At 39.7% G+C, this 144,179-nt stretch overlaps 3 protein-coding genes and 2 long non-coding RNA genes across 5 annotated transcripts in view; 3 read left to right on the forward strand and 2 right to left on the reverse strand.

The window, feature by feature from the left end:
* The window catches only part of LOC120534353, a 7,982-nt gene extending 2,063 nt beyond the window's left edge, over nucleotides 1-5,919 (reverse strand). Inside the window, exon 1 of the long non-coding RNA XR_005634729.1 lies at nucleotides 5,800-5,919. This is a non-coding gene — a long non-coding RNA (uncharacterized LOC120534353). The remainder of the gene's footprint in view (nucleotides 1-5,799) is intronic.
* A 45,093-nt stretch (nucleotides 5,920-51,012) lies between these two features.
* LOC120534607 lies at nucleotides 51,013-66,641 on the forward strand. Its single transcript, XM_039762196.1, has 5 exons — nucleotides 51,013-51,094; nucleotides 59,271-59,437; nucleotides 64,231-64,405; nucleotides 66,398-66,463; nucleotides 66,520-66,641. Exons 1-5 carry the CDS (start codon nucleotides 51,013-51,015, stop codon nucleotides 66,639-66,641), a joined length of 612 nt encoding a protein of 203 aa, XP_039618130.1.
* A 19-nt stretch (nucleotides 66,642-66,660) lies between these two features.
* On the forward strand, nucleotides 66,661-90,575 carry LOC120534608 (NACHT, LRR and PYD domains-containing protein 12-like). The gene is made up of 6 exons (XM_039762197.1): nucleotides 66,661-68,267; nucleotides 72,370-72,543; nucleotides 73,664-73,837; nucleotides 76,854-77,027; nucleotides 85,170-85,343; nucleotides 90,470-90,575. Exons 1-6 carry the CDS (start codon nucleotides 66,661-66,663, stop codon nucleotides 90,573-90,575), a joined length of 2,409 nt encoding a protein of 802 aa, XP_039618131.1.
* Nucleotides 90,576-92,068: 1,493 nt separating this feature from the next.
* On the forward strand, nucleotides 92,069-112,537 carry LOC120534354. Its single transcript, XR_005634730.1, has 3 exons — nucleotides 92,069-92,828; nucleotides 97,127-97,271; nucleotides 111,839-112,537. It is a non-coding gene; the product is annotated as an uncharacterized LOC120534354 (long non-coding RNA).
* A 22,369-nt stretch (nucleotides 112,538-134,906) lies between these two features.
* Nucleotides 134,907-144,179, reverse strand: part of LOC120534355 (cell cycle regulator of non-homologous end joining-like) — a 19,130-nt gene continuing 9,857 nt past the window's right edge. The window contains exons 3-4 of the mRNA XM_039761883.1: nucleotides 142,769-142,832; nucleotides 134,907-135,556 (exon numbers count right to left, since the gene is read on the reverse strand). Coding sequence (XP_039617817.1) covers nucleotides 135,164-135,556; nucleotides 142,769-142,832 — 457 coding nt within the window. The 3' untranslated portion in view covers nucleotides 134,907-135,163. The remainder of the gene's footprint in view (nucleotides 135,557-142,768; nucleotides 142,833-144,179) is intronic.

Consider the following 144,179-nt stretch of genomic DNA (forward strand, 5'->3'; position numbering starts at 1 on the left):
ATAGCTTGAATGAGGGCCATCTGGACATAGGGCCGGAGATCATAAACCTTCCACCGCCATGCTGAAAAGAACTCTTCGATGGGGTTTAGGAAGGGGGAGTATGGTGGAAGGTAGTGAACTGTAAATTGTGGGTGTTGATGAAACCAGTTTTGGACCTGGAACGATGGAAAGCCACATTGTCCCAGACGACAATGTATTGCATCTGGTCCTTTTGGTTTGCTGCTGTGATAATATTGTGTAATTGGTCTAAAAATGTAAGAATGAGGTCAGTGTTGTAAGGACCCAAGTTGGCATGGCGGTGGAGGACCCCATTCTGTGTAATGGCAGCACAAAGGGTAATGTTACCCCCACGTTGCCCTGGTACATTGACAATAGCCCTGTGGCTAAGGATGTTTCTTCCCCTTCTTCTCACTGTTGTCAGGTTAAATCCAGCTTCATCAATGTATATAAACTCATGCGGGACTTCTTCCGCATCCATTCAAAAACTCTCTGAAATACAGCAAAATATCACATTGCGTTATCAATATACTGTAGGTCTGCTATACAGTAAAATTACATGTACTGTAAAAAGGTTATGTGTGCAGTACACAATACTACAGTCAGTGAACAAAACATACCGCCACATATTCATGCCGCAGGACTTTCACCCTGTCTGAATTTCTTTCAAATGGCACTTTATACAATTGTTTCATCACAACTTGATGTTTTTTAAGGATACGGACCTATTGTTGACAGAGAGACCTGTAGGACATTATTGAAAATTTGGTGATCATTGACAATATGGGCTTGAATTTCTCGAAGTCTGATTGCATTATTGGCCAAAACGAGGTTTATGATCTCTCTTTCTTGCTCCTGTGTGAATATAGGGCGCCTCCCTCCTTGGTGTTCTCGACGTTCAATCCTATGTTGGGCAAACAAAATACATGTAGCTTACTGTAAAATGAAACATGAATACATACCAAAACGGTTGATATAGTACATGCAGCAAGCTATGGATTTTCTGTTGACAGAAGTTTCTCACCTGTGCTCTTGACGAAATGTCCGAACTATTGATGCCACTGTGTTCCTGCTTAGGTTAGGCTGTACTCTCAGTCCAGCCTCCCTCAGTGTTAGTCTGTGGTTTATTACATGGTCCACAATTGTAGCACGAATTTCGTTACACAGATTTGGTTGTCTTCTTCTTTGTGCATGTCCTACCCCTCCTCTAGGTCTTCCTCTCCCTCTTCCTCTACCTTGGCCTCTTCCTCCACCTTGTTCTCTCCGGATTCCCCCTCTCATCCGTACTCTTCCTCTTCTTCCGACACTGTCCATTTTTGTTGAAGACAGGTGAACTTGCCTGTTGCCTTTTTATAGTGCTTAAACACCTGATTGGTGTGTCTACAATTAAGCAAACAAGTGTTTGCACACCTGATGACTGTGTTGAACCAATTGGTTGGTCGGTGCGGTAATTTGACAGTCAGTGCTTTGGTATTGCAAAGAAGTGACTTCATGATAGATTTTTGTGTGTAATGTATGTTAAGTGTGTTTAGTGTTTTGCAAATCACTGTGTGTTATGTTTTGCAAAAAGTGTGAAGCTGAAAATGTGCTTACAGTTGTGCAAATCTAGGCCGGTGTTTTGCTCCTTGAGTATAAGGATTTGTTAATTGTGAGAAAGTTTTAATTTTAGTGTCTAAGCAATTGAAAAAAACTTTAATATATCCCCGAAATGTAGTTTTTGTACAAATGAAAACAAATCACCTCTCAAATTTCTTATTACTGCTCCAATTCCAAAATGTTTCATAAAGATTTATTTCTGTTACTGTCTTGAATGACAAAACAATATGTCACTCTTTAATTCTTGTTATTCTTCTTTATACAATTTTGAAGACTAAATTTTAGAAAATGCAGTAACTGTGGTTTCCTTGCTTCGTAAATTTCCTATTCATAAGTGTAAAGTTCAGAATGTCAGACCCTCTGTTACATCTTTCTGTATGGACATTAATATGCTAGAAATAGCTTTAAAAAACGGAAAACACACTAAAGCAATTAAAACGTGTAAGATTCTGAGCTGCTTCATTAACAATTTGTAATGCTATTATCTTCATCCCTCTTTCTTGTAATAAGTTAGTTGTTGCTATTCTCCTATGTAATTTTAGTGTGCAAATCGGGTAGACATGCAGATCGGGTAATGACGGCAACGATAATCGTAAGACTCCATTTCACCAATCAGGCGTAACCAATAATCGCAAGATTCCGTTTCACTAATCAGACATAGCAACAATAATAACAATAACCAATCAGAAGTAGCCATGTAGTCACATTACCACATACAAAATGTGGCGGCATAGCGGCACAAACTCCTCACAGACAGCAGACAGGGAAAGAAAGAATACATGAAAAATGAGAGCAAACTCCTGCTGAAGCTTAACCATCACTTCACTGAGTGAAGAACAACCACGTTTTAACCAAACAGACACAGACAGTCAAGGTAAAATGAGACTTCTTGTACGTGCAGAAGCTGCCTTGTTCTAATGTTATTTTCTATCAGCGGTGCTATTTAGAGGGCAAGTGAATATGCAGAATTATACTGTCAGTGTACAGTATATCTTGTCACTGTGAGTAGTTTGCACTGTTCAGACATACATGTTACCTACTGTAGGTATTGTCTTCAAAAGCTTTGTTGTGAAAAACTGAGATTTGGAACTTTGTGTTATTTATGCACCTTTATTGTGTAAAGATGTTATTTATTTTTACTGAGGTTATACAGTACATTTATGAAAATGTGCTATAGAATGTTAACGTGCGCTCGACGAAGGGACGCATTCTGAGAATGAGCACTAGTGCCCGTGTCCACATTTCGTGCATCTTGCTGCCTATCAATGCAATTTGCACCAAATCCAAACATCCTCTGTTTAGAGAGCGCTGCGCTCTTCCGCCCTCCGCATTACACACTTAATGAAAAAAAAAACAACGCCGAAATTCGTCAGCGTCATTTAAATAAGAAGCGCTGAGCTCTTTAAAAGTCGTGCCGTAAAGTAAGTTCACAGAGAGAGAAGAGCATCCGTCAGGAGAACACCTCGCATCTGACCGTCTTTTCGAGATGATGTCCTTGATATCGCAACTGACCAGCGCTTTTTCTATATACCACCTGTTTGTGTTCATGAAGATAAAGCAGGAAAGAAGAGACAGAAAGAAACGCACAGCTTGAAACAGGTAAGACTGGCAGCTGTGCTTTGTCCAAGTGTGTGTATGGTGTGTGTGTTCATGGTGTGATGGGCTGGCTCACTGTTCTGCAATTGTTCCTGTCTTGCACTCTTTTGCTTTCTAGGATAGACTCCAGTTTCCCCAAGAGTTAGGAAAGTTGATGGTGGAACCAAGTTAAACAGTTTTTAATGTTCTATTAAGCAACGGCAAACAAAAAAACTGCACACTGGCACAACTAATGAGATGGATGTACGTTTCCCGTGATCAGGGAATAATCGGGAACTCTACCCAGGTCGGGTTCTGGGTCCAAACTGAGCTGTCACGTTCCGGGGATTACTCGATTTTTGTGGCGCCCGAGTGGAAGGGGCGGAGCCTGCTGTAGACACTGTGGGTGGGGCTAGGTGTCCTCTCAGGACTGCTAATGAAAGAGAGGCTACTGTTAGCAACAGCGCCCCCTGTTGTCGCAGAGTGAAATTGCCTTTCTCAGTCAAGCAAGGAAGGTGATGCCCAGGTGCACACAAGGTGATAGATTGATCATTATTTGACCCAAGAAGATTTTTTTTTTTTTTACAGAAGCTCAAGCAAAATAACAACAAACAAACACCAACAACAACCTGCCCTGAAATACACACAAAGAATTATAAAACAAAGTAGAAAATGTCCAGCTGGTGTAACACTCAGATGCGTTTGGGAACTAAGTTAACTGATAAGAAAGTTGGAGCATTTTACATTCTTTTAATTACTTTATCCAACATCTATATTTTTGTACCAATAGTTTATATTCAAAAATAGTGTATATGGCATGCACTTAAATGTGCCAGTAGACCACATGAAATGTCTGTTTTTTAAACAGCACTTTACAATGTTGTGTAGTTAAAAATGTAGCTAAAATAGGCTTGTAGTTGCTCAATAGCTTTTGTACACAGCAGAATTCGAATCAAGTGGTGTGAAAATGGCACTGATTCGTGTGTGTTAGTCTTGCAGGGTCTGATTAACTGTAGTTGTTTTCTTACACGTGACATTTTTAGAAGTATCCCATAGGGAGTTAAAATCTTTGAACACTCAAGGTAAAACTATTGCAAAGCAAGTCTTGAACTTTGCTGATAAACTGTAGCACCAGAGAAATACTGAAAAATTGTTGTTTTTTTTATTTAAAAATATTTTTTTTCTTTTTAATACCAAATTCAATCACAAAAAGAAAAATCCCAATAACCACCCAACAGGCATTTTGTGCAGTAAATTCAATTTTCTCTTTCTCAACTATTGTAACAATACCACACCAATCAGGTAGCGACTAAATGCCAACTCACATCAACAACAAGGTGAAATTGATAACAGAAAGTAGCCAAAAGAAATTTTAAAAAATTAATACTAGCATAAAAATCATTACCAGCATTACCCTATGAATGGGTTAGTTTTAGTATTAGTAAGGGTTAATATTAATAAAAACCCACTCATTCATTTAATTTATTTAATATCTTATTTAAATAACTAAGAGCTTGGAAAATAACTGATTTAATGCATACAGTATAACGGGAATACCAAAGGTGACCAAACTTTGTATGATGCAATCTATTTGAGATATCTCAATGAAAATTGAACTGCCTTGACAAATTTCTTTGAAGAATTTGTGCACTAGATTTCAGAAAAATCAGTCCACAGTCAGGTGTGAGTTGTTTTGTGTGGACAGACAGGCATGGCTGAAGCAGTAGGTGCCCCTTCAGGCAGTCTATTGTCCAGCACACCAAAGTCTCCTCCAACTACAGATCTCTGAGTATACAACTTAACAGAAATGGCTGGATGATACTGAGGATATTGATGGTATTACTAGGCATTAGTAGTGCAAATTTACCAAACGTGTACATAGCAGGTCACATATTTAAGACTTTAGACCACAGGGGTGGAGTGGCATAGACTGAGCATATTTTACACCAATTGTTAGCCATTCATACCTTTGTCTGAGACTTTATGTCCCCTGTCAATTGTCACTACTTCAAAATCCGCCCACTATGGATCCATCAATTTTCTGAACCATCAGAGAGCAAGAGCTATACAGGACATGAATCAACCATAGATGGGACAGGAGTCAATCAAGTACACTCGGGCCATTTAAGGGCCCCTTATTAGCCTAAGAGAATGTCATTGGGTGTTGGACTAAACTCTTGAGAACATGCAAGCTCCACCCAGAAGGCACAGCAGCAACCATTGAAACTGCAGTCAAGTATTTAAATCAATCTTTATTTGGTATTGTGCCCTTAGCACAGTTGGTTAGCATTGCTGCTTCACAGATCATGCAGGCTTCATCACATTGAACTTTGTCCATACCTGTGTAGTGTCATGTTCTACCTATGTGTTCTCCTCATACTCAAGTTTTCTTTCACATCCTAATAACCTGCATGTTAGGTTAACTATTCCTGTGTGGATTTGTGTTTGAACTCAATCAAGGTTGTTTCCTGCCTTGCACCCAATGCTGCAGTCATTTTATGAGCTCAAAAGTACATCACTGAGAGGGTGTGGCCCCCAATCAAATCCGCTTGCAACTTCCTAGTTACTGTATAATTTCAATTGTCTACCTTGTTTTGCTTATGGTTTTAGTGACTTGATGCAATTCCTGACCTGGGAACTCTGTAGTTCAGTATCCACGTTCTCCTTGTACTTATGTTGTTTTCCTCAAGTGTGTAGTCCACTCACAACTTAAATCCCCTTATACCCGGGCCTAAGGGGTATTTGGCAATACAGCACCTAAATTACTTACAAAAAAAAAAAAAAAAAAAAAAAAAAAAAGCTTTTATTCTGCTGTAATAAAGGAGCCAAAACTGTCTGAAGAGCAACTGAGTATAACACTCCATCTTTTAAAAGAGAGCATTTATATGATTAAAAACCTTTATTTACACCCATATCACCTACATAAGACGTTCAAAAATGAGCTCTTTAGGGATTTCTCTCCCAAAAAAAAGGATGTTACAGCACAAAACCAAGACATTTTGATGCACATCCCCAGAATCTTTTTTTTTGCCCCATTTTGTCAGCTGTCATTGTACCATGTTTAGAGGGCACTGTTTGGCGCAAAGTGTTCACCTTTTTGGAGACATTTAGTCTGTTGCACTTAAGCAATCTCTCAAAACAAGTATTGCATTTGCACTTACTTTTTTATTTATTAGAAAAACAATATATGTATATACAAACACACACTATATAAATTGCTCTGAAGCGACACGTAAACAATGTGCAACTATGTAATTATGTACTCATTAAAACCTTTGCTTTCAGTATTTTTCATGTCAGTCCTTGGAACAATTTGTGTTTGTTTACCACTATAGACACAAAGAAACCTTACATTTTGTACACTAGATTGAGATTTCCAAGATACAATTCACCCACCTTCTCTTGCCTTTTATTTTCATTTACTTCTATTTTTTCTTGTTGTTGTTGCTGTTTACTTGCATTTCACGTGGTGAATAAACTAGAAGTACATACGTACATATTCATACCAGCTTCTTTCAGTGTGGAGCCAGTGCCTTTGCTGGCAGCCCTGTGCACAAGACAGGAAACGGCCGTAAACAGGGCCCCCTTAGCCTGTCGCACACACACCACACATACACATAAACCAGGGTTTCTCTGACACTTTTAGGTCGCAGGCAGCTGTTGCTTGGATGCGTCACCCATGAGACTTGCGCATGGCATAAATCCTCCACCAATATCTCTCCTATAGGGATCGAGTGAGCTTTGAGAGAATTTGTATCACGTTACAAATCGCGTTCATCAAGCAGTCGCTTCAATACCCCGATCTACCCAACCCAATCCCCCACCCCCAGTTGCCGCTGTTAAAATGTATTTCCCCCCTTTGTATTTGAGCTAATGGTTTTATTTTTCTCGCGGGTGGAGAGCAGTTAGAGCCGGGATAAAACATATCCACTTGGGTCTATCCATTCGGTGGAGGGGAGATTACACCGCTAACAAGACCCTAGCTGAAATGGCGTTTCCCCCCTCTCCTGTGCTTCCGACACAGCGACACGAGCGTCGTGATACAGCGTCATTCGATCGAAGACGGAATCCTCACGTATAACTTCGGGAGGTACAAGTACGCCGTAACACTACTCACCGGTATCTAAACTGCAATTGCGGAAAACTAACACAGGGAGAACGTGCAGCTTATGGCATCCGGATATGGCCATTGAACCCATGACGCTTGAAATGTAAAACTGCACGTTGCCACGCTTCAAAGACATACGAAGCACTATGTACAAATTAAACATATCGCCGAGTCCTTCTACAAACGCGTCTTGAGTTCAAAATTGTGATCAGAACGCGAGTCAAGCACTGTGTGTAGCAATATATAAAGAGGAGTTGCCACACACTTAGGGAATCCATTCCCGGGAATTCGGGAATCCCGCATGTCATTCCCGGGCTTCACGGGATGACACAGTGCACGGGCATCTCATGTGAACGGTTTTAGAACGACCGACACTTATTTTTAATAAAACTACTGCAGTATGTTGACACCAATAAAAGACTAACCTTATCTACAAGCAGTTCATGCTGTTATATAAGTGCATGTATCTAGTTCAGGAGTGCCCAATGCGTCGATCGCGATCGACCGGTAGATCGCAAAGGTAGTGCAGGTAGATCGCCTTGAATTCAAAACGTTAGTCTATCATATATTCTCCCTATGGCATTTGCCACTTGATTGACATACAGGACGGCCAGTCTGAGATCTCTTTTCTTCTAAGACACTGGTCATCCCGCACACTCGATCAAACGCACGAGCTACTGCAAAGCTCCGGCTGTGATCTAGTTAGCCTTCCAATTTATATCGACTAAAGAAGGGGTTTTTAAAAAATTGCTTGGGGAGGGTATGGGCTTTATGTGTAATTAGAAGAGGATTTTTTTTTCTCACAATGTCACAATCGAAGTGCGTTTGTCAGATCTGTCAATCTATCATTGGTATTCCAAAGAAGGAAAATGTGGAAAGGCACTTTCGAACTGTTCATAAAAACTGCGAAACTGACTTCCTTCCGAAAAGCGATCTGAGAAAGAGAAAGGAGAGGGAACTAAAATCGCAGTTAATCGGACAGCCGTCATTTTTCACTCACTGGTCATTTTAAAAGTAGCTCGCAAGCCTAAAAACTGTGGGCACCCCTGATCTAGTTAGTTGCGGTAATAATAGCGTAGAAAGCACAACTTGTCCAGCGTGCGGTCGTCCAGGCGAGAGAGTACTTCGTGTAGTACGCCAGCTGATGTAAAGCACGCTCTGCCTCCACTGAAGTAGGCAGCACAGTCATCAGATACAGATACACTTGTTCTAAACAACACCCGCGCTTTCCGTTGCTCTGAAACAACGCCATATCAGCTTTTACTGATACATCCAGTTTCTTGTCATCATTCTGTGATGGCAAATTTCTTGGCACAGATAATGCGGATGCAACAGACTGACTCATTGCAATTTCAAGTTGCTGTTCAAAGCTGTTGTCTGACAGACGTCAATGAAGTCTTCAGTTTTCAACTATAACTGTTATTTCTTGATCCATTTTTACACTTTTACACGCTATATATGCGAACTTGGCCGTTCCCGGTTTCCCGGGAATTACAGCAGTTTCATTCCCGGGAATGAGGGAATGAAAAATGTCAGGGAATCACACACTCAATATACTCCATCAGGAGTCTTTTGAGCACAGCTGTGACGTATAGTAAAAATGACCAATCATAGACAACTATAAATCACTGGAATGCGGTTAACGTCAGCTATCCACTGGCGTTGAGCCTTTCCAATGTGGTCCTGTTAAAAAGCAGGGAGGTTAAGAGTGAGTGCTGGTACCCTGTCCAGGGTTTATTCCTGTCCTGCATTCAATGTCATTGTCATTTTATAACATCAGCAGTACATGACTGATGTTTTCTTAAAGAGCAGATCCCCATGTTCAAATCTGCACATTCCTAGTTATTGTTATATGTTGTGGATGGGTCGAAGGAAAACGGGGCAAATCCAGAGATGTATTGGGTTGCCCCTTTTAATTGGAATGGCAGGAGTTACACAAAATAGGAATATGAGTGCACAAAATATAATCAAACGTAAATAAGTTCCCATCCTCCACTATGTCCGGGTCCAAATGAGACGCCAACATTCAGGGGCATCTGTTTTTTTTTTTTTTATAGGTCCCTGACTGGAAGGAGTGGAGACATTCGCCCTCAAGGGGTGTCTTCTCGGTGCTTTGGGGAAGAAAAGAGACAATACTGTTAGCAACTGCACCCCTCTCGCCCTGGTGGGGTATTGCTTACCTCATATGAGCCCTGAAGGTGCTCCTCCTACCTGCATGCATGACAGTGTATAATCGTATTTAATTGTATAGCATATTCAGATTACTTTTATTTACATATGGCATTAGTGTTTGATTTGTGTGTCCCTTTGTCCTGAGAATACATGTTCTCCCTGTGGCCATGTACATTTTTCCTTCACATATTCTGGATTCCACTAACATCCTGAGGACATATCCGTTAGGTCATTTGGCCCTGGGATTGGAACCAACATTTCAAGGCTGGTTACACACTGCTGGTGACATTGTGTTGGACTAAATGGTTGATTGAAACACATGAAATTACAGGCCTGTTTTTATTGTGTTTTTAAAGCTACAGAGAGAAGAAAGAAATCTGCAGTACCGATTTTAACCTTCAATCAAGATGGACGGTGGCAGAGTGATTCAGAAAAGGGACAGACTCCAAGTCGTTGTCATCATTGTCTTGATGCTGGTCGTTATAACCCTGCTGTTCAGTGGCATGGTGTACAAATCAGGAGATCTGGTCCGGAGTGAACATTACAGCATTAGCTTGTTAAGGTTTTGCCTGCTGAATGAAACCACTGCCAGTATGGTGTGTCTTTCACTGAATGAACTGGAGGCTTTCAATGTCAGCATGGAAGCAATGGTGTGGGCAGGACTTTGCATTCAGGGCTCTTTTGTCACAAGCTTATTTACTCTTTTCTCATTTTCAATAGATGCCTGTTTGTGCGAGGTCCATGTTTGGGATTTTGGCATTTTCCTGGCCATGTTGTCATATCTGCTGATAGTGTCTGGAGTGGTATTGTTCATCTTAGCCACTTGGAATTACGCAGCAGTGCTCAATCTGACCGCTTCCATCTCTTTCTATATGATCGCCGGGGCTCTGCTTGGCCTCGTAGTTTACACTGCTTGGCACTTTCGGCCATACCGCCGGCCACTCCCCAAATCAGACTCTGAAGGTGTGGCATTAATCATATAAGTAAAAGTTTTGTTTGGCTTTAGTTAAAAAGGGGTTGAAATTTTTAAATTTCTACCACTCATTATGTGCAATGCAGTGATTCACAGTTTCATACAGAGAATACAATTATTGATTAATTTAAACTGAAAACATATTCATACGATTCTCATGTTTTCCAAGTGTTAAATAAAATAATTACCTTCTTTTACCCTTCTATGTTATTAGACCTCTCTTCTGATTCCCATACCCCAATACTTTTAAGTATAAGGTCATATTGTTCACCTCCTAGTTTAATTGGAATAATCAAAGACATGGCTAGCAAATGTACCACCCCTCGGCCATCTTACTGCTCGTGCCCAACCTGAGACTCAATTAACATCAAACCTGTAACTGTAACCTGTAACTCAGCATTTCCCTCTCAAGGTTATCTACTGCAAATTAATTTAATCTCAGCCAACGGATTCCAAGATTTCTCATTTCCAAAATCCCATTGAAATGAACCAACAGTTACAGTTAATAAGTTATACATCATTGTGATCCCCAATCATAACTTTAATCATTTACTTTTGTATTTAGTAGAAAATATATTTAGCTTCTTAACAGGTTAACTAAAAGCTAAATACTGCTAACAATAAGGCATATGAATGAGCAGGAACATGCACTGAATTTGGACAGTCTGGGCCACGTTGATTAGGAATGTATTAACTACCCAAATTGGTTAATTCTGAGATAAAGGAGTTAAAAAATGAGAAATCCTGAAGAAAGTATGATTGGTAATTGTTGATAGTAGCTATGAAGAGACACCATCTACTGTTAATAGCTACAAAGTTTTTATTTTCCATCTACGTTTTCTAGATACTTCCACAGCCCCATAACATCTACTTTCAACAGATGGGGACAGAAAACATTTTTCTGCCTTATCTACTGTGTAATGTTCAATTATCCATTGTCTAAGATGTTTTATGCTCATGCACCACCACATTAAATCTTCTCCAACAGAGAGAAATTAGACCAAGGTCAGAGAGTATTACAACTAAGTATGTTTAAGTTTCTGACAGTTTCCCCATATGACACAAGTCTATAAAAATCTTGTTACTACGAAGTACATTCACCAGCAGATACTTTTATTACAACGAAGTGACCTTGAAATGCTTGAATGAATCATCCAGAGAGCAGTTAGTTCTGTGGTTGCAGCTCAGTTGTGCACATCTGCACAACAATCCCCAAAAAGAAACATTGTAAAAAAAAAAATAATGTTCTTTCTTCGAACTTTCCTCGTACTGTTCTTTTTTTTTTTGCCGTTTTTGTTTTCTGTGTATTTTGCATTGTAAAAATGTTGTTTTGTTGTATCCACCTAAATAAATTACTTCACAAGGTAACAAGCAATTTAATTGATTTCTTTCCAATTTTAAAAAGTATTTGAGAAAACTTAATTCATTTGAGTTTGTTTTAACTTTTTCAAAAACTTGAATAAAAGCAAAACATGTATTTAGCTCATACCAAATTTCTTTAAAAACTCAAATTAAAATTTCGTCCATCATTGTATTCACTGTAATGCTAACTTAAATTCTTAATTGGACTCAACTATACATGTTCTTCATATGGTGTTGAATTCACTGTTTGTTAGGGTGAAATTGTTTTCAACAAAAGAAACCACAACAATGTTTTGCTTTAAACAATGGAAGCAAATGTATTTTAAAATTAGTGCAACATTTTGTACAGTGATCAAACATGAAATATTTCACCAGAACAAGGTTCCGACAATTATGACCATCAATATAAAGAAAAACTTTTATACAGTATGTGAACTTGTGCTTTCTACAAGCTAATTTAAAAGTAGTATTTTATAACCCTGTTCACACATCAGTGAAATTACATTCCAAAGAAATGTGAAGAGAAAGACACAAAGATTAGAAATCACATTTTCAGTGAGAAATCAAATTTTGATAGGCAGTTGTGACAAAAGGCCATATGTGACACATGCGTTCTTTAATATGTTAAAAGTGTTTTAAATTAAAACTTACTATATTAAAAGGCACTTTGCTTGATCTAGGTTTAAACAGCTTGAGCTACACTGGAAAAAGCACAGTTCCCATAAATCACGTTCAGTTGTTGATTAATGCAATGAAAACATGGACAATTGGCTCTAAGCCTCTAAAACACAAGGCCAGTCTCGGCCATATGCAAAGATGACGAAATCAATGAAATAATTAGGCTGCATCAAAAACTGCAATATGTTCCTTCAAACTCTATTTCTATGTATTTACAGAGAACACTTCCGATTCATGCAAATGCAACTCCATTTTTTTTTAAATCTGGAGAGTAAAGATCTATTAAAAGTTGAATACTTCAAAACTGAAAAACCAAAAACTTGAATGACAGAACATACATTACATTCTACATTTTCTCATTCACTGTTAAGTAGCTTGGTGTATAAAGTCTGTACTCTACACATCTAGTTGCATGAAGATTTTTTGAAACACCTCGAATGTCACTTTTAATTCATTTGGATAACTTAAGTTTAGTGTGTATATTAGTCCAAACAGTATTGCACAAGCGGAGGCAACTGAAGAGAGTTCATTCATCACCTCAACACCATCAATGATGATCCCAACATCTGCAAGTGAACTAAAAAGTTCATCAATCTCCTTCCGGATGACGAGGATGCCCAAGGTCATTCTTTCCATGTCTTGTTCAGCTTTCTCAACTTGACAATCCTGTGGGTCATAATTCCAGAAAGTAAGCTATATGTATACATTGCACAAGTAATACTACACTGGTAATAGCCCACCCTGCTGCTGAACATTTTATCAAGTCAAAGACAAAAATTTAGTCAGAAATATGCCAATAACTTGAAAATGGATCAGAACATTGGTTAGAAAAACAATAGAATTTTTTTATTATGTCCCAAACGTTTGCGCCAAATGTTCAAGCCATATTTATTATTGTGGAGGCACAGTGAATGATAAAATCAGTGTTAAGACTCCTAGATGTTAGAACTAAACTTTCTCTAGAATGAATAATATAGTGATTAAGTAAAAGTCAAATTTTTGCTAGCAATATTAATTACTTTGGAAAAGATCATTTATTTGTACTTACCAAATAGTCTTTTAACAGGAACTTGTCATCCTCACCAAGACAGAGCATAAGGGATTGAAGCACTAATTCTCTCCTTGTGTTGATGTCACTAGTCTGAAAATGAGAACAGTACTATGATTTTAATATATATTTATTTTTTAAACAATGTCTTATTTTGCATGGTTTGTATTATGACAAACTTAGAAGATTTTCAGATAAGGCCACATTTCGCTGTACCTGATACAAAGCAGTCATGTAGTTGCTAGTTTTGACTCGTGTGGCTCCATCTTTGCTGCTAATGAGTTTGATGAGCTGACTGGAATGTCTGTCTAACTCTGAAATAAACCTGGACTCAAGGGAAACAGTTGTGATTCAAAGAAATTCTGTATTAATCTGAAACACATTAAAATAAATAAATTAATAAATAAATAAATTAAAAAAAACAAGATTGAGGCACAGCTAAATTGAAATGAACACATATAATCTACAGAAAACAAACCTCATTGTTTTGAAAGAGAGCAGGCCAGCTCTTCACAAAATCCACAATCCTTGGCTGTTCATTTACCACTTCTTGTCTCCTGTAGCAAAAGTCTTGGCCATCATTTCTCAAATCACTTTCTCATTGTTTCTCTTCTTCATTTCTTGCAGTAGCAATGTCCTTTCTTTTTTAAGGCTTTCTTTGGTCTTACCGCTTGGTAAAGCAGGGTAGTAGTTTGCTTCAGCTCATCTCGGCTTCTTTATATTCTTGGCAAGATAAGCATCATCAGCTTTGGTCTTGAGTAAATTGACAGTAAGCTCAGCACAACTATACAATTTAAGTTGGGTTCTACAGTTACTAATTTTACTTTTGAATCTCCGTTTCCATCCATAACAACCACTGTATGAAACTGGTTCCTTTAAACAGGGATGCAACTGTATTAGGGCTTCTGAAACCTCACAGAAATCAGCATCTGATGGATATGCTTCGTCCATATTGCTTGTGCTCAAGTCGGTAATGCTAAGAAGATGACATCTTTTAAATGACTGTGCACAGTTCTTACAATTCCACAAAATGAGTTTGTTCTACAAAATAAGTAATATACTGTTAAAACAATTTACAACAATACCATCAGATCAAATGCTAACTTGGCCAAAATTAATTTGTTTTATGGGTTGGGGTGAAAATTTCCAGGTTATATTAAATCACAAAAAAAAATTACTTTGACTATAGTAAACATCTTAATCATAATTATTTTGTACAATATTCAGATCACAATTATTTAAAGATTACTACATTAAATATACATAAATATCGATTACAATGAAATACATACACATTTTATATATAATATAGAAATGTGTGTATGATAGATAGATAGATAGATAGATAGATAGATAGATAGATAGATAGATAGATAGATAGATAGATAGATAGATAGATAGATAGATAGATAGAACGAACAGAAGGTCTGTGATACGGTTTGCATATTTGCAGCAGGAGATCCACAAAGAGAGAAAATGAATCACGTATCATAAAGTAGGTTTTATTCCTGAGCTTCCAACCCCTGCCAGGGGTCTTCATCAGAGGATAATGCTTAGACTTACAAGAATCAAAGGCAATATATACACACGTTTCTATATATTTTTTAACCCATTAACACAAGTATTAGTTACAGTGATTTTTCTAAAAACTCAATGGCTTTCCAAACTGACCCCAGAGGCATTACATAAACTGCAAACTTTGACGCCATACCCTCATGGGCATTTACACTTAGCTGAAATTATTGTCCTCTGATTGATCTATTCATTGAAGTTGCATTTCGTAGTGTAAGATGACTAAGGTTTTTGTTCTATCTGTACAAAGAGCATCTAAAAAGAATATGATACATATCTATACTAATAAAAGGCAAAGCCCTCACTCACTCACTCACTCACTCACTGACTCACTGACTCATCACTAATTCTCCAACTTCCCGTGTAGGTAGAAGGCTGAAATTTGGCAGGCTTATTCCTTACACCTTACTTACAAAAGTTGAGCAGGTTTCATTTCGAAATTCTACGCCTAATGGTCATAACTGGAAGGTATTTTTCTCCATTAACTGTAATGGAGTTGAGCTGGAATGATGTGGGGGAGTTTCGTGACATCATCACGCCTCCCACGTAATCACGTGAACTGATTGTCAACGCAGTGCGTAGAAAACCAGGAAGACCTCCAAAAAGCGCTTAAGAAAACATGCATTATATAATTGAGAAGACAGCGAAAAACAATAAGAAGCGAGCGAGTGACATATACTACCATATTCATGAGTGTTGCCAGCTCGGAAAGAAAGCAAGGTGTAAACCTAAACTTTAAATTAAGTTCATAGACAGGCTACCGCTGGCGTTTCACATGCCCACAGGTAATGCGGGAGTTTAATGAGAGGACGCAGGATATAAGCGAGTTTTGATCACTTTGTAACTAAGTTAAAATTGTAGGTGAAGGGGTGTGCTTATGCAAATTCCGAGAGACTGTGTTTGTGGGGGATTGACGGATAAGGCGGGTGGGGGAGTCACGTCATCATATCCCCTCCCATTTACCTCATTTCGCTCTGAGCTGAGCTCCGCGCCGTCTTCCGAAGCAACTTTGTCACACTGCCACCAAATACTCCCAGAAAAATCCACAAGTTAATACACATGCTGTCTCTATAGATTTTCTCCACACTGAATCCTCCAGGCACTACTTACAAAAGGTTACATTGACAATCGTGTTACGTTATTTTTAAAATCTTTCCTTTTCTTAGCACAAGCACAGCTGAGAAGCTTCGATGCATGTGCTCCATAACGCGTTAAAAATAATGCATTTAATCACACTTTGCATTACAAGCAAAGGGGAGCTTTTGTCAATGCATGATTTCCTGGTACACCGATTACATTGATCAGCGCATCCCGATTCATTTTACCCTCGCACCACCTTAGTTTGAGAAGAAGTCTGAAAAATATGAGGTTAACACAGAAAAACAGATCACCAATTCAAGCTTTATGAATAATCGATTCGCCATCAATAATTGTTTTGGTAAAGCCATCCTCCTTCCATTTTATAATTTTTCCGCCATTAGCCATGATTAAATGAACGGTAAATAAAGTAAGAGCAAAGCGAGGGTGACTTATTTAGGCAGGCATATATATGACAGCAACACTCATGACAATGTCAATCATGTTACGTTATTATTAAAATGTTTCCTTTTCTTTTTCATTACTTCTTTAACACACTACTCGCTGCGAGGCGCGGGTATTTTGCTATATATATAATATATGAATGACCTCCAAAGAGCGCTGAGACTTTTGATATCATGAACGTGTCTGCAAAAACTGTAGTCTGCTGCCCTGCAAAAGTCGAGCAGCCAGCGCGCGTGCATAGCTGTGCCGGCCTTTGAGACGCTGACTGCGCTTCTGCCTTAAGTCAAAGTGAGCACTTTTAATTTTTTTCCTCCTCCCCTGAGCTATAGCCCAGACAAGTGCAAACACGGGACCCCTTTTCTACACCGCGCAAACTAATATTAAGGCGATTCACACTTTCTTTTGCACGTTTACGATTATGAGGTTGTCAGCTCGGATTATGAAGACACGCATACGAGTGGAGGACTGACAGTGCCATCACAGCCGATTAATGGCGGGACGTCTCACCAGTCTACACAAGACCCACCCCAAGACTGTCCCCAAAAGGCGATCATAACGTCAGCGAACACATCTCTCTATACTATATAAAAGAAAAAGGCAACTTTCCTTTCTTTACACCTTTTTTTCCTTTTATCCCAAACCAAAGCCTTTCTCTCTTAACACTGCAGAAGACACAAAACTAATTTTCTTTAAATGCCGGTAAGGCACATTACCAGAGGCACAAATTTGAACGTTCACATAGAAAATGTAATTTCTATACCACAGCCGTCGTGTAGCGCCTTTCAAAAGGGATCAACTACCGAGAGATGATCCATATATATTTTAGCTGCTGTTAGTTACTTACCTGTTGTGTTACACAGTCTTTAAAATGTAGTTTACCTGAAATCACTCCAGTAGTGCTCAATGTACCTGTACTTCTTAAAACGTTAATGTTTTACTGTTTAATAACTTATAGACTATATTTTATTATTTTTCCCTTGCACTCAGTGACCAAAGCTATACACACACATATAGACACATACAAACATACACACAAGTATATGTATGTGTATATATATGTATGTATGTGTATAAGAGCAAAATAAGAACCAAAACCACCATCAACCTGAGACATATATATATATATATATATACACACACAAACACACACCCCATCTACATTTTATATATATATATATATACATATACATATACATATACACACACACACACACACACACACATACACATACACATACACACATATATATAATTGTGTGTATGTTTGTATGTGTCTATATGTGTGTGTATAGCTTTGTCACTGAGTGTATGTATGTGTGTGTATATATGATGTAGATAGGTATGTATATATATAAGTGTATATGTAGATATGTATATAGATATGAAGATATGTATGTGTCTATATATATATACAGTATATGTATGTGTGTGTGTGTGTATATGACAGCAGCAATCCAAGCTGTGAGAAAACGGTAAAAAGGAGGCGTGTCAGACGTTGTGGTACATTTTCTGATGCAGCTAGATGAAAACAACTTTGTGACGCTGCCGCCAAATACACAAAACAATTACTTTGACAATCATGTTACGTTATTTTCAAAATGTTTTCTTTTCTTTCTCTTTCCTTCTTTAACACACTACTTCTCCGCTGCCTATATATATATATATATATAGATAGATATAGATATAGATAGATATATATATATATATAGATATAGATATAGATAGATAGATAGATATGAGAACAACACTCATATCAATGACAAAACAATTACATTAACAATCATGTTACGTTATTTTCAAAATGTTTCCTTTTCTTTCTCTTTCCTTCTTTAACACACTACTTCTCCGCTGCCTATATATATATATATATATATATATATATATATATATATATAGATAGATAGATAGATAGATAGATAGATAGATAGATAGATAGATAGATATGAGAACAACACTCATATCAATGACAAAACAATTACATTAACAATCATGTTACGTTATTTTTAAAATTTTTCCTTTTCTTTTTCGTACCTTCTTTAACACACTACTTCTCCGCTGCGAAGCGCGGGTATTCTGCTAGTATACAATAAATTATAGATTTAAAGTAATGAATAATATTTAAATGTCTCAATCACTAAACACATACTTAACCGGGACTACATGATTAAATACATAAACACGGTAGTGTTATTATGTACGAGTGTAAACAAGACAAAGTGACTTTCTTTACACAGTTTAATCAAGCCAACCTTGTCAAAGACACTGTTCTCATACTATTGTTCGTCCACAATATAAGCATTAACAATACAATAAATGGTTAAAAAAGTCCCTTTTTAGGACTCAAGAATTGTGCATCCTCAATTCAATAATAAAACTCAATAACGAAATACCCAACTCATAAATAATCATACAAGCCTCTTTATTACTCAGTCACTGAATTAAATTGAGAAGGATTGTACTCTGTATAAAAGGAGACAAATTAAAACACCGAGTTTCACTAACCTGTCTCATTTTACAACATGCTTTTGTTAAATTTCGAAAGACACAACAATTGTTTAACAAATACAGTATGTATGCCAAACTGTCGTGACAGTGATGTGGCCCTTCTCAAACGCAATTTAATTATCATCTCAGACGACCTTAAAAATCGAACATTGCTACAAGCTTTTTATGCATTCAAGTGTTTCGTTCTGTACTCAAGGTAAGGCCCGTCAGCTACAGTGAGATGCCTGTCTCTGTCTAAAGTAGCAGAAGAGAAAACAATGCCTCTCTCACGACTTGGCTCAGTTAAAGGATAATTTGGTATCACCAGTTTTGTCATTATCACCCACGAAGACTATTCAGTCACGTATATGTTGATGTATCTGAATATCAAGATCTGAATCAAAAGACATTATCCCCTTGCTTATACAACAAAAAATGTTATTCACATAAATGCAACACATGTGCCTATTACGATTTAGCCGCCATTTTCAAAAGATCTAAGTGTTTGTAATTTAAGTGCTTTTAAAAAATTCTCTGTACATACTTTGTATATCTAAACCCAACAAATGATATCCCACACTGATATTTGAAGTTACTGCCCCTATATCATGATTTTTTTCAAAATAATTATTTTTAGAACATTGATGCAAGTTAGTCGTACAATGCAATAACACCACATTGAACGCCGACACATTATAACGGTTAACTAACAAGTCCAGCCCCAAACATTATATTACATATTATTAAATATATGTTTCACCATAACAATGAACTTGTATACTATGGAGGAATATTTCGGACAAAATGAAATAAATAAATAAATGCGTAAATAAATAAAAGTACTGTGAAATGTGAGCATAAATAAATAAATGTGTCATGAAATGACAGCCTTAATAAATAAATATGTCATGAAATGAGAGCATAAATAAATACATGTGTCACGAAATATGTTTTTCGTTGCTTATTTATTTATTTCATTTTGTCCGTAACATTCCTGCAAACCGTCATGAAATACGGCTTGAAATAAAACTGTCACTTTCACTCGTCAAAGTTGAGAGGGTGGGCTCTAACACGCCCTCTAGTTACTGATTGGTGAATCGATAGCACAAGAATTAATTAGAAAATGCTTACTACTGCCGATTAAATGGATTCTGCCGAAGATATTACGTATTTCAGAGAGAGAATTGAAGATTTATCGGAAGAAATTACAATGTTGGCGGCCCTTTTAGAACTGAGTATTTGACCCTTGTTTTACGAGTAGAAAGTCAGTTGCATATTCGCAGCTACTTTTTCAAACAACTGCTCTGATCAGTGGTAAAGTTGTTCAGTTCAAAATATTAGGTGGAGCTGCTTTGGGCATTCCATGTCAAAGTACCTAAACTAATACAGCCGTTGCAGCTTACCGTATATCAAACTGGCTCATTCGCCTTGTGATTGTCTTCTCCGATACACCATATAGATCTGCAATATGTCGTACTTTTAAACCGCATAACAGAAGGTGTTCTATTGACTCAGCTGGAATGTCAAAGGATGGACGTCCAGAGCAGGGTACTGCATCACCTGAACTGGAGTGTAGTAGAGTTTGTTCCACCTGTTCTTCGATAATTTCAAAAACAGTTTCATCTATATCGGAGTCTAAAAGGGCCGCCAACATTGTAATCTCTTCCGATAAATCTTCAATTCTCTCTCTGAAATACGTAATATCTTCGGCAGAATCCATTTCATCGGCAGTAGTAAGCATTTTCTAATTAATTCTTGTGCTATCGATTCACCAATCAGTAACTAGAGGGCGTGTTAGAGCCCACCCTCTCAACTTTGACGAGTGAAAGTGACAGTTTTATTTCAAGCCGTATTTCATGACGGTTTGCAGGAATGTTACGGACAAAATGAAATAAATAAATAAGCAACGAAAAACATATTTCGTGACACATGTATTTATTTATGCTCTCATTTCATGACATATTTATTTATTAAGGCTGTCATTTCATGACACATTTATTTATTTATGCTCACATTTCACAGTACTTTTATTTATTTACGCATTTATTTATTTATTTCATTTTGTCCGAAATATTCCTCCATAGTATACAACAAAAATACTGAAAACTTACCGTAAAATAACTCTTCAAAGTTTGATGTCGCTACTGAAAAAAAAAACGGCGTCTCTTCCTGGATCTTCCAAGTACTAGTGATGGGTCGTTCTTGAACGATTCGTTCAACGAATCATTAATGTGACTCGGGAAGAACGAGTCGTCTCGTGGGAGTGATTCGTTCAGTCGCGCATGCGCATTTGCGCAACTTCCTATAGTTTCTGTATTGGAATTGATTCACTTGTTTCGAGTCTTCGGGTTTTTCGAGTCATTCGTTCATCACGTGACAGCACCATAAGCTTAACCTATGCATGCAGTCTGAGCCGGAAACAGAATTGAACGAAATGACTCGAAAAATTATTCTTTCATTTTGCTGAACGAGACTCAAAGGTCCGAGTCGGTAAAATGATTCGAACTTCCCATCACTAAGATATTGCTGCGGGCCGAACCAGTCACTTGGTGCGGTGTTCCCTCTGCATGATGGGAAATGGAGTCCCATTGGGTAGCGTGGCTTATGCTTGTGGGCGTTCCCAGTGACCATTACATGCGAAGTACTGTACATCGATTCTTACAAGGAGGCAAAGCCGCAAGCGCATTCCAGTTAATCGATTCGTCAGAGGTGTCCGTCTGTCTGTGTTTCAAAGATCGTAAGAATACTTTCAATTAAAGAAAGTGGCGCCCCCTGCGATAGTTAAAACACAGACTGATGGTTTCTGCTTTTAGGCTTTTTCTATGGAATTGCACATACAGTGGCGCTATAACAGTCACTGTACGATTTTCTTTTTAACTTATATGGTTTTATGTTGCATCTCTCCATTTGTGGGCGATGTTTCGCCTCGTGTTCTATTTATAAATTGCTATAAATTGCACAGTGCAGTGACCCTTTATTATCTGTCCATTTTCCTCCGCGCATATGTCTGTTGCGATTCCACCACTAGAAAATAGCGTTCATCTACTTGGTCTGAGAGCAGGTCAGCAGGATATCCGCATGCCTGCGTTATTTGGATCATGGCCTCCATAATTATAATTATAAAAAGTAAGCATAGTAGGCATGACATCCTAAATAATATGTGGTGAAAGATATTGTCTCTCCATACTAGGGGTAATGCCAGCAAGACACGAGAAGTATCAAAACAGGTGAAGTTTATTTAAACAATAAAGTGCAAGAGAGGGATCAATACAATAAAATGAGGGAAAAATGACAGAAGAAACCTCAATTTCCCTCTCGTCATTCCTGCATAAACTTTAAGGCTGTGGTGGTCTTGTAGCATAACTCTTTTACCACACGAAAGAACTTCGGTCCTCCGCTCTACATTGGCTACAGCTCCCTCTAGTGGCCTTTGCTGCTCTTGCAACTTTGAACCGTGAGAGACGGTACTTACTACTGGCTAACAGAGCGAACAGAGCAAGAGCCTTTAGACACCCTCAAGCATCCTGTTGATTCGAATCTTAAAACAGGTAATTTTCAGTCTGTTACATTTTTGTCTTTAGTGTGTTATTAAACCAAATAGTGCATGATGAATCCATATAGCCGTAAATGGAAACAAGTTAGATGGAGAACTGCTGGCTCCTTTGTCCTATGCATCTTATTGTTAATGAGCCATTAAACACTGAATGCAGCTGTTTAAGACTGAAATAAGCAGTTAAGGGCGGGGAACGCTAATGAACAAGAACACTAAAATGAACCAAAAAAATGTCACTTGAGTAATAATTAACTTCTCATTAAGAAACTGGGTTGGAACAAACACCTGCAGCCACTGCGGCCCTCCAGGACCGAGTTTGCTTACCTCTGATTAAGATCCATAACTGGCTCCATACAGTAAATAACCATGACTAGATGGTAACAGATTTTTGAAATACCAATTGGTCTTTATATTAAAAGGACTCTTGCCACATACAATAACACAGGCTAACTCCACAGGTTTGGTTAATCTGTTAGTGTCCTGCTATTTAAACATTTCAGGGTTTTTTCCAACATATTAGGAAGATTTCCAAAGCTCAAATAACCAACTTCATGTGTAAAGAACCCTTCCCAGAATGAAATGGTGCTTTGTCAAGCAAGAGGTTTACAGGGAACCAAACAACCCAGTAAAACAATATAGAAAATGTCACTAAAGAACCAGGATTTTTAAGAGCGCAGACACACTCTAGTAGCCACCTGTCATTTCAGTCATTCACCCCAGTCAGACACTCCCTTCTAACAGCAAAGTGGGAGAACATTGACTTTCTGTCAGTCCACCATGGATTTAACTTGCAGAGGCCCAGCTTTCCTAAGCAGTGATAACATGTCATAGCCTAGAACTGAGGCCTTGTGGCCTCTTACCAAACATTCATTGCATTTCAGTCTTAGCTAAGTGTCAGACACTGAGGTCACCTGCCCTTTCACCATCATGGTCGATTCAGGCTAGCTTTATCCAGGGCATCACTCTCTTTTTTAGATGGACTAAGTCGATTATGAAAATGGATGGCTGGATTCTGCTTAATGTGGAAGCAACTAAGAATTACAGACTTTAACATCTTGTTCAGTGCTTTTATATGGTCTAGAGATGCACCATCCTTCTGCTTTGTTGAAGTTCTTCATGATGCATACTTTGCAGCAGAAGCTTTTTTATTCTTTTTATTTGTTAACAGCATCTAGCTGTGGTCTGGTGGTGTGTTCCAGGGTGAGGCATACTATGGGTCGATGGTTTCAAGGCACATTTTGCTCAGACATTGGATGTTCTTCCTTCACACTTCCTTCAAAATAAAGGTGCCAGAGTGGTCCTTCAGAGCAATGCCATTGGGAAACCATTTTTGCTTCTGAAAAGTCCCATCCATGTAAAGGTTCCAGAAAGAACCTTTTATTTATTTAGATCTGTAATAGGTTACATATAGTAACTAACCATGAATATAGTATAGATTTATGAAATCCCACTGGCTTATGATTTTAAAGGAATGTCGCTTCATATAATAACACAGGTTTTCTTAATCTGCTAATGTCTTGCAAGGTATAGCCTACCATGCATTAAAGACTTCAAGTTTTTCTTCATATTAGGAAGTTTTTCAAAGCAGAAAGAACCAACGTCATACACAGAGAACCCTTCCCAGAATGAAATGGTGCTTTGTCTTGCAAGCAATGGTCCAACAACAAACCACACAACCCAATAAAGTACCCTAAAATGCCATTAAAGATCCATATTTTTAAGTTTTTATGGTCCACATTAACAAGTCTGCCAAAAGGTGCAGGGTTAGAATATTAGTTGCTTAACTCACAAGTCAAACAAGGAGTCAAGTGGCTTTATTGTCATACCATCCATACAGCAGTATCCCCAGGGCCACGGTTCAACATATACATAAAAAGGCAAGAAAAGAACTATACTATACTAAAAATAGATAAATAAATAATAGGTAATGAATAGATAGTAATAAATACTAACAACAACTAATAATAAAAACAGGAACAAGTGCATTGCATATAAATAAGCTACTAGGAGCAGATCTGAGGGCAGCGGGCTGACACAGAGTTCAGAGTTTGCAACCAATCACCTTTGAATCATCATAATAACATTACCAGTTACCACTATGGGAACCAAAGCGCAGCAGTCTGTTAGACAACAAAAATAACTCCTGTGCTCCAAGTTAAAACGCCATTACTGTATACCAATCCCCCTCTGTCCAGTATTGATGTTTTCTGTGGCACACGGGTAGAGGAGCTAATTGTTTATAGTCCACAAGCATCTCTCCATGTCTTCCAGCATGTGACCCTTCTCTCCGACCATGATGGCACGGAGCATTGTCAATATTTAGAAATGACGATGTGAACTTTTAAGACATGACACAGCCCTAGTCTGGAGCGAGCACTGACTGGACTGATGCTTCCTGCCTTGTGCCCACTGGTACACTCTGGCCTCCTAAAACCCTGAAATGGATTATGAGGGTTTGAAATGGTTATGTTACGTTAGGCCACATCATACTAAGTGAATTTTGCTACGATTTTCAGTGTAGCTTTCCTTTATATAATCAAAAGAAAATCACTTCAAGTTGTAGACCTTCATAGTGTCCACTCCTTACTGTCATTTGGATAGTTTACAGCTTATTCTGGTTGACTGGCCATCAAAATGATGAGAGATCATTGTACTTTCATGGCATAATAAAAGATTTGGAACTGTAATGAAAAGTCATAAGGGAATCGTGTCATCTGTCACCCTCTGCGACTCCATATCACATCACTTAAACACTCTCAGAGGCAATGAGATTCAGTAACGACGGCCATTAAATTTGACATGCTCTCCAACAAGAGTTGTGTGATGTCAGCCTACCAAAATTAAATGAAAGACTTCCTTGCTAACAGCACAACTTCCATGACAATCAATCCCCATTATGTGATTTTTAGCATGATTCGAATCAATAGTTTATTTTTGTAACACGTGTTTTACTGAGTGCAGGCTTAGAGCACTGTAACAAGTTCACAGGTAAAATGCAATCACAAACTTCACTAAGTGTATAATGTAATGATATAATTGCACATCATTATTGGTACAGTCACCGCTTATGGAGCTTTGCACTTCCATACTACTACATATGAAAGAAGAGCAGAGAGGGACATGCTGTTTATGGTCACCATGCCAGTGCATCCCATTTGGCGAGTACTCATTTATCATTCCCCTCAATCTCAGTTCCGGGGTTAAAAGTCAAAATTCTGACTACAGTAATGATTTTCTATTTCTTTTTTGGAATAAATTTAAAATCAGTTCTGTTGAACAATTCCATATAATTGCTGGTTAGCTATGAATTTGCTGTTGTATGCACTGTAGTGGACTTCCAAGGGCCCTCTGGTTACTTCACACTACTCCATTCAATTCTTTCCAAAATGGGCAGGCTTAAAGACAATACGTTGCTTTATGAGATTTTATTTGCCAATTTAATAATAATAATGACTCTTTACATTCATATGGCACTTTTCTCACTACTCAGAGCTCTTTACATAGACAGTGGGGAGCCACTTCAAGCACCACTAAAGTTCAGCGTCCGCCTGGATGATGACAGCAGCCATTTTTGTGCCAGCATGCTCACTACACATTATCTGTTAGGTGGTGAAAGGTTGAGGTATAGTTAGCTAGTCAGAAACAGGGGAGATTAGGGGGCTAGAATGACTAGGCCATGTAGGACAATTTAATCTGGACATCGGGATACACCTTACTCTTTATGAAGGATGCCCAGGGATCTTTTGTGACCACAGAGTGTCAGGACCTCGATTTTACATCTCATCTGAAGGAATGCTCCATTTCTACAGTACAGTGTCCACCAGGGGCATTGGGATTCACATTCAGACCAGAGGTTAAGTGGCCACTGCTGACCTCACCAAAACCTGTTCCACTAGCAACCCCACTTTTCCTAGAGGGCAGCCATGAAAATTACTCATATTCTGGGCATCACTGTGCTGTGTGTATTCAATAAGCTTTGCTCTCATGTTAATAAAATGTTTATGAAATATTATTCTTTCATATGCAGTATGTTTTTATTTCTGATTTTTATTATCACTATGTTACAATGCAAACTTTTCCATTTTATTATGTATTGTTGTCTTCATTTCTATTCTTGTGCTATATGTTTTGTAGAGATTTCTAGCAAGGAGGGATCAAGCTTCTAGTTAGCCAGTTATGAGTTTATTGAATCAAAACAGTGTTATCCTGAAGTTTTAAAAGTGTAACTACATTTGGGCATTTTGAGACCACAGTCATGCTGGTGCACCACAGCTGTTGATCTACTTAGCCCTGGGACTTTTGAGTTGCTGCCTTCCATAACCTAACTGTTCAAACAACTACACACACCTACAGTATCAGGAGAAGATAACAGCCGGGGCATTGAGATTATCTCAACTAGCTGCCAAGTTCACTTTAACCAAAATGTGACTATTTAATAAAAAATGCAATGACTGTTATTCTTAAAAGACTAGGGGGCTCCGACCCCTGTTTGTGTCGCTCGCCCACCCCCGGGTTTGTTTAACTGGATGTACAATTTAATTAAATTGTTATTTTCATAGGAATTGTTACATATGCATTATTTTCACTTTTACTTTAAAACTTCAGTAAAAACAATACAGTATTTGGAATTAACTTTTCTTCAAGATCGCATTGAATTTTGATTCCGTGTTTGGACTTACATTGTGACAATGCCACGTATAACTGCCCGTGAGTGAATTTAGTTTCTTTATCTCTAATAAATGACCCAACTTTTTCAAATGCTTGTCCCTGCTCTTTCTTCTTCACTTAGTCATTGACTTGTCATCTAGAATGTATACAATTATTGTCCTGATAAAATTTATAAGAGCTGAGAGCGCAGGAAGTGTGTCTGCCAAAAGCATTCACACAACTGGGATGTTAGATGACCATGGTCTTGTTTGAAAAAGGTTGTAAGTATGGCGTGACTTGAAAGAATCTCATGTTAAAAGTCTCCGTCTCACGGGACTTCATTCCAAAATATCTTTCAAAAAGTCACGTCTCGTCCCAGGACTTTTTTTATTATAATAGAGAGAAGACTTTTGTCTTGTGTCTCCCATTAGAGCCTGCCACAGATTGAATGCTGACTGGTTCTTTAATACATGATAAGTATAAAAGTACGTATTATATTCTTATGGTTATTTTGTCACGTCTGTGGCTTTGTAAGTGGAACAACCTTTCCAGTGTCATTCCAAGAAGCTATTGCCCCCTGCTGGGCACAGTCCCCATAACAGACTGCTACATTCACCATTTTTGTGATGTAATGTGCTCAAATGTTAGTATGTCAAGTATGACGTGGGGCTCCAGCCAGTAGCTCTCTCCTCAATCCTGTACCATTTGTTCTGATTGCTTTTCTATTGTTCCAATCTCTTTGTTAATTTTAAAACAGATTAGTTTTTCTCTCCTAGTTTTCTTATAGTTTCTATATATTCAGAACATACCTGTCCACTATTCTTTTCCTAAAACTTACCACAGTTGTAAAATATATAAACGTAAACTAAAACGTACTTTTACTGTGTTTTTTTATTATTATTTTTTCGGACGTTTATTTTTAACCCACTTTTTCATGTTTGTTTCCATTTACATTCCATGGCCATCTTGAAAACACTTTGGCAAGACGCTAACTTTCCCTTTTTTGTGTATCTTAAAGCGTGTTGATTCTTTAACATTGTTTATTATAAGCCAAGTTCTCTCTCCTCCCAGTCCTTCCAGCATATCGGTATCCCGTAAGGTAAGGATTCTGATCATCCGCCACAAACATTAAGTGGACAATTTACAAAATTGAAAGATCACTTTAGGGGATAATGAAAATGTTTGGTAATAATAAGTTAAATATACAATGCATATGTATTTACATGGATAAATACCTTCACATGGCTTATCGTAAATCTGTAATGAACCTATTAAACAAAAGGGAGTACAGGCAGAACTACTGGCACAAACTGTGTGAAGGGAATGCCTTACTGGCAAGTGGGTGCACCTCATATATGCAAAGTAGTTTCTTTATAGCTCCCTCTCAAACTGTCTGCTTTATAATATGTTTACTTGCTCTAATTTTTAATTAAAGCAACATGCTCTCAGTGTTGAATACCATCTACACTCTGCACATTAGTGTCTGGGGTGTGTAAAATCTGAGGAGCTATAATTAAGCTGACCAATTAAACATTTATATTGAGTTTGTAAATGATTCTCTGCATGAGGCTATAAGCATTGACTGACATTTCTATTGTTGTTTCACTTCAGGAACTCGCTGTGTGTCATCCTCTCATTTGCCATTTACCAGCCATAAATAGGCAGCTTGCTCATCACACACAAAAGCTCTAAAATGACAAATCTCATTAGAAGGACTTCCCGCACCCTCCTAATTGGAGAGCCTCTGTGCTACAAGTGGTGCACTTCCACAACAGCGGTCTCGGGCTGTGCTCTTTCGCCATCCCTCTCTTCTAAGCACCACTGGCACATTACAATGGCATTAATGTTATAAGTTTACAGCAGACGTGCAACTGAACTATTAACTGAAACACTGTCATACAAAAGTTAAATATTGAGAGTAGGTTTGTTCATCACACAGCTCATCTCATTTAGAATTTGGAGATGATAGCTGATATTTATTTTTTATTCTTAATTCCACTCTTTGTGTCCTCTGACCTTTAGGCTCCAGTGAGTTAGACTTCATCATTTATGACTTCATCTGTGCAGAATGCTCCTAAAGAGAGGTGTCCGAATCTGGACGCCTTTCTCCATCCTGACAAAAACATTGAGTAGACAATTTGACATCTTCTTCCTTATCTTATTGAAATGATCGTATTCCATAATGTTAATGATGATAGACTTCTTTTCAGCATCTTCTTTCAGGGCAGTAGCTGTCCATTCGCAATCCTCTTCCTTTAATGTGGAGACTCTCCTGCTTGTAGTGGACAGATTCCCACCAACAGTCTGCCTCCTTAAGGTTGTGGTCCATTTCTCCATGGTACACACAGAAGGTAAGTCTCTGCCTGGCACAAGGTTCTCCCTGTCCTTCTCATCGATTCTCTGTTCCAAGGACCCACCTCACATTGTAACGTTTCTTCTGGCAGCTCCTAGACCAGAAGGCATGTTATCTCTTTTGAATACTTGTACAAATCACTACAAACTTCAGCCTTCTCTTCTTTTCCACTGCAAGGACAAAGCATTACTCATTCAGAACTGTTTCAAAATGAAAACAAACAATTTCATATGATCCTCTGAATTTATTCAAAGGTACCAAAATCAAACAACTGCACATGAACATCCATGTGACAGTTCATCATGCTTATGAAATAACCATTGGCCTCTTTCACAAAGTATACAGAAACCAACTGCCATCTTAATGAATTCAGCTTTCCACATTATTGTGTAGATGGTAATAAATCTAACCAAAAAACATTTATTTTAAGTTAAGATTTTTCTCTCTCGTGAATTGGACTTTTTATTTCTGACAGAGATTGTACTGAGCCCCACCAAATTGTAGTTTTTTTTTATAGCTCCCAAGTCTACAGACCGTGGTGGAGGTCTGGCTGTAGCTTTTAAGACTCACTTTAAATGTCGGTTAACACCTACTGAGACCTTTTCTAGCTTTGGTGGATCTGCCTCATCCAGCTCTCTGTGTCTTGGTGTATTGATCTCCCCACTTGTGTATCCAAAGTTCATCCAAGAATTCTCAGATTTTTTAGCATCGATGACATTACATGATCGTAGTTTAGTTCTTGGAGACTTTAATATATTCATATTTGTTGTCCTTCCAAACCTCTGAAATAGGATTTTTACACCCGTCTTTTGATTTTGTTCAGTTTGTTACAGGTCCCATTCATAAACATGGTCATACCTTGCACCCTGTGTTTTCATCAGGATATTCTGTTTATAACATTGAAATTGGTGATGGATATCTTTCAGATCACAGATTTATTGTGTCTGATGCCAATTTACAGTATCTGTCTTCGGTGACTGATCCTCCAGTTATTGACCTCACCAGCCTTTTTTGTAATTCTTACAAAACTATTTCCTTATCATCTAGTGGTGAAGCATTCTCTCTGGATCTCAGTATCCATAAGCTTGTGAATCAATTAATATCTACCAGCCTGCATATTTTAAATGTTGTAGCTCAACTTAAAGAAAGGAAACGTTAAGGCCAAAAGACAGCCATGGTTTAATGACGGGTTCTCTGAGAAGGACGTGTATGAAGACTGAAAGAAAGTGGAAGAAGGATCACCTCCAGGTCTCCTATGGGATCTTCAAAGACTCCCTTTTTAATTATCAAGAGGCTGTAAAGGCTGCAAGAACAATGTTTTTTTGTTTTTTTCAAATGTTATTGCAAGCAACATTCACAATCCTCGATTATTATTTTGTGTTGTTGATGCTGTGCTTAATCCATCTTGGAGTTCTGCAAATGCTGGGTCGCCACTCTCTTGATGACTTTTTACAATACTTTATCAGTAAAATTACGGAGATCAGAGCTAACATTGTGCTTGTTGCTCAGAATCCATCGGTGGGCGCCATTAACTTCGCTGTACTTCATCCGTTTTGCCAGCCTCTTTATCGGACCACACGAACATTGTGAGATGGATCTTTTTGTCCTCTTGATTGTATGCCTGCTCGATCCTTTAAAGGGGAGTTTGATGCAATCGGTCCTAATGTGCTGTCAAATGTTAACAGCTCATTGCAGACGGGGACTGCGGTTGAATCTGCCGTTTACTACCGATTCAGTGTTTTATGCATGTGTTTTTGCGGAAGACGTGTGCTGCTGTCGTGTTTAATTAGAAATGTCGGTACTCGTGTGTTATAACAACGCCACAGGCACATCAGGCATGAGAAAAACTTCGTTTTTTGCATTCGTTTATTTACAAAACAAACACAACAGTACGTAAAATTTGATTTTTAATTCATTTTGAAACATTACTTCTGTCCCGTTTCTAATGTCATTATTACTGGTAAGTAAAAAATTGAAAGAGAAACGCTATATTGGTTAGGTTAGGTGGCGGGGTTATAACACACGAGTACCGATATTTCTATGTACTGTCTATTTTATTAAACATGTTTGTTTTTCTATGTTTTTTCCGGTTACATGGACTAGGTTATTCCTAAAAGTTAGCGTGGCAAAATTGAACAAGAGGGTCCCGCTCGACTTGTAGGTACACAGTTTGGCCGCAGGTGAACATAAAACTAAAACTGATCAGCTGATATTTTTTTATTATTTGTTTATTTGATCGAGATATGTAGGTGAAGAAACCATTAAAGTTGGTTGTGTCTTTGTATTTTAGATAGATAGATAGATGTGAAAGGCAATATATGATAGATAGATAGATAGATATGAAAGGCACTATATGATGGATAGATAGATAGATGTGAAAGGCACTATAAGATAGATAGATAGTGTGACAGATTAGGGCTTTCTCGCACCCTTGTACCCTCAGACCACAAGTCAGACACCAGATAAAAGTCCAAATAATTAATTTATTATTATAATAATGTGCACAAAGCACGCTTCTCTCCACAATTCTCCAATAATAAAATAAACAATAGCCAATAACAATCCTCCAGACTCCCAGACTCTTAGCCACCCTGCCTCCCAACTCAGCACGTCTGTCTGGGATCTCCCACAGTCCTTTATACTCCTTGACCTGGAAGTGTTTCACCCTCTCTGTCCATGTGACCTGGAACACTTCCGGGTCAGATAAAAATCCTTCTTTTTCTTCACCCAGGAGGCACATCGTTCCCTTTGTCCACGTGACTATGACGTTCTTCCTGGGCGTAAGGCAAATAGACTCTGGGCCTCCCTGCAGCGCCTCCTGGCGGCCCCCATGGTATCCAGCAGGGAGAGACTTCCAGAGAAGTGCTTAATGTTTAACGTAGAAAGACTTGAGATTGAATGAAGGTTGAACAGGACATGGCCTCCAGATCTGGTTTCTTCATGAGCCGTTACAACTCTCATAAGAGGTAGATTGATATTGCAGGTGACAAAAGGAACCCCATTGGCCTGACATAAATGAAAGAAGGAGCAATTAGTGGACTTGGAATGAGAAAGAAAGCAAGTGACATTAAAAGTGAGGTTGGAGCGGTATAAGATATGGGATACACTGAAAGAAATCAAAGTAGTGGAAAGGGAGTGCAGATATGGAAAGAATTTGGCACAAATGTGGAAGGGTAGATGAGGTCCTTTTTGCCATTCTGAAGAATCATTTTGATGGTCTTTACTAGCAGTCAGCCTTATTTCTAAACCTATTTTAAGGCTAGCACCCATCAGGCCACAGTGTCAGAAGTAGATTCTTAGCTTGCTTAGGCCAGGACACAGACTTGCATGGGAGACTGACCTCCAAACAAGCAATATAAGAAATGGCTTCAACTAGCTGAGAAATCACCCTCAAATAAAAGTGTCAGACAGTGATAGAGCAAAGGAGCTGGAGTTTAAATTCAAGCTCCAGAGCTGTGAGGCAGCAACATTAACCACTGCGCTGCTGCGATCAGTAAATACACTTTATTCATTTGCTAGTGTCTGGAAAACCAGTGTATTCCAAGAAATAGACTTCATGTTTGTTTAGTTGCAGCTACTTCTTCATTGACATGAAAGCAACAAAAACCTTCCAGTACCTGTACTACCTTGAAATAGGCACTTTATTTACTTAGACTTCTGCCAAAGTTAATCATTAGCACTCACTTCTCCTTCTCAAAGTCCCACATTCAGGAAGAAGCAGGTAAGGTACCCTCCATGCCCAGTGCCAGTTAATCATTGGCTTCTGGCAAATGCCTACTTTTAAAGGCATTTTGAGTGAAGGAAAGGCACCATGCAGTGCACAGAGGCACTGTGCTGAACGCATTACAAAGGTACAGTAGACTCCATTCTTTTCTCCTCATTATTTATGTTTTCGCGGTCAGCATTTATGGCTATTCATTTACACCTTTCTTCACCTTTTCAACTCTGCTATGTCCTTTAACTGAAGCAGGGCACTGAAAGTCAAATGCTCTCTTTTTGTTTAACTGATACATTTGATAGTTTTAAATTAGATTGTTTCCAAAGAATCCTGGGTTCAAATCCTAAATCTAGTTGCTGCTCATGGGGATTTTTCTGTGGTTACTCTAGTTTTCCCTTGCAGATTGTAAGTATTGCCATTCTTTAAGCTTAATATTGACTCCAAATTAGCCCTGAATGACAGACTGCTATCTCATCACTGGGTTTGTTTCTGCTTTGCATCCACTGCTTCTGATATAAACTTTGGCAGTCTGTGGCCCTTAATTGAAATAAGTGCATTTGTTATTTAAATAACACACAAATGATCTTTCAAAGGTGTTTGTTGCTTTTTTAGATAGTAGAAGCTGTGTTTATCAACTTTATTGTCAGGCAGGCTTCTGTCTGAATGTTGTATCATTGAATAATTTACTTGCCATATTATCACTTCAGAAAATGTGCGATCAAAGCGTGTTGCCCTGAAATTTGGGGTTATTTTGTCAAGACTATCAGATATCTTTGAAGTGAGTTAAGGATTACTAAACATCTGCTACTCCTTGGTACATCTCTGTGCCTGCTTTTTGAGATATTGTACTATGTGTTCCGACTGATATGTACAGTATCTGCATTTGCTATGAGATGAAGTTTATCCTTCCACATCATGAAATTTGGTAGACTGTATTAAAATTGACTCTAAGGTTGAGAATTAGTTGCCATGGGTTAATTTTAAAACCATCAAACTTATAAAGGGGTGCCTGACTGGTGGCAGGTGACAGATGACACAAGGCAGAGGGTCATCCCACCGAAAGCCTCCTTGGCAGAGTGAGAGCCGCACTGGCAGCTGGAAATGCAGGAGCCACTAGGGGTGGTATGTCCTGTAGGAGTGCACCAACATAAAACACAGAGAGACAGAGAGATGTGACCCAGGGTCCCCCTATAGAACAGACTGCCCTTCTGTGGCTGAATCAGGAGAAGTGAGAACATAAGAGGCCTGATAAGTGAGAGGAGACTTGTTGCCTGAAAAATGAGACAGACGTGTTTTAAAAGTCGTCAAGGCTTCCCTTCAGCTACATGACTTGGTGGATTATTCGAAATTCCCATGCAGCGGCCTAAGATTTATTGCTGTATTTTCCCCAAAGGTGCTGGTATAGATTCCAGACCCCATGACCTTGAACTCAATTTGGTAGATAATGAATAGATAACCATTGGTCCAGATGACATACCTATGGAAGCATGGAGGTGTTTAGGAGAGATGGCAGTGGGGTTTTTAACCAGATTCTTTAATGGAATCTTGGAAAGGGATTGGGTGCCTGAGGAGCGGAGAAGAAGTGTACTGGTGCCGATATTTAAGAATATGTGCAGGACTGCAGTAACTACAGGGGAATAACATTGATGAACCACAGCATGAAGTTATGGGAAAGAGTAGTGGAAGCTACAATAGATTAAGAAGTGAGGTCATGCCAAGAAAGAGAACCATAGATGCAATGTTTGCTCTGAGGGTGTTGATGGAGAAGTAAAGAGAAGGCCAGAAGGAGTTGCATTGCATCTTTGTGGACCTGGAGAAAGCATATGACAGGGTGCCTCAAGACGAGCTGTGGTATTGTATGAGGAAGTCGGGAGTGGCAGAGAAGTATGTAAGAGTTGTACAGGATATGTACGAGGGAAGTGTGACTGTGGTGAGGTCTGCGGTAGGAGCGACAGATGCATTCAAGGCGGAGGTGGGATTACATCAGGGATCGACTCTGAGTCCTTTCTTATTTGCAATGGTGATGGACAGGTTGACAGACAAGATTAGACAGGAGTCCCCTTGGACTATGATGTTTGCTGATGACATTGTGATATGTAGCAAGAGTAGGAAGCAGGTTGTGGAGACCTGGAGAGGTGGAGATATGCTCTAGAGAGGAGAGGAATGAAGGTCAGTAGGAACAAGACAGAATACATGTGTGTAAATGAGAGGAAGTTTCAGTGGAATGGTGAGGATACAGGGAGTAGAGTAGGCGAAGGTGAATGAGTTTAAATACTTGGGAACAACAGTACAGAGTAACAGGGATTGTTGAAGAGAGGTGAAAAAGAGAGTGCAGGCAGGGTGGAGAAGAGTGTCAGCAGTGATTTGTGACAGACGGGAATCAGCAAGAGCTAAAGGGAAGGCCCACAGGACGGTAGTGAGACCAGCTTTGTTATATGGGTTAGTGACGGTGGCACTGACCAGAAAGCAGGAGACAGATCTGGAGGTTGCAGAGTTAAAGATGCTAAGATTTGCATTGGGTGTGACGAGGATAGATAGGATTAGAAATGAATATATTAGAAGGTCAGCTCAGGTTGGACGGTTGGGAGACAAAGTCAGAGAGGTGAAATTGCGTTGGTTTGGTCATGTGCAGAGGAAAGATGCTGGGTATATTGGGAAAAGGATGCTAAGTATAGAGCTGCCAGGGAAGAGGAAAAGAGGAAGACCTAAGAGAAGGTTTATGGACGTGGTGAGAGAAGACATGCAGGTGAGGGCATGACAGAGCAAGATGTAGAGGACAGGAAGGTATGGGACAAGATGATCCACTGTGGCAACCCCTAACAGGAGCAGCTGAAAGAATAATAATAAGAAGTTAATAAAATAAATTTGGCTGTTTTGATGTTTACACTTTAAAGCAAGCTTGACTGTTTTGTGTGATGAGCACTTACCTTGCAAATAATCAAATGAAAATTTTTTGATGTTCCCTGGTATTGTCTGTATTCTTGTCTTCTTACTGGGGTTCAAGACTCTTGTGCTATACTTAAGGAAACAACACTTTGATGATGGTCTTGATTTTGACACTTTGTGTTATTTAATTCACCCCCTCCATGTCAATGGACAAAATGCTGTAGAACCTGAAACTTGAGCATCTCAATTGTGTCCATTCTCATTACTGTTTCTTCCCTGACCTTAAAATTGATTTGTCATCACGACTGATTGGCCTAGTATCATACCTTTGTCAGAATCCTTAATATTTATTTGGCAGTATTGTAGTACACTGTAAGCCCCTGAGTCCTTTTTGAATGTTTGTAGAGTGCAACTAAAGGAGGTTAGTGTCAGGAAGGGCATCCAGCTATAACGTCTGCTCCAATACCCCAACCCCCACACCCCCCCAAAGAAGCAATTGAAAAACCAGGCTGATAAACTATCAAAGAAAGAGAGAGACCATAGTACATTGTAGATGAACTTGGGAATTTGCAGGAAGGTGAGGTGGCTCATATCACATTGACTTTGAACTTTGGCCCCACACTTTATTACCTCTAGAATCCTGCAAAACTGGAGCTGTGTGCTCTCCTGTATTACCAGCTGGCCTTAGCCTAATACATTTATCATTTTAATTGGCGATTCTATACCTATAAAAAGTTTTCATCCCTTTGAAGTTTTCATACTTTAGTCTTATACAACATTAACCATCCATTCAACCATTATCCAACCCGCTATATCCCAACCACAGGTTCACGGGGGTCTGCTGGAGCCAATCCCAGCCAACATAGGGCGCAAGGCAGGAAACAAACCCCAGGCAGGGCGCCAGCCCACCGCAGGGCACACAACAAGCACACACACTAGGGACAATTTAGGATTGCCAATGCACCTAACCTGCATATCTTTGGACTGTGGGAGGAAACTGCAAACATGCAAACTCCATGCAGGGAGGACCTGGGAAGTGAGCCCGGGTCTCCTAACTGGGAGGCAGCAGCGCCACCCACTGCGCCACCGTGCCACCCCCAACATTAATTACAGTGAAGTTATTTTTTTTTCTCTTTTAATGTCAATGTCAAAACAGATCTCTGTAAAGTGGTCTATGGTAAATTAATTATTATTTATGTAAAACACAAAATAATTGATCACATAAGTATTCACCCCCTTTAACACAACACCCCTAAATCATCACTGGTGTAGCCACCTGGTTTTTGAAGCCCCATGACTGGTTCAAAGGAGATCACCTGTCTGGGTTTTGAGTTCATTGTAGTATAAATGCACCTGTATATGGAAGGGCCATCTTGTGGTGAGTTTGTATGGTGAGCTACACAAAGAAGACAAAAAACAATCCAGGCAGCTGCATGGAAAGGGGACTGATAAGCGTAAGTCAGGGGATAGAGACAAGAAAATATCCATGTCACACACACACACACGTTTCTTGGTTAGGATTTGTCAGAAGGCAAATGGGAGACCCTGAAGTTAGAGGGGAAAATGAATACAGGAAACCCTGGAAGAAAATATGATACAATCTTTAAGAAACCTTTGTGTTGCGAGAAAAATTGTTTTCCAGCAAGACAATGACCCTGAACATAAAGCCAAAGCAACAGGGGGTTAGCTTCAAATCAACAATGCTGAAGTCCTGGAGGGGCCAAATCAGAGTCCCGAACTCAATCCAAAGGAATTTGTGTCTGGGCAGCAGGGCCATTCTTAGGACGTTGGGGGCCCTAATGCGTGTAGTATTAGCTACAGTTCAGCCAGATTTGACCTGTTTCCACTGGGCACCACGTGGAGGTATGTAGCTAAGTCCAGCGTGTGCGAAATGTGCAGTGCAGTGGTGCATATTTTTATAAATTTTAGAGCATTTTATTTATTTTTTTGTCACAATTAAAAAGTGTGTTTTTCATACCCTTTTCCATTTTTTTCTGCCAAATTAAAACTTGGGCTAAAGAACATTCCACAATAAAGCCCAAGAAACGGAATCAACTTTTCGTGCTTTAACACTTGCGAAATCTATACTAATAAAAGGCAAAGCCCTCACTCACTCACTCACTCACTGACTCATCACTAATTCTCCAACTTCCCGTGTGGGTGGAAGGCTGAAATTTGGCAGGTTCATTCCTTACAGCTTCCTTACAAAAGTTGGGCAGGTTTTATATCAAAATTCTACGCGTAATGGTCATAACTGGAAGCAGTTTTTCTCCATTTACTGTAATGGAGATGAGCTTCAACGCCGTGGGGGAGTTTCGTGTGACATCATCACGCCTCCCGTAATCACGCAGTACATAGAAAACCAGGAAGACCTCAAAAAAGCGCTTAAGAAAACATGCATTATATAATTGAGAAGGCAGCGAAACAATAAGAAGCGAGCGAGTGACATATACAACCATATTCATGAGTTCTGCTACTTCGGAAACAAAGCACGATGTAAACCTACACTTTAAATTAAGTTCATAGACAGGCTGCGCTGGCGTTTGTAATTTAGTGCCTGCCCATATAAGGCCGTCCGTCAGCGGCAATCCAATAGCAAACTGCCACGGGTAAATATTCACGGGTGAAGGACTGTGCTTATGGAGAGGAAGATGAGATGGTCAGGGTGGTGTTTGACACAAACTCAGCGAAACTGCCAGAGAAAGTTTTAAGTGCCAGGACTAAGGTAACATTAAATACAGCCATGGACATAGCACGAGATGGCACCAGCACAGCTGGGAACCTTCGATGCATGTACACGAGCGGCTCCGTGAACTGGCGCAGTGCACAGATAAAAGCAACAGTTCCAAAGAGCTGAACAAAACCGAATTACACAATTGAAAAGGCAGCAAAAATATGAAGCGTCTGATACATACAAGCATATTCATAAATCCAGCTACTGCGGAAACAAAGCACACGTTGGAAAAAGTCAATGTCCGCTAAAGGAAGACAGTGTAAAAAACCCGTGCATGCAGTGTGTCAGGTCTCAGATAAAGAAGAAGACGAGCTGTTTATTGATGCAGTAAGAAACGAATCGATGAATGAAACCTGTCATCTTTACAGCGATTGACAAACACGGAATGTAACTTGAACACAACACATCCTACAAATACGAACCTGATTGAAAGAAATAATGATAATCAAATCCTTGATGACAGCAACACTCAGTAACACTCACAAAACAAATACTGTATATTGACAGTCATGTTACGTTATTTTTAAAATGTTCCCTTTTCTTTTCTAGCTTTTTAACACACTACTTCTCGCTGCGATACGGGGTATATATATATGTATATATATATATAACCCGATCTACATACTCGAATAATGGATACTTTATTACCATCAATGATTGTTTTGGTAAAGCCATACTCAGTGTATTCATTAGATGAGCGGTAAAAAGTAAGGCGAGGGAGGATGACTTATTGAGGCATGCAGGCTGTAGTGCGTCAACTCTATCTGAATTGCGATCACATTTGAAAAAATATATCTTTTCAAGTTCTATTTAGTCCATATGTGTCAAACTCAAGGGCGCGGGCCACATCCGCCAGTGTAATTATATCCGCCCCGAGATCATTTTATATACTGTATTATTGTTATTAAAGCCGGGTATATGAAGCGCTGGTAACACAATAAACTACAGATCCCATAATGCAGCGCTTCAGCTGCCTTGCCAACACTTACGCGTTAATCAAGTCTACCTTATGATGCTGCAAGTTATTGCGAAGCTAGCTCACACGATGCTGAAGAGAAAAGTTGATTCTGAAAATAGAGCCTTTAAAACCGATGGGAGGCTGAGTATATGTTTACTGAACCCGTGTGTCTCATTTGTGGAGCTAATGTGGCTGTAATTACAGAATTTAATCTAAGGCGGCACTATGAGACAAAACATCAGGGTAACCTGAAAGACCTGAATGCAATGCAGAAGATACAGAAAGCAGATAATTAAATAAGAATCTGACACTTCAGCGGACGTTTTACCCGTGCACAATCACAAAGTGATTTCAAGTGAAGCTGCTTTTATGGGAGACACAAATGCACCAGTGCACCTTGCCCCACTTTCCCTGTTGCCAAGTAATGTTAAACCAAGTCGTCACTACGGTGTTCCCAAATCGCACTTTGCTGATAAACTGGCGCACTGAGTTTGCACGGCGCTTTGGTGACTTTGAAGAACAAAAAGTCCGTCTACATGCGGCTCGAACCTTGTGCATGTTTGGTAGCACATATCTGTGTGAGAAGCTCTTCTCAGTGATAAAGACTAACAAAACAGCACACAGGAGTCGCCTCACTGATGAGCACCTGCAATCCATCCTGAGAATCTCCACAACACAGAACCTCACACCAAATAGAAAGAACCTGTTGCCAAAAAGATGCCAGGCGTCCAGCTCTAAAATGACATATGAGCAAAGACAACTGAATGATTTGATTTGTTATTGCTGAAAGGAACACATTTTATTTATATTTCTAGGTTTTGTTATGCAGCATGTTCATATTTGAATTTGTATAATTTTGACAGGATATATTTTTATGGAGAGCAAAATCTTTTGGGATATTTAAAATCTAAGTTTATTTTTTATATAAAATTACATAAGAGTAAAGAAATTTGAATGTTTGTTCTTTTAACGTTTACTTTATTTCTAACTTGTATAATTTAGACAGGATATATTTTTATGGAGAGCAAAATATTATAAGTTGTTTAAGGTTTGAGTTGATTTATTCAGAATAATATTCCTGTCTGTTTTACCATTCCTACCAAAGATATTTCTGTCGACTAAATAAAAATTCCTTCTATTTAAAATTTAAATAGAACTTGAACAAATCGATAGTTCATAATATCCGCAGACTTGCGTAAGAGCGGGAGTTATCCGTTTTAACAAGCAGCGTATTGCACTGATCTGAAATAGCTGTGTGTGTATATATGTAGATATGTATGTATATGTATATATATGTTTATATATGTGTGTGTGTATGTATGTATATATATATGTATTTGTGTGTGTATGTATTTATGTGTGTGTGTATATGTATGTGTATATATGTAGATATATATATATGTATATATATATATGTGTATATGTATAGATATGTATATATATATATGTTTATGTATGTGTGTGTAAATATATATATATATATATATATATGACAACAACACTCATCACTCACAACAGTGACAAAACAATTACATTGACAATCATGTTACGTTATTTTCAAAATGTTTCCTTTTCTTTTCATTGCTTCTTTAACACACTACTTCTCCGCTCTGAAGCCTGGTATTTTACTAGTATATATATATATATATATATATATATATATATATATATGACAGCAACACTCATCACTCAGAACAGTGACAAAACAATTACATTGACAATCATGTTACGTTATTTTCAAAATGTTTCCTTTTCTTTTCATTGCTTCTTTAACACACTACTTCTCCTGCTGCTGGTATTTTACTATACTATATAAAGAAAAAGGCAACTTTCCTTTCTTTACACCTTTTTCCTTTTATCCCAAACCAAAGCCTTTCTCTCTAACACTGCAGAGGACACAAAACTAATTTTCTTTAAATGCCGGTAAGGCACATTACCAGAGGCACAAATTTGAATGTTCACATAGAAAATGTAATTTCAATGTACCTGTACTTCTTAAAACGTTAATGTTTTACTGTTTAATAACTTATAGACTATAATTTATTATTTTTCCCTTGCACTCAGTGACCAAACCTATACACACACATATAGACACATACAAACATACACACAAGTATATGTATGTGTATATATATATACACACACACACACACACACACACACACACACATACATACACACATATATATAATTTGTGTGTGTGTATGTATGTATGTGTGTATATATGATGTAGATAGGTATGTATGTATATATATATATATATATATGTATGTGTATATGTAGATATGTATATAGATATGTAGATATGAAGATATGTATGTGTATATATGTATATATATATATATATATATATATATGTGTGTATGTATGTGTATATGTGTGTGTGTGTGTGTGTGTGTGTGTGTGTGTATATATGACAGCAGCAATCCAAGCTGTGAGAAAACAGTAAAAGGAGGCGTGTCAGGCGTCGTGGTACATTTTCTGATGCAGCTGCGAAAACAACTTTGTGACGCTGCCGCCAAATACACAAAACAATTACTTTGACAATCATGTTACATTATTTTTAAAATGTTTCCTTTTCTTTTTCATAACTTCTTTAACACATGACATCGCTGTGAAGCGCGGGTATTTTGCTATATATATATATATATATATCACAGCGACACTCATAACAGTGACAAAACAATTACATTGACAATCATGTTACGTTATTTTCAAAATGTTTCCTTTTCTTTCTCTTTTCTTCTTTAACACACTACTTCTCCGCTGCCAAGCGCGGGTATATATATATATAGATAGATAGAGATATATATATATATAGATAGATATGAGAACAACATATATATATATATATATATATATAGATACATAGATATATATATATATATAGATAGATATGAGAACAACACTCATATCAATGACAAAACAATTACATTAACAACCATGTTACGTTATTTTTAAAATTTTTCCTTTTCTTTCTCGTACCTTCTTTAACACACTACTTCTCCGCTGCGAAGCGCGGGTATTCTGCTAGTCTTTAATAAATGCCGAGTAATCAAGCGATTGGACAACGTCTTGCTCAATGGACATTAATGCTAAAGCATTTAATCGTTCTTGTAACATGGTTGTCCTGAAGTAATTCTTGATTATCTTTAGCTTAGAAAAGCTGCGTTCCCCAGCAGCGACAGTAACTGGTATGTTGCTTGTTTCTTACTGCTGGTCGGTTTTGAAAGGAATCAGTAGGAGAATGCACCTTTTTGGCCACGACAAATTTCAGCAAAGCTCCTTTTTGTGTCTCAATAAAGGCTACATCGTCTGCCTTTTTCTTTCGTTTAGCAGCACTGGATGGATAACTGCATTTCATATTAATATGAGACGTGTGAAACTGCCAAAGTGAATAAGACGCAGTTACGAGCGGAGTACGATAAGTCCAATGCCAAGGCGAAAAAGAGAAGAAAGCATTATACGAGACAGAAAAACACGGGAAGAAGTCCGCGCCCACGCTCACGATGCAACCGTGGTCTGGAACGGAATGTTCTCCTCCGACGAGAGCACTCTATTTATTGACTTTTGTGGGGGCGTGTCGTAACAGGGCTCCGCCTGCGCCTACGCAGGGCCCTGGCCATAGCTAACGCCCCAAGCCTTAGTTCCCTGTTGCAGTGTCCCTGCCCTGGGAAAGGGCAGTAAGCTTAGCATTAAACTTCGTAGTACAGATACGTAGCTTGCGTTGATCATAAAAAAAAACTTGAATGATGGGGCCCCTTTTGTTTTGGTGGCCCGGGCGACTGCCCTGCTCTCCCATGCCTAAGAATGGCCCTGCGGGCAGATGCACCTTTGGTAGCCATGACAGCCTTGAGTCTGTGTGCACTGGTTTCTCTCTGTCAGCTTTGCACTTCTGGACACTACCATTTTACAACAACATTTATTTATATAGCACATTTTCATACAAATAATGTAGTTCAAAGTGCTTTACATGATGAAGAAAAGAGAAAAAGAAGACAAAGTAAGAATTAGAATAAGACAACACTAATTCCCATAGAATAAGAGTAAGGTCAGATGGCCAGGGAGAACAGAAAAAACTCCAGATGGCTGGAGAGAAAGAAATGAAATCTGCAGGGGTTCCAGGCCACGGGACCGCCCAGTCCCCTCTGGGCATTTTACCTAACATAAATGAAACAGTCTTCTTTGTATTTAGGGTTCTCTTGGAAGGATTTGATGATGATGGTCATGTGGACTTCTGGCCTTTAATCCATCAATGTAGGAACATCACAGTGCTTTGATTAGGTGGTGATAGCGCAGATCGCCACCACAGAAAACCAGGAAAAGAACAGAGGAGAGAGTAGGGGTTAGTACGGATTTTAGAGCCACCGTGAATTATAATGATAATAAATTGAAAAAAACAGTGTATCAGGATTAAATTAAAATGAAGTTATGAGAAGGCCATGTTAAAGTAATGAGTTTTCAGCAGTGTTTTAAAGTGCTCCACCATGTCAGCCTGGTGAATTCCTATTGGCAGGCTATTCCAGATTTTAGGTGCATAACAGCAGAAGGCCGCCTCACCACTTCTTTTAAGTTTTGTTTTTGGAATTCTAAGGAGACACTCATTTGAGGATCTGAGGTTACGAATCGGAATATAAGGTGTCAGACATTCTGATATATAAGATGGAGCGAGATTATTTAAGGCTTTATAAACCATAAGCAGAATTTTAAAGTCAATCCTGAATGACACAGGTAACCAGTGTAGTGACATCAAAACTGGAGAAATGTGTTTGGATTTTTTTTTCCTAGTTAGGATTCTAGCAGCTGCATTCTGCACTCGTTGCAAACGATTTATATCTTTTTTGGGTAGTCCTGAGAGGAGTGCGTTACAGTAATCTAGTCGACTGAAAACAAACGCGTGAACTAATTACTCCATTCTTCTTCTGAAAGGTTGCATGTGACTTGTCAATGAACAGCCTTTTTTCAGCCCAGCCACAAATTAATTTGTAAGTTTGTAAAAAAAATCCGAAAATAAACATGGAAATCAAAAACCATATCTGGAGTCAAAAAATGTTGCCAAACCATTGTAAGCCTGAGAGTATTAAAAACACTGAATATCAGCAAGAGTTTTAAGGAACTATCCACAAAATGGCTGCCAGTGCTGATCTTTAAACCTGTTGTAGTAACAGCATTGAATAACTCGAAATCTGTTACCACAACCCCAGCAACTTTTTGTCCCCATAACAAAAGCAAAATGGCATCAGAAATGGTGCAAAATATTTTTTAACAAAGCAATATAAGCTTTTATAGTAAAATAAGCGAAATATTTAAAATCTTCACAGTCAAAAATCCCAATAGACATAAAGAACAGCAAAATGCTGTAAACTAAGGTTACAAACACATTTTAAAAAATGGAATCATAACACCTGCGTAGGCAATGTTGACATTTTTGAATCCATTTTGAAGTCGTGGATTAGGAACCCCTCACAGCCTTCTCTGCTCAAGACTAAAGAGATTTATTTTCCATAGCTAGGCTGAGTAGAAAACTCATGCACAAATTTTCTTAAAGAATGAATACTTTTCAGTACATGCAATTATCAGATAATAGCTTGGAGTAAGAACAAATAATAACATCTCGGATAAAACATCAAGACTTATCAAAGGACAAGTGTCTGTTTTATATCTGTGTGTCCATCCGGGGCTGTGTCTCTGTTATATGCCATTTCATATTAGATTTGTAAAAGAAGTGATAATGTTTATGATGTGGAATGCATTTTATTACTACATGCATTATAAAATACATCCCAGCAGATAATGCACTGCAAATATCACCACAGAGTACAATGAGGTCTACTTTGATTACTTAGATTTCAGCCCATCAGATGGTTAGCACAGTTAGTTTATAATAAAGTCCTAGAAGAAATGTTAACTACTGGATCCTCTCATGCATTCTGTGACTCGGGTTGCATTTCTGTGGAGGTGCAGCTGAAAGAAATATTCGCTTAGATTGTGAAAAACATGGATGAAGGAAATACCTGTAGAAGAGTGCAATAAAGAAGAAATGGAAAAGCTGAATTAAGAATGGGCTCTGGCTTGTCTTCTCAAGTATTTTGTAATCTGTGGCCATAAGTTTTAAGCACCTAAGAGTAGAAAAATGATTCTAATTGACTCAAAAATCTCAGAGTGATGAAAATTTAGTCCTACTCTTAGGAGCAGAAGTCAAAGCATTTTATCATTTTTCCAAATTTAGAAAGCTGCTCCTAACCACCAGATTTTAAGAGAGCTCGTGAGCTGTCCGAATTCACTCGGTGCTTCCAGAAGATCGTTTTTAGGCAAAGATCAGCACACACATTCTGGGAAAGGTGTAATGTTTTGGAAACACTAGACAATAGTGAATTCGTAAAAATAGATGAAATAATTAATATCATAACATTATAATATTCTTGATGGATTGCATGATCAATCCATCTATGTAAAGAAGCCATGTGCTTTCAGCAGAAATGAGAGTGCTGGTAATGTTATGTTTTTTGGCCATGGGGACAATGCAGCTTCGCAGTAGCAGTGATTTGTTTATGTCACAACACAACCATTTCCTAAATTTTGCAGCACACTTTGAATGCCCTTAAAAGGTGTTTGGTAATACTCTGATTTCTACATTTCTTCACCACTCCATTGTGAGGTAAGGTTAAAGAAGCTGCAGTTGTTTAAATCGCTGGTTTTCCTAGAGTTGTTAGTTTGATTAATGGCATGCATGTAAAGATCATTGCTCCTAGTGTGGATGAGCACATGTATGTGAACTACAAGCTGTATTGTAGTAGCCAGCTTATTACCCTGACGTTAGAGTGGATGGGTGATGGACCATGTAATGTTACACAGTGGTGCTGAGCTCAACATTCCACAAACCCATGGAACATTCATGTTACACTTTACAAACCTGAGAAGGTTTAAGAAAGCAGGTGGATCCTCCAAGGGCATTAGATACGTAATATAGAATCCCAATCATAAGGAAGAGGATCACGTAGAGCAGTGGTGCCCACACTTTTTTGGCTTGCGAGCCACTTTTAAAATGACCAGATCAAAACGATCTACCTACATTAAAAATGCTATATATATATATATATATATATATATATATATATATATATATATATATATATATATATACTGAGTATCAGAGGTGGGTAGTAACGACTTACATTTACTCTGCTACATTTAATTGAGTAACTTTCAAAAAAAATTGTACTCCTAAGAGTAGTTTTACTGCACCATACTTTTTACTTTTACTTGAGTACATTTGTGAAGAAGAAACACTACTCTTACTCCGCTACATTGGGCAACAATCGAATCGTTACTTTTTTCCATTAGATAAAGCCTGACATACAATTTTCAATCTGCTCTGTGTAGCGTATGCTGTCAAGTTGCACACACGCCTTCCATTGCGTCTCCAGCTCTGACGCGAGGTTTTGGATGTTCTCCAAATCAGCTTTGAGGACAGATGTTGCATTTTTCGTTTGAAAGCATTAACTGAGTGTGAGACTTGCCCAGACACCACCAGACGGAGACCACATCTTTATAAAAAGGCACACGTTTATTAATCACCAAAACACTCAGGTTCAGTCCCAAACAACACACACAGCTAATTAAATCACCACAATAATCCTCTTCCTCAGTCATTGGCCGCCTATCTCCTCCTGGGAGCTTCGTCCTGCTCCCACTCCCGACTCAAGCTCTCCGATTGTATGAAGGCGGCCCTTTTTATTCCCGTCCGGATGTGCTCCAGGTGGCTGATGACGTCCCTCCGGCAGCACTTCCTGGTGTGGCGGAAGTGCTGCCCTTTGCCCCGGAACCACTCCAGGCGTCCCTGGTAGGTTCCACCGCCATCTTGCCGGGTGTGGCGGAAGTATCTGTTTCCGGGTTCCACGAGTCTGAAAGCGCCTCCTGGCGGTGGCCACAGGTCCCAACGAGGTAAATCCTTTTCCCTCTTTTTCCGTAGTCCTTTTATAGTCCAGGGCGTTTGCCCTCTCGTGTCCCGGAAGCTTTTAATGTCCACTTCCGGACCTTCCAGGCATCCTGGCCCAGTAAGGACCCCAGCAATCTGCCACATGAGCTAATCATATTGACCATGGTTTTTTCTTTTCCTTGCACCTGTACATTAATCTCATTCAACATGTTGGTCAGATCAGAAAAAAATGCCAAGTCTAGCAGCCATCGATCGTTATTAAGTTGCTTGTACTCTGCATGTTTAATGACAAGGAGAAACTCCTTTTTCTCCGGCCAGGGGTCTTGAAATCTCAGCAGGAATTTCTCCCTTCTGCCTCAACGAAGGCCTCTTTTATCATCTCTCCATCTTGTAAGGACTTCTTATGCTTAAAGATCTAGTGACTCACCCAGAACGATGCTTCGGTGTGTCTGCCTTTACTTTTGACTTCAGCCAAGTGAAAAATGATGGCTGTCCGATTAACTGCAATTTTTTTCTCTTTCTCAGATCGCTTATCGGAAGGAAGTCAGTTTCATAGTTTTTATGAACAGTTCGAAAGTGCCTTTCCACATTTTCCTTCTTTGGAATAGCAATGATAGATTGACAGACCAGACAAACGCACTTCAATTATGACATTGTGAGAGAAAAAAATCCTCTTCCAATAACCACATCCAGCCCGTACCCTACCCAAACAATTTTTTTTAAATCCCTTCTTTAGTCAATATAAATTGGAAAGCTAACTAGATCACAGCCAGTTTTGCAGTAGCTCACGCGTTTGATCGTGCGTGCGAGGTGACCAGTGTGATAGAAGAAAAGAGATCTCAGACTGGCCATCCTGTATGTCAATCAAGTGGCAAATGCCATAGGGAGGATATATGATAAGAGTAACATTTAAAAAAATTTTTTTTTGAATGCAACGCAATCTACCTGCACTCCCTTTTCCGATCTACCGGTCGATCATGGTCGACGTATTAGGCACCCCTGATGTAGAGCAATACAGCACTCAACTCTGGAAGACGAATGGGAGTTTTGGAAGAGTGGATGAGTGATTCAAAAATGGCGCAAGAATAGCTGTGGCTGGTTTCAGTATAACTGTTACTTTATAAGGCATTTCCTGTGGCCATGACCATGAGAAGTTGATTCTTCTAAAAGTATGACTGTGAATCATTCATTGTTAAATTAGCATGCCCTCCCATGTGAGTCTCTTAGAGCTCATAACTGTGTTATTCTTGGTGTTGTTCTAAAGTAACCCAGTTCAACGCATGACTCTAGAGTACTCCATGAGAGTGGCATAAACCTTTTATTTGAACATAATCATTCCCTTTTGGTTATCATTAATATTATTATTATCTTTAGCGTGAAGTCTTAGTGTTAGTATCAGAAGACTTCAAAACAGCATTGTGATTTCCCAGGAAGCTACAAAACATTTTTATTCATGCCATATTGTGGCTCAAGGTGCTGTCAAATCAGTCCTTCTCACACAACTCCTACTCCTTGCTGAAAGTGGGAGTAGGACATTTCATAATTACTTTTAATGTCCTCCTCTGGGATATGACAAATTCTTACCCTAATCAGACTTTTAATGCAATTCCTGGGAGTAATTCTGAGATATTTGATAAATACAGACACTGTTGTATGGAAAATGCTGAAGACTTTTAAGCAAAATGTTTGTTATAGTCCTTATAGCTTCTAAGGATTTTTTGTCTTTGAGGATAACTAAGTCTTATTCTGACTGAGGAATACTTCATTAATCTTTGGCCAGACTTCGTTTGCTGCTGTCATGGGTATCACAATATCCATCCATCCATTATCCAACCCACTATATCCTAACTACAGGGTCACGGGGGGTTGGCTGGAGCCAATCCCAGCTAACACAGGGCGCAAGGAAGGAAACAATCCCTAGGCAGGGCGCCAGCCCACCACAGGGCACACACACACAGACCAAGCACACACTAGGGACAGTTTAGAATCGTCAATGCACCTAACCTGCATGTCTTTGGACTGTGGGAGGAAACCAGAGTACCCGGAGGAAACCCACGCAGACACAGGGAGAACATGCAAACTCCACACAAGGAGGACCTGGGAAGCAAACCCGGGTCGCCTTACTGCGAGGCAGCAGCACTACCCACTGCGCCACCGTGCCGTGGTATCACAGTACTGTATTGATAAATGATCAATTTCACTTTCTATAATGTCAAGTATTATTCTCTTATTCTAATACCAACATTCATTTTTTTTTAAGAATAGCACACAATATATACTACTGTGATAGAATGGTGCTTTTTTGGAAGGCAATAACAACCTGAATAACGCAAAAGAGGAAAAATATAAGTAAACATTAGGCCTTCTTTACTGTAGAGAGGCTGAGACAGAAAAAGGAGAATCTTGTGTTATGTAGATGGCTCCCTCTTAGTTATTATCAAGACAGATCAGTGTAACAAAATTAATTTTCCTTGATCTCCACTGGCTAAGCAGGATGCTCTGTAATCCAAAGGACCAAAGTTTGCATTCGTTCATAAAGTGAACAGACCTTTTCATAGTTCTGGCATTCCGGATGGTAGGTGAGGCAGAGATTTCATACAACACAACATACAGAATTACCGTCATGCACCCTACTCTTTAGACCAACATTTTAGTAAACATAATTGAGCTTGGATAGAGTGACTGCAGTAGGGAGGACCTGTTGAAATACTGAGTGATGCTTGCTTAAAGTGACAAGTAATGATGAAATGTTGGTAAACACAGAAAGGGATTGTAAGCTATGTGAGTGTCATGTTTGATCAAATTGCCTACTTTTTTTTTAATCCTAGATGCTTAGAGGCCCTGAATAGAGTGCAGTTTTAGGCCTACAATCCTTCATGATGTTCAAACAACACATTTCAGTTGTAATCATGTTTTCTTAGTTGTAGACATTCCTGGGCTTTTAGAAGTAGGCTATGCATACAACCTTTAGCCATAGCTGTTCTTCCTTAGTTTGCTTGTGTAATTCTCCAGTCCTATGTCTTCTTCTGTCTATAGGCCCTGGCTGCTGAGTGGTCAGATGAGCTTTAGTGAAAAGGACTTTGGGAAGAACACAGACTGACCGTCTCTCCAATCAAAATGGGTCACAACAGCTCTACGCACTCTGGCCTGATTTTCTCTAGGAGAAGAAGATCTGATAAAGATGTTGCTGATAATTCTGGTGAGAATACTTCAGAAGAGTTTATGCTGTAATTGGAGGGGTGAGCACTGTGAGTCTAACAGAGGAAGAGCTCATTACTGTGTAAGAGGCTCCTTTGCATCAGGCACCCTCATTGATCACTAGCTGACGGAGTTCTCCTTTAATACAGTGGCAGAACAGGTGGCTATTGAATGCACTAATCCATTTTCTGTTCCCATCACTAGTGCCATCTCATGGCAGACAAGTGGCTAAGAGAGGGTGGTGTCACCCTGAACAAATCCCTTAGCAGAGACAAATGCCATTTTCTACACTCTTTTCCTGTTTAGTCTGTTGATACCCAGATTCTCCTCTTTTAAGTTTTGTCTTCACCACTCTTTACATCTCAAAAAAGGGGGCTTCTCTGTCTTTGCTCTCTTGCAGCTAAACTACTGCTTGCTTCACACTATAAAAGTGAAGAGCTTGTCACAATAGAGAATTGTGAAGGGAGCCCATAATTTTTAAGGGGTTAGGAAGTAAGCAACAGATTTGTGAAATGATTTTACCGATATGCTTTAATAAAGACAGATGGATGAAGTTGGGCAACACCAAACTTGTACTGCAAAGTTCACATAACAGCCTGCTTATGAAGACAATCACACGGAAATATGATTAAATAGTAACAATATATTACTTAGAGAAAAGCACCAAAAGTTATTTAGCCGTTTGCAAACACTACAAATTAATAATATGTATTTACTAGGGGGCTATGGCCCCCTGCTCACTTCACTAGCCAACCCCTTACCCCCAACCAGCACCAAGCACTATTATGAAGAGGGGGGCTGAACGCACCCCAAGCAGATGCAGCCACTCCTCCGAAACTCCTTTAAAACGGTGATACAATGGGAAACAAATAATAGTTGGTTGTTTTTACCTCCTCTTTGCTCGATCAGCTGCTGGATTGATGTTGCTGCCGTGCCACGTGATCTGCATTTCGTGCGGTGCTTCAAATGTTTAAAAGCCTGTACAGCACCTATCCTTTTGTCCCACTGCCTTGTCTCTCTTGTCCCCCAGACATCCTCAAACACTATGCGATCTCTTTTCGCTGTTCCGTTATTTCACCGAGTAATATTTTCCATTTGTTTGCGCTAATGCGATCTTTACTCTCCTTTTTTTGAGACTTTCAAATTTTCCTACTTCCATTATCTCTAACCTGCTCTGCATGTGTATCATGGAACTTACTTCCAAAGATTGTAAGTATGACGTGATTTGTCCGTCTCGCGGGACATGAAAGTGTCTCTCTGTCTCTCTTCAAAAGATCTCTCTTCCAAATATCACAACAACAACAACAACATTTATTTATATAGCACATTTTCATACAAACAGTAGCTCAAAGTGCTTTACATATTAAAGAATAGAAAAATGAAAGACATAATTATAAAACAAAATAAATCAACATTAACATCGAATAAGAGTAAGGTTCAATGGCCAGGGGGGACAGAAAAACAAAAACTCCAGACGGCTGGAGAAAAAATAAAATCTGTAGGGATTCCAGACCATGAGACCGCCCAGTCCCTTCTGGGCATTCTACCTAACATAAATGAAACAGTCCTCTTTGGATTTAGGATTCTCACGGAAGGGCTTGATGATGATGATGGTCACGTAGACTTCTGCCTTTAAATCACGTCTCGTCACAAGATTTTTGTTTATAATAGAGAGACGTACAAACACCCAACCCCCCAGACACCAAAATTTACATTTCAGAAATTCTTTCACTGTAAAGAAAGTGATGTGAATCCAGATGTGAATTAACCTGATTTTTTGCAGATAAAGATCATAAAATTCTCGCCTAGCAAATAGCTACCTGAAAAAAGATTAACAACGGTCCTACCGAGAGTTACGACTCAAAGGCTGCAAACAGAAAATGAGGCCTGGTCTCCCAAATCTAGCAACCGGGTTAGAATGGGGCCTAGAAAAAAAAAAACAGGCCTCTGTCTGAAAGCTGTAAGTAGACTTTGGCTTACAAAAAACACACAAGGAAAAGGTTCAACAATTTTCAAACATGCCTAAAATATTAAGAAAGGGGATGAGGCACCAAGAAAACGTAAGGACTTAGGAACCAAAAAACAAAGGTACCGTACTTGAAAATTACATCATGCATATAGTTTTATGTATGCTATGAATTCTGAAAACTAAGATATTCTTAGGTGTGCTTTTTCAAATACTGAATTTGTTGCAGAATTTTTATGGACTTGCTATACAGTAATCCCTCGCTATATCGCTCTTCGACTTTCACGGCTTCACTCTATCGAGGATTTTATATGTAAGCATATCTAAATATTTAATGCGAATTTTTTGCTGCTTCGCGGGTTTCTGCGGACAATGGGTCTTTTTACTTCTGGTACATGCTTCCTCAGTTGGCTTGCCCAGTTGATTTCATACAAAGGACGCCATTGGAGAATGGCTGAGAAGCTACCCAATCAGAGCACACAGTTAAGTTCCTGTGTGCTGATTGGCTTAGCGCTGGAGCGCCGAATTTGATTCCGCTGTGTTAACCAGGAAGTCTTGTCTTGCTCATTCACCATCAACATGTTTCGCTGTGTAAAGAGTTAACTTTTGTGTTTATCTTTGTGCATAGTCAAGCTCTTCGTTATGCCTCCAAAACGATCTGCCCCTGCTACTGCTTTAGGGGCTGTGCCCAAACACCAACGGAAGATGCTAACGATTGTCGAAAAGGTAAAGGTTTTGGATATGTTGAAGGAAGGGAACAGCTATACCACTGTAGGACGCCATTACGGCATCAATGAGTCCAGGATTCTTTTTGTTTAAAAAGGAGGAGAAGAATATAAGATCTATGGCCACAGTGTCCTTTAACCAGGGCACAAAACGAGTTGTAAGTGGACATAATAAGGCGGTAGTCCGGATGGAATCTGCTTTAGGAATTTGGATTGAAGACAGCCAAAAGAAGAACAACGGCGATGCTACACAGTCGCCTGGAGAGGCTCCTTTAGAAGAGCTGTAATGCTCTCCTTTGTTGTGCAGTAAAATTAAACTCAACGTTATCGGACAAGTCGTCGTGTCGTTGTTGGTGAGTAACCATAATTCATTTTCTATGTACAGTATTTAGTACATGTATGTACGTTTAGTGTCACTGTACACACATTTTACTGTATACAATTTTTATTGCATTGTACGTATTTATTGCTGGTGGCCTGTCTATCATAATGGCTGTAACATATGTGATATCGGAGATGCTTGATATCTTTAAAATAATATTTAGGTTTTACTGTATATAAACAGTGTGTTTACATACATAATTTCAACGAATCTTACCTAATATCTAAGAGAATACAAAGGGTTTATGCTGTATAACTGTGCGGGAAATGTTTATAAGAGTGTGGGAGAGTTTATAAGGGCTTTAAATATATAAAAATAACCATATGAACATATGGTTTTTACTTCGTGGATTTTCACCTTTCGCAGGGGGTTCTGGAACGCAACCCCGCAATCTAGGAGGGATCACTGTATCAGGTTCGAAGGTCAGGAGATGGAATTGCAATTCTTTTAGTTAAAGTCTAAACATCCATTTCTGACCTTTTCAGGAGAAGAGCACATCGGTGGTAGTTTCATTGATTTTTAAATTTGCAGGTGACAGACATAACTGCACAAAATGAATTAGGAATCATATACACAAGGCAAACAGCTTCTGATTGACTGATTGGGCATTCATGCTAACATTAAAAAAACAAAAACTATGGTCCATTTCATGCCCAAAGTCATCAACAGGTTTCCAGAAAGGCTACTTCTTAATGTTTTGAAAAATAATTGATAAATTTCAGGAGTAGCAAGTTATTAGCACACTGACTCTCTAAGACTTTTATTGGGGACTAGCAAAATACCCGCGCTTCGCAGCGGAGAAGTAGTGTGTTAAAGAAGTAATGAAAAATTAAAGGAAACATTTTCAAAATAACGTAAAATGATTGTCAATGTAATTGTTTTGTCACTGTTATGAGTGTTGCTGTCATATATATATATATATATATATATATATATATATATACATACATACACACACATTATATATACAGTATATATATATCTAATATCTATATCTATATCTATATCTATATCTCTCTCTATATATACACATACATACTGTACATACATACACACACACATTATATATATATATATATATATATATATATATATATATATATATATATATATATATATATTGTAAAAGGGCTATATAGCGCCCGACCCGGCACAGACCATGCAGAGGCATGTGTACAAAAACACACAGGCTTTTATTTTTCTTCAGCTGTGTGACACGTCTTCCCCGTGCCACACAGCCCAAACACAGTCCCAAAGCACAAGCAATACTCTTCCCTCTCTGGTACCACCACTCCTCCCAGGAGAATGGAAGGAGGTTGCCTGCTTTATAGCCCACCCGGAAGTGCTCCAGGTGCCTGACCAGCTGGCCTTAATTGCACCTCCGGGTGGGGCTGGTAAGTCGTCCGATGTGGCGGCTGGCTTTCCGCAGTACCCCTAGCGGCCACCCCATCTCCCAACCGGGCTGTGGTGGACTCCATGTCCCATGAAGCCACGGGGGAGACTGAGGAAGGACCCACGGCCAGGGAGACTGCCCCCAGGCGCCCTGGGGAAGGTATTGCACGGTCCATGGTGGCTCCCCCGGGACGTATGCAGCAGAGGCATCCCGGCCGGGCATGGGACCCGGCTGTCCATCACAATATATAGATATATATATATACACACATACACACACACACATTATATCTATATCTATATCTATATCTATATATATATATATATATATATATATATATATATAGCAAAATACCCACGCTTCGCAGCGGCGAAGTACTGCCTTAAAAGTTTTATTAAGAAGAAAATTAAACCTTTTTAAACTGAGGGAAAATATACCAATAATTATTTGTTAAGGATCTCTTTGTATACCACATTGTGAGTTCGGCCCTCCGGTTGTAATATGACCAAGCTGTGTGCTGAGCTTACTCTTAAGCATGCAATGTACAGTTGGCCATGTGAACAGTAATCTTGTCTCAAATCTCACAGCTTGGATTGCTGCTGTCATAATCGGTTTGAGTTTCATGGTTTGTTTCAATTACGACAGTATTTGTAGGACTTGTGTTGAAGAGACATTCGGCATCTGTCAAGCGTTGTAAGTATACAACCGGTTTCATCGATAACTTCACATCCAGCTTTTGAGAGTTTAAACATTCATAAACATCAAAGTGTCCACTACTGAAATCGTCACCTGTGAATCTAAGATGTTTAAGAGGCATTGGCGGTTGTCCAAAGGTGTAAAATATTTGGCCATTTCGGTACACTTGAAAGCGACAACCGAACAATTCAGCAGCAGCCATCAACTCACATGCAGTACCATAGGTGAAGGGCTTAAGCATTTCACTCTTCTAGTGCTCCTGTGTAGTATAATTATCTCCTGTACCGTCATCAGTCCACACCTTGAACCTGTCCCAGTCATTCAATACATAAAACACAATGTTTCTCCAGATATCAAGAGTGAGTCTGATATGGCCGTGCAATATGTAACACAGAGAATGGAAAAGATAGGTGCCATCTCCGGGCATGGAAACCAGTCGGCAAGTGACAGTTCTTTGATCGATAGTGATCATCTCGATAGACATGGTAATGGGGGTACGGTTGGAATGATAAAGGAAATGGGTACCTGAACAATGTAAAGTAAGTCTAAAATACCTACACAATAACTATAATAGTAATAAATGAACAAGAAAACAGCGGAGAAGCGGTGGATTAAATAAAAAAGCTGTAGTTATCAGCAGGAAGACGTGAATCCTGTGGCGAAGCAAGGAAGGGAATGTAGAGACTGGAGCGACAGACGGCCTTATATAGGCAGGCAGCCAACAATGTGGGAGGCGTTGGGATGGGGGACCCAACGCCGCCTCCACGCTGACTGAGCTGCAGGCTATGGACATATATATGTACGTAAGTAGGATTCAGTTAGCGTTGGGAACCCGCGTACCAAATTTCTTGAAGATGGGCCCATAAGTAACAAAGACTGTTGAAAAGTTCAATATGGCGGCCGACAGTGGCATCATACCACCGAAATAAGTACCAAATTTCAGCCTTCTACCTACACGGGAATTTGGAGAATTAGTGACGTTGGAAAGTTCAATATGGCGGCTGACAGTGGCGTCATACCACTGAAATAAGTACGTACATTGGTTTTGGTTAGCGCAGGGAAGCCGCCTACCAAATTTCGTGAAGATGGGGCCATAAATAAGAAAGTTCAACATGGCGGATGTTGTTGACCGTTATGACCGTTATGCGTAGAATTTCGAAAAATTAAACCTGCTTAACTTTTGTAAGTAAGCTGTAAGGAATGAGCCTTCCAAATTTCAGCCTTCTACCTACATGGGAAGTTGGAGAATTAGTGACGTTGTAAAGTTCAATATGGAGGCTGACAGTGGCGTCATACCACCGAAATAAGTATGTACATTGGTTTCGGTTAGCGCAGGGAAGCCGCCTACCAAATTTCATGAAGACAGGGCCATGAATAAGAAAGTTCAACATGGCAGACGTTGTTGACCGTTATGACCGTTATGCGTAGAATTTCGAAATGAAACCTGCTTAACTTTTGTAAGTCAGCTGTAAGGAATGAGCCTGCAAAATTTCAGCCTTCTGCCTACACGGGAAGTTGGAGAATTAGTGACGTTTTGAAAATTCAATATGGCGGCCGACAGTGGGGTCATACCACCGAAATAAGTACGTACATCGGTTTTGGTTAGCGCAGGGAAGCCACCTAACAGATTTCGTGAAGATGGGGTCAGCCTTCTACCTATACGGGAAGTTGGAAAATTAGTGACGTTGGAAAGTTCAATATGGCGGCTGACAGTGGCATCATACCATCGAAATAAGTATGTACATCGGTTTTGGTTAGCGCAGGGAAAAGCCGCCTACCAAATTTGTCAAGATGGGGCCATAAATAAGAAAGTTCAACATGGCGGACATTGTCGACCATTATGACCGTTACGCGTAGAATTTCGAAATAAAACGTGCTTTACTTTTGTAAGTAAGCTGTAAGGAATAAGCCTGCCAAATTTCAGCCTTCTACCTACACGGGAAGTTGGAGAATTAGTGATGAGTGAGTGAGTCAGTCAGTGAGGGCTTTGCCTTTTATTAGTATAGATGCCATCGTGTGGCCTGAACACCTACCATTTCTCACGTAGCTACTGTGTGAGTGTTTCAGAAGCATTTCCTCTTCTGCTTTTCCTGTATATTATATTATAGTTGCCAGAGCCCCGCTTGTAACAATAGAGTGCACCACAGAAAGATGGGGTTGACATTTGGACAGCAGAGACTCTAACTCACTCTCTAAATGAGCTTTCATAAGGGAAAAAACTAGATACTGTAGTTGAGAGACTGATATTATAATCCATCCATTATCCAACCCGCTATATCCTAACTCCAGGGTCACGGGGGTCTGCTGGAGCCAATCCCAGTCAACACAGGGCGCAAGGCAGGAAACAAACCTCGGGCAGGGCGCCAGCCCACCACAGGGCATGCACACACACACCAAGCAAACACTATGGACAATTTAGAATCGCCAATGCAACTAACCTGCATGTCTTTGGACTGTGGGAGGAAACCGGAGCACCCAGAGGAAACCCACACAGACACTTATAATCTCTGGTTTTATTCTTAAATAAAAATGTTGCTTTAATTATATTTTATAAACAGTAAGTTGTTTAACTTTGTATTTATTAAAGGTTTGGACAAATAGTTAAACAAAATCCCTCAGTTTTAAATAAAATGAGGTCTGACATGTCAAGGATTGACTTATCACAGTGACAGGGAATCATTCCTAGATGCAGTGTGAATGACACCATAAACATGGTAACCAAGGCTGTAAAAATAAATAAAAATAACTTAAGAAAGGTTAGAAAGTGTGAAAAATTTCAAAAGTGGTCTATACTGACTAGTGACCATGACACCAGTAAAACCAGAGCTGTAGAAAAAGCAGAGACCAGTTAGATGAGCACTCAGCAGGATTAGAACCATATTATTTAAATAACCTGAGCACAATGGCCCTCCTCCTCCCCCTGCTTGCTAAATTATATGCTGATAGACCAGTGATCTCTGAGTTTCATCAGCTCGGTCACCACTGAGTTTCTGTTTTTTTCCATTGTCACTACAGCTTTGACACAGGTGTTTTTGAGTACTGTAAGAGGATACCCTCAGGAAGATCTCCTCAAGATCACCGACTACTACAAGCCTGACCTGGTGTATGTGATTGAATATGATATCACCAGTATCCTGCAGAACCTGGTCACCAAACAAATCCTTACTAATGATGAAGCAAAGGTAGGTTGGAGCCACCGGGAACAGCATTCTAAAAAAATGAGAAAAAATATATTAGATAAATGGAGTAATATGAGCTTACAGTATATAAAAACATATCTTCTCTCAGAATTCAGACTTGTTGTATCTAGTGGGACAATGTTTTGGCTAATACAGCTCATTTGGTTTCATAGTTGCTTAAATATTCCAAAATATTGAGGAGTTAAGAATTAAAAATCTAATTGAAACTCAGCTACTTAAAAACTGGTTTATTTATTCAGTCTTATTAAAGTCTTGTGTGGGGTAGAGAGTCTAGGGCAGAGGAAAGAGGCCATGATCATATGTCAGAATAAAAGAAAGAGAAGAGAAAGAAAGTATACACTTTGACCTGACAGTAAAGAGGTGGGCAGGCTGGAGAGCTAAACCACTAGACAGCCAGACACAAAGGGACTGCATGTGTCATGAATTTTATTTTTGTAATATTTTGTTTGTAATTATCATTTTAACTATAATTATTCATTTTCTGCAGTGGGCTGGCACCCTGCCCGGGGTTTGTTTCCTGCCTTGTGTCCTGTGTTGGCTGGGATTGGCACCAGTGGACTCCCATGACCCTGTAGTTAGGATATAACGGGTTGGATAATGGATGGATGGATGGATGGATGGATTATTTATTTTACCATGATGTTATTTTGCTTGTTGTTTAACAATTGTCAGTTTTGTTTACAGTGTTTTATGGCCGAATCCATGTTGATATTGATTACTGGGTCGGTTGGGCGAGTCCAGCAAGTATAAAAGATGTTTCATATATGTTCAATATCTTATTGTTGGATCAAAGAAACCTCAAAAAGTATCTTTACATTAATATCTTGCTGATGACCTCAGTTTAGTATTGTGTACTACATTTTTTTCATACATTTTTACCTTCCTTTCCCAGTCTATTTATTCACACTACCTGCAGACACACTATCAAGATCACAACAGCAGGGTTGGATCCTTTTTATTTTATTATTTTTAGAAATTTAGACCCCTCCCTTGTCTGATTCATTCTCTATCAAAAGCCAAAAACATGACATTTATTAAAAAACAATCATATATTTGTATTTCCTTTGTGAATCTCAAGAAATTGGATAAACATAAAGAGCAATAAGGTGGCCAAATGAAACAAGCTACTGCCTGCTCCACTACATCTTGCTACTACACTAGCTACTACACACATACCGTATATATGCATTTAATACATACATACTTGTAGCAATTAAGGTTTCATTTGGCATGTCATTTGTTTTTTCTCATACAATGAATAACACAATTATCATGACAGTATATATAGAGAATGTTATAGAATACTAACAATATAATTATAAATCAGAGTGATCATTTTAATATCCCAGTTAAATAACTATATAAGAACAAGTTGGATGTGTGAATGAATAAAGAACAATGATGGACCAGAATATAAAAAAAGATACAGTCAGGATTTGAATTTCTAGGGCACTGGATTGCAGTCAGGCATGCAACTTCAAATACCTAAAGATTTCTTATCAGTTAGTCATTGAGTCAAAATGGAAGATGTAGTTTTATTTAACATCATAATTACAGTATATATGCAATATGTATAATCTTCTGTATTCTTATTGTGGGATACAGAGCCTTTTTATTGAGTAGTGCTTAGCAAGTTATGTAATATATAGACCCTGTGATGGGATGGGCTCCCTATGCAGGTGTTGGTCCTTCTTTGTACCCAGTGTTTCCTAGGATAGAACCGAGTTTCTATGTGACCCTTCTATGGATAAGTAGGTTTAGATAATGGATGGATATAACATTAACACTTTAAAAAATATAACTTTCTGTCCTCTTGTGCAGACATTGAGGTTGGATGATCCATGTGGCATGGTTGAGCTGCTCCAAAAAGAAGCTTTGTAGAGCAGTCGTGGTAGCTCACCATCTACAAGTGAGGACCAGGGGCTTCATGCATAACGCCATGCGTAGAATTCACACTAAAACATGGCATACGGACAAAAGCGGAACTGTGCGTATGCACAAAAATATCCAGATGCATAAATCTGTGCATACACCAACTTCCATGTTCTTCTGCTCCATAAATCCCTGTCAGCGTGAAAAATAACGCATGTGCATGCGCCTGTCGCCCCTCCCAGACTCCTTCCAGAATTATGCCTCTTTGAATATGCAAATCAATATAAATAGCACTTAAGCTCAGTGTTCTGTGAAAAAACAATGGCAAAAGCATGGGGGAAAATAGAAGAACTTCAGTGAATTCCAAGTGGAGGCAAGGAAAAAGTACTATTTGTTGGTTTAAATAGTGGCATAAACAACAAAAGGAAGTTGATCAAGTAACAGAGTGGCCAAAAAACTCGAAAGTTCAAGTTCAGAAAGTCACAGAGTTGTCAGATATCAAAGTCACCGTGATAAGGTGAGTCATAGCCCACCGTCTGAGTGTCATATGGAAGCTTAATAGGGTACAAAGACAAGAAAAAAAATAGTCACTTTAATCTCGAAATTTCCACTTTAATCACATAGTTTATTTTGTCATTAAAGTAGAACATCATAAACTTTATCTTAAAATCCTTTAATTTACTAGTTTCTTAAATACCATGTAACTAAAGTAGTACGTTAAATGCTTTGTATTGTATGTGTTCTTCTGTGTTCTCTATGTGTGTGAATCACTACGTGCTTCTTAAAGAGGCTTTCTCTTCCTCCAACAGGACACAGAATCCATTTCATTCGTGATATTACAGCTCTCTGAATAATTTAAATACTGAGATGTGTACTAGATATAATTTTCATGATGATAGGAATTAAAGTATGTTATTAAACATGGGAACACGGTGGTGCAGTGATAGTGACAAGCTGGCGCCCCGTCCAGCGATTGTTCCTGCCTCCCGCAAGATGCTTGCTGCGCCGTGCGTGACCTTCGATGAAATAATTTATTGCAGCAGTACTGTCTCTTTTAAATGTACTAACACCCAATTTCTGTTCTTCCTTTTCTTTTCTTTCTCCAAGTACCCAATAACCCTACAATCATCTCTGTAATAGATGTCAATCCATCTGTAAGCTTAGAACGCTGATTCTTCAAAACTTTTAAGGAACATTGAAATATCTTCGTAGTACATGTTTAATTATTCTATCCATCTATCCATCCAGTGTCGTGCCAGTCCCAGCAAGAATACAGCGCGAGGCAGGAACAATCCCTGAACGGGGCACCAACTCGTCGCTAGCGCTGCAACACCATGTCCTCACATGTTTAATCATTAACAATATAGATTATTTAAATAATGTTAACATTTTACCTGTATAATGTAATAAACATGTTTTGCCACATTTCATCTTAAAAAATGATATCATCATCATATGTAAATACGCGCTTTATAAAGTGGCTCAGGTTGTGCAATATTATAACTATATCACAAGTTTACAGTGAGGTAATTGTACTTAAAAGTACAAACAGTCCTACAAGGAGCGCTTGATGGACTGATTGAGTGTGTTTATAGTTCTTGGGATGCAACTGTTTTTCAACCGTGATGTCCCTGCAGGAAAGGCTCTGAAGCATTTGTCGTATGAGAGCAGTTCAAATAGACTGTGGGCATGGCTGATGCAGCATGTGCTCGATGCTGTATCCTGATAATTCCACACTCAGATACAGTGGGATAAATACTCTGAGTGTTTCATTGAGAGTAACAACGCTAAAGCAGCTATGGTATTTGGAATAGTTTGGCCATTCCAAGGACCATTATATTCTTACAGGTTAATTACAATCAGATGCCTTAAACTAATAAACAATATGCGGTTAATTTCATTGTATTTGATAAAGCCGCTACAGGGATGTGGATCTAAAAATGAAAGGGAAACCACACAGGAACAAAAGTATTGCTTTGACGCTGGCTCCTGACAGTTTGCAAAACCGAGCGGAGAACTTACGTACACCAGGGATTGAGCTTGTGTGAGAATGTGCGTGGCTTTACGCCAAGTATGCAGGAACCTCATCTCAGATAAAGGAGCACTGGAATCATTGGTTAGAAGGGTGTTTTCATCAAAATGGTCAGCTGAAGAATGGCCAATAGGCAGGAGGTGGCATGTTGGTGGAGGTCTCCAGGACTCTGACTCTGTCTGACTTGTCTGCCTCCTTTTCTACAATCTGGCAGTGGCTCTACAATTAACTGATGATCAGATGTTGTTGTTTTTCATTTATGTTAAATCATTTCTGCTTTGTTGTTATTGTATTTTAACAAATATGTGCCCTTATATGTGACAGTTCTGTATTTAGTGAGTAGTAAAATCTATTCTTGCATTTTGCCTTGAGAGTTGTCACAGCGCTCAGCCCCTGCACTTGGGGAGGAGTTCTGTGCAAGAACAATGAGTTTTGTTCTATTGTATTGTATTTCTGAGGTGGCAATGATCGATTGACCATCTAGCTCTGTCTTGTATTTGTACTTGTATTCTATTTTGTGTGTTGTATTTACCCCATTTTTAACACCCATTGATGGCCAACCTACCTGAAAGGGTCTCTCTCTCTCTCTGAATTGCCCTTCTCAAGATTTCCTCTATATTTTTATCTTCCTGCAAGGTTTATTTAGACATTTTCTCTTGTCTTCTTAGGGAGGCCTTTGATAATATCAAAATACAGGGTCTGTTAAAACTCATTGAAACATTCCTTGGTTGATTTTGGGGTATACAAGAAATTAAGTGTTGTTGTTGTTCTATGCATGGTACTCATCTCCCTCTCCATTATGGGAGATTTTCAGACTAGACCCACTGCCCTCTAATAAAAAAGCATCAGTATGTGGCCATCTATCTTTCAGAGATCCAAAGACAAAGAAGAGTCTGAAGGCACAGAAGGCGTGGAGTCCTTTGTCAATGAGGTGATAACAAAGGGTGGAGTGTTGTTGTTGGGTCTGTGGGAGGCAATGGCTGAAGAAATGGTGAGATATCCATCACCTAACCTCACTAGAATACTGAAGGAGGTGACAGAGGGGGGTAAGTACTGTAATATAGTTAATTATTGTGGCACTGTGATCTGTATACATAATTTGTATTTATTGCATTTATTTTGATATAAAATTAATAAAACATTTTTTAAGAAAAATGAAGCACAGACAGAAAAGTGCATTAGAAAACATCTCAGATAAGGATTAGGAGATACTGTAGAAGTTTAAGAAAAGTTCAGGAACCTAAGATCACAAGATTAATGTGGAAATACAGCCGGGGCCAAAAGAAAATGTATATCATTATCAACAGCCACAACGTATGTACTGTGAAATGATCGGACTTGACACACTCATAAAGGTTTGGGGCAGCCACCCATGTATTGTCCCTGGGTTTTGAAAGTTAGATAGAAGTGTCTTCTATGGAGATCAGAAATGAACTGAATATAGGTTGTAAAAATGGCGGCTTTATATGCCAAGACTGGAAGTGACCTATGGGAACCAGAAGTGACCTTCTTCTGACATCATAAGCAGAAGTGATGTCGTCATATGTGCCGGAACCGGAAGTGGTGTCGTTCTGGCCACCAGAACCGGAAGTGATGTCTTCAGGGATGAGTCAGACAGGTTTTCCCGTGTTTGGTCTGCAGAAGCAACATAGATTCACTAAAATAATAATGAAATTTTTGCGTTACTATTACCCAGTTGTTTTACTGGTTCATTTCTTCATTTTAACATTTGTTTTCAAATGTTTTTTTTGTATTCTTTGCGTGTTATCTTTTTCCTAATCTGTGTAGGCCAAAGCCTGCTTTGAAGTTTGGGCTAATAATGGTTTTTAAGCCTCAGAGGAGCTCAGGGCTAAATTTTGGAGGTTTAGCCTCATTTCAAAGATGAGAGCCTGCAGAAAACGTACTAGCCCCAGACCAGCGGTGCAGTTCTATTTCGTTAAAAGTACAGAAGACAGATGCACACTGTTTTGGCAGTAACACACAGGTATCACCAGTGTAGATAGTGAGCTGCAGTATGGAGATTTTCTTCTTAGGAAAACCTGTACTGTAGATGAGACATGGTCAGAAAAAGGTCAAAACTGTTAGATCTACCACAATGTATCAGAGCCTAAATGAGAAGCAAAAATCAAAGTAAAATAATTTCTGGCAAAAGTCAAAACCAAAGATAACTAACACAAAATCAAGCAACTACCAAAAATAACGAATCACAAAATCAAGCAATACAAAAAGAGATTTTGGAATCCTTAAAGTCAGATACGGAAATAGTATCACCGGTTCAAACCCATCATGTCTTTAACATGGGTCATGACCATTGAGGGCAAACCCCTAACAATGCTGCAATTGCCCTAGCAACAAGGCACAAAATAATGGTAATCATAAATAAACAAGATGGTAGCAAAAATGCTACAAAATAATTTATAACAACAGAAGTACATCTTAAATTTAATAAAACAAACTAATGGAAGATTCCGTTTCTACGGTTCAAGAAACCCTCCTAAAATGAGTACTCAGTGTCGTAAACTGATGTAGAAAAATGCATTAAAAATTGATAATGAGCAGCAGTCACATCAGCATAAGCAGTCAATATCTCACTCTCCATCGTCACTCAGACCAAGACAAGCACTAATGCTGGTGTTAGGCACCTATTTTTACTTTGTCCCTAAACTCTCCACTCTCCTTCTTGAATCCTCTTGAGGCTTGTTCGAGGACATGTTTCTCATTCTTTGAAGAGGCAGTGCTACAACTGATGTATCTAACCCCACCTAGCCTAGCAGATACTTAGAGACTCACTGACTTTCTGCTCAGCCTGTGAAGAGCTGTCAGCCAGCTGCTACAATATTTTCTCACAAAAAACAGAAATGGGCACTGAGTGATTTACAACACTATCAAATTGTTTTTAGTATTCATTTTTAGGGACCTGCACAATTTTTTTTCATGCTTTTAGGTGATTCGGAGGGTTCATTGAGAATACCTTTCCTCCTCCCCAAGACATGCTATATTTTGTAAGTTGTTCCTCAGTTTCTTTTCTGTCTTTTCAGGAGCAAACCTCTTGAAGGAAATTGAAGTCAGTCTGCAGTCCCCTCCTATTCGGATAGACCTTAAAGGTATCTCCCTTTGTGTGAGGCCGCTCTTCCGGTCTTATGCTCTTCTTTTTGTTCAGTTGTTCTAATTGTGACTTTCAGGCTTACAGAAGACCCACAGAGATCATATATTTGGGTCAACAAGCAATCTGGAATACCAAACCCACCCTGGAGTGCCCCATGCCAATGCTGTGGGCCTTGAGACTCAATACACAGAGTTGATGGTCATTAAGCAGTACACAAGGACCTATAATGAGACTCACCATGAACTTGAGAAGACTGGAAGAACTCATGCAGAAATGGTGGAGGAGCGGGCAAAGGAGAAATGTGAAAAAATCTGGATTGAACAGTTGTTCAGAAAAAGTCCAGGCAGTAAATCTGCACCTAACATTGTGGTGGTCAGCGGAGTGGCTGGAATTGGAAAAACTACCATGGTACAGAAGATCATGTTTGACTGGGCCAGGGGCACTCAGAACAAGAGGTTTACATTTGTGTTCCTGTTTAAGTTCCGGGATCTCAATCTCCTAGACGACAAGACAGAGCCTCAGATGCATCTGACTAGACTGATTGTGAGATACTATAAATACCTTAATGACGTGAAACTAAGAGAAATCCTGCAGAAACCCGAACATCTGCTCTTTATACTAGATGGGCTGGATGAGTACAAGCACAAACTGGACTTCACACACAAGAAACTCTGTTCAGACCCTGAACAATTCTTCCCTGTCCACGTCCTTATCACCAGCCTGATCAGGCGGACATTACTGAAGGGCTGTTCAGTCCTGATTACTAGCAGACCAACAGCCCTGGAGTCCCTGGATATGGGGACAGTTGACCGATTTGCAGAGATCTTAGGGTTCTTCCCCAAACAAAGGCTGATGTACTTTAAGAAATTCTTTGGTGATGAAGATCTGGGCTCAGAGGCTTTTCAGTACGTGGAGGAGAATGCCATCCTCTACACCATGTGCTTCAACCCCTCATACTGCTGGATCATTTGCTCTGTGCTAAGGAATTACTTCACTATGAATGAGGAAGATAGAAAAAAGGCCCCCAAAACTGTTACTGAACTCTTTGTCATGTTTCTTTACAACATCCTGACCAATCATAAACGACATGCAGAGGACCAGAGGGGTATTCTGGTGAAACTAGGAAAGATGGCTTTTCATGGAGTAGCCAACAGAATTCTTGTGTTTTATGACAAGTTTGAGATGTTCTCCTTTGGCCTCAAGTCAGTTGACTCTTCTCCATTCCTCTCTGGGTTCCTGAAAGAAATCCTGCAGAAAGAAAATACTGAGGAATGCACAACATACACATTCTTTCATCTTACATTGCAGGAGTTTATGGCCGCTTGCTCCTTCTTCCTAGATTCATCAGATGACATAGAGAAGCTGCTTGAGAGGCTAGACTCCTGTGCAGATGGTCGTTTTGAGATTTTCACTCGATTCCTTGCAGGACTGGCACGATATTCTTTGACGAAACAACTAGAAGAAATTCTTGGCTGGTTTCATAGGAAGTCATTAATGAAGATCCTGCAATGGGTGAAGGAGAAAGCTGAACGAGCTCTGGGGAGCAAGGATCCAAGTGAATTACTACGAGTGTGCCACTGGCTCTACGAGACTCAAAATAAAAAGTTAATCCGTGATGCCATTGGAAAGGACCTAAAGCTGAGCCTTAGTAGCATAATATTATCACCTCTGGACTGTGCTGTGCTGGGCTCAGTTATCAAATGCTGTGGAGAACTTGAGGAGCTTCGGCTGTATAAAATAAATCTGACCCTCGAGAGTATGAAAAGACTGGCACCAGGGCTCAGCTGCTGCCGCAATGTCTTGTGAGTAACAAAACCTTGAAGACTTTACTTTTCCTGTCTCTACAAACAGATGTTTTGCATGAGAGTTACTAATACCAGTGTTTTCTGCCATATTAATCCTGCCTCTATGAAATATTGAGGCATTGTGTCCTCTTTAAATTCTAGTTCACTTTATGAAGAGTGAGGGATGTACTAAAAGTAATGATTAAACATATGTATCTGTCATGAATCCGGCCTTTGGCATCCTGAGTTGTGCTCCGTTTAATTTTTGTGCAGTTTACTTTTTTTTGTTTGTTGTTCAGGTGACTCCATCTTCTGCAATGTTTGTTGCTGCCATTTTGAGACAAATTGTGTCATCATTCTGTGCTTATATAAGATGGCATCATGCAACTTCCAGCATCAAAGTTTTATCATCCTCTCTAAAAGAAAACAACTAAATTAGTTGGCTCAATTAAAACAAACTAGTGTCAGAACCCTGGCAACAATTTTCTGGCTTTCAATTTTAGTTGTTTCTGGTTTTGATGATTGTTTCAATCTGACCCCAGCCAGATCTTTGATTTTTATTTTAGCCAGTTGCCTTTGCTACTTTCATTCCCTAATCATTTTCAAGATGTTCAATACCCCATCCCAACTGACACTACCTTTCTGGAAGTCTGAAGATTTCTTATGGTAGAACTTTATCCTAACCATGCATAAATTATTTAATAGGGGTTTGCAGGACTTCGGTGTGCTGCGGCAGTATTTTGCTTTCCCTTTCTGCGTCTTTTTGGCATTTTGATATAGATTTCTCACTTTAGTGGTTTACTAGAACTTTTTTTGTCTTTCTTCTAGAATATTTCTAACGTTTCCTCTTTTTTGTCTCTTTGTTGTTTTTAGTGTTCTACTAAACTTTTGTTTCCCTTTCTCGTCCTTTTCGCTTCAGGATTCTTCTAGAATTGTTTTACTCCCTAGGCATGATTGCCTCGTTCTCCCCTCTCGCTTTTTTTCATGTCTCTCTTCTCTTACCCTCTTTTTTAATTTCCATTCCCATCCCTTTAACCACTCAGAAAATGGATAGACCAGTTGGGCACTAGTGACTATTAAGCTAGAATTTACGTACTTTATGCTGTTTAGGTACACTACTCTTCTCTTATTCTGTTTTATTGAATTAGCTTTATTAAAACAACTTGCATTGTTTGTGTTTTTTTTTCTAAAACCTACCCAGGTTGAGTGCTAAGAGCTCAATGGCAAATAGCGAGTTTAAATAAATAATCAGTTAGGGAGTGTGTAGGCTCCAAAATGGTGCAAGTGCGCACGTGCCGGTGCTGCTCCAGGGTTGATTGGGGTGTGTGGCTGATCAAGCATTCATGTGCATATGCGAACAGATCAGTCAGGGGCCTCATTCACACCTCGAAGTAGGTGGAGGACAACACCTGCACCTAATCAGGCAGTATATATGGAGCCTGCACAGCAGAGAGGAGAGGAGATCAAGCAAAGGATGAGAGAAACAAACAAATGGAGGTTAAATAAGGAGAAAGTGGCATACCTGTGAGGAGCCTGTGTTGTAAAGAGTGGAGGAAGGTTGTCGGGAGTATGACCTGAGGAAGCGAGTGGCAGGCCTGAGCTCATTTGTGGTGGTGGAGAAGCGGCGCTCCTTACAACAACGCATAGTAGTAGGAGCAGTCGCGTTGTGCAGCATCTCCCTTCTAATGCCAACAGACAGTCGAGGGGGACCTGCATGGGGATCAGAGGAGAGTCATATGGACGCCGACAGACTGGCAGTAGGAACCCGAATCCAGTATTTAGTAGATGACTGCACATGTCGTCAGGCATATCCTCATGCTGCAAGATCCTGAGGGAATAAGCTGAGGTGATGCCAGATTTTAGAGAGAGGCATTGGAGCTCATAAGTGTTTTAATTGCAGGACCTGCCTGGGATTTTAAACTCATTTTTATGGAATTATATATTGCTTGTTTTCAACCTCCACTTGGCACCTTTGTTTTAATGGATTATTTATTGAAGATCTTACACTTGCACTATTGGACATGGTTTACTTTGGACTGGTTTGAATAAAAGCATTTGGCATTTCTGCACCAACCCCTTATTGACTGTATGTGCCCTCATTTCATTTTACAACTATATGGCTTCAAGAGTCTCAACTAGGGAGCATGGCGCCAACCAGGACTGTCACAGTTACACAAAGATAAAGTTAATAGACTACTTCTAAATGTAGGCACTTTCAGCTATCAGTAAAAGCCTCTGCTCACTATAAAATTAATGTGGGTCGGTAAATGAATGAGTGTATGATTGTGGCTTAAGTAATTTCCTTCAAGATTAATAAAGTTTTTTGATTCTGATTCTGACTTTTCTAATGCTTCTGTCCAACAACACACATTTAATATTTAACTGTAGAGCAAGAGGGAGACATTGCATTTTCTAAATATGTGTTTTCCATAGCTAAAATTAAAACAAGGGAATTTGAAACAGTACTGAATTACCTGAAGGAGCCCTTCATTCAGTCTGTCTGGCCGTCTCATTATCTTCCTCTCCTCACCTCGGCAGGATGCAGGCATGTGACGTGAGACTTGTATGTTGCGAGGCCCTCTCCTCTGTACTCTCTGAAGAAACTTCACGGGTAATTCTGCTGCGTCTGGACAGCAACAATATTTGCAATTCAGGAACGCATCTGCTGTGTGATGGCATGAGAAAACCAACCTGTAAATTAAAACAACTGAGGTGAGTAAACATGCAGTAGGTCCACTACTACTGCTTTCAGAGGAGGGCCACTTCACAATTAATGGATATCAGAGGTCTGGGGATCAATCACCTTGTCTCAAGCAATTCATCCTGACTGAGACTAACCATGACTCTTTGGACTATGTAAGTGAATTAGGTGATTGCCTAGAGCAGAAATTAAACGGTCAAAATTAGTTGTGAACCACAATATTAAGGAACATTGATCAAGACCTATTGTACTAACAGGAAAAAAGAGGATATTTGGTTGATATTAAACAGTAGAAGTAACATCTAATTTCTTCATTCTCATATGTAAATATTATTTACTATAATTCATATTACATACCAATAAACTAATAATGAGGTTGAATAGAGAAGACAAAAAATGAGAGTTAGATCACTGTTGTCTGAAAAGCAATTGTAGATAGCACTCATCTTCTTAATAATAATAATAATGTCCACACATAACTATGAGTGAAGAAGCTGCTGTCAGACTTGGTATTTAAGTCCTTTCTACATATAAAAGTTGATGCATTGCCAGGTTAACTTTTCAAGCAGTGCTCCCTGATCCCTCCTTTCACACTTATAGCCCCCTGCATCAGTGGATTAACTTTATCAACATTTTGACTCACATTTACTCAAAATGCTTCCTGGTAAATTATTTTTTTAAGCAAACTGCATGTGTGAAATGGGTTTATACATAGAAATGTTGACCTCCTCACCAATTTTACTAAATCACCAGGCTCTTACAGTACATAAAACATAACACAAGCTTGCTAGCATTGCATTCATGCATGCTCATTGTAAGAGGCAAGTGACAACGTTTCCTATCTATCTATCTATCTATCTATCTATCTATCTATCTATCTATCTATCTATCTATCTATCTATCTATCTATCACAGCATGTATAATATCAACCAAACATGAAACCCTAAGTGATACAAGTAGACACACTTAATTAAAATTCTCGATTTTTCTTTTGTGTAAATTAAGATTTTTTACACAAATTTCCTCAAGGATGTGAATGTTCAGCAGATAACCTTTTAGATTCTGGATATTAACCACAGTGCTGCTGGGAATTTTCTTTTGGTGACATATAGGTGACTACTATTGACGTTGAATAGACATGGAATTGAAATTTTCCTTTAATTTGCTCCTTAATGCCACTCCTAGGCCTATGTGAGGATATGTGAGGTTACTGGCATACTGGTGCACCATTGAGGCAGATGTTTAATATCTCTCTTGTGGAGGAGAAGGAGGAGGAACAGATTTCTCCTCCATGGACCAGGTCTAGGAATTATGTGTAGTGATGGTTTAGTTAAAGGAGCCCTCCACCCTTCATATTTGCCCATCTGCCTGGTTCAGTAACTCCATGAGTGTCTACTTCTTCTTTCCCATCTCTGTAGGTTGCTGTCATGTGAACTCACCTCTGAATCTTGTGAGGCCCTCTCCTCGGCTGTCTCTTCTGAACACTCACACCTAACTGAGTTGGACCTGACAGGCAATAAACTGGGGGACTCAGGGGTGTGCCTACTGTGTAAGGGCCTGAGGAGCCCAAAGTGTAAGCTTGAGATCCTGGGGTGAGTAAACAGTGATGGAGTGTTTGCGTAGTGTATGTGTTTGTGTCTTTTTGTGAGTGCCCATGAATTTATCAATGATTGCTGTAGGATGCCAATATTAAAGATACCCTGGAAAAAACATTGAGTTTAAATCTGTGCACAGACCAAATGGTAAAAAAATCAGATTGGCTCAAGCAATGGATAGATGAGTCTTTTTGTTTGCGGTTTTCATTCATCGCTTTCATTTACACCCTTTAAATTCTCTGCAAATAACTCTATGCCTAGGAGCGTTCCCCAGTTTATAGACTCTCATAGTATTATAATCAGTGTCCAGGTTGTTGTTTTGTCTAACTCTTCTGTAGCCACACAATACAAATTTTTACAGTATATAAATTAATCAAATCCAAAGGCCTACTGGCTTGCAGTCTTGGGCTCTTTACCTCCATATTAAAACTCTCACTCCATTATCTGATGATAGCTCAACAACATGTCTGTAAACTTTTTCTTTTTTCTCTGTTCAGGTATCTTTTACTCAAGTTTCCTACACAGGGATTCCTCATAATGCAGACAAGCATCAGGCTCACAAAGAGCCACACCAGCAGCTCCGTGACCTTTGCAGTCCCGAGTCACTCACATAGATAGCTTCCTGCCTCCTAGTGGTTCCCTATAACTGAAGGCAAGGAGCCAGCCTCAGCCTGTGAGAAATTGACACCCCTGAACTTAGAAAGCCACTAATAAATGATCACTAAAACAGAAAATTGCTTATTTGAGTTTTTCATTATTATTAAGAAATTATTGCAAATATGCTGTACATACTGTGGATGTTTAAAATACACACTTTTAGGATTTACTTGATAGAAGCCTTTCTTTTATTTACAAAGAGGAAAAGTAGAGGGAAGAATTATGGGTCTTGGTAGAATTGTCAAATGTTTTGTAAGCAAGCATAGAAATTTGATTTCATCCTAGAATGACTCCTCCAATTAGGCTCTAGCACTTACATTGGGGTGAATTTGTAAGGTGCACAGTCCACAGCGTAGACAACTTCAGTTATTCCAGACCAAGAAATAATCCCAAATGATCTGATGGAGTCTGTCCTTGTGTCTCAGTATTTCACCATGTCTTCATTTCCTCACCTATGCAGGTTGGTGTCATGCAGCCTCACCTCTGGATCTTGTGAGGCTCTTTCATTAGCTCTCTCTTCTAAACACTCCAACCTGATTGAGCTGCGACTAACTGGCAATAATCTGGAGGATTTAGGAGTGCGTCTTCTTTGTGAGGGGCTGAGGAGCCCACTCTGCAAATTACAGACCATGTGGTGAGTGGGCTGAGTGAGGGGGCTTTAGGGGGTATTAATGAATGTTTTAAGTACAGTGGCAGTCACACATAGTGAATCGAATCTAGAGGTAATTGTGAATTCTTAATAAATCTGTCAGTGCCAATCCCTTAAAATGCTAAACATAAAACCCTAACATCAACTGAATGTAGTGCCTTGGAGCTGTGAAACAATATATAATAAAAAGGAAAAGCAAGCAAAATAACATCTTTCTATTATATAAAAAAATCCAGGGACGAGACAAGACTTTTTAGCCTGGGACGAGACGTGACCTTTTCAGAGAGATACTGCAAGCCCTGCAAGATGAATAAAAGACAAAGAGTAGAAGACAAAGTAGAACTTTGTAAAGACGTTCAAAAATGTTGGCACGATACACATGCAGAGCAGGTTAAAGATTATGAAAGTACTAAAATTCGAAAGTCTCAAAAAAAATTATAGTAAAGATCGCATTACCACAAACAAACGGAAATTATTACTCGGTGAAATAACGGAACAGCAAAAAGAGATCAAAAATATATTGTTCGGATTTAAACTTCATGTCGGTGACTTGTAGATCATCTAATTCGTGTTGCTGTCAGGGAAAAGTAGTGTTTCTTCCCAATGACGAGGTGTATCCACGAGAATTAAAAGATTTGTCGTTTGGTGAAAGTGAAATCCACATAGCAAGCGGCAGAGACGTGAAGTGGTTGGCACGTAGCACAGGCCTATGGGGGTGAGGGAGGAATTGGTGAGCAAAGCGAGCAGGGGGCAAAGTAATAAATAGAAATAAAATATATACATTGCATATGATAGAATATTTCCTAGGAAGGCTTTGCATATGAAAGAAAAGTATATTAAATATGCAGAGCACACTGTGCTTTGAATAATGGATGAATTTCTTGGCTGCCAAAAGTAAAAGAGCAAATACAGAGGCAAGGAATAGAAAAATTACCAGATACAGTGGTACCTTGGTATATGTCTGCTTTGGGATAAGTCCAACTTGGTATACATCCTGTTTGGACGCAAAAAATTTTGCTTGGTATACAACCTTTGGAATACAACTTGCGTGCTAGTACACTGTCCGCTACCCTTGTTTACCTCTCTCGAGACAAAGCCACGACTGCCCACGAGCGTCAGTATGCCATTTGCTAGCATTCAGTGAACAACCCGCACTATAACTCTATGTGAATTTTCACGTGATTTTGTGTTTTTTTTGCGGAAATTTGAATTGGTTGTTGAAAAGTATGAAGGTGACATGCGTATCTGGGACATGGCTGCTGCATACCGTATGCCGAGAACGACGGTATCTACGATTGTGAAAAACAAAGACAAAAGGATGTGGGCCTTTGTAGGCTAAAGCCTGCCTTAGGAGTTTGGGGAGTCTGGATGCCTTGGGTGAGGTCTATTCTAGGCAGGCTAGGGAAGGCCCTGACCTGGTATTGTGGGACTTTTGGATGTCTCAAACCCTTTTTCTATTTATAAAAATGAATGTAATGGAAGATTCTACATGAACTAAGCAAACTTAATAAAAATTTGTTTAGATTTGTAAAATGTTAAATGTCAGAACACTCAAATTTATAAATCTGCATGGGAACGTAGTCAGAAAAAGGGGAAATGTGTGGCAGTAGTCATCCCGATAGGGATACCTTTATCTAGACAGGATGCCATGATGACTAGTTCAAAAGAAGCTACTGTATATTACTCCAGTCCACAGGTCGGCAGCTGCAGCTGCTATACTTAGGCTTCCCACAGAGGCTGCTGGTAAATTTATTTTTGCATGAGTCTCCATGGAAAATACAAGTGAACTGGAAGCACCTACCAGATTTAATTGGCGCCAGAAGTAGTCCCAAGATTAGCCTTTTTAGGGCCTCCACTGGGTCAGTCAGATGAGCTTGGAATTGGGAGAAGAGCTGATCAATGCCTTGTCTGGTAAGGGGAAGACAAAGATTAGGAGGCAGGAAGGAGAGAAATAATAATCATATATTTTTGTTAGAGAGTTTTGGAAAGTGTAAGTAGGCCTAGAAAAGCATTATTGTTTCTTTTCTCGTTTCTATATTCTATGCATTCCTTACATTAAATCTTTCCTTATACACTTATTTTTCTTAATAAAATTTTCTTCTCATTATTTATCTGGACTGTGTTAGTGTTTTTGGGGTAAGGAGTCTCCACTAGAGCACTCCATTCTGGTTTAAAATGTTTAAGATAAATTATTAACTGGGAATCTAAAGACTACAACAGCATTTGAAAACCAGAAGAACTTCACAGGAAGATACAGTATGTTTATTGTCTTAAAATGTAGCTTACAGACAAGGTGAACTAACACAAAAATGCTTTAGGCAAAGACACAATCAGCAGCACATCTGAGTAACTGATGGTGGTGGGAGGTCTTTTGCTCTCTTCATAAGGGAAATGGGTCACAGTTAACAAATAACGGGAAAGAAGCGGAAATATTGAGCTAGGGCCAAAGACCCAGAAGGAATATGAAGCAAGGAAGATTTCTGGAAATTCACAGAATGGTAAAAAATTTAACATTCTCAAACCTCTACATGGTCTAGGAGGCCAGAGCCCATCCTGGTATCATCAGGTTCAAAGCCTTTGCTGATTCCATCACACCCACATGGGTCCAGTTTGAATAAGGCAGTTAAACTCTTATGCATTGAGTGCAGAAGAAAATCCCAAGTACCCTATACAGACAAGGAGAGAAAATATAAACAATGCTGATGTGCTGAACCAATGAAGCAGCAGTACTAACTATTGTGCCACCCTGCAACTTGCTCAGATATTCTCTAAACAAATGTGGAAGTGAAATCATCCTCTTTAATTTGGAAACCTTAATTCCTTACCAGGCCTATTCACACCAGTATGTGAGCTTTATGGGATGTACACCTTCCACTGGGTCTGATGTGTAATTCATTGTGCTTTTCTCCTCCTCACACTGGACTGTTTCATTGACCATGATATACCCGATGGAGTTCTTCATGCTTCTCAGTTTTTACCTCCTCCCCAATCTTCTCTGCAGGTTGGTGTCATGTGGCCTCACCCGTGAATCGTGTGAGGCTCTCTCCTCGATTCTCTCTTCTGAAAACTCACACCTAACTGAGCTCGACCTGACAGGCAACAAACTGGAGGACTCAGGAACATGTCTTCTATGTGAGGGCCTGAGAAGTCCAAACTGTAAATTGAAGAAGCTGGGGTGAGTAAACACCAAGGATGTCTCTGAATTTGAGTTTATTAATGGTGGCTCTATGGACCTCTTTAAATCATGCCTAAGGACTTCCGACCAAATATTACTTTCAAATGAGACATAAGAGGTCAGACATCCATCATTATGGAAAGGAAGGACATTTTAAAGGATTTACATGAGTCTCTGCTGTTTTACTCTTTAGTTTTGGGTAAGTTGTGTAAACTCTTTATAGATAATAGTATTGTAAAGGGATCACTACACTATCATCATCCCTTATGTTTGTGCCCAGTATCAATGTACTGTATGTGTATGCAAGTGTTCTGAGATTTTTCAAGCAAGAAACAGAGCAGTTTTGAGATAAAATAAGTTATTCAGTTTACTGATCATGAGGCTGGAGAGTGGCGATGTATAGCATGTTGATTAGTGTATACAAGTAAGAATTTTTTGTATACATGTAACAATAAGAACCTTCTAAACCCCAGCTGTAGGTAGTAGTAATGTGGCAGTTCTACCGGTAACCACTTTAGGGCATGTGTGAGCTCAGTCCCTTATTTTAACCTATTCACACTGTCTGAGAACAACTGGGTCACAGCATATCTGTAAAAGAATGAGCTCTGGAAAAGTTTGTTCTGGAAGGTAAAAATAAAATGCCTGGTAGCCACAACATTTGTCAGGTAACGAAAGACAAAAGCAGGTAAGATATGTAGATGGATAGTGAAGTGAGGAGAAAGAATACAGATGTGATGGGACATTATGAGATGCTCTGTTCATGGTCTTTTGCGGTTGTTGGTCCAATAGTCCATTGGAGTTGAAAGGGAGATCATGGTACTGATACAGATATAATGGTTAATTTGATTAATTTCAATTCTTGCGATTCTGACAGAGAAGGATAAACCAAAGCTTTAGCCTTGTTCAAGATAATCTAGTAATTGAACCCATGTGACAACTGTGAGCAAAGATCATGAAGTCTCCAGTGAAAAATGTTAGTCTAGATGTTTGCCACTTCTGTCCATTGCACTGAAATAAAATAATACCTTCTGTGTTCTGTATTAAACTATCAATGGAGTCCTGTTTGGAAATTGGTGTCATTTTGGAATTGATTGTGGTGTCTAGCGGCTCATGTGAGACTGTGAATAGTCATCTTGAAGATTGAGATATCACTATTGTTCAGATTTTTTTTATTTTATAAGTTACATATAATTTTTCTCTAATGCAATGGCTGTGATCACCTTTCCTTGCTTACTATTATGTTGGGTAATGCAGGCTTTGATTTAACAGGGAGGCTTCACACCCCTTTAGGTCTACGCCTAAAAATTATCATGTAAAGGGTGCATTGTAGATCAAGGAAGAAAGAAAGAAAAAAATATACCACAATGTGAAATCATTGATGATGAATGATTCCTTGGTTCCAAGGCCTCAACGGAAGTGTCTTTCTGGATCAGATTAGATTTGCAAAGAGTACTTGGTCTTGTGATGCCAAGGGAGGACATCAAGGTACACTTAATTCTGAATATGCACCATTGTTCCTGTGAACTGCCCACCTGCAGCACATTTCTGGCTCTGCCCTCCTATTGCCCTACCATTTGTGTTTCTTTGTTAACTGGCATACAACGTGGTACATTATTTCTCCTAGATCCTTATGAATAATTTTGTCAGGATTAGCGAACCTAACCACATGTAATTTTGTCTTGTCCCTTTTCACCTCAATACCATTTGATTCTAAACTTGAGGTGTTGCTGTTACACACAGCTTATAGCCAATTGATTTTCCTGAGCATTGTGAGGTTTCAGGGCTCTTACTTTACTTAGCTTTCATTATTAAATAACAGCTTGTCAGAAGACGACAATATCAGAGGAATCACGATGAATTGATGCCAGTGGTGACATACCAGGCACCATCATTCTATTGAACTTGCATGTTTCTCTAGTCATTAGCAAAAGAAGGACACATATTGTTGGGAGAATTAATGATTACATCAGAGAAGTTTGCACACATTTAAGAAAATACTAGGTTGGCCCCATTAGAATTTTCATGCCAAAAACATCACTTCTGTTGATGGATGGCTGCATAGCACACCTTTTCTTAACTATTTTGCTAAGTATATTTTTGTTACATGTTTGCTGTAGAAGATATTATACAGTGTTTTGTATGCAGTATTTTAATGTATTTGCTTGCAAGTGTGTAGCAGTAAAGCAAACTATGACTAAACTGGAAGGATAGTGGGCAACCTTGGCATGACCCTCTCTGAACCAGGAGGAAACTATGGAAATTTTCATTTATGAGTATTTCCAGAACAAATGTGGATAGAGCATCACAAAATTCTCATGGAGCCCCATACGGGTACTGGAGTAGATACTGCGTCCCCTCTGAGGAAAACTGATAACACATTGCTTCTAAATTTCCCCTTGGAACAAATAAAGTATTACAGTAGTATGCAAGAGTATTCAATCCCCATGAAAGTCATCATAATTTTCTGCATGACAAATATTTTTACACATATACAGGTATAGCCATTTAGTATTTTTAATGTGAATTCTTATACTCTTAATTTTTGAATTCTTCTTCATCAGTTAAATATCTACATAAAATGGTTTATGTTACATCATAAGAGTTCACATTAAAAATATTGAATGGATAAATATGTGCACAAATCTTTTGTCATGCAGAAAATTATGATCGATTTCACTGCACGAATGAACTGGCAATGCGGACCAAGCTCCTGCTCCTCCTGTACAGGGACTGAATGGCTTGTAACAGCGAGCCTTGTACCCCGTACTCTTGGAGAACACCCCACAGGATGCTTTGAGGGACACGGTCGAATGCCTTCTCCAAATTCAAAAAACACATGTGGAATACATTCTGCTATATCTGTGACGAATATACACTTGCGCCTCAGAGACGTTGGATGACTGCTCTTGTGAAGAAAGCTTATCATCTGTATTTCGGCTGCAAAACTGGTGATCAAAACAAGGAATGGGCGCCTCACATTTGCTGTCAGTCTGAGAGCCTGGCTCAGAGGCATTCGAAAGACAATGCCGTTTGCTGTTCCGAAGATATGGCGAGAACAGAAAGACCATGTGACGGATTGTTACTTCTGTTTGACTAATGTGTCTGGTTTCTTTGCCAAAAACAAGAAGTCAATTGAATATCCTAACCTGCCTTCAGCAATGAGACCCGTGCCACATGACGACAGTCTTCCAATTCCAAAACCACCAGAGGATTGGATCTTAGACAAACCAGATGAAGAAACTGCAATGCAGGGTACTGACAGTGACATTGACCCAGATTTTGAACCGTGCTCATCAGGCGATCCACATCTGATAACATAGTCTGAATTGAATGATTTGGTCAGAGATTTGGGTCTGTCAAAAGCAAAAGCCGAGCTGCTGGGTTCGAGACTGCGGGAATGGTGTTCCCTGGCTGTCACCAGGTACGAAAATTTATGTGTTTCGAGGCTGATATCATGATACAACCATATTTTTTCCACAAGTCAACAGTCTCTGTTTCTGTTGTGACATTGTAGGATTGTTCTCAGCCTTGGGTTGTGATCACAACCTGGAAGAGTGGCGTCTCTTCATTGATTCGTCGATGTTAAGCCTGAAAGCTGTTCTGCTACACAATGTCAACGTGTATCCTTCAGTACCTGTTGGTTATGCAGCACACATGAAAGAAACGTATGAGAATATGGAACTGTTGCTGAAGCACGTCCAGTATAGCAGGTACAACTGGAATATCTGTGGGGATCTTAAAGTCGTTGCTCTTTTACTAGGACTGCAGCTCAGCTATACAGAGTACTGTTGTTTCATCTGTGAATGGGACAGCCGTGCCAAAGAGTCGCACTATTATCAACAGAACTGACCACTCCGTAAAAAGTTAGTTCCAGGACAGAAAAATGTGGCATATGAATCGCTTGTCGACCCGACAAAGATATTTTTGCCTCCTCTTCACATAAAACTGGGACTCATGAAGAATTTCGTGAAAGCACTGAACAAGGAAGGCGAAGGTTTTCGTTATTTAAGACAGATGTTTCCAAGAATAACTGACGCCAAGATCAAAGAGGGCATTTTTGTTGGCCCCCAGATCCTACATGTTATGAGTGACAAGCAGTTTGAAGATCTGTTAGTTGGACCGGACAAAAATTGCCTGGAAAGCCTTCAAAGACGTTGTTGACAATTTCCTGGCCAATTACATAGCCACAAACTACATTCAACTAGTAGACAAACTTCTCAAAGCATACAAGACAATGAAGTGCAACATGTCACTCAAGATTCATTTCCTCCACTCACACTTGGACTTCTTTCCCACCAATCTCGGTGCTGTCAGTGACGAACACAGTGCAAGGTTTCACCAGGACATTGCTACGATGGAGAAACGATACCAGGGCAACTGGAATCCGTCAATGCTTGTTGAGTACTGTTGGACACTGCAATGTGATGCACCAGACATTGAATACAAAAGAAAATCAGGAGCAAAACACTTTTAATTCTTTTGAATTTAATAGCTTATGCGAAACATAAACGTGACTAAATACGTTATTGTCAGTAAACATATAAATGTCTATTTCTCAGAGTTCCTGCGTGACGCAGTAAAATCAAAACTATATTTTTGCATACCCAGTAGGTACCTGTTACAACAAGCAAAAACCTTTCAGGAAGCAAGACTGTTTTCAAGGTGATTGAATACTTTTGCACACCACTGTATCTTTCTAGTATAGTGGACCCTCTAACATAAAATGGACTGTTTCAGGGGCCTGGCCATGTGTCTCAGTAGCTCACCGTGTCTACTTTCTCTCTCCCGGTCTCTGCAGGCTGGAGTCATGTGGCCTTACCTCGGGATCATGCAAAGCCCTCTCCTCAGCTCTCTCTTCTGGACACTCACACCTAAATGAGCTGGAGCTGACAGGCAATAAGCTTGAGGACCCCGGGGTACGCCTACTATGTGAGGGCCTAAGGAGCCCAAATTGTAAATTAGCAAGACTGGGGTGAGTAAGCATTGCACCTGTGTGTCTCTGTGAACTTAGTAATGGTTGCTCTTTGGATGTTCATATTAATAAAATATATACTAACAATGAATAAAGCTTCAGCCTTATGAGAGGGCCCCCTGCCTAATGGAGCACACATAGAATCTAGAAGACTCCTGAAGCATTCTGCCTTCTCGTTGGTGGGGGTCAGATATTTGGTACCAAATAAAAAAGAATGTATTTCCAGAAACAACAGATAGGCCAACATCCCAAGTTATAAAAACTTGTCCTAAACAAGGAAATGAAAAGTAATAGGCACAGCCAGAGAGAAACTAACAGGCAAAAGCAACTACAGGGTAGATAGTGCAATCACTTATTAGAGTGTGAGTAGAGACAAAGGGGCATATCAACAGACTGGGTTCAAAGGGATAACTGTTGTTCAAAGCTAAATAAACCTAACCGTAATCTATAGGGCCCTCTCATTCATAACAGGCCAATTTATAGACACCGGTCACCCTAACCTGTATGTCTGTGAGATTTGAAAGTTAAATCGCAGCACTTGGAGGAGAACCCACACAGACACTGGTGAAATAGGCAAACTCCATATGTAAAGAGACCTATTGCACCACCATGCCTTCCAATTGGACAAGAGTCATTTGGTTTAACTGATTATGACTCTTTAATTTGTCACTTAAAAATAGCTAAAGCGTTTTTCACAACTCTCCTGTAAATTGTGAACGTTTCCCATATACTTGCATGCATTAACTTGATATTTAAATGACACTCTGGCCCTTACTGAGGATTTAATTCTGAGTCTCTATCCTGATGATCCGTACTAAATGTTATGATTTTCAGAATTAGAATCAGAATCAGAAAAACTTTATTAATACCGAAGGAAATTACTTATGTTACAGACAAGGGACATGTTACACTAAGAGCGAGTATAAAGTAATCATGTAAATATAAATAAGGTATAATAAATGTAAGTATCAAACTAAAGTACAGAGTGTTACACCTTAAGTTTAATATTGCATATTTTGAGAACAAATAAGGTTATTCTCATGTGAAGAGCAGACAATTTATTGCAAAAGAACAGATAGAATGTTGCACATTTCAAGTACTTGGAAAAAATGTACCTGGATATCCAATAAAGAAAAAGGGTAATAACAAAGTGTGGGTGAGTGACTGGAAAAGGAGTTATAGAGTCTGATGGCTGTGGGGAGGAAGGATGTCCTGTGATGTTCAGTGAAGCACTTGATGCTAGTCAGTCTACTGCTGAAAACGCTCCTCTGTCCAACCACAACACTGTGAAGTGGGTGATTAGCATTTTCAATAATAGACCAAAGCCTAGACAACATTCTTTGATATGCCACAGTTTCCAAGCTGTCCAGTTTCTCTCTTACCACAGAGGATGCCTTCTGAAAGAGTTTGTTTAGTCTTCTGATGTCTGCCACTTTCATGCTGCTCCCCCAGCATGCCACAGCGAAGAAAATGGCACTGGCCACCACGCTGTTATAGAACATCTGCAGCATAGTGTTGCTGACACTAAAAGATCTGAGCTTGAGTAGGAAATACAGCCTACTTTGACCCTCGTTGTATATGGCCAGCGAGTTCCTGGACCAGTATAGCTTATTGCTCATACTGTATGCACCCCTAGATACTTGTATTCCTCAATGATCTCCACCTTCACACCCCTAATAGACAGGGGAGTGGCTGGAGATTGCGATCTTCTTAAATCAACTACCAGTTCTTTAGTTTTACTGATGTTGATCTGCAGTTGATTCAGCTCACACCAGTCAACAAACCTATCCACTACCTTCCTGTATTCCATCTCGTCTCCATGTCTGATACTGTCAACTGTTGCAGAGTCATCAGAGAATTTCTGCAGATGGCATCCCTCTGTGTTGTAACTAAAATCTGTAGTGTACAGGTTGAAGAGGAATGGTGACAGAATTGTCCCTTGTGGAGCACCAGTGCCACACAGCACGGTGTCAGACACAGAGCCCTGTGATTTTGTTTACTGTAATATTAATGTTTGTACACTTTCTTGTTTTATGGATTACTCTTTTTAACATTATTAGATTTTTTTTTTTTTTTGTTTATATTTTCATTGTCATTTTTATTTATTACTGTTTCCATTTGCAGGAGCTGCCATGTTGCGCCATTTGCTGTTGGTAATGGTGTCCATGTTGCTACCATGTGGTTCCCAGAAGTGTTGCGTGTGATGTCATTATGCTACACATATAAATCATGGCAGCAGAGCCTTATTGCTCATTTAAGAGTCTGGATTTACATTAAATTCTTTGCATATGTGAGTTAGTCTATTATAGGGAGTTAGGACACTCTTGGTCTTATCATTTGAGCTTTAGACTTGGACAATCTTGCCTCTTGAATTACTGATTTTGAACCATACCTGTTTAGAGATTGTTTTGCTTTGCTCTTTCTTTTCATCTCCTGGCCCATTTTACTATCTTTTTTGTGTGATTAATATCAATATCAAGACAAACAAAATGGAAACAAAAATGGCAAAAAATCCATCTTTTAACTGGAAACGTGGGTGCTTATCCTTCACATTTAAGAGTTTTGCATTAGTTGACAGGTGCCTGTTGTGGGAGAGACTATTTGATTTAGACTTTCTGTCAGCATGTGACATGCACTGGAGGTGTCTGCACTCTAATATTTCCCATATTAAATGCCCCACTTCTCTTTGTGTCATCCTACCCATCCTTCCCCACATGAAAAAGGACTTAAGTGGGGTGGGCGTTAGTGACAAGGCCAACGATCCCAATTGTCAATGGCTATTAAGGGACAGCAGGTCTGGCCCTCAGGATTTTGAACATGACACCATTACCCACTCAGAGAAATGGAGTATCTTATCCCAGACATGATCGGTCACAGGTGCACCCTACCTTGCCAGGGAGTTATGCTTCCACTTGCCACATTTTATACGAAATCTCACTCTGCTTCGCTTATGCAAAGGTTACCTGCTGTCTCTCAGATGAGATCTCAGTGTTCACTGATGCTATTATTTGACTGTTGCTGCTGTTTTTCCTGTTCATTCTATATTAATGTTGTTTAATTAAATGTTCACCAAATCACGAGTGTCCACAATTCAAAATGACAATCACCAAACAGAGCAGCACACTAGCAGGTCTGAGGCATTTTCATTTGTGCTCTCCTCTGCTTTGCAGGCTAAAGCTGTGTGGACTCACTTCAGGATGTTGTGAGGCTCTCTGGATGGCTATCTGTACAGAACACTGCCAGCTGACTGAGCTGAACCTGGAACACAATAAACTGAAGGACTTGTTACTGCATCCGCTGAGGGAGATGCTCACAAAAGCCAACTGTAAACTGAAGACCCTGCGGTAAATAAACGTTGTGTGTGACTGAGGGATTTATGAATGTCAGAATAAAAAGTACACACCCAGGTCAGACCACAGCATCCAACAATAAATGGATGTAGGGCACACTGACATGAGCAGGAAGCTGGAAGAAATTTCAAGGGCTCTGCTCATGGAAAGACGTTGTGTCTACTTGCTATGGTTTTACTGGCTCCCCAATGCTCCTTGTATGAGCTGCTTCTTGGTGGGCTTTGGGAAGCACTCTTATGCCACTAACATGGAGCCAGAGCGTCTTGAATCAGGGGGTTAGGGATGCCTTAGCTATGTGAGGAGTGGACTATAAAGGAGGCATAGAATAGTGGTGAGTACACACAGTGTGTCTAAGTGAATTCATTAATGACATCTTAATGAGTTAAAATTGTTTATTATAAAATGTTTAGGGCGGCACGGTGGCGCAGTGGTAGTTACGACATCGGCGCCGCTGCTGCTGCTTCATGTTATCATTGCGTACTCTGGTCTACTGACCAAGTTGGGGATATTTTAATGATTGTGGCTTTGTGATTGACTGGTTCGCTTCCCGGGTCCTCCCTGCGTGGAGTTTGCATGTTCTCCCCGTGTCTGCGTGGGTTTCCTCCCACAGTCCAAAGACATGCAGGTTAGGTGGCTTGGGGATTCTGAATTGGCCCTAGTGTGTGCTTGGTGTGTGGGAGTGTTTGTGTTTGTCCTGCGGTGGGTTGGCACCCTGCCCAGGATTGGTTCCTGCCTTGTGCCCTATGTTGGCTGGGATTGGCTCTGGCAGACCCCCGTGACCCTGTGTTCGGATTCAGCGGGTTGGAGAATGGATGGATGGATAAAATGTTTATTATTGATCTTTTTATCAGTGTGAGTCATACTTCAGCATAAGACAGGATGAGATTTCATTATAGAAATATTCAGCTCTTCTGTGTACATTTGTAGAGTGCAATCCAATATGAACTTTTTTTATTTTTTTATACCTGCACATTATTTGAATTTCATAAAGGTACTGAATGTTGGCAGCCCATTCTGGGTTGGCTGATTTACCTGAGCTGCCAGCATCTTAAAGACTTAATTATCAGGTTAATTAGCAGTAATAAATTGACCCACTGTGAGATAGTGTGCCTTGCAATTGCCTCATGTCCCATCATAGGATGCTGTTTGCTGTGCCCCTGATGTGCTGCTCATTTCCCAAAGATGTGGATATTACAATTATTGGTGATGCTAAATTGATCCAGTGAGATATATTATACTATGATGGACTTGACTCATCCAGGGTTGGTTCCTTCTTTATCCCTGAAGCTGCCCATATCCCGAAGACTATGTTACGTTGACTGGTAAATCTAAATTGGCCCAGTGAAAGTTAACGTGCCTTGCAATGATCTTACATGGTCCTTCCATGACCCCAGAGCTTCCCACATCTCATAGACTTGGGAATTATGTTGATCGATAACTCTAAATTGGTCCAGTGTGACTGAATATTCATTGTGATGGATTGGCATCCCATCTTTGTTGGGTTCCAAAATTAACCACCACCCACATTTTGCCCTGAGACTCTGTATTGAATAAGAGAGGAAATGTGTGGATGAATAAATTAAGTAAAAGTCATAACATTTACAGTGGAAGAGACTCTGCTTGTTATGTCAGCATTTTATTTTTTTCTGAACAGGTGTCACACAATACATTTTTTATATCAGTAGAATCTGTGCACCTGACCTCCCTGTCTTGCCCTGTCCCAGCTCCTTGAGTCTGCTTTAACACTCCTCCAGTAAGAAGGAGAACCACTATTAGAGGAAATGAACACCAGAACTGTAGAGTGAAGAGGGCAACTAAACAAGCAAGAGACAGCAGACGGAATAGAAAGGCTGACCATTCGAAGGTGGGAGAAGCAGGGAGGCACAAGACTCCCCATGAAATTGGGGTGGCAAAATGACAAGGCAGGAGAAGGACACAATGGATTGAACCATGGAGTCACCAGGCTGAGAAACAGCAGCACAGCTCACACACTCGGCAGTGTACTGCTCCAAGAAATCCGAGAAATGTCTTGCCCACTTGCATCGACAGCTGGCTGAGTTCATGAGCTCATAGAGACACAAATCTCCTATTACAGCAGACTTAGGGGAGGATCGTGAAAATGAGCAATGGAAAAGTAGAAGGCAGCTGAGGGGACAGCAGGATGTCATTTCACAATATCTTGACATGCATTTGAGATACCTCTAAATGTTATATTTTGGGTTTCATGGAGCTAAGCAGCAGAGAGACTAATGGCAAAGCAAATTAATGAAACACAGAATGAGTAAAAAGTGTGTTTGTGATCAGAAAGGTGGAAGAAAACAACAGTGTGCAACAGGAAAACAAGCCACCTTGGTCCATTAGCAAAACTGGGGCAGAAATGGACTGGTAATAATCAAGAAGTAAAAAAACAATGGTTAATATATGAATTATTTGGAAATCCACCAATAATGCTGAGGTGACAAGATTGGAAAACATCTAAGGAACAGACCGGACAAAATCTGCACAATGACGGTGTATGTTCTTCTTTAGTGGGCTGTAGCATAAACGAAATGAGGCCTGTCATATTCGAATGTCTCTGCTTTGAAATATTTAATTAAACAAAAAAGAAGTACATTTTTCAAAGTAATTTCTTAGTAAGCAGAACATATTTCATTATTTGCAACTAAAATTAAGATGATAGATAGATAGATAGATAGATAATGAAGACATAAAGGACAAGGGAAGTAAGAATCTGCCCACAACAGAATGCTGTTTTCTTATTTTACACAAGAGAAGGACAGACCTTCTGCGCTAGTGTTACTGGACTGAACAACCTTTTGTTTATTACTTATACAATGTAACCGTGTTAGAGAGATTATACAGTATGTTAAGATAGGAAATGTTAGCTTATTGTATTTAATATTACTTTTATTTAATCCTTTATCGTATTTTATTATGTGTTTAAATAAATGGGGAGGGGGAGTGTTGTCCGCAATGTATTTCATTGAATGGTTAAAGCAGGGACAGCATGGCCGTCACAACAACAGGGGCTTCAGGCCAACAGCATTTAACCAAGCCTGTTAAAGTCCAATGACCGGGTGCAAGACCCAGTGGTGTGGAACTGAGGGTGTAGGTTAAGGTTCCTAAGGTCACCATTGTCTCCAGATCTCTCACCTTTTTGCTTGGAAAAAGCAGATGGATATTACAGTCAGCCTAGATTCTGCTCTAGACAGATGAAAATTGTCTGAATCAATAGAGTGGGTACTCAAGGAATTGAGGAAATGTACACTGAAATGAAGATGGCTCAGCAAAACTGCCATCGTTACAAAAATATAAGGAACTGCTCTTGGTCAGAGGGGGTCCCAGGGCTGCTTATAGCACATCTATTAATTAGTTTTAATTAATTAGGCTTTGTTAAGGGCTTGTTAGATAACAGTGTGTGATTATTGTTCTGTTCTCAATGAGAGACGTAAGATTTTAAGTAAAAGGATTGGGAGAATGAGACATGGTCAAAAAATATGTGCCAGGGTAAGTGCCAGTGCTAGGTTATTTTTATGCCCTAGGCCAAGCTTATTAGTGCACCAACTGGTAGCTAATCCTTGTGGCTGGGTTTTTCTTCCCCTTATGATCTGCACCCTAGGTGAATGTCTAATTCACCTTAATGGTGATGCCAACCCTAACCAGGATCAAAACCAGGCCCAGAAAGTCAAACCGATGTTTCACCAATCCTAACCACTAACCAAAAAAATCAAAGTGTGAAAAAAACAAGAAGACATTCAGTAATCAGGAAAACTTTAAATAAAAAATATCACACATAATGCTCTTAGAATCCAGATCTTAGACAGAGAGGAATTTCATGTGGCGATTTAAATATCGTCACGCTGATGACATCAACAATCACGACCTCCGACAATGGGAGAGTCATCATAGTAATGGGAATCTTATTTCCTAATGATGGTGAAGAACACATCAAAACAAACATGGCATTGTGGAACAATGAAACAAAATGCATAAAACTTTCAAATGGTAAATAAAAAAATTTTATTAATGGCAATTTTGAATTCTTTGGAGTAAAAAAAAGCAGAAACAATGGGCTATAGAAACCTGGAGAAAAGTGAAAGAAAGACTCCTGTCATAACAACGCATGCTCCCTGGGAGTGTTATCTTTTAGAATTGAAGTCATGCTATCACCAGTATATCCCTTCCCGGTTACCACAGTGGAGATTTTAAAGCAAGAAAATTAAGGTAAATAAAGCATTTGTTTAACTTGCTTTTAAATGCAGCCTCTACATCCAGCTGAAAAAGAGCTTAGGGCAACAGAATTGTTTCTGATGTGTCAGTGGGGTCTTGCCCAATTGCATGGTCATCATCAGGGAAGTCATATTCATTCCAGTAACAGTGATTCACTGATTACCAGGTATCTGTCATCTCAGGCTACAGTACTGACTAACTGATGCTTTATGGGTATCTGCTATTGTAAATTTGGGTCATTGGTACTCAGTATGTCTTATTAGGACCAATCAAGCCTTTTTCAACCTCTCATTGCAGTAACAGATGTAGATATATCTTTTCTAAACTCAAGCTCAAAATCCTCTGAGGTAATAAACCAATATGTGAATCTCGTATATAAACTGGGTGGATCAAAGCTGTCTCTACCACAAGTGAACCTCATCTCAACTGTCTTACTAGGATGTCTACAGTGAGGACCAGTTGAGATGGATCCTGTTAGACCCTCAATTAAGGTTTCAAAGTGACATCAGGGTGGAGTGGCCCAGTAGCTCACTGGTCTGTGGAGTAGTTTCTCAGCTCCAGTAACCTACATTTATGTGTGTGAAGCTAGCATGATCTCTCCATGTATGTGTTGGTATTCCTTCATGTACTCCTGTGCTCCTCATGCATGTTAAGGTAATTGGTACATATGAATGAGTGGTATGTGCATGAGTGTACCCGGAGATGAACTTGCATACCATACAACGTGGGTTCCTCCCCATGCTTCCAGGACTTTGGCATTGCATTAGGCAAGTTTGAAAAGGTGAACATAAATATGATACCAGCATGCTGCTCAGAGATTTCTGTTGGCAAACATGAACTGAAGGGGCACCCCAAAATATTCATATCTCACACTTGTGTCTCTTTCACAGGTTGAGCGCTAGTGGAATCAGCGACAGTGGGAAGAGGAACCTGGAGTCACTCGAAGAGGAACTCAGCCAGTTTGGATTGCAGATTGTAGTCAATGCATGGGAATAGCTGCTTCTGTTTTCAAACTGGCTACCCCATGAGTGGGCCTCCTACTAGCTCACTTCCCCACAGAATCTACTGAATGCTTTTGTTTCAGTTTTCCTCTGCTTTTTATATTTTTAAAACTTAAATATCATTTAGCTTTCATTAGTCTCCTACCCATACTGCCCTCTCAATTTTGGACGTTTTCATTCTAAGATGCTGTCTTTCTTGAGCTCTCCACTTCCCAAATCCACAACTCTTCAAAGCTGTGTATTTAGTCAAGGGCTGGTTAGGAGTTGCCCATCATCTGATTTCTTCTATTTCACTTTTTTAAACTACTTTTGCTTTCTTTGCTGTGGGGTCCCCTCTGTTCTCCCATTGGCTTCATAGTTTTTTTCTTTTTCTTTCAGCAACTTAAGGTTAGGTGTGTATTGGTGCCAGTGGAGAGGGTTTTAGTTTTAAATATTTTAAATCATTACAGTAATTCTTACACCCATTTTTGATCATTTTTTTCATATAAAGTAGATTAGAAAATGAAGCCTTTGCTGAAATGATCTCACCTTTCTGAGTGTCCATGGCAGAGACTCGCAGTTCAGGAAAATTTCACAGAGAACAGTGGTGGCAGTGCCACCTAGTGGCCGAAAAGAAAAATATGACCTTCATCGTTACTAAAAACAAAAAGGTTTCAGCAATTATCGTCCCTCTTCAGAGTGTATAAAGGCAAGATGAGATTTTGTAGTAACTCTCTCACGATGGAGGAGGTGCTGCCCAGACGTCCTCAGCAGTCACTAGATGTGTTGTCCTGTTTCATGTTAGATTGCATTGGGCTAGCGACCTGTAGGGATTGTTTCAGCCCTGCACTTGATGTTTGTTGGGACTTGTGACCCTACACTGGATAAATAGGTTTAGAAAATGGATGGATGATAAAATCATTGCTAACCTCAAAGAATGACAAATGCCATACATTGCTATGTTTGGCACTATAGCTTTATCCATCCATCCATTTGCCAACCCGCTGAATCCGAACACAGGGGCACGGGAGCCAACCCCAGCCAACACAGGAACCAATCCCGGGCAGGGTGCCAACCCACCGCAGGACACACACTTGGGCCAATTTAGAATCGCCAAGCCACCTAACCTGCATGTTTTTGTAGTGTGGGAGGAAACCGGAGTACACCCACGCAGACACAGGGAGAACATGCAAACTCCACGCAGGGTGGGCCCGGGAAGCGAACCCGGGTCTCCTAACTGCGAGGCAGCAGCGCTACCACTGCGCCACCGTGCCTCCACTACAGCTTCACAACTCTGAAAATTCTGTCTGTGAGCAGTTTTCATGTTCTTCCTATGTACAAGTACATGTGGGGTTTTCTTCATATTGTAAAGGCATGTAGGTTATATTCAGATGGCTCTAAACTACATTATAGTGATCCATGGCTAACTTCCAAGTTACATAAACAGAGCACTTTCCACTAACAACACAGCCAAACATTAATCAAATTTCCTAAGAAAAATTCAAAATGAGTCGACACCAAAAAAAAAAAACAAACTTTAGCTATTATCATTAGAACTGTCACTAGTCATATCCTAGCTAATCCAAAGGTGGACATGAGTATTTTTCTCAGCCCGTCTTTAATAGTGGTCGGCACTGGTCGCACACTGACCTCACCTCATATAGCGGCAGGGGCTCTGTAGAAATATCCTAATTATCAGCACCGCTAATGATTACTGGGCATGCACACATTGCAATTATGTCAAGTTTTCTTGTGTTTAGGAACACGCCCCTAAAGTCGTACTGCTGGAGTTTTTTTAAATAGAAGGATACAGATATCCTTCATCCTGCACTTCTGCCCCTCTTACGTCCTACCCCTGTCACTCACACCCAAGGAGGAATGTCCGCCCTTACGAAGTGACTGCCTGCACGTCACAATACGATAACAGTCAATCACAAAGCCACAATCATTAAAATATCCCCAGCCTGGTCAGCAGACCAGAGTACGCAATGATAACATGAAGCAGCAGCAGCGGCGCCGATGTCGTAACTATATTAAATTACCTCTCCGATGACGTCACGAATCGGCTTCGTCACTGTCACGTGACCGCAGCTCCGCACACCTACTCACGTTGTTTCAATGTATATTCTCGTCGTTTAGCTTGGGGGGAGCGGGATGGAATGGCTTTTTGGAGGTTTGCTATGCAGAGTGAACAAGTGAAATGCCATTAGTGTCAAGTCTTCGGATCCGCCTGGAACACGGGTGGCTTTAAAGCAGAACCGACAGGGAGGTACGTGCTCATTTGGACCGCTTCATTTTTTTCGAAAGCATTTTTGTGCACAAACTCTTAGATGTCCGCAGTCGATAGATCGTGTTAAAACTAACGTCCGGTATGCCAAGTTCTAGTGTTCTTTTTCATGTCCGCCGTGGACGTGTTGCATGCAACTGCCTGTCACCTAAAAACCTATAAAAAATCTGGACAGCATTTCGTGACTTGTTTGCTGGTTTGAGTTGCGTTCACTATGGCTTTAAATGTGTGGCAAATCACGCTGATTTTTTCAGGCAAGTCTTACAAGATCATCATCCCAAATTATCTTGCAATGTGGTGTCTGTGGTGATTAATCTGAACCTTCCCAAGTTAATGACAAGCCATCCATTACCATCCCAATTTGACATCATACATGTTAAACTTGTTTGAAGAATTTTTACAGGATCCCAGATTTGAAGAGTTTGTTCTCTCAGAAACCATAAATCTGTCAATGTGCGATGTTCTTTTTGGACATAATCTTCTACTGTGTGTGCTCTAATAAATGCAGAAAGACAAAAAAAAGTTTGTGGAATCTGTCATTCTGTATGGCATCTCAAACTTTTTAATTCGTGTAGCTTAACTGAATTCATGTGGCATGCAGTTTATGTTGTATTGACTGCTGTTGGCAAAGACTTGTGGGAAACCGTATTCTTTTAACCATTTCTTTTGAGAATGTTTAATTTATTGTTAATTGCAAGGTAGTACTTTCCAATATCGGGAAGCTTAAAAATATAGAAATAACAGCAGCTGCCCCCATATGCCACTCCCCAAAACACAAAAATTACAGAAACAAAGAAAAAAAAACTCCTGACTTGACTAAAGATAATAGAGCAGTCTAAGTAGGGCATATTGTCATAGGTACGACGGAGTCCCAGTAGCATTTCTTAACACACTTTTGTTGAATGATTAATTGGCTGAAAGTCCTCAGTGTCAGAGGATGTGCAGTTTTTTTTATAATGGCACTCAGTTTTGCCTTCATTCTCTCCTTCTCTACCAACAGGTCAGTAACTGGCCTGCCTTTTTAATTAGCTTGCTAATTTGGTGGGCCTTTCTTGAAGTGATGTTACCAGCCCAGCACACCACAGCTTAGAAAATCACACTGGCCATCACAGGGTTGTCAAAGATGTGAAGGATGTCACTTCACACATTAAATGACTGCAGTCTCCTAAGAAAAAAAGTGTCACCTTTTCCCTTTCACCTGTTGTTTCTCTGTGTTACAAGACCAGTCTAGTTTGTCACAGATATGGAACCCGAAGTACTTGCAGCAGTACACCACATCCACTTCCTGAATATTGACTTGGCATAGTGACTTATTTGTGCAGTGATTATCGATAACCAGTTCTTGGTTTTGCTGATGTTGCATATAATTCTCAGAGTTCTCCACCTGACTCCTATACACTGCCCCCACCCTTGTCAATACACCCAATTAGTGCAGAATTACCAGAGAATTTCTGCAAGTGACATGACCTGGTGTTATATTTCTAGTCTGAGGTATACGAAGCAAAGAGAAAACGAGACAGGATTGTTCTTTGTGCTGCCCTATTGTTGCTCACATCTACATAAGAGATACAGTTCTGCGGCCTGCCCAACAGATACTCCATTATCTAGAACACCATAGGCTAACCTCACCTGCATATTTCCAAGTTTAGCCCTTATCAGATATGGCCAGATAGTATTGAAAGCACTGGGTATATCAAAAATCACAGTCGTCACAGATCTGACAGCTTTTTCCTGATGGAAATAAGCCTTTTGGAGCAGATGAATAGCTACATCTTCTATTCCAACCTATGTCTGTTAGGCAAACTGTAGAGGGTCCAGGTGGTCTACCACAAGAGGACTTGTATAGTCCAGGACAAGCCTCTCCAAGGTCTTCATGATGTTATATGAAACACAACTCATGCACATTTGCTTATGTAGACAGTTTGACTCATTTCTTTATTGAAAAGAGATTACAAGGATTAAAAAATATTTTGTTGGAGGTCTGAAGGAATTGTTCTTTATGTGTTTGTTCAGAGACAAAGGGGAACCAACCATTTCCAGGAACTATTAGATGGGAATGACAAAGGAGAAGTGCCAGGTTATCCCAGTGCCTCTGGATGTGGAAAATGCATTTAAAGAGAAGACCAATGACAAAGAAGGGAGAAATTCAACATTAGATAAAGACTTGTTTTTCACATATAACATGGAGAAAAGGAGTCTGCCCATAAAAGAAAAGGACTGTGAAAGGGAATTTATCCACCATAAGCAAGAACATCTTTTTATTAAAGAGGATAGTGAACAGGGGACTATATGTATCACAGAAGGCTGTGAGCAGACATCTGTAAGTACTGACATGCAGAAATAGGAGGTTAGTAGAAGAGTCAAAGTAGAAGACTGTGACCTTAAAAAGGAGTTTGTCTCTAAATGTTCGCGTTCAGAAAAAGACTTGGCTCTGCACAGGTGCATTTTGTCCCTAAGAAGTTTAGAAACAAAAATATGCAGATAAGAGGAAAAAGCTTAACCATTATCTCCAAGTCATTTTGGAAGAAGTGAGTATTAAAAAAAAAAATTATACAGCCCGGGCTGATATGACTGACCCAAGTGTCTTTATTTTTATAGTGAACATGTAAATGCTGACATTATCAGTGTCAACTGCAGAATTCTACAAGTACAGTATGCTTTGAATTTAAAAGCCATTTATAAGACACTAACTTAGGTTGCACTACAGTAGTTAGCAATGACTGTGTCACAAGTAGAGTCAAGAGCAAAAGCAGAATTCCATTGCCAGTTGTGTCATTATGAGACCCTTGTGTTGGAAAATCAAATATGCATTAGGCAAATTTGAAAAAGAAGACAGTCAAGGAGCCCAAAACATTTCTCTTTACCAGCAGTTTATTGGACTCTTGACTCATTCAAGGCATTTATTCTGATGAATAATGCCTGCTCCTGTTTATCTCTTAGGCATTTACTTACTGTATATATTAAAAACAAACCATTTGACAACACTTTGTATATTGTGAATGTTGTAGCAAGAATTAGCTGTATGGGACTTAAGGTAGGGTGGCATGGTGGTGCAGTGGTAGTGTTGCTGTCTCACTCTGTGACATGCTGGCACTACTCTTTGCTGTTTCATGCCACCTCTGCATTTTCTTGGTGTTGGTGAAAGACTGCTGTCTGCCTTAGTGTACAGCAGGGGTGAGCAGATTCAGTCCTGGAGGGCCACAGTGCCTGCAGGTTTTTGTTCCAACCCAATTGCTTAATAAGAAGCACTTACTGCTCAAGTAACACTTCTGCTTCACTTTAGTTGTCTCACTCATTAAGAATTTGAACCCTTATTGCTTATTTTAGTCTTTAAAAGCTGTAGTCTCGGTTTTTAATTACTCCTTAATAGCAATAAGATGCAAATGACAAAAGAAACCGGCATTTCTCCATTTAGCTTGTTTCCATTTAGACCGGTGTGTATTTATCATGCACTATTGGGTTTAATTAAGTACTTGGAAGGAAAATCTGTTTTAGATTTCTGATCATTTGAATGATATCCTTAGAAAGGAAAAAAAATCTAGGATATGAGAATGACTTGACATGGCAGAGTTAAAGCACTAGCAAGCCATGAAATTAAATAATTGACAAGGACTGGTTTTTAATTAAGCAACTGGGTTGGAACAAAAACCTGCAACCACTGTGGCCCTCCAGGACTGAATCTGTCCACCTGTGGTGTACCGCAATAATGTGTTGTCGATTCCATTAGACAGAATGATGAGCTCTTCTTTAGAAAGACGTGTGTCTCTTTTACAGTGCCTATCTGACGTTTCTTTTTGCTTTCATCTAGGTATTTAATTTTGTGCCTGTTTTTACACACTTTAGTTTACAGTAAGTAGTTATTAAATTGTGATGTCACATTTACTTCATATTGTATTTAACAAATTTATTTCACCCTACCAAAGGACCAAACTTCACACCTTATAATGAAAGTGTTGTCAGTGTAATGCTTTTCAGTCAGGTTTTGCTGCATTTCACCAATCCTTTACTTTGATTTCACTACCTTCTGAGGTAGGGTTAGCAAAGGAGTACTTTCTACTCATTCGTAAATGTCTGATTAAGAAGGATCTTGGAAAATACTAGAAAAATAAGCACATACTGTATGTTAATGGAGTACACTTCATTGTTTTCTGAAGTGGAGTTAAGTGTCCTCTTCGGGGTTTCCTGGGCTTGGGGAATGAATTATCAACATTGTGATTTAAAGTGCCTTATCACTAACTCAAGCAGTCTTCCTAGAATTTGTTTTTTATCTTTTAAAATAGACTTTCTAAAGCAGAGACCTGTACAACAATACCTACAACATCCAAAATCTGCGAAGAGATGAAACATTCCTGCTGGCAGCCTTGAGAAGACAGAAGTAAGCAGCACCAGCTGACAGGGGCTCTTCGATGAAATCTCACCATTCAGGTCATTGATTTGACAGTTTAAGACACCATTACAAATATCAGGCTAAGTTTGCCCTTTCTTTTAGTGCTTCACTCAGTGGCCATTTTCTCTGGTGCACATTTATAATGCAAAATTCCCATTCCACTACATCCTAAAGAAGGTGCTTTACTGGACTGAGATGTGGGAACACTGTAGGCCATTAGAGTAAACTGAAGTCCTTGTCATGTTTTTGGGGCCAGCTTAGGGTGATGAGTGTGTTGTGTTATGGCACACTATCCTACAGGAAATAGCCATTTGAAAAGGATAGAGATAGACATGAAGTTATGGGAAAGAGTAGTGGAAGCTAGGTTAAGAAGGGAGGTGATGATTAGTGAGCAGCAGTATGGTTTCATGCCAGGAAAGAGCACCACAGATGCAATATTTGCTCTGAGGGTTTTGATGGAGAAGTATAGAGAAGGCCAAAAGGAGTTGCATTGCGTCTTTGTGGACCTGGAGAAAGCATATGACAGGGTGCCTCGAGAGGAGCTGTAGTATTGTATGAGGAAGTCGAGAGTGGCAGAGAATTATGTAAGAGTTGTACAGAATATGTACGAGGGAATTGTGACAGTGGTGAGGTCTGCAGTAAAAGTGACAGATGCGTTCAAGGCGGAGGTGGGATTACATCAGGGATCGGCTCTGAACCCTTTCTTATTTGCAATGGTAATGGACAGGTTGACAGATGAGATTAGACAGGAGTCCCCATGGACTATGATGTTTGCTGATGACATTATGATCTGTAGCGAGAGTAGGGAGCAGGTCAAGGAGACCCTGGAGAGGTGGAGATATGCTCTAGAGAGGAGAGGAATGAAGGTCAGTAGGAACAAAACAGAATACATGTGTGCAAATGAGTGGTAGGTCAGTGGAATGGTGAGGATACAGGGAGTAGAGCTGGCGAAGGTGGATGAGTTTTAATACTTGGGTTCAACAATTCAGAGTAATGGGGATTGTGGAAGAGGGGTGAAAAAGAAAGTGCAGGCAGGATGGAATGGGTGGAGAAGAGTGTCAGGAGTGATTTGTGACAGACAGGTATCAGCAAGAGTGAAAGGGAAGGTCTACAGGACGGTAGTGAGACCAGCTATGTTATATGGGTTGGAGACGGTGGCACTGACCAGAAAGCCGGAGACAGAGCTGGAGGTAGCAGAGTTAAAGATGTTAAGATCTGCACTGGGTGTGATGAGGATGGACAGGATTAGAAATGAGTACATTAGAGGGTCAGCTCAAGTTGGACAGCTGAGAGACACAGTCAGAGAGGCATGATTGTGTTGGTTTAGACATGTGCAGAGGAGAGATGCTGGGTATATTGGGAAAGGGATGTTAACGACAGAACTGCCAGGCAAGAGGAAAAGAGGAAGACCAAAGAGAAGGTTTATGGATGTGGTGAGAGAGGACATGCAGGTGGTGGGTGTAACAAGCTGCAAGATGCAAAAGACAGGACGATATGGAAGTTGATGATCCGCTGTGGCAACCCCTAACAGGAGCAGCTGAAACAAGAAAAAGAAGACATAGACATGGTCAGTAACAAAATTTAGGGGCACAATGGCATTTCAGTTGGTGTTAAGAGGTCTAATGTGTGCCATGAAAACATTGCCACGCCATTACATTGCCTCTGTTAGCCTGGTTTGTCAAAACAAGGCAAGATGGATCCATAGATTCATAGTCTTTATGCTGAATTCTTATCCCTCAATTCTGCATGTCTCTTTATGACATTTTCCAGTCCCCTGTCACCCAGTTTTGATGATCACATGTCCACTGTAGGCTGATTTTTCTGTTCCTGGGTGACAGGAATGGACCTCGGCATGTTCTGCTGCTGTAGCTTTTCCATATTGAGATCCAGCGTGTCCTGCACGGCACTGTGGTAAAGAGATGTTATTTGAGCATTAGCAGCCTTTCTGTTTTTCTTCTACTTTTAAACAATTTTCTAATTTGAGTGTAGATGAAATCTTCAGCCAGTTTGAATATATATGCACGTCTAGTTTGGACTCTGTTGCTCCATTTAAGAGTAAGCGCTGTAAGCCTAAGTTAGAGCCTTGGCTTAATGAAACCATTCGTTCTCTTAGATATGCATGTAGACGTGCTGAACAAAGATGGAAGAAAGATAATTTGCATGTTTCTCGCAGCATTTTATTTGATTGTTTCAGAGAATATCAGAAAGCAGTTAAGGATGCAAAGTCACATTATCTCTCCATGTTGGTCTCAAATAATTCTCATAGGCCCCAGGTTTTATTCAACACCATAAACTCTATAGTTAACTCAGATGATTCAGACAATTTCACAGCATCTCCTAATGTTTGTGAAGATTTTTTAAACTTTTTTGTAATCAAGATCACTGCCACTTGATCATCTATTATTTTACCTGTATATGATCCTTTTGGCTGTTCCGTGTGTTTGGCTGTTTTTGATCACTTTCAGCCCATGTCACTGTTACAGTTAAAGGAACTGGTTAGGTGCTTGAGGTCCTCTAATTGTCCTACTGATACTACCCACCCTTTACTGTTGGTCCAAGTATCCATGCCTTAATAAATGCTAGCTTGTCTTCAGATAATGTCCCAGCAGCTTTTAAATAATTCTGATAAAAAAGCAGAATTTAGATTGATTTACTCTGTTCAATTACAGACCTATTTCTGAATTGCATTTTCTTGCCAAGATTCTTGAAAAAGTTGTTCTAATCCAATTTGAAGATTTTTTTAAATGTAAATGGTATTTTGGACGATTTTTCAGTCTGGTGTTTGAGCTCATCATATCACAGAAACTGCACTTTTAAAGGTTTAGAAAGATCTCCTTTTAATAACTAACTTGGTGATGTTTCGATCTTGACTCAGTTGGATCTTACAGCAGCATTTCATACTGTGGACTCCACAATTCTCTTATCATGTTTGAGGTAGTAAATGGGAGTTGCCTTTGAATGGTTTAAGTCCAGTTTAACAAATCGTAGTTTTTCTGTACGCCTTGCTGATTCTTCATCCTCCTCAGCCCTCTTAGCTCTGGTGTTCCACAAGGTTACATTCTTGGTCCTCTACTTTTTACTCTTTATATGCTGCCTTTAGGTTCCATTATTAGGAAATATGGCTTTTCTTTTCATTTTTATGCTGACGATACACAGCTTTACTTGCCATTTAAAACATTACAGGGAGGTTCATCACACCTATTACATGTGTGTTTAAATGAAATAAAATCCTGGATGGCAATACATTTTCTTCAGCTCAATTAAAAGAAAACAGAAATACTGGTTTTTGGAAATGCTGAAATTTCAACTTCTCTAAATAATGCTGTTGGTTCTCTGGTATCGTATGAGAAGCTTATGCCAAAACCTTGGGGGTTATTTTTGGGAGAACGTTTAACTTCAATGAACAGATCAATGCTGTGGTTAGATCCTGTTTTTTATCAGAGGTCAGGGCCTTGTTATCATAAATATCATAAGCACCCTTACATCGCCTACAAATGGTGTAGAATGTTGCAGCCCATTTTTTAACTCGCACTCTCAAATGTGACCGTATTTCTCCAGTACTTGCCTCTCTTCACTGGCTTCCAGTTTATTTTCGAATTTAAAAATTTTGTTATTGGTTTTTAAATGCTTAAATGGACTAGCACCTTTTTACATCCCCGATCTTTTAAAAATTTACACCCCAATTAGAGGTCTTAGGTCACCTAGCCAGTTGCTCCCAGTGGTCCCTAGATCAAGGTATAAATAGAGAGGTGACCTGGCTTTTTCGGTAGCTGCTCCCTCTCAATGGAATAGTTTACTGGAGTCTATCAGAACAGCCCCCTATTTAGTCACATTTAAGTCATTATTGAAGAAATACTTCTTCACACTGACTTTTGAATCAATGGTGTGAGTGAGTAATTTTTTCTGTTATTTTTATCTTGCTGCCGCTATTTTAATTTATTCTATTTTCCTTTATTTTCATTTATTTTTAATTCTATGTGAGCAATATTTATGTTATTTTTGATTGTACAGCACTTTGGTCAGTGATGACTGTTTTTTAATGTGCTTTATAAATACCTTTTTGTTGCTGCTGTTGTTATGGTGAAGGAGTCTGTTCATTCTCCTTTCATTAACAAAGTGATATTGTCCATTAAACTGCCAATTGTTTTATTTATTACAGAATTCTCTGAGACTAATCAGAAACATTTGAGCCTGAACCTGAAAGTGCATCATTTTTGTGTTTTAGAGCAGTGTTACTCACTCGCTAAAGTGGGTTGTGGGCTGCTGCTTGTTTGTCATGAGCTGCTATTGTAAATTATAATGATAATGGGTCATAGCTCTGATGACCATGGTCAGTTCACTAAAGGGGGACACCCCACTTCCCCGGATCATGAAGACAACTTCTTCTTCTGTAGAAAAGACACTAACATTAGAATAATAGGGGTCACAGCACCAAAAAGGTTGATAAACACTGGTTTAATGTGTGTTTTTAAGATTTACAATCAAGTCAACATGGATAATGAGGACATCCAAGTCAAGTATTATTGCTTATGCAGGAGAATAACATACACTTGGTGAATTCATTCTCACCTGATCAGTATCTACCAGTCCCCTTCATATGCCACAGTCAACAGATGGACTGCAGAGTCCATCACATCAGGAAGTCTCTTGAAGATAAGACAGCTTCTTGACTTGACTTGTGGTCTTGACAACAGACATGATGGGAATTAGTTAGGAGTCAGTTGAAGCTCTTCTTCATGAACAATTAAACGTAAGCATGGTTTATGCACATTGGGACTCCAGAATGTTAACTCCTGAAATGAAGTATCACTGCACCAACTTTTCCAAAGTCAATTTCAAACTAGTGAACTTGGCCTGAGAGAAATTTAAGAAGCTTCTTATAACAGGGATAAAACATAAATATCACTGTAGTGAAAACAGCAATCAAAATATGGAGAATAGGGGTACAAAGGGTTTTTTTTTCAGGGATTTCAACATCCCCAACATATTTCATGAATGTTCCCAATTCTTGACAGACAGAATTATAATTCATGTACTTTCCCATCCCCATGGAATTACTTCCTAGCTGCAAACCTCACATGGGAGTACAGTGATTTTCCAACAAAAATTCTAAGCCAGTGCTGGTATCATAATGTATGTACAACTTTTTATGATGTTGAGGGTGGACTTCATATGGTTTACAATGAGGAGTCAATTAGAATGCAGGAAAGGGTTCATAGAAAGGGATGTCTGAATCAAAGCCACAGCAGAGCTCAAACACAGGACACCAGGTCCTTTTTCTTTCCAATCTTTATTAAGGTGTTCAAAAGGGTTCCATATGTTTAAAACTTCTAATGGAGGTTAGGAGGAGCTCTAAAGTACCAAGGTAGATGGCTTATAAGGATTGAGTGGATGTGTATCTGTGTGCCTGTGTGTGGTTAGTGGAAAGGGAAACATTACACTGCTGCTCACAACACAAAAGAAATAGTGGGACCAGTTGAAACTTCTACTACAAACTCCTACACCATGGAGGAGCCAAATATGAAATCATGTGCCATCACTTCCCTGGGACAGTCCCTTGGGGCACTGAACCATACCAGTGCCATGGAAAAGGCTGCAGGTCTCAGCATCAGAAAAGCTGCAGATGAAAATAAAAGATGCTACATTAACCAAGTACAGCAGCAAAACAAGAGGATGTGCTTCCAGAACCTGAAGCAGACTACTCCTTGACACCATGTCTGGTCACAATAAAAGACTCCAAAGAAAAGAAACATACTGAGCCAGTACAGACTGAGTTGTCACGGTCTGGCAGTAGAAACTGGACATTGCCATCCAACATAGAAACCCAGGCATGAGAGACTCGGTAAGCAGTGAGATTTAGGAGAAGTGGAAGACGAAGAGCACTTCCAACTGCAAAGGGCTGCGAGGTACTCCAGATTCATCACATTGTTAGAAGAGATCACAAAATTCCCAGCACTGGACACCATAAGAAAAGTTGCCATCCTTTAGGGGAGGATGCCTAGATAGCAGAGAAAGCAGCCAGATACATTACTGCCAGCCAGAGACCCAGAGAAGAACGCAAAATGAGCTCATGAATAGTCCATGTATACATTTGTCACTCATTTTCAAAACCACTTTTCCCCGAACAGGGTCACGGGGGGTCTGCTGGAACCTATCCCAGCAAGCATGGGGTGCAAGGCAGGAACAAACCCTGGACAGGGTGCCAGTTCATTGCAGGGCACACACACGCACCAAACACAAAATGGGGCCAACTTAGGAGAGCCAATTCACCTAACCTGCATGACTTTGGACGCCCAGAGGAAACCCACACAGACATGGGGAGAGCATGCAACACTACACAGGGAGGACCACTGCTCCAGTTTCATGCTTTTTAATATTCATATGTTTAATTGACTGTGCAGTTATGCTAATATATACAGTACAGGCCAAGAGTTTGGACACACCTTCTCATTCAATGTGTTTTCTTTATTTTCATGACCATTTACATTGGTAGATTCTCACTGAAGGCATCAAAACTATGAATGAACACGTGTGGAGTTATGTACTTAACAAAAAAAGGTGAAATAACTGAAAACATGTTTTATATTCTAGTTTCTTCAAAATAGCCACCCTTTGCTCCGATTACTGCATTGCACACTCTTGACATTCTCTCGATGAGCTTCAACAGGTAGTCACCTGAAATGGTTTTCACTTCACAGGCAGTCACCTGAAATGGTTTTCACTTCACAGGTTTTCACTTCACAGGTAGTCACCTGAAATGGTTTTCACTTCACAGGTATTCGAGAGAATGCCAAGAGTGTGCAAAGCAGTAATCGGAGCAAAGGGTGGCTATTTTGAAGAAACTAGAATATAAAACATGTTTTCAGTTATTTCACCTTTTTTTGTTAAGTACATAACTCCACATGTGTTCATTCATAGTTTTGATGCCTTCAGTGAAAATCTACCAATGTAAATGGTCATGAAAATAAAGAAAACACATTGAATGAGGAGCTGTGTCCAAACTTTTGGCCTGTACTGTATGTAAATATATATGCATATAATTTATCTGAACTTTAATTATTTTATCGTCATCTTCTGCACCTCTCATTGCATATCTTTTATTCACTTGCTCTTATATTCTCATTCTTGTCAGCACTGTAACTACTTCTGATCTTTCAAAATATGTTGATTCACGCCAATAAAGCTACTTTGAATTGAACTGAAACAATAGAAATAAGAGCATCTCCGACAATAACGGGAAATGAAGGTGCAGCATTCAGCAACTAGGAAGTCCAGCAGAGGGCGTGCATCACGCAGTTCATAATCACTGTACCGCTACACATTTTGGAAAGTAACGGGTCCTTGTGAGCATTCGTAATCAGTAGAATGACCTCAGTACAGCAGTACACTTCATATGTAAGTATGCACATAATAATATCAATCCAAAAGTCATTATAACCGATTGATATCCATGGGTTTTTGTAATTTGACTGGTTGGCAAACCAGCGAATTGTAACAAAAAGAATGCGAACATACACCAGTTACTACTAAACAAACTTGCTAGCACCGTTTAACCCACACAGCTTTAACTGTTTACCAGCCGCCTTGCATTAAAGAAACTTCGGTCAGCTGTTTGCACTGCTGTCCACGGCGCCGCCCACACCACCGCACTCCGCGACAGTCACCACCCACAAAAATGATGCAAGTGGCTGAAACAGCCCATGGCTCAGCTGTTGCTAAGGTGCTGCGCAGCCGGCACCTTCTACACGCCATACAGCTTTTTCCGGTAAAAGTTGTTGAAGGACGACTATGCCTGTATTATGGGCAAAAACTTGATTTTAAAAATCGGCTTTTGACCTTTCTGCTCACGTGATATTTAAACGCCGTGATATTCATCTTGTAAAAGAAACGGAGAGAAGTTTCCCGACGTGACTTATCCTTTCAATAAATATTTGGTGCTGCTGATTATTGATTTATTTATCCTGGCGTAGAAATATTTTTCTAGCCTCTTATTATTATCCCAGATGGGATCAATCGATTTTAGTTAAGTCATTCAATCAATGCACCAATTCTGGCCCCGTTTTGACAGTAGTGTGCTAGTTCGGCTAATAGTTTTGCCCTGTAATGGCAGGTAGGGGGCTCCACCATAGAAGAGGTAGCATAATAAACATTCAGACTACGAGCGTCACGACGATAAGCTCAGGTTTGACGGCTCACGGATATGGTGTTCGTATGCATGGTCTCCCCGTAATTGGTTTTCTCCTTCATCCCAAGGGACATGCAGGGCTGGAGGATTAACGATTGTAAATTGATGAAAACGGCCTTGCACTTAATGAATGCTGCCTCCACGGAAGTATATCAAACGTCTCAAATGCGATGTGACCTCCAGCATTCACCGACAGGGAAATCTTTTCAAGTTAACACAGAAAAGTCAGCAGCTTCCAGCGATCTCCCTTATTGGGAACACCACAATCCCTCTTTAACTCGCATATTCACAGGGGACAAACAAAGAACGCTCTGTGCATGTTTAGTTGGCGTGAGCTGGTGGTCAACGCACTGAACTGTAAACCGCCAGGCTGTCAGTTTACCCCTACCCGTCTGACCCTGGGTAATTCATTTGATTAGCCAGCAGTCACACTCCACCAATATGCACTGTAGTGTACAATATATCTGAAGAGTTCAATATGAAATAAAGTTCGGAAGATAGTGTATTGCAAAAGATGAAGTGCTTGGCTGAAACCCATAAGGATGTTGTTTTAGTTCCCACCTTGTCAACTGTGTTTTCTGAAAAAAGCCACTGAGCCTGCTACCACAAAAACAGAAATGATGTTATAAATATGATTTTACTTTGAAGACAAACAGGGGAGGCGTGCTGCTTCTGTGCTCGATAACAGTGTTAAACAACAACAATATTAGTGCACAGTATAAGCCTATCAGGCTTCATAGTGTAAAAGTGCTGGAAGAAAAGTAACCAAGCAAGTGTGACTTTGAGCACGTCGCTTAACCTGCACAAAAATATGGAAGCAATTGTATAAAGATTCTGTATTAATAAAAGGAGTTGGCTGTTCCCTTCTAAAAGGCCCAACGTCAAATGAAGGCTGCTTGTCTCATCTCATGCCGCCACAAGACAGCACTCAAATCAAAACTCGCTCACTGAGTCAGTAGAATTTGTGTCTTTTCTCTGCGTACCCTCAGGGTTTACTCCCAAAGACATGCATGTTAGGTAAAGTGTGAAGTGCGCCCTGTAATGGAGTGGCACCTGCTTTGTGCCTGTGTGTTTGTGCCTGCCCAGGGCTTGATGCCAACTTTATATTTAAAAATGGGAACAGCTGTTTATGCTTCATTTGTTTACTGACATTGTGCACTTTAATAAAACTCAGCACCTACTTGTACTCCTAAATAATCACATTATATTAGTCAATGAAAATTTAGAGCAACTAGGTTCTATTGCACCTCCCATTGTAGTAATCAGCGGGGCATTTGGACGGTAAAGCAGTGCTCAGTCAGCATGAGGGGATCAGCAATCTGCCATCACACTCTTCAGCATCTCTAAGACCACAACAAGCTCTGACAGCCGTGTGCCTGGGGCTTCAATTCATGTTTTGTCGTACAAAGCATCTGCCCTCCTTCTAGAATTCTTTCAAAGCTTGTCCAAAGATGGGGTTCCCTTCCTCACTGGATGGACCACTCATGTGTCCACCCACCCAGGTCCATCAGGTGTTCCCAGTCTGCCTGTGAAGAGCTGTCAGGCAACTGCTATTATACTGTGATGTCCTCGGTCCGGACCGGAGACCCTCTGGTTACTCATGTGGCCAAGGACTGTCAGAAGGGGCTAGACTACCCCATAGAAGCCAGCCATAAAAGCAGCTCCTGAGAACATGGAAAAGGGTGATCATCTTCTTGTCCTTTTGGCTAAGATCTAGTGTAGCAGCATGCAAAGGGGTTTAATTGGGACAGCAGACACAGCTGTTTTGGTGAATTACCCCACTGCTAAAGTGCAGAAGACAGGTTCCTGAAGTGCTACAAATGCAGCGTGAATGTGCAGACACAGGGACAACAGTGTGAGAGGCTTTAGAAGACCAGAGGGGTGTGCAGCAGCGGACGCACGTGGTAGTAGTTCCTGCCACATAACAGTCCTTCAAAGGGCCATCTACCACTAGATTTGTGCAGAGTGCTAAATTCCTTCCTCCGACCCTTTGCACCCCCCTGGGTCATTTTAATAAACTTTCTTGCAAACCGTTATTTGGGTAATGAGTGATTTATAACACCATATCAGAATTCATCTTCAGACACATGCTTCAATTTTGACTTTCAAGGGGTCCATAAAGCTGTTTTGGGGGCCCAATGAACCCCACACCTTGAACTCAAAAGAGTTCAGAAACCTCACAATATGAAGAAGAAAAGGATGATTCGGCTCCTGATTGATAACTGTGCTGCACACAACATGCTTCCACATTTAGCTAATGTTCGCGTTGAATTCCTCCCACCCAATTGCGCAGCAGCGCTTTGGCCATTGGATTTGGGCATCCTTCGCACCCTGAAAGTGTATTATCGTAAGGAAATGCTCAGAAAAATTCTCATCAGCATAACTTATAGGCAGGAGGAGATTAAAATTAACACAAAAGAAACTATTGAAATGATTGCAAACGCCTGGATACAAGTTAAAGAAAGTACTATAGTAACAAATACAGAATCTCATTACAACAAAATTTTCATTTTATATATATATTATTGAAAATTCATCTGTTTTTCATGTGTATTTATATTTATCATTGTCAATATATCCGTTTTTGGTTTTACATACCTGTCTACTATTTGCTGGTTATTTCGTTGTGAAAATTAAGGCAATCTGTAAGGAATGTGGCTTGTTATCGTCTCAAGATTCTTCAGGCTAATTCAAGGAAATAGTCTTGGTAGTGTAGTGGCCAGTGTGGGTAAGGGGTCGGCCGTTACAAACCTTTTAAAGTAGGGATTTTGCAATGTCACTCTTGGAGGGACGTAGTGGCTGTGGGGATTTTGTTCCTATCTAGTTGCTTATTTAGAAACCAATCCTTCGCTCTAATAGAACTTATTTAATTTAATGGTTTTGTTAGCGTTTTTATTCTGCAATGACTGGTTATGACATATCGCAGATGATATCACTACAAGTCACCACTCTGTTTGTGATTTATTTCTTTTGGACAATAGGTCAACCCTAAACTGCCCTTGGTCCCCTTCATGCAATGATAACAGATGGAATAAAATGATTAAATGAATATAAAGAAAATGACCTTGTGTAACAGACAAAATGGAGAATAAATGTAATACATTAATTATATTCAAATCATAAAAAATAAATGGCAACAATCAGATCTGTAACCACAAACTCTTACCACCCTAACACATACGGTATACAAATAATACGTAAGTAAAAACTCTTTGATAACGCATAATGTCCACAACGTTTTGTCTCTTCTCTTTTTTTCTTTTATTTTTGCAGTCTCCAGACGCACTATCCAAAGACAAAAAAAGCACTGTTTGCAGCTCACCCAACCTCGATCCCCTTAACTGTCCCATCCGTCCGTCCGTCCATTTCTTTCCGTAGCACATCAGCTCAAGATCAATGGTGCCAAGAAACTCTTCGAGATGGCCAACTCCAAACTGGAAAGAAAAGACTTTGACCTCTAAGTGAGGCAATCTTCTGGACAGTCCATGACTATATCCTCCACCATAAAGCTTCTGTTCTTTACCGTTCTTCTTTTCCTGCCCTCTCACGGTCCCTTTTAACTGTAGGTTAGCATCCATTACCATGGCAACCTCACAGAAATTGTACCACCACCTGACCACACTACCACACAAAGGTCCTCGCTATTGCCGTCTGCCTAAAATGCCTGTTTGATTCTTTCCACTTTTTATACTGTATATGTGATTGAGCAGAGAAAGGGTTTACACTGAGGATGACACAGAGGGACAGAAGACAAGCCAGAAAATTCATTATGTGGCAGGACTACAACGTCATTCTTAGATTACTTCCAAGGATATCGTCCAAATGTTTTGTAGCCTGACGTGGATAACTAATTGTCAATCCTTTGCTTAATTCTCTTCAGTTTCCTTCCAAATATTTTATTAAAGCAGACTGTTCATGGAAATGGAAACACATTAGTTGTAGAACTGCTGTTTCCTTTGTCACTTGCATCTTATTGTTAATAAGGAGCCAATAAAATAAACAGTGAATGCAGCTGAATTAAGACCAGAATAAGCAATAACTGATGGAATATCTTTGAAATGACAAATGAAGTGCTTTCTATTACTCCATAGATTGAGATGTGCCATTGGTTGGAATGACAGAGTCATAGCAACCAGACAGACACACAGGTACATGCTGTATCTTTGTATTAATGTGGACAGATATGAAGAGAAATTGTACATATTTTGTTGCAGTAGAATGATGAGGTGTAGTGCAAAATAATAAGAGCCAAAATCCAAACTATTACATAAATGCAGGATCCAGAACTGCATATATAATCTTCTTATATAATAAGTTACCGTGGCTGTTCGTTTGTCTGTCCAGGATTTTAAAATCACCTGTAGCTCGCAAACCATTTGACCTATTGACCTGAAATTTGGTATACACGTGACATTAGACACTACGTGATATCAACTGTCCGCTTTCAGGGTGATGATTGACCTCCAAGGTTATTCCTCTTGTTATTTTCATTTTATTTTATTGTAGAATCAACTCTCGGCAGTGGCCAGCATGTGTACGGACGCCATTCTCATCCCTACCACCTTCACCATCACTTCCCCTACTTCTTCATATCTTGAATCATTCTTGAGGCAGACTGAAGACTAAAGTGCCAGCTTAAGTGAAAATTAAAGAAAACGTACCAAGTAATTTTCTACACAAACACTGACTTAATCAGTTTTAATGTGAAAAGATGCCGATGAAAGAAGAGAAGAGGCAGGCCACTAGGGTGGAGAAAAGAAGAGCTGCTCAGGAAGCAGCAAGCACATCAACCTCTGAGCAAACAAATGCTAAACAGAGACAGAGAAAGTGTATGAAAACTAGGAATTTCAAGTCAAGTGTATTCAGTGCGCCGTTGCTGGTAAAATTATAATTCTATAATAATATAAATATTGTCCCTATACCAAAGTATCTATTGTAACTCGCCAAAGTGAAGACAAACATTACATAGTCTGATGGTTTTACACAAAAAATAGAATCTCTGTGGCACCTCCAAAGTGGCTACAGCTGCTCCAGAACAAAGCATGATGGAGCTTAAACTGTCATAATGGCCCCTAAGTTTGCTACGATTCTCTCTTCTGTCACTATCTCCAGCAAATCCACAGTAAGTCACGTAAAGTAACTGGCCTTCCTGAACAGTTGTTTAGCCAGTTGGTGTCCTTTAAAGTGGTGTTACCACCCAGTACGCCACAGAGTGAAACAGTCTCGACTGCACCATGGAGCGCCACAACATCCCCTGCAGCTCTGTGTCACATCTCTCTGTTATAAAGAAAAAAAAAAAACTTTGGAAGCAAGTCCCATGATACACATGCAGAGCAGGTTAGACATAATGGAAGTAGGAAAATTCGAAAGTCTCAAAAAAAAAAATGAGAGTAAAGATCGCATTAGCGCAAACAAATGGAAAATATTACTCAGTGAAATTATGGCACAGCAAAAAGAGACCAAATAGTGTTTGAGGATGTCTGGGGGAGAAGAGAGACAAGGCAGCGACTTTAAAACGTTCAAAGCGCTGCACGAAATGCAAATTACGCGTCATGGGAGCAGCAGCCATCCAGCAGCTGATCGAGCAAAGAGGAGGTAAAAAAACAACTGTTATTTGTTTCCTAATGTATCACCGCTTAAGAGGGGATTTGGAGGAGCGGCCGCATCTCCTTGGGGTGCATTCAGCCCCCCTCTTCACAACGGCACATAGCACTTGCCGCTTGGCAGGCAAAGCAAGCAGGGGGCAAAGCCCCATAGTACATTAAAAAAATTAAATAAATAAAAAAGAAATGTTCAGGCCCTCTTTGTCTGACAGGGCGCTGTTGCCCATCCAGTTCAGTCTACTGTTCTGATGGATCCCTATGTATAAGTCTGCACCACATCACCTCCTCCATAATTCTGTTGACCAATCTTTGGGAAGTCCAGTGACAACATGGTTTAATAATATTCAATTCCAGCTGGTCCTCACTCCACCACCTTTCTCTGCTCCCCCTCATTTCTATTATGAATGCACCACAGGAGGTGCCATCTGAGCACTCTTCTTGGTTTACACCACAGTTGCACTTAATAGATGGTATACAGGGTGAAGACTGGTGTGCCACTGTGTTGCTGACTATCATCTCCACCACACAGTCCTGGAGACTGTTAAAGGCACTGGAGAAATCAAAGAACTTGAACTAGTTTAGTTGCACGTGCAAGTAGACATTCTGAAGCATGAGAGCTTCATTTGCTCCTACTTGTGCCTGGCAGGTGAACTGCACTGAATGTGAGTGGCGTTACAGGATGTTTAGGACCAGGCTCTCACCAAACTTTATAATATGTGACATGATCTGGTCTGTAGTTCTTAAGAGCACTAGGACACCCATTGATGTGCCTTGGGATGAGGCAGAATGTTTTACAACATTTTCATACCTTCTGCAGGTTCAACAGAAAATGAAGAGGTGCAAATGGACCCAACATACCTTGAAGCAACACTCAGACTGCCTTGTTGGTGTAAATCTTCCCCAGCTCTTGTGTCGCCTGATCAGGAAAGTGTGGCAAACCAGAAGGGAGAGTCGGGGTTCAGGAGTCAGGGATGGTATTCACACAGGAGGGTGAGGAAGTCAGCTGGATAGATCTCCCCTGCCCAGCATATGAATGGCAGCGGTGTTTGAGGACCACCTCACTACTGTTGATTTGGTACTTCATCTGCAAAAAAGCCATTAAATAAATTATAATTTTTGTAAAAATAAATATAAAACTAAACCATATTAAAGGTGTGTCATGTTGCCCCAAATGCAACTTGAATTATAAAGCCATTTCTGACTGACCAGGTTATTTTTATAGAATTGACTAGGGTGAACGGTCAACGTTATGTCACAACTCGGGGAATTCGGAGTGCTTTGTTTTTCAGCCCTCACCCGCACAAGCCCTGGCGTTAAATTTCTAGCAGGGGAAACTCCTATTTCCTGTCCACCAGAATTAAGCGACAATACAAGCTAAGTCAAAAGAGCAATGAAAATAATGGTATTAAAAAAAAAAAAAAACTATAAGGGAAAGGTCTGAACTGCCATTCAGAACCCCAAAGAGCTGGACATTGTGAACTCGGAGCGAGCGGCACAGTTCCACCCATAATGCCAGTTCTAGTGAGCCAGCCAGCAGTCCCAAGGAGGGGCAGGAAACGAAACGTTCACGTAATATCAAAAAAAAAAACAATGAAAAAAAACAATTGCAACTCTTTCTGCTTGCACAACCAAGACTATTTTCAAGAGGCAAGGGGGTGAGGGTGACGCGGTGGCAAAGTGCTTAGCGCAGCCGTCACACTGCTAAGGAATCCGGTCATTGCCTAATAAGTTTTGTTGCTGTTGTTTTCCTCACGTTCTTTTACTGTTCGTTACGTTTCTGCCTTGATTTTAATCCAAGTTATGGCAACTAGCGGCACTAAGTTTGCCCCAGCGTGTGTGGGCGCTGTGCCGGACCGGCAACAGGTTTTCAAAAAGGTGATCGGGGGGTGTGGGGAATAAAAGAAGGCTAAGGATAAAGACTGCTAAAGAAGTTAAACATACAGTATTTATGTTTTAACAAAATGATACAACTTTTGAATTAAATGTTGCCTGTGCTATTGCCTGTTTTTTGAAGGAAACTTTGGCATTTCTATCCACCCTTGGAGTTTTGGTTCTGCTCGTGGCATTGGACTGACTGGCACACTGTGCAAGGTTTGTGCCCGTTTAATACCCAGTGGCGACGGGTACTGGAGTGGAGTCAGGACTGGAGTGTTTATATGCAGTGCAATCCACAATATTTGGGAAGACAAAGATGTATTTTTCCTTAACTGCTCCACAGGTTAAGATCAAAAATCAAACAATTCAGATATGATTGAAGTGCACTTTGCACACTTTCATTTAAAGCAGGCGTCTCCAAGTCCAGTCCTGGAGAGCTACTGTGGCTGCAAGTTTTCATTCTAACTCTTTTCTTAATTAGTGACGAGATTTTGCTGCTAATTCATTATTTCCCTTTATTTTAATGGACTCTGACCTCTGAATTGATTATTTTTTCCTTAAACGGCACCTAAACATAAATTTGATGTGAAGTGAGCCAACAGATGAGCAACTAAGTTGGGGTCTCAAACTCCAACCAACTTCACTTCATTCAGTTTCTTAATTTGTCAAGTCAATTCTCGTTGCTAATTAAATCCGTTATTTAATTCCATGGCGCTCATTCTGCCATGGCAGACATTTCCAAAACTGTTGATTTTCTTTTTGTAAGAGTGCTGTCAAAATGTTTTGTGGACCTGAGCAGATCAGCATTACTGAGGCCTTCACCTTTCTTAATTTTCAGTTACTGTGTGATGGACGCAGGTTGTTGTTTATGTGTTGGTTCACTTTGTGTCTTAATATTGTTTGCTTGCTAATTTAGGAAAAAAGAAATAATTAAGGGACTTGAATCTTAAGTTGTGGATCAATTAAAATGAAGACAAAGATTTAATTAGCAGCAAAATCTGGTCACTAATTAAGAATTAGGTTAGAATGAAAACCTGCAGCCACAGTAGCTCTCCAGGACTGGATTTAAATGGTATTTATATACGTTTCATTCACACCATGCAGAAATGACATCGTTTTTTTCTACATGATTCCCCCCTCATTTCAGGGCACCATAATGTTGTTAGGGACATAGCAATGGCAGGTCTATATTTAGAACTTATATCCCTTGCATGCAATGACGGCTTGAAGACGGTGATTCTTAGACATCAGCAGGTGCTGAGGATCTTCTGATGCTCTGCCAAACCTCTAATGCTGCCATCTTCAGCTCCTGCTGGTCTCAGGTGCTTCTCCCCTTTAGTTTTCTCTTCAGCATAAGGAAGGCCTGCTCAATTGGATTTAAATCGAGTGACTGACTTGGCATTCCATTTTTTTTTAGCTTTGAAAATCTCCTGTGTTGCTTCAGCAATATGTTTGGATCAGGATCTTGCCGTAGGATGAAGCGCCATCCACTGAGTTTGGAGATAATTTACTGAAAATTGAGCAGATGTTTCTATACACCTCAGAGATCATTGTGCAACTGCCATCAGCAGCTCCATCATCAGTGAAGAGAAGTGTGCCAGTACCTGTGGTAGTCATAAATGGCCAAAACATAACACCCCCACCACCTTGTTTAACAGATGAGGTGCTATACTTTGGATCTTGGGCAGCTCCTTTTAGTCATCACACTTTGCTCTTGCCATCACTCGGATACAGGTTCATCTCTGGTGCGTCTGCTTTTTCTAGAATTCTGCAGGCTCTTATCAGTCCTTTTTCACAAACTGTAATCTGCCCATCATGTTTTTGTGACAAACTAATAATCTGCATCTTGATGGCCTCTGTATTTCTGTTCATGATGTCTTCTGCAGATAGTCGTCTCTGACACACACACACACACACCTGCCTCCTGAAGACTGTTTCTGATCTGTCGGACAGGCATTTGGGGCTTTTTTTTTTTAACCACATTACCATTATGGGGATTCTTCTGTCATCAGTAGTGGGGGGTCTTCCTTGGTCTACCAGTCCCTTTGTGTTCTTTCTTCTTAATGATATTCCAGACATTTGATTTAGGTCATCCTATAGTTTTACTAATGTATCTAATGATTTTATTCTTGTTTTTTTCAGCCTCATAATAGCTTATTTGACTTTCATTGGCACAGCTCTTGTCCTCATGTTGAACAGTGGCAACTACACCCCCCTGAAGGGTAGAAGGCAGAAGTATCTTATGAAGCAATGAAACACACCTGAGGAATCACAAACTCCTGTGACGCCAGTTGTCCCAATCATTGTGGTGCCCTGAAATGGGTTGTGGGGGGTTTATGTAGAAAAAGTGTTTTCATTTCTATATGGTGTGACCAAATGTAAGCAAATTCCCTTAAATGAAAGTATGCAATTTGCACTTCAGTCACATCTGAATTTTTTTATTTGAAATTTTAAGCTGGACCAGAGAAAAAAAAAATCTAGGGAAAATATGTCTTTATCCCAAACATTATGGAGGGCACTGTATATTTGAAAGGCTGATTTCTCTGTCACCTAGATGTCTGAATTTTAATTGGCTAAACTGACTAAACAAATTACAGTATGTACAAAATTCGGCAGCAAGTGTGGTTACCCCCTTAAAACCCAAGGAGCATATTAGTCCTACACTTTGAAAATTGCATTGGCTACCTGTTCCCTTCCATATTCAATATAAACTTCTCCTTTTAGTTTTTAAGGCTCTTCATGGTCTAGCCCCACCTTACTTGTCTTTAATTTGTTCTCCATCACTTCACTCTTCTGACTCTTTACTATTAATCATTCCATTATGCAGACTGTACACTATGGGTGACAGGGCTTTTAGAGTATCAGGGCCACAGCCATGGAAGGCCCTGCTTTGGAGCTCCCTACATGTACCTCATTTTCTGTTTTTAAATCTAGACTTAAAACCTATGTTTTAATATTGACTTTTGTTGTTCTCATCAAGTTTGTTTGTATATTGGATTATTTGATATTATATGTATTACTGTACATTGGCCTTGGGTACCTTGAAAGGTGCTTTTAAATAATAATAATTCTTTACAAATCGGACACTGATTTTTACCGTTTACAGTTAGATATGGAAAAGGATGATCCGCAGTGGCGAGACGACCCCTTAACGGGAGCAGCAGAAACAAGAACACGACGAAGAAGATCCATTAGAAGTGCAGGCATTAGAGTCTTCCTTTATTTTTATAACTTTCAAAACTTTTCTTTTGCTATTCACCAAGCATTCCATGTTATACAGTACATTTATGAAAATGTGCTATAGAATATTAACGTGCACTGGACGAAGGGACGCATTCTGAGAATGAGCACCAGTGCCCCGTCCACATTTCGTGCATCTTGCAGCCTATCGATGCAATTTGCACCAAATCCAAACATTCTCTGTTTAGAGAGCGCATGCGCTCTTCCGCATTCTGCGTCGCACAATTAAAGAAAAAAAAAAAAAATGCCGAAGTTCGTCATGGTCATTCAGACCGGAAGCACCAAGCTCTTTAAAAGTCGTGCTGTGAACCAAAACAGAAACTAAGTTCACAAAGAGAGAACAGCATTCGTCAGGAGAGCGCCTCGTATCTGACCGTCTGTTCGAGAAGATGTCTTTGATATCGCAATTGACCAGTGCTTTTTCAGTATACCACCTGTTTGTGTTCATGAAGATAAAGCAGGAAAGAAGAGACAGAAAGAAACGCACAGCTTGAAGCAGGTAAGACGGACAGCAACTGATCGGTGACGTAACTTGACATGTCGAGGACGCTGCCAGATTTTTAAACTTCGCAACTCGAAGACAATCTACCGTTAGTCCACTCGGATTCATATGGGAGGTTCGGTATAACACGAGCTGAAACGGGGCAACTAGCGAGCGGGAGCTGCCGGCTTATAAAACTTCAAAAACAATGAAACAGCGAGTTTGGAAAGTGTTTTCGATTTAACCGTTATATAGATTTATGCTATAAGACACTTTTTTGAATTCGAAACTAACATCTATTGTTTAGTTCGTTTCACTGCGACCGCAATTATATATAATATAATATATTACGTCAAAGCCTGATTATATAAAGTCAGCGTCGGAATATATAAAGTCATTCCGGAATTTGTAAAGTGAAAACTTGAATATATAAAGTCATTCCTGAATATATAAAGTTAAAACTTTAATATATAAAGTCATTCCCAAATATATAACGTCAGAACTTGAATATATAAAGTCATTCCTGAATATATAAAGTCAGCGTCTGAATATATAAAGTTAGGACAATTCACAAATAAAATGGCCTAGTTCCATTAAATATTCTCTCATTTCCGTGCTTGTCATTTCACGCGTGCTAGTGAAAGGTAAACTTCGACAGAAGCCACTCAGAGTCGATCGGGCTTGTAAGGTTCGTCCAAAAATGCGCCCATACAAAAAGAATAAATATAAAGAATATATAAAAATGCCAGGCACATACATTATTTTGAATACATTAACTGAAGTGTTTCCTGCCTTGCGCCCTGTGTTGGCTGGGATTAGCTCCAGCAGACCCCCGTGACCCTGTAGTTAGGATATAGCGGGTTGGATAATGGATGAATGTTATATACAGTGGGTACGGAAAGTATTCAGACCCCCTTCAATTTTTCACTCTGTTATATTGCAGCCATTTGCTAAAATCATTTAAGTTAATTTTTTCCCTCATTAATGTAAACACATCACCCCATATTAACAGACAAAAAAAAGGATTTTTGAAATTGTTGCAGATTTATTAAAAAAGACAAACTGAAATATCACATGGTCCTAAGTATTCAGACCCTTTGCTCAGTATTTAGTAGAAGCACCCTTTTGAGCTAATACAGCCATTAGTCTTCTTGGGAAAGATGAAACAAGTTTTTCACACCTGGATTTGGGGATCCTCTGCCATTCCTCCTTGCAGATCCTCTCCAGTTCTGTCAGGTTGGATGGTAAACGTTGGTGGACAGCCATTTTTAGCTCTCTCCAGAGATGCTCAATTGGTTTTAAGTCAGGGCTCTGGCTGGGCCATTCAAGAACAGTCACAGAGTTGTTGTGAAGCCACTCCTTTGTTATTTTAGCTGTGTGCTTAGGGTCATTGTCTTGTTGGAAGGTAAACCTTCAGCCCAGTCTGAGGTCCTTAGCACTCTGGAGAAGGTTTTTGTCCAGGATATCCCTGTACTTGGCCGCATTCATCTTTCCCTCGATTGCAACCAGTCGTTCTGTCCCTGCAGCTGAAAAACACCCCCACAGCATGATGCTGCCACTGCCATGTTTCACTGTGGCGACTGTATTGGACAAGTGATGAACAGTGCCTGGTTGTCTCCACACATACCGCTTAGAATTAAGGCCAAAAGGTTCTATCTTGGTCTCATCAGACCAGAGAATCTTATTTCTCACCATCTCAGAGTCCTTCAGGTGTCTTTTAGCAAACTCCATTCGGGCTGTCATGTGTCTTGCCTCTCCTCAGTGTGTGGAGACACCGACTGGCTTTTTATTTGATATGCCACGATATAAACGGTGCCCAACCGCTGCCCGTTGTCTGGGTCATGGGGACACCTCCAAAATAATAAAAACAATTTGCCTTCGTCCTGTCTACCTCTTGCCTGCCCTTTAAGTGTTCGTTCCCTTCTCAACCTGATTCTGTCTTCCTCTCGCTCCAACAACAACTATTTCCGACTGCCCACACTCTCGTTTTCTCTACGCACTCTTCCTAATTAATCCTGATTGATCCCTGTCACTCAGCCCTGTCTCTAAGGAGGCGCCCCGAGCCCTTACAAAGTGTATTCCCCCAAGACTCCACCCCAACACTGCTTCCCCTCATTACAGTCCATGCAGTGGCGAGACACGTCACACTGTTATGACATTTGACAGCCTCTATAATAAACATAAACAAAAGGTATCATATTACATAGCTTTATAAAGCACTGTACTGATCCTTCTTTTTTAGGATTACATTATTTTATAAACCACGGTCTTATGGTATTTTCTGTAAAGTTAATACCATTGCCTTTGGAGACACAGCAGACAGATAGAAAGGAAGCCAGTAACAGAAGCCTGCACACTCCACAGGGCTGGAGTCTGACAGACTTAAAGTAATAACATTACAAGATTTGGGGATAACTGTTGTCTAAATAGACTGCAGCCACACTTTTAAGCTGTATTTTTGCAAAGATATGAATGAGCAAGTTAAATGCCATTCCTTCATTGCTGTGATCTTCCTTGAAGACAGACAGCAAACTTAAAGTGTGTTGCATCAGCTATATTTGTTCCAAGAAAAGTTTAAATCTGTACTCTTATCAGTAAAACAAAACATGTATACACTTGCACTGTACTGTGACCTTGTAAGTCACCTTATACAGTACAGTATATGTATAAATCATAATAACACATATTACCAACCCTATTGTTTACCTTTTGGATTCTGAAGACTGAGATGAGGTCATGCAGTGAAAAACAAAACTGAAAACAAAACTGAAACCTGCACAGCTTGTCACTCATATTCACGTGAGTTTTATGAAATGCTATGAAGTCGCCCTGGAGACAGGGACTTGGCTCTTATCCAAGACAGCGGTGTCCTGCGGGGCTGCTACTGTCTCGCCATAAGGAGCCCAGGATTCTCCATCCGGGTTCTCCTCGTGTCTGCATGAATTTCCTCTCACAGTCCAAAGACATGCAGGTTAGTTTAAGTGGCATTGCTAAATTTGCCCAAGTGTGCGTGTGTGTGTGTGTGTGTTCACTGTGTAACACTGACTCCCTGTTCTGCGATTGTTCCTGTCTTGCACTCTTTTGCTTTCTAGGAAAAACTCCAGTTTCCCCAAGAGTCAGGAAAATTGATGGTGGGACCAAGTTAAACAGTTTTGAATGTTCTAATAAACAAAGGCAAACAAAAAAAGTGCACACTGGTACAACTAATGAGATGGCTGTATCGGCTCAAAAGCAATGTTTCCCAGGATCAGGGAATAATAGGGAACTCTACCTAGGTCGGGTTCTTGGTCCAAACTGAGCTGTCACATTCCGGAGACTGTTCGATTTTGTGGTGCCCGAGTGGAAGGGGCGGGGCCTGCTCTGGACACTGTGGGTGGGGCTAGTTGTCCTCTCAGGACTGCTAATGAAAGAGAGGCTACTGTTAGCAACAGCTCCCCCTGTTGTCTTAGAGTGGAATCACCTTCCTCAGTCAAGCCAGGAAGGTGATGCCCAGGTGCACACATGTGATAGATTGATCTTTATTTGACCCAAGAAGATATTTTTTTTTTTTTAACAGAAGCTTAAGGAAAATAACAACAAACAAACGGCAACAACAACCCGCCCTGAAATACACACAAAGAATTATAAAACAAATTAGAAAATGTCCACCTCGTGTAACACCCAGATGCGTTTGGGAACTAAGTTAACGGATATGAAAGTTGGAGCATTTTACATTTTGTTAGTTACTTTATCCAAGAGTTATATTTTTATAGCAATAGTTTATATTCAAAAAATAATGGTGTATATGGCATGCACTTAAATGTGCCAGTAGACCACATGAAATGTCTGTTTTTTAAACAGCACTTTACAATGTTGTGTAGTTAAAAATGTAGCTAAAATAGGCTTGTAGTTGCTCAGTAGCTTTTGTACACAGCAGAATTTGATTCAAGTGGTGTGAAAATGGCACTGATTCATGTGTGTTAGTCGTGCAGGGTCTGATTAACTGTAGTTGTTTTCTTACACGTGACATTTTTAGAAGTATCCCATAGGGAGTTAAAATCTTTGTTGAACACTCAAGGTAAAACTGTTGCAAAGCAAGTCTTGAACTTTGCTGACAAACTGTAGCACCAGAGAAATACTGAAAAATAGTTTTTTTTAATTTAAAAATGTTTTTTTTCTTTTTAATAACAAACGGAATCACAAAAAGAAAAATCCCAATAACCACCCAACAGGCATTTTGTGCAGTAAATTCAATTTTCTCTTTCTCAACTATTGTTACAATACCACACCAAAAGTGTACATAGCAGGTCACATATTTAATATTTAAGACTTTAGACCACAGGGGTGGAGTGGCATAGATTGAGCATATTTTACACCGATTGTTACTCCATTCATACCTTTGTCTGAGACTTTATGTCCCCTGTCAATTGTCACTACTTCATACTCTGCCCACTATGGATCCATCAGTTTTCGGAACCATCAGAGAGCAAGAGCTATACAGGACATGAATCAACCATAGATGGGACAGGAGTCAATCAAGTACACTCGGGCCATTTAAGGGCCCCTTATTAGCCTAAGAGAATGTCATTGGGTGTTGGACTAAACTCTTGAGAACATGAGAACATGCAAGCTCCACCCAGAAGGCACAGCAGCAACCATTGAAACTGCAGTCAAGTATTTAAATCAATCTTTATTTGGTATTGTGCCCTTAGCACAGTTGGTTAGCATTGCTGCTTCACAGATCATGCAGGCTTCATCACATCGAACTTAGTCCATACCTGTGTAGTGTCATGTTCTACCTATGTGTTCCACTTGGTTTCTCTCCTCGTACTCAAGTTTTCTTTCACATCCTAATAACCTGCATGTTAGGTTAACTATTCCTGTGTGGATTTGTGTTTGAACTCAGTCAAGGTTGTTTCCTGCCTTGCACCCAATGCTGCAGTCATTTTATGAGCTCAAAAGTACATTACTGAGAGGGTGTGGCCCCCAATCAAATCCGCTTGCAACTTCCTAGTTACTGTATAATTTCAATTGTCTACCTTGTTTTGCTTATGGTTTTAGTGACTTGATGCAATTCCTGGCCTGGGAACTCTGTAGTTCAGTATCCACGTTCTCCTTGTACTTATGTTGTTTTCCTCAAGTGTGTAGTCCTCTCACAACTTAAAACCCCTTATACCCTAAGGGGTTTTTGGCATTACAGCACCTAAATACTTACCAAAAAAAAGGCTTTTATTTTGCTCATGTAATAAAGGTTCCTGGGTCTTCCCTGCGTGGAGTTTGCATGTTCTCCCCGTGTCTGCGTGGGTTTCCTCCCACAGTCCAAATACATGCAGATTAGGGGCATTGGCAATTCTAAATTGTCCCTAGTGTCTGCTTGGTGTGTGGGTGTGTGTGCACGCCCTGCAGTGGGCTGGTGCCCTGCCCAGGGTTTGTTTCCTGCCTTGCGCCATGTGTTGGCTGGTATTGGCTCCGGCAGACCCCCGTGACCCTGTAGTTAGGATATAGCGGGTTGGATAATGGATGGATGTAACAAACGAGCCAAAAATGGCTGAACAGCAGCTGAGTACAACACTCCATATTTTAAAAGAAAGCATCTGTATGATAAAAAAAAACCTTTATTTACACCCATATCAACTACATAAGACATTTAAAAATTAGCTCTTTAGGGATTTCTCTCCGGGGGGAAAAAAAAGAATGTTGCAGCACAAAACCAAGACATTTTGATGCACATCCCCAGAATCATTTTTTTTTTTATGAGCCATTTTGTCAGCTGTCATTGTACCACGTTTAGAGGACACTGTTTGGCACAAAGTGTTCACCTTTTTGGAGACATTTAGTCTGTTGGCACCTAAGCAATCTCTCAAAACAAGTATTGCATTTGCACTTATATTTTTTTTATTTATTAGAAAACAAAATATATATACTGTATGTACAGGTATATTGCTCTGAAGCGACACGTAAACAATGTGCAACTATGTATGTATAATTATGTACTCATTAAAACCTTTGCTTTCGGTATTTTTCATGTCAGTCCTTGGAACAATTTGTGTTTACCACCAAAGACACAAACAAACTTTACATTTTGTACACTAGATTGTGGTTTCCAAGATGCAATTCACCCACCTTCTCTTGCCTTTTATTTTCATTTACTTCTATTTTTTCTTGTTGTTGTTGCTGTTTACTTGCATTTCACGTCGTGAATAAACTAGAAGTACATACGTACATATTCATACCAGCTTCTTTCAGTGTGGAGCCAGTGCCTTTGCTGGCAGCCCTGTGCACAAGACAGGAAACGGCCGTAAACAGGGCCCCCTTAGCCTGTCGCACACACACCACACATACACATAAACCAGGGTTTCTCTGACACTTTTGGGTCGCAGGCGGCTGTCGCTTGGAGGCGAGCTCATGGCATAAATCCCCCACCAATCTCTCCCCTACGAGGGATCGAGTGAGCTTTGTGAGAATTTGTATCACGTTATTAATTGTGTTCATCAAGCAGTCGCTTCAATACCCCGATCTACCAAACCCAATGCCCCACCCCCCAATTTCCGCTGTTAAAATGTACTTCCCCTTTGTATTCGAGCTAAAGTTTTTTTTTTTCCCGCGGGTGGAGTACATATCCACTGCCGTCTGTCCCTTTGATGGAGACGAGATTACCGCTAACAAGACCCTAGCTGAAATGGCTTTTATCAACTCCAGATAACCCCCCCCCTAAGGCCCATTCCCCACAGCGAGTGCTTCATGATACAGCGTCATTCGATCGAAGACGGAATCCTCACGTATAACAAGTACGCCGTAACACTGCTCACCGGTATCTAAACTGAAACTGCAAGAGCTCTGATCGGAAAACCAACACAGGGAGAAAGTGCAGCTTATGGCATCCGGATATGGCCATTGAACCCATGACGCTTGAAATGTAAAACTGCACGTTGCCACACTTCAAAGACATTCAAAGCACAATGTACAAATTAAACCTATCGCCGAGTCCTTCTACAAACGCGTCTTGAGTTCAAAATTGTGATCAGAACGTGACTCGGGCGCTGTGCGTAGCGACGTATAAAGAGGAGCTGCCACACACTCAATATACTCCATCAGGAGTCTTTTGCGCACAGCTGTGAATTATAGTAAAAATGACCAATCAGACAACTATAACTCACTGGAATATGGTGAACCTCAGCTATCCACAGGCGATGAGCCTTTCCTATGTGGTCCTGTATACGTGCGACCTTTTGATAAAGGCAGATTCACTTACCCGTGTCACGCAGCTTACCTCGGGGTCTATACGTCCCCGTGCAAATCACATACTTTACTAATGAAAATGAGAAGACAACATGGAAACTTGTAATTTATTTAAGATACCTTTGGGTATGTAAAAATATCATTACTGCTTTTGACTGACTTTTGGGATTATTGCAAGGTACAAAAACAACTTTGATATATGGCAGTTGTGCATAAGGTTTGACATAAATGAGAATTACATCAGCGTGCGGCTTTAAAATGATTCATTGTAGAAAACAGGGAGGTTAAGAGTGAGCGCTGGTACCCTGTCTGGGGTTTATTACTGCATTCAAAGCCATTGTTATTTTATAGTATATGACTGATGTTTTCTTAAAGAGCAGATCCCCATGTTCAAATCTGCACATTCCTAGTTATTGTTATATGTTGTGGATGGGTTGAAGGAAAACAGGGCAAATCCAGAGATGTATTGGGTTGCCCCTTTTAAGTGGAATGGCAGGAGTTACACAAAATAGGAGTATGAGTGCACAGAATATAACCAAACATAAATAAGTTCCCATCCTCCACGAAGTCTGGGTCCAAATAGGACACCAACATTCAGGGTCATCTGTTTTTTTTTTTTTTTTTTTTTATAGGTCCCTGACTGGAAGGAGTGGAGACATTCGCCCTCAAGGGGTGTCTTCTCGGTGCTTTGGGGAAGAAAAGAGTCAATACTGTTAGCAACTGCACCCCTCTGGCCCTGGTGGGGTATTGCTTACCTCATATGAGCCCTGAAGGTGCTCCTCCTACCTGCATGCATGACAGTGTATAATCGTATTTAATTGTATAGCATATTCAGATGCTTTTATTTACATATGGCATTAGCGTTTGATTTGTGTGTCCCTTTGTCCTGAGAATACATGTTCTCCCTGTGGCCATGTACATTTTTCGTTCACATATTCTGGATTCCACTAACATCCTGCGGACATATCCGTTAGGTCATTTGGCCCTGGGATTGGAACCAACATTTCAAGGCTGGTTACACACTGCTGGTGACATTGTGTTGGATTAAATGGGTGATTGGAACACATGAAATTACAGGCCTGTTTTTATTGTGTTTTTAAAGCTACAGAGAGAAGAAAGAAATCTGCAGTACCGATTTTAACCTTCAATCAAGATGGACGGAGGCAGAGTGATTCAGAAAAGGGACAGACTCCAAGTCGTTGTCATCATTGTCTTGATGCTGGTCGTTATAACCCTGCTGTTCAGTGGCATGGTGTACAAATCAGGAGATCTGGTCCGGAGTGAACATTACAGCATTAGCTTGTTAAGGTTTTGCCTGCTGAATGAAACCACTGCCAGTATGGTGTGTCTTTCACTGAATGAACTGGAGGCTTTCAATGGCAGCATGGAAGCAATAATGGGGGCAAGACTTTTCATTTACATCTCTTTTGTCACAAGCTTATTTACTCTTTTCTCATTTTCAATAGATGCCTGTTTGTGCGAGGTCCATGTTTGGGATTTTGGCATTTTCCTGGCCATGTTGTCATATCTGCTGATAGTGTCTGGAGTGGTATTGTTCATCTTAGCCACTTGGAATTACGCAGCAGTGCTCAATCTGACCGCTTCCATCTCTTTCTATATGATCGCCGGGGCTCTGCTTGGCCTCGTAGTTTACACTGCTTGGCACTTTCGGCCATACCGCCGGCCACTCCCCAAATCAGACTCTGAAGGTGTGGCATTAATCATATAAGTAAAAGTTTTGTTTGGCTTTAGTTAAAAAGGGGTTGAAATTTTTTAATTTCTACCACTCATTATGTGCAATGCAGTGATTCACAGTTTCATACAGAGAATACAATTATTGATTAATTTGAAACTGAAAGCATATTCATACGATTCTCATGTTTTCCAAGTGTTAAATAAAATAATTACCTTCTTTTACCCTTCTATGTTATTAGAACTCTCTTCTGATTCCCATACCCCAATACTTTTAAGTATAAGGTCATATTGTTCACCTCCTAGTTTAATTGGAATAATCAAAGACATGGCTAGCAAATGTACCACCCCTCTGCCATCTTACTGCTCGTGCCCAACCTGAGACTCAATTAACATCAAACCAATCCCTCACTGTAACTCAGCATTTCCCTCTCAAGGTTATCTACTGCAAATTAATTTAATCTCGGCCAACGGATTCCAAGATTTCTCATTTCCAAAATCCCATTGAAATGAACCAACAGTTACAGTTAATAAGTTATACATCATTGTGATCCCCAATCATAACTTTAATCATTTACTTTTGTATTTAGTAGAAAATATATTTAGCTTCTTAACAGGTTAACTAAAAGCTAAATACTGCTAACAATAAGGCATATGAATGAGCAGGAACATGCACTGAATTTGGACAGTCTGGGCCATGTTGATTAGGAATGTATTAACTACCCAAATTGGTTAATTCTGAGATAAAGGAGTTAAAAAATGAGAAACCCTGAAGAAAGTATGATTGGTAATTGTTGATAGTAGCTATGAAGAGACACCATCTAATGTTAATAGCTACAAAGTTTTTATTTTCCATCTACGTTTTCTAGATACTTCCACAACCCCATAACGTCTGCTTTCAACAGATGGGGACAGAAAACTTTTCTGCCTTATCTACAGTGTAATATTCGATTATCCGTTGTTTAAGATGTTTTATTCTCATGCACCACCACATTAAATCTTCTCTAACACTGATTTAAAGTACAACTTTGTTAGGACTGCACACAAGGTTTGCTTGTTCTGCTGCCCATTCCTTTTTTTTTTTTTTAATGTTTTATTTTGATTCTAATTGTTCACCGCTTGCTTTCATTTTATTCAGTCAGCCAGTCATTTTCAAACTCACTGAGTCCTGAACAGGGTCTGCTGGGGCCTATCCCAGCTACATTAGAGCATGAGGCAGGAACAAAACCTGGACATGAAGCCAGCCCATCATAGGGTTCATTTTATTTAGTATTTCTGAAATTCTGTTTTTTCATTATTCTGAATCGATTTTTGTATTCTTTAATTTAAATTAATTGGTACATAAAAATTGCTTGGCATTAGGCAAGATAATTTTACAGTTCGTATATACGCATATGCCATACATGTATTATTTTCATTTTTTATTTGCTTTTTGCTTTCATTATTATGCTGTATTAGTTTGTGGAATAAGTAGTTCCTGGGCTCTGCCAGGTGAAATTCTGGAAATACTGTTTGTTCCAGAGATTTCTAATGGAGGGAGTGTTGATTATGTCAATGGAAAATCTCAAAAGTTATAAAAAGTGCTATCACGGCCTAGCATCAAGAACCCCACAACCACTGGACTGTGTATACACTGGAGCGCCACATCTGCCAGTTCTCTCAGCTCTAGGAGTTTTCATTTTCAACTTGCAGAACTTTCCACCATCCAAATTTCTACATGTGCCACCAGCATTTGGAGAAAACAACAAGTAGAACACTTCCAATAACTGCTGCATTCCTCTTTGTTGGACTTTTAGTTGAGGTTTTCCTGGCAGAGCCCGATTTATAGATTTTGTATGCTGTGAGATTCTTTAATACAATCATAAAATTACTATTGGTGTCACATTTGGTTTTTGTTGTGGTGGTTATTTTGCCACCTTTGATTCCTTGAGGCAGCACTATACGCGGGATAACCTTTCTATATTGTGATCGCCACAAATGAACCTGCTCCATTTGTAGGGCCAATGCCTCCCGCTAGACACACACATTCATTCAGAGTAATTCATAGCACAGCTGCATCTACCAACGATTGCAGAGGATGCCTCCATTACGGGCTGCATTGACAGATTAGATGAGACAGAGTATGGAAAGGTTGAGGACTTCATTATGTGCTGCATGAAGCACCACCTGGGTTTAAACATTATCAAGACAAAGGAGTTGATTGTGAACCTCCAGCATACCAGAAAGCCCCAGAGATGAGGGGTCTTATAAATAACTAGAGGTTCATCAGAAGATTAGACTAGATTGGGTGGACAACACTGACCTGCTACAGTAAAAGGCCCAGAGCAGCTTCTTTATCATCATTATTATTTTTTATTTATTTAACAGATGCCTTTATCAAAGGCAACTTGCTAAACCAAATCAGAATATATACAGTTTGAGTGATTACAAAGTAATGTGCTTATCAAGCCCTTTTAATCTAGACCAAGGTTGAGAGAGTGGCTGGAGCCTATCCCAGCTAGCACAGGGCACATTGCAAGGAGAACACATACGGTGTCTCACACACACACACATCCACCAGACATATGCTAGGGCCAATTTAGAATTTCCACGTTGGAAACGGGGAGGAAACCAACACAGACACAGGAAGAATATGCAAATTCCACACAGGAAGGACACAGAACATGAACCAAAGTCTCCATACTGCAAGGCAGCATAATACAACTGCATCACCGTACCACCTCATGACTGTAAAGTTAAAAAAAAGTGAACAAAGCTTAAAAGTTAAACACAGGAAGGACACTGCAGATGTTTGTGCTAATCCTTGATGAAAAACTACAATTCATACAGTACCCTGGTGGCTTTAAGATTAAATCAGTAGGAGGAAAGTGAAAAGGGAAGAAAATTTGAACAGTACCATGTTGAACTGCAAAGAGGTGCCCGAGTTTCAAAAGATCTGTTCAGATTTTAGTGGGAAGCTCAGTCTGTTTGTTAATAAGAACTGAGGAGCATAGTCCTGTATGAGGCAAGAAGACAGGCAAAAGTGGAATGGAGACTTCATGGGGACACATATTAAGGAGCATAACTTCCAGGGTCCGGTAGGTAAACACAAAAATGTTGAATCGGACACAAGTACCCGGTGGCCAGGGAAGAAATAAAAGCAGTTGAGTTGTGAGAGTGAAATGAGTAGCAGAGAAAACAACAGACAAGCTACATTCCAGAAATGGGTGTCCAACTCAGTTTTAATAACCCTTTATAAACCCAGTGTGGCACAGAATTGAAGAAACGGACAACTACTGCCTCATTTTCTTTACAAGGAAGACAAAGAGGTATCTTCATGCTCACCACAACTGTATACCCTGCCTTGTGTCTCTATTGAAACCATCTTCCCACTTTATCAGCTTTTTCTTTCTTGGATATTGCAGTGAGTTAGGAAAGCTACCACAAGCCATGGAACCTAAATCAGTGAAAAAAATTTACAGCTCATGAAGTCAAAATGATGTGTCAAACACATCTGAGAATTTGTAGGTAAAGCAAAGTACATCTGTTTACACCTGCATCACGATCAGATGGCACTTGACCATATTAAAAAAAGAACTGGGTGAAAAAATGCTGATGATGGATAACAAAGACAACATATAACATTCAAGTCAGCAGAAAAGACAAAAGAATCATGTGGACCAGAGGTAGAAGTCAGGAAAGCTGTAGATGGTTGGCCAGCACCGACACCTGTGCAGCTTTAGAAAGCCAGCGATGCAGCGTGTGTGAAGCTGAGCTACCATCTCCTCCATGAGACTGTCACCCATCATGCTAGAAAATTTCTTTATGGCAGTGTGGCATGCGACTTTTTTTCATTTTTGCTTGTTGCATCATTACAATCAGCCACTTTACATTCTAACTACAGGTTAGTAGCTGCGGTGAGCTGTGCTGCACAGATAGATGCAACTGAACAGTTACAGTCTACATAAGAAATTCACAAAAGCTTTTTTTTTTTGGTTATTTTTTTTTTTAGAAAAGCAACAGTCTTTGCAGGCCTTATGTCAAAAATTTTGAATTTTGGTTAACTGGGCTGCTTTATAAAGGTCCAAGGGCCAGTCAAATATGGCCCATATAATCTTTTGAGTTCGACGCCCTCTGTCCATGACAAACTGGAGATGTCTGATTACAGTTGCTGGTAGCCTAGTTGCAGTAGTCTATCCAAGAAAAAGAGAAAGGTCAGATGTTGGGAATTGTGGAGAAAGAACACAGCCTGGCTTTCAAAGATTTATGATGATTGAATTAGAGAAACTCATCCAGGGCTACATAAAGATTTTACACAGCAGTCAACAGTAAGTGGCTGTCAACTTCCAGAACAATGCCTAAAGAAATATCTGACATTTTTGAGTAGGTTTATATCTTTTAGTATGTGTGAGGCAAACTGCATAGTAGACAGTGTACTCTTGTATATTGCAGTCTGTTGAGGGAGTAGCACCATCGCAGGAGATGATGGATGTGTGAAACTGATCAGAATGGCCAGGGTACTACACTGAAGATAGAGGATGGCAAAATGAGGGTCTATCGTGACAAACAATGCTTTGTTCTCAGGCAGACTTAGACATGAGCTCATTCCTCCATGGAATCTGATGTGTGCATGAAAATTCTGGAACTTGCAAAGTTTTCATACTTTGGAACTGTGCTATTCTTATGACGTAGGCGTGCCTGCATGAAGGATTACATGGACTTTGTTTCCTTTTTAAGATTGAAATAACTGAACCAGCATTACCATAATCTTTGGTTAAGGTTTATCAATTGGACTGTTTTAGCTTTCATGTTTCATTTGTTGATGATTCAACAAGGACTTGTTTGTTTTATTTAACAAAAGATTTAATCATTCAGATGGTGCATTTGTATATTAGTTATTTACTGAGTGGTTTCAAAGTTTTACTTAAAATAACAACACGGAGGAATGACTCAGCAGCACTCACAGCACGGGTAGGCCTAATAGACAGGAGATATAAATCAGACAATAACCTAGAAAGTGGGTCTTCTTTTCCACCCACTACTGTGAGTCTGCCTCTGTGTAATTGAGAAATGAGCTGCCTGCACAGAAAATGAAGACCATCTTAAAACTGTTGCAGCTACAACTGTCAAGGCCTTATACTGTATATACTATTGGTGCCTTTAATGCTCCTTATGGTACAAGATGCTTAGGTTATATAAAATAAAACAATTGTTTGCTGCCCTGCTCAACTGTCTACAATTTCGCATCAAGAGAATTAAGAGCTCCTCATTAGTTCCAGGTCAGTAGAGGTGAGAGGAGACATCCTCAATAGGGTCTGCACATACTATAGTTTTAGGTCAAACAGATCAATATGAGCAAGAGTGCATCTTAATGGATGGAACTGCTTAGTGGGAACGCTATGACCAACAGCCCTCAAGTCTGGTAAGAAGACACACAGGCAAAGGTGCTATACAGAGGTGTGAAAAACTATTTGCCCCCTTCCTGATTTCTTATTCTTTTGCATGTTTGTCACACAAAATGTTTCTGATCATCAAACACATTTAACCATTAGTCAAATATAACACAAGTAAACACAAAATGCAGTTTTTAAATGATGGTTTTTATTATTTAGGGAGAAAAAAAAATCCAAACCTACATGGCCCTGTGTGAAAAAGTAATTGCCCCCTTGTTAAAAAATAACCTAACTGTGGTGTATCACACCTGAGTTCAATTTCCGTAGCCACCCCCCCAGGCCTGATTACTGCCATACCTGTTTCAATCAAGTAATCACTTAAATAGGAGCTGCCTGACACAGAGAAGTAGACCAAAAGCACCTCAAAAGCTTCAGGACTTCTGCATAACTGTCCACATTAAGCGCAAAATGTGTCTCACAGCACACAATCTTAAAGGCGCAACATATTCATGACGAAGGACAGCAATCGCAGCCGCACACCCGGTCAAGTTCATCTTTCTGCCTGAACACTGGCCCTTCAGAAGGGGAAATATTAACAGGATTTTGCCTGTTGCAACCGACTCCGATTATTGCAAAGTTGGAAGAACGAAAGATAAAATAAAAATAAACACAAAACGCTGTTGAAGAACTGAAATGACCTCACCATTGGGAACCGTAACTATTTTCTCTTCTACCTCCACGAAGAAGTATTTTAGAAACCACACGAATTATATGAAGGCACAGTAAGGATGCCGCCACCTGTTGTAGGTCCATTTGACTTTTCTCACTCTAAACACACAGGATGAAGCTATAATCCGTTATAGCCGTTTCGCTTTCGGAAAGCGTCTTGCCTTCTTCTATATTCCAAGATACTTTGCAAATTGCGCTCTTTATTGTGATTTGTGCATAGTCCTCCAGACGTCACCTGAAGTTCCCTCTTCCGGGTTTCATCGGCCAATCAAAATCATTACTGATGAAATCGTCCATACGCATGCGCCTATTTTAAAAAGAAAAAAATTTATCCGCTAATCAATGCAAGCAAGCCGTTAAAAAACAAACCAGTTTCAGTGACAGCGCTGACAGTACTGACTGTCCCGACTAGTAAGGTAAAGGAGAAAGAGAGGTTGGGAGCATGCGCTGATTACAGCACGTTGCCGCAACCACCCGAATTGAGATGCGAGTGCAGCCTTGCAAAGGGTGACACATCATCACCACACTGTGAGGTTTTTACAGTGGCTAGAGTGCCAGTCTTGTCACCAACCCACAGGTTTTCCCTGCAAGTTGGGGACATGCTTAACGTCATACCCAGGACGGAGCAATTGCAGGTTAAGTGCCTTGCTAATGGGCCCAACGGAGTAGAGTCACTTGTGGCGTTTACGGGATTCGAACCGGAAACCTTCCGATTGCCGGCACAGATCCCTAGCCTCAAAGTAAAGGAAAGGTTCAAATTAATTTATTTTTGAATATGATCGCATGGCAACGCTTACTCCAGCCAGTTGTAGCATCTTGTTAAGAAATAAATATTTCGACGGGCACCCGCCGGCAATACTTTGCATACTTCTGTTCTAAAAAGCCCACTGTTAGTCATGTAGCTAAGTGCGATGCAGGCAGCTGGCTCCACCAGATTTGTTAGTGCTGCAGTTAACTCCTTCCCCTACAATATTTTAATCCCCATGTTGTCAGTTTACTTCCAAATTCCATACTTTAATTGGTCTCTGTGTAATCTGTTCCGATTTTGTTTCCTTACAACGTATAATATTGTAGCAACCGGTGGTTGAGTATTGAAGTTCTCGGAGCCGAACTCTACTGCGCACTTCCCCCAAGCTGGTCGGCCAGCGGAATGCCAGCGCCATGCACGCAGCTGTACCCAGCTCATTAAGCAAGCGAACACTCGTGTCCCATACACCGCACGACCCCGAGTGTCTCCGTACATAATTGCATAGATGGAATCTAGCAACACACAGCTCTGTCCTTTTGTATCTCTTTATTAGAGCAGTTAATCAGAAACAAAGCTCAACATATTGCAAGGCCATTGCCAAGGTCATTCAGAAAGACATCCTTCTCCATGATGGTAACTGTTACACTTACCACTCCTGGGCTGCAAACGACCCAAGCCCACCCAAGCAACTGCAACACAAACACATAACATTTATAGTACAACAGGAAATCAATTGCCTTGCTTGCCCAGTACAAACAGTAACGTTACAGAAATACTGCCGGGTCATTACATAATTTTGAATGATCTTAGATCTATGACTGACTCCTCCACTTCTCCTTTCTAACAACCCAGCGGTCAGGCTCTAGAAGACTCTCCTCGATGTGTCCTCCAGCCGGTCGGCACCTCCTCGCACCGGCTAAAACATTCAGACCAGCGCTTCTGTTTAAATCACTAATAGAATGAGATTGTCGACCCCTGGAAAGGAGCTTTCCGTTTCCAACTTTTATCAATCGCCGTCACTCCGGGTTGACTCGGTATGTCAATAGACTCTAGCAGCGAACCTCCAGAGCTCCACTCCATTGAAGAGACTGTCGCTTTATCTTATATGTCCAAGGGAACACCTGGTTACACTATAGTTAATATTAGCGTTTGGGACATGATTATCAGACTCGATTCAAATAAACCAAGTGACGTACACCTGCAATCCGATGTGTTTAGCGTGCTCCCATTCCAATCAGCGGGTCCCACTTAGTCTGTTATTTCTGCTGGATGTGACAAGCTGTATGACAGGCTGCACTCAATGTCTGGTGTGATATTGGCCAAAAAACAGTACAACCGTTTTGTCTTTTGGAAATTCAACAAAAGGAAAAATGACACACGGAGAACGTGCAGACTCCACATGAATAGTGGCCAGACTTCATGATCCCTGACGCTATTCTCAACTTTACGACACACTGATATGGATATTTGAGTACAAAATAACATACAAATATATTTTAATTTATGAAGAATGGATTTTTGAATACAGGCAAATTATACCTCTGCATTTGAGGACAAGTGCAATAATTGTTTCATCCATCCATCCATTTTCTAACCCGTTGAATCCGAATACAGGGTCACGGGGGTCTGCTGGAGCCAATCCCAGCCAACACAAGGCGTAAAACAGGAAAAAATCCCTGGGCAGGGCGGCAGCCCACCGCAGAATAATTGTTTTAGTATTGCTAAATCACGATTTAATTAATCGCGCGTTGTGTGCCCTCTCGTGGCGCACATATAATTTCAGAATCCAGTTCATTTGCAGGCTCTCACTAAAGTTCACTGCTACATGCATTTCCCATTATTGGGTTGCCTATACACCCATTTCCAGTTAAGTGGTGAACTATGTTTTATAGTTTCATCTCTTGTCTTAAAAACACATAGCCACTTCTGAGACACACTTGCTCCAAGTATGTTATTGTGTGCTAACATGCCAGTACGATTTTGTCTTGTCAATAATTTTTCTTTTCAATGTACTATACTTTAATAATTTGGTCATTTTCTTCAAGGTTTCTTCTTTCTAATGCCCTAAAATATTTATTCACCACTTAGTACAGTTACATACAATGTGATAAATTTAGCATTCCAGTATACAAATCCAGCTCATTCTGGTTACATGCCAAGACAAATAAATTTGCTGTATATATAATTAAGCGTTATAGCAACAAGTACCACGGAGAGAGACTTGGGGAAAACACACAAACTCCATTCAGACCAAGTCGAGTGTACAATTCATGCTTAGGACAAAGGATCAGTGAGGCAGCAACACTTACCACTACATCACCATATTGCAAATGGAATCATTACATGTTCCATCCATCTCCCAAAATGGCATAGTCTAATTCAGGGTTGATGGGGCCAACACTACTCCCAGAAGTGACCTGACTAAATATATGAAACCCTACACTGCAGAGCAGACTGTATTTAATGAATACGATTTTATGAAGATGTAATTACAGTACTCAGAATTTTAAGAAGTGTGCTAATTCTCCAGTTTATATTCAGCATGTCTTTATTACCAAATAACTTGTTTTTGTTTAAGCTCTTGCACCAAATATACTGCAAACCTAAAGGACTTTGATGTATAAAATGTCACATGTATAACCAATATTTAAAATACTCACCATCAAATGTAACTTTGCAACTTTTAAATCTCAAGATTTTGTCTGCTGTTCAAATAAAGTGAAAAAGAAATCTTACATTATGTAAAAAAAAAAGCATACTTTAAAATAAATAAAGAACCTAACTAAACTAGCTTTTATATACTATTGTTTTGTCCCGAGGGGTGAAGAATATTTCACGAACAAGTTTAAAAGCATCCTCCTCTTCTACTTCTTCCACTGGATATGCAGAGACTGACCTGCTCCTTTCAGTATTAAATTTACATGGAGGTGAATGGGAGCTACTCTGTGCAGCTAATATCTCCTGAGACATGTCCATCTTTTGAGCTCCATCTGGCTGATCCAGTTTCTGAAATGATTTTAAAGGGCTGTTTGTTTTTGAAGCTTCATCATGAGCGTCCTTGAGAATAATGGAGGTCTGAGATTCTGAATCACAGAATGGGCTGTTTACTTCACATGCAGATGATTTTCTTCCTAGGTTTACGTCTTCAGAATTCTGACGTTCCAGTTCATTTAACTGTCTCTAAAAGAAAGAAACAAAAATGTGAATGTATTCATGCAGTTTCGATGTTATATGTAGTTTTTATATGTGGGTGTTTGTTGTTACAACAGGTCAATCCAGAGTGAAATTTTCATTTCTGAATCAAAACAGGTACAGTATATCCAGGAGGAAACTGACTACTGGCGATATGAAACTGGAGGCTACTGCCATCGCAAGTTGAGGAGGCAGCCTGCCTTTATTAATAACACTCTCACCATGGACGTAAAGGACATTTTCAGGAGTTACCTAAAAAGAAACCACAAAACAGCCTGACAGTTGATCCTATTTTCATTGAACTCATCAGGTTTTGTAGTCTCAACAAAAGCAGGTCCAAGGAACAAAACATTGTCAATTGTTCATAAAGAAATTATTTACTTGTTTATATCTTACATATACAGAGCCCTTCAGAATGTTTGGGACAAAGGCATATTTTTTCCATGATTTAGCCCTCTGCTCCATGGTTTAAAATTATAAATCAAACAATTCAAATGTGATTAAAGTACAGATTGCAGACTTTCATTTAAGTGTATTTGCATACATTTTGGTCTCGCCATGTAGAAATGGCAACACTTTTTATAAGGGTCCGTTATTTCAGGGCACCATAATGTTTGAGACATAGCAATGGTATTTAGTACTTTGTTGCATATCCCTTGCATGCAATGACCTCTTGAAGTCTCCATAATTCTTAAATGGAATGTTTGAAAAAACCATGACTCTTCCTAGAACCATATGTCCAGCCAAACTGAATAGAGGGAGAAGGGCCAGGGAAAGAGAGGTAACCAAGAACCTGATGGTCCCTATGTCTGAAGTACAAAGAACCTGTTTGGATATAGGAGTAACATCTAGTAGGCAACCATCACTGCAAAACTCCACTGATCAGGGCTTTATGACAGAGTGGCCAAATAAAAACTTCTCCTGAATAAAAGACACATGAGTGCCTACTTGGAGTTTGTAAAAAGGCATCTAAAGGACTCTCAGTCTGAGAGGAAACAAGGTTATCTAGTCTGATGAAACTTAGATTGAATTGTTAATTCTAAGTGTCATGTTTGGAGGAAACCAGGTACCACTAATCATCTGTGCAAGACCATTCCAACGATGAAACATGGTGTAGCAGCATCGTCCTGTGGGGTTGGGGACTGGGAGTCTAGTCAGGTCCAAGGAAAACCTGGACCAGGCAAAGTATAGAGACACCCTTAACGTAAACCTGTTCCAGAGTACTCTGGACCGGAGACTGAACTGAAGGTTTACCTTCCAACAGGACAATATCTCCCAGCACAAAGCAAAGAGTGCACAGGAGTGGCATTGTGACAACTCTGAATAACAAGAGTGACCCAGCCAGAGCCCAGATTTGAACCCAACCAAATATCTCTGGAGAGACCTTAAAACAGATGCCCACTGACAGAGCTTGAAAACATCTGCAGAGAAGTATGGCTAAAGATCCCCACATTCAGGTATGTGAAGCTTGTCTCATCAAATCCAAGAAAACACCAGACTGTAATTGCTGCCAAAGGTGGTTCAACAAATTACTGAGGAAGGGTCTGAACCCTTGTGTCAATCGGATAAGTAATTTTTTAATTTTTAATAATTTTGCAAAAATGTATAAAATCTCATTTTCACTTTGTCCTTGTGGGATATTGAGTGTTACTTGATGAGGGAATTCATCTAAATGCTTTTAGCATAATGCTGCAACATAATAAATAGTGAAGGGGTCTGAATACTTCCTGGATGCACTGTGTGCCTTTATAATGTCTCACTGCGAATGCGATTGCTCTTTTCATCTTTAGCAAAGACAAAGGTTTTCTTTCTTTTTAGTAGTTCCGGTGTTTATTTTATTTACTGCATTTCTATAAAAATTTAATTTCCCCCTTTGGGACAAATAAAGTTTTATCCCTCTATACAGTATATCTATCAATCATCTGGAATTCTCTCTGATGAGCTAAAATCCAATAAAAAATTTGCTCAAAATCAACAAGCTCCTAGCATTTGAATTAACTGCATGTGCAGGACTGATACATCACCATTCTGTGACTGTCGTGATTGTGCATTAGAATAAAGTGAACAGCTTTTTCTAGACCCAAATAAATTTTGACTAGACTGTGATTTTTTTATTTAAATATTTGAACTGCCACTCACAGAAGTTTCTTGTTTGGAGTGATGGACATGAGACTCCTCTTTGTCAGTCTGATTTATGATCCCAGTTTACATATTTTATTTCAGTTTAGAACTCAATATTCATGTTGAATGCCTCCATTACATTTTAGATCACTAGGACAGATAAATGACCGTGAAGAGATAAGGAGTTTTGCACATACCTTCATAATTAAGGCATCTAGACTGAGCCATCCATCATCAGTGTGACTGAGCAATTATCTGTGGGTAATATCAGAGGGACCAGAAGCCCCAATGAGGAACATGGCATAAAGGATGGACTGCCTGAAGCTAAGTAAGAAAAGTTCATCCATCTTGACATCAGTCGCATTATCTATGAACCAGTCTCACTTCTGAATCAAGACAAGCTGTTGAAGATGTGCCTGCCCTCACACAAAAATATCCATTATGGGCATTGCTAATCAGCTTCATGTTCTTAATCAAACCCTTCCACGGGTGCACTTTTTATATTCAGGCTTTGCTATTTGCTATTGCAGATATTCTTAATTTTTGCTAATAAATATTGTTTTACTTAAAACTTCTATACTTTATCTACTCATCTGGAGTGATTGAGGTACCTAGAGTGTAGAGATGAACTCTTCTTTGCCACACGGTTTAGTGGCCGAGGACAAATGCTTCCAGGAGTGAGCAGCACAGGAAAGAGTAACACCCCTTTGGAAAGTGGCAGCAAATGATAAGTCACACTATCTCCTTCACCTTGTTTTGAGGATACCAGCCTGGTCAAAGCTCTTATCAGATGTACTAAGAACTAGTAAGCTGTGCAGGTTCCTACTTATACAGTACTTGTGTGTGAGTGAATTAACCTTAGGTGGATGAGGACAGGCCAACCAGTAACAAATTGGAATGTGTAAAAAATGTAAATCTATTGAAAAGTCAAAGTCAAAATTATGACTATGTCACAATACAAAAAAAATTCCCAGTTACCTCACATATACAGTAGTAATATCCATCCACACACAATGTTTAGCTGACAAATAGTTGTCCAGGAGGTGATCCACATCCTTTGAGTGCAGAAGTGTGGAAGAATAATTTTAGGGTAACATAGCATTCATCTTAAAGAAATAGCATAAAGGCTTAATAAATGTCAGAAACCTGTTCAGGCACACCAGGAAACCAGATAAAGGTCAAGTGAACAACAAAATGTACACTGAAATATAATTACTGGTCTAGGAAAAATATTGAGATGGTCAAGTAAATAAAGAATGTACCAGAAGAAAAGTTGATGTCATATACAAAATGCACTGAAGGATGACTAAGCGATGACTAAGAAATTAGCAGAGGTCCTATAAACAACGAGAATGGACAGTTGTTATATGCACTGAAGTTTCAAGGGTGGTAGCTCATCTCAAAAGGTATAAGAAGAACCAGAATATAATGTAATATACTTTAATTTTATATAAATCACTAGCAAAATACCCGCACTTCGCAGCGGAGAAGTAGTGTGTTAAAGAAGTTATGAAAAAGAAAAGGAAACATTTTAAAAATAGCGTAACATGATTGTCAATGTAATTGTTTTGTGACTGTTATGAGTGTTGCTGTCATCAAGGATTTGATTATCATTATTTCTTTCAATCAGGTTCGTATTTGGAGGACGTGTTGTGTTCAAGTTACATTCCGTGTTTGTCAACCGTTGTAAACATACATGCCTGCGAGTATTTAGCGGCAGCGTCTCTATTAAGTTGTGGATTTGCCTGCGAGTATTTAGCGACAGCATGTCTATTAACTTGTGGATTTTTCTGCGAGTATTTAGCGACAGCGTCTCTATGAACTTGTGGATTTGCCTGCAAGTATTTAGCGACAGCGCCTCTATGAACTTGTGGATTTGCCTGAGATTATTTAACGACAGCGTGTCTATTAACTTGTCGATTTTTCTGCAAGTATTTGGCGGCAGTGCCACGAAGTTGTTTCCGTCTAGCTGCACAGAAAATGTACCACGACGTCTGACACGTCTCCGTTTTACTGTTTTCTCACAGCTTGGACTGCTGCTGTCATAATCGGTTTGAGTTTCATGGTTTGTTTCAATTATGTTAGTATTTGCAGGACTTGTGCTGAAGTGACATTCGGCAACTGTCAAGCATTGCAAGCATACAACCGGCTTCATTGATAACTTCACATCCAGTTTTTGAGAGTTGAAACATTCATAAACATCAAAGTGTCCACTACTCAAATCGTCACCTGTGAATCTAAGATTTTTAAGAGGCATTGGCGGTTCTCCAAAGGTGTAAAATATTTGGCCATTTCGGTACACTTGAAAGTGACAACCGAACAATTCAGCGGCAGCCATCAACTCACATGCAGAACCATAGGTGAAGGGCTTAAGCATTCCAGTCTTATAGTGCTCCTGTGTAGTACAATTATCTCCTGTACCATCATCAGTCCACATCTTGAACCTGTCCCAGTCATTCAATACATAAGACACAATGTTCCTCCAGATATCAAGAGTGAGCCTGATATGGCCGTGCAATATGTAACAAAGAGAATGGAAAAGGCAGGCGGCATCTCCAGGCATGGAAACCACTTGGTAAGTGACAGTTCTTTGAGCGATGGTGATCACCTTGATAGACATGTGAATGGGGGTACGGTTGGAACGGTAAAAGAAATGGGTACCTAAACTATGTAAAGTAAGTCTAAAATACCTACACAATAACTATAAGCGTAATGAACGAACAATAAAACAGCGGAGAAGCCGTGGATTAAATAAAAAGGCTGCAGTTATCAGCACAATAAAACAGCGGAGAAGCCATGGATTAAATAAAAAGGCTGCAGCTATCAGCAAGGAGACATGAATACCGTGGCGAAGCAAGGAAGGGAATGAAGAGACCGGAGCGACGGATGGCCTTATATGGGCAGGCAGCCAATTACGTGGGAGGCGTGGGGATGGGGGACGCAACGCCGCCTCACACGGTGACCGAGCTGAAGGCTATGGATGTATATATGTACGTAAGTAGGATTCAGTTATGACCGTTACAAGTAGAATTTCGAAATGAAACCTGCTTAACTTTTGTAAGTAACCTGTAAGGAATGAGCCTGCCAAATTAGCCTTCTACCTACACGGGAAGTTGGACAATTAGTGATGAGTGAGTCAGTGAGGGCTTTGCCTTTTATTAGTATAGATTTGGGTGTAAACCAATGAACCAACCAGAGTAAATGCATGCACTGATTGACACAGTATGTAAAGTCAGTAGTTTATAAAATGAACCTCTATTCTTTGTTTCTCTGATCATTCTGATCATGCTGTAACAGACTGCTTTTGAAGAATGCTCCCTCCAAGGCATTTTGCTGAGGAGTAATTAAAAGATACAATGAATAGCTTTTCTCCTGCCTGATTACTAAATTGTCCTGTTAGAGGGAGTTTCTTTCTTTAATAAGATGTTAAATTTTGACCACAGAAGACACTTCATCAGTTAATCATCTTCTGTTTCATATGTAAATGCCAGTTTAATAAAATGGCCACAATAATACAATGGAACGTCCATGTATTTCAATTGCATCATGCATTTAGGAAACTCTGTTCATCAGATATACTAGTCCTTACATTTCTTTTTTTGTGTGTCTTGTTGCTTTTGTTCATTGGACACTGCAGCCCTTACATCTGTCTTTCTTTGTGCTTCTGGTAACCTTTGTTCATCAGACAATGCAGCCCTCCTGAGGACGCTGGACAACATAATGCCTGGCCACAGACGCCAGGCTTTTTAACGTTTTATGTATTTAGAAGATAGTACATATCTATAGCAAACATCAGCCCAATTAACTTTCAAATACAGATACATAGTATCATTTTTTTATATTCGGATCTTAAAGTTTTACAGAGGAGAAAAAAATAAATACATAACAATGGGCAACATAATACATCTGCGGTGGGTTGGCACCCTGCCCAGGATTGGTTCCTGCCTTGTGCCCTGTGTTGGCTGGGATTGGCTCCAGTAGACCCCCGTGACCCTGTATTCGGATTCAGCGGGTTAGAAAATGGATGGATGGATGAACATAATACATGGACTGTGAAAAGCTTTTGTTGATGTAAAACAATTCCAATCTATTTAGTTAAAACCATGGATTGCATGAAATTCTTATGTAAGAGTTTGAGGTACATTCTTCATTTAAATTTTACAGTGGCTTTACTATTGATCAATAATGAGAAGACAAGCCTTCTAAAAAGTTTTCTTTAATAAGCTATACACTGGAAGGGTTGGAGAAAAGATAAGAGATACGAAAATAAAAACAAATTATCGGCATAAACATAAAGAGACCGTCGTTCATTTTTGAAATGCCAGGTAACCAAACAATCCATCCATCCATCCATTTTCTAACCCGCTGAATCCAAACACAGGGTCACGGGGGTCAGCTGGAGCCAATCCCAGCCAACACAGGGCACAAGGCAGGAACCAATCCTGAGCAGGGTGCCAACCCACCGCAGGACATACACAAACACACCCACACACCAAGCACACACTAGGGCCAATTTAGAATCGCCAATCCACCTAACCTTCATGTCTTAGGATTGTGGGAGGAAACCGGAGCGCCCGGAGGAAACCCACACAGACACGGGGAGAACATGCAAACTCCACGCAGGGAGGACCCGGGAAGTGAACCCGGATCTCCTAACTGCGGGCAGCAGCGCTACCACTGCGCCACCGTGCCCCCCTAAACAAACAATACAGAAAGAAAATAAAATCTACTAGTCATTAACTGGGTAAAAAGGGCTAGAAATGTTACCAGTTTGTTCCTAGAATAACTGCAGTGTCAGTGAAAGGGAGGAATTCATTAGCGGACATCCAACAAACAGCCATGGGAAGAAAGGGGGGGAGAGAAGAAGGTAACTAGAGGAACTGGATCCTTTGAAGGTGCCTTTTGATTAGAACATTACACCACAGATGTAAATTAGGTTAGTTAAAGGAGTAACCTCAATATATTTTATAGTCAGCCATTGAAAGCAATGTTTAATTGTACACTTTAGAAGTGAAAACAAAATATGATTTTTCCAAAGTCTCTTGCACGCTAACATATTTGGAATAAGAAGATTCTTACCTTGCCAAGAATACTGAGAGCAGTGTTGACCAGCTCTTCTTCATTCATACAGTACACAATGCTTCTGAAAACATAAAAAAAATTAACATACATTCATACAAGAATGTAGAACATGAAACAGGAACTACTGCACACACTACCATAAAGTAGGTCTTTGTCATTACAACTGTAATCTATATTCCCACAAGTTGAAGTTTAGAAACCCCTGCATGTTGTCACATGATCTTGTATGGGGCTGGGATATATCAGCAAAATTGAAAGTGATAATGGAAAACATTATTAAACTAATACCATTTTTAAATGTATGCTCTTTTAGTCCTAATGATGTAAATCCAGGAGGGTCCTAAATGCTTGGTTATCTCTACGAATATGTGTATTTAAATGGAACAAGGGCTCCCAAAGAGCATGATGGAGTTCCAAGTGATTTCACCTTTTGTGGGAACTCCTGGTACACTAATAAAGCATTCCTCTGATGCAGCATTGGTGTGATTCACTATTTTCTTTACTCGTTTTCACTTAGAATATGTTAATTAAAGATCTCTCAGGCATTAAGAAAATGTATGCTATATGCAATCAAGAAATCAAACTCCCAGGTAAAGGATCTCCCATATACACTTTACATTTGAGTGTACATACTGTAGGTTTAATGACTTCTTTATGAAGTATCAATTTGTTTCTCATTCTCAATTAAATCTTAAAGCTTTAAAAAGACTGAAGGTCTTAAAATCAAAATTGTTAATAACATTTAAGGGTTCATTACCATCCAACCATTTTCTGAATTCAGTTTTTTCTTTACAAGATCACAAGAAGCTATGGACAATTTCAGAAGCATTGAGTGACCTTATAAACCACAGTGCAACAAAGGTGACAAAGGCAATATAGACGTGTCCATGTCACAATGGAGAGCATCTAAATGAAACTATATGTGAAAAGAACCCATACATGCCTTAAACTAGTGTAGGTAAACTGAGACTAGTTACCTACAAGACTGTACGTTCAATCACCACCATGGGCTCCTTTGTGATCCTGTTACTTAACCTGCTAGTGCTTCAGCTTTAAAAGTATATAAACAAATGCCCTGTGATTTTTTAAAATCATTTCAAAATTATCTTTGTTAAAACCATTTGAACCTAGAGCCCAGGAGATGAGGTTAGCAGAGTGGTAGTAAGGTTGCCAAGTGAGGAAAAGTTAAAATGGTTAAAATAACACAAAGTGAAAAGAGAAAGTTTAGTTTAGGCGTACTTGAGCTGTTTGATTCAAGTCAGGATGGCACACAGTGGTGATTCTCATTAACTATTTTATTTACCTGATTATGTTTCCAAAAGTAAGTCCATGCTTCTACAATTTGAAGACTGTCAGATTAGGAGTCATTCATTTTGACATAGTGTAGCCATTTATATTTACCATTTAT

This window comes from Polypterus senegalus, chromosome 8 (genome assembly GCF_016835505.1).
Source record: "Polypterus senegalus isolate Bchr_013 chromosome 8, ASM1683550v1, whole genome shotgun sequence".
NCBI classification, from domain to species: Eukaryota; Metazoa; Chordata; class Cladistia; order Polypteriformes; family Polypteridae; genus Polypterus; species Polypterus senegalus.

Excerpts from the sequence above, each read along its gene's own strand:
- LOC120534608 (XM_039762197.1), top strand. The coding sequence starts at position 66,661 with ATGGTCATTAAGCAGTACACAAGGACCTATAATGAGACTCACCATGAA. Across the intron at positions 68,268-72,369 it reads AGCTGCTGCCGCAATGTCTT|GTTGCTGTCATGTGAACTCA; the intron begins GTGAGTAACAAA and ends CCATCTCTGTAG. Across the intron at positions 72,544-73,663 it reads TGTAAGCTTGAGATCCTGGG|GTTGGTGTCATGCAGCCTCA; the intron begins GTGAGTAAACAG and ends TCACCTATGCAG.
- LOC120534607 (XM_039762196.1), top strand. The coding sequence starts at position 51,013 with ATGGGTCACAACAGCTCTACGCACTCTGGCCTGATTTTCTCTAGGAGA. Across the intron at positions 59,438-64,230 it reads TTACTAATGATGAAGCAAAG|AGATCCAAAGACAAAGAAGA; the intron begins GTAGGTTGGAGC and ends TCTATCTTTCAG. Across the intron at positions 66,464-66,519 it reads TATTCGGATAGACCTTAAAG|TTGTTCTAATTGTGACTTTC; the intron begins GTATCTCCCTTT and ends CTTTTTGTTCAG.